The sequence below is a fragment of the Hemiscyllium ocellatum genome, chromosome 12 (assembly GCF_020745735.1).
Source record: "Hemiscyllium ocellatum isolate sHemOce1 chromosome 12, sHemOce1.pat.X.cur, whole genome shotgun sequence".
Classification (NCBI taxonomy): Eukaryota; Metazoa; Chordata; class Chondrichthyes; order Orectolobiformes; family Hemiscylliidae; genus Hemiscyllium; species Hemiscyllium ocellatum.
In genome coordinates, this window is record NC_083412.1 from 77,497,331 (window position 1) to 77,619,226 (window position 121,896).

Below are 121,896 nucleotides of genomic sequence, written 5' to 3' on the forward strand. Positions count from 1 at the left end.
TATATGGGTGCTAAGCAATCATTAAGATCTTTGAAAAAGGTTCCTCAAATGCAGGAATGGGTACTAAAGATGCTGGTTTTATTATTGCCTGAGGTTTTCCAATTATCTGAAATGTATGTCATATCTGGCAAAAGTCAACTATATCCTTATGCAGTCCAGGCCAGTAAAAATGATCTTATATTTTGTTTGAGTTCTTCTTACCCCTAAGTGATTTCCTACTGGTAATTCATGTGCTACCTGCAACACCTCTTTTCTATAACCTACTAATAATACAACTTGATGAACTTCTGCCCATTTCTCATTGGTCTGAATATGTGATGGTCTCCATTTTCTCTTAAGATAGTAACATGTACATGTTACAACACACTCATTCTTTTTCTGTGTATACTTTTCCAGACAATTGCTTCAGTTTTTCATCTTTCTGTTGTAATTCAGTGATTTTCTCTGAACTAAAAATACCCACTTTCTCTTCCACTTGTTTTTTCTTAATCATTCCATCAAGCATGGCCTCTGATATTTCTATTAAAACTTCGTTATCTGTATTCTTTGATTTCTCCTCCAGTTCAATTGGTTGCTTTGTGACCTTCTTATCACACAGTCAGGAAATGTCCCTGGATATACTTACTGTAATACCTCAGTTGCCTGATTTCCCACTGGCTTTGCAACCACAGTAGGCAACACTCCTACCTCTGAACCAGCTATATTGTTACCGAGGACAAATTGCATTGCTCGAGCTCAGAGTTTCTCCAGTACTCCTACCACCACTTCTTTACTTTTCACTCCAACCTCACTTTATAAATAGAGTGCTTCTTGTCTCACTATGAATTCCACATGCTAGCACTTTCCCTGGCAACAGTCATTCTGAGTTATGTTTCTCCTCATCTCTCAACATCATAGATTGACATGATCCCATATCTCTTAATACTGTAACTTCTTTACAAGATGCTCCTGACCTTTGTAAGTAAACCTTGCCTTCACAAAAAAATGGTTTAGAAAGATCTGGCACTTCCTGCTCGACCAATTCCAATATTCTAAAGCAGTTTTTTAACCTCTAATATGCCTTCCTTTACCACTTTGACAAAATTCACTGCCTTATCCTGTTTTCCTGCATCTGTCTTCCCAGTGCTTTTCCTAAACCACCAACACTGTGTCTTCACGTGACTTATTTTATTGCAGTGAAAGCACTGGAGCTTTTTAACTTCTCTTTCCCCTTCATGAGTTTCCCTTTTACCCTGTGGTAAGCTATCTTTATTATCTTCATTGAAATCTACTTTTCCCTTACCACCTGAGGATTTCTCCTCTTCCCAGTTTCATTTCCTCTGAAATTGATGTCTTAAGACAAATGTTGATTTATGAACCAATTCATAATCATCCGATATTTCAGCTGCTAATCATGCTGTTTTAAACTCTCTGTTCTACCACGAGTTCTCATTATCTCAGGAGGTGAATTTTTGAACTCTTACAAAATAATTGTCTCTCTAAGAACATCATATCTTTGATCTATTTTTAATATCCTTATCCACCTATCAAAATTACTTTGTTTGATCCTTTCAAACTCAATGTATATTTGACCAGGATCTCACCTTAGATTTCTGAAACATTGTCTGTGGGCTTCTGGCACAAGCTCATATGCATTTAAGGTGGCTTTCTTTACCTCCCCATATGCCCCAGATACCTCCTCTGATAGTGATGCAAATACCTCACTCGCTCTACTGACTAACTTTGTTTGGATCAACAAAACCTACATGGTTATTGACCACTTCATTTGTTTAGCTACTTTCCCAAATGAGATCAAAGTGGCTTCCACATCCTTCTCAGCAAATTAAGGTAATGCTTGGAAATATTTAAACAGATCCCTACCAGGCCTTCGGCTAAGATGGGTTTGCTTATCATCTTTATCCTTTTCACTAACTCTACCTTCTACTTTGACCTCCATCCTTTTAAGTTGACTTTCCTGTCTTCTGAAGTTCAAACTCTCTCTCTTTCTGCTTTTCTTCTCTCTCATTTTCCCTTTCTTCTGCTATGGCTTTCCTCTCCTTTTCTTTTTGTTTTGCTAAGGCTATTCTTTCTTTTTCTCCTTCCTCTGCTTTTAATCGTAATTCAAACTGCTTCAGTTCCTTCTCATGTTTAAGCTGCTTCATCTGCAATCTTCAAAACAATCCAGGACAAAATAACATCTTTTCAAGTCAAACCTTCACTGTTCCCTGAAGTCTGTCTTAGTGCATAATTAAAGAGAGGAAATCAAGGTTGGATCAGAAACATTGCACACTCCATCTACTCAGATAGCAGCTTACTCTGCAGAAATTGATCTCTGTCTCTTCTGTACACATGTACACATACAGAAAAATATAACACCTCTATCCAGGATAGCGGAGTTGCCCAAACATTAAATCCTGCATCTGTGCAGAAAGGATTTCACAACAATGGGAACACTCCATGTGCATTGCAGTTAATTAAGTAAACTTGACATATAGTTGTTGTTATAGGAACCATGTCAGCCAATTTGTACAGCAGGTTCCCTCAATAGAAATTGGATAATGACCAGACACTCTGTTTTAGTAATGTTGATTAGGGGATACATATTGGCCAGGATACTAGAGGTAACTCTTCTGCTCTTCAAAGAACTAGTGTGGAATTTTGTACGTTCACTTGAGCAAGCAGGTTGGACTTTGGTTTAACACCTCACTTGAGAAATGGAATCTCATACTGTGCTGAAGTATCAGTGCACTCATCCTGACTGCAACTTAAAGAACCATTGATATCTTTCTTAAGAAGGTTGAGTTCTACTGACTGCACCATAACTGAAAAACCATCACTTCTGGGAAGAATGTCATTATGTCCGAGGAGCGGCTATCCAGTTTCAAATATAATGCACAGAGACAAGCGAGACTCCTTACCAGATCTATTCTCATGTTTATGTTCCATCTTCCTTCACTGAAATGTTGCACATCTATATTCCCACAGCTTCCAACTCTTGTTGTAAAGGTCTCCCGTACTTGACTGAAAGGAAGGACTGCCATAGAAATAAAAAGCCAGAATTACCTTCATGTCCATTACCTTCATATATTCTGCCCTATCAAAGGTAAGCCATACCTTCAGATCTTCATGGAGATTTCTGCAATAGTGGCCGATTGCTTCCTTCGTAAAGCTCAGCGTATCTTCTCTGACTATGTGCCTTGACTGACCTTCACTCTCTGGAGGGAGAAATAGTGGGTTCAAAACAGTCTATGACCATGTTGCCTCCTGGTCTCTTTCATTGGTCCATAATAATCAAGAACAAAATTCCATTACAATTCTTTCACTTTCTTAATGCAGAGAAATAGTCACATGTGACTCTGAATGGCAAAACTGGGACCAAAAAACTGCCAAGCCTGAGGAAACCTGAAAAGAGGAATATTTAAGGACAATTTCCATGTTGCACAACTGAACTCCACTGTTTTAATGGTTCCCACGGTGGTCTTTCAGAGATAACTTAAAAAGCAGGCTGCATGTGTTGTAGTGAGACAATACACCTGAATCCAGCAAACTCACGATTGTTGTTGACTACATTTGATGAAGTGGCTGTGACAATTTTCTTGCTTTCAGTAAAAGTATTCATGGAATAATGTAAAAGTCCCAAGAAATTGCAGTATATCACAGTAATATCACACATTTAGAACCTTCTTTTCTAGAACGTCTTTGGGGTAGTATTAGATGCAAGGAAGGGGCACAAAAATTAGCCAAAGAAACAGCAGACCTTAGGATCAGGAACAGTTTAGATTTCGGCAAAAGAAGACAAAAGGATTGATGAAAAGGGGAAAATAGATTACGAGGATAAACTTGCAGGAAGCATGCAAACAGATCGTAAAACCTTCTATGGGTATGTGAAGAGAAAATGATTAGTGAAGACAAATGTACATCATTTGTACATTTAAGGGTCTGCTGTGTACTCTGTCTTATAGAGGAAAAAAAGTGGGCGGCACGGTGGCACAGTGGTTAGCACTGCTGCCTCACAGCGCCTGAGACCCGGGTTCAATTCCCGACTCAGGCAACTGACTGTGTGGAGTTTGCACGTTCTCCCCGTGTCTGCATGGGTTTCCTCCGGGTGCTCCGGTTTCCTCCCACAGTCCAAAGATGTGCGGGTCAGGTGAATTGGCCATGCTAAATTGCCCATAGTGTTAGGTAAGGGGTAAATGTAGGGGTATGAGTGGGTTTCGCTTCGGCGGGTCGGTGTGGACTTGTTGGGCCGAAGGGCCTGTTTCCACACTGTAAGTCTAATCTAATCTAATCAAACAGGGGAAGTTATGATGAAGAACAACGACATGACAGACCAATCAATACGTACTTTGGTTCTGTCTTCATAAAGGATGACACAAATAACATTCCAAAAGTTTTGGGGAATTCACAGTCAAGTGAAGGAAATCAGTATTGACAAAAAAAATAGTGTTGGCGAAATTGGTGGGAATGAAGCTGATAAATTCCTAAACACTAGGAATAATCTGGAGAGTGCTACTTTTGAGGATCTGTTTGCTAATTTTCTTCCAAGCTCCCTATAGACTATTGACTATAAGATTAGGTATTTCGGTCAGTTTCATATCAAAATGACTGTGGACATAAAGAAGGAGCTGCAAATGGAGGCCCCTATACCCCCCAGCCTCTATGTTGTTGGTACTCACGTGGACCATGACCTTTGACTGATCATCCTCACCTAGATGTATGCCCCATTGCTGCCCTGTGACATCCTTGGCCATGGCATCAGAGAAATAACACACCATTCTGGAGGCACACACACACCTGTCTTTTCCCCAAAGGAATGCCCTAATATTATTGATTTTCCACTGTTCTGCCTGTCTGTACAGCTGAGCCACTTGCAATACACTCCTCTGACAAAGTAACAGTACCCAAAATGGAAAATAATCTCATTTCACCACTTCCTGCACTGCCTATCTGGCAGTTACGCATTCTCCCGTCTGCCGCATGTTCCTTTCCTGAGATGTGAAGATCTCCCTAGAGTGTTATCCACATATTCCTTCACCTCATGTATGTCCCATATTGACTCCAGCCACCATGTTCCAGTTTTCTGCAGCCAGTGGGTGGGATTTTCCCCTTCCTGTTATTGGCTGTAGTCATGCCAGATAGACAAGAAATGTCCAAGCTAGTGCTTACTTTCCTAACCTCTAATTCTTTGAGAGATAAATTCATGTTATTGAATTTTATACAATGAGGTTCAATTAGAGAAAATTCTCTGAACCTTTATATTTCCTTCCTCCATTTGCAGCTGCTTCTTTATGTCTGCAGTCATTTTGATATAAAACTGACAGAAATACCTAATGTTATATCAGCATGCATTCAGCATTTAATCCCAGACATCAATTCAACACAAAAATGCCTGTAATACCAACAATTCTCACATTCCAATACCGTCACATGTTCAATAAGAAAATGTTGCTTGCATTCAGTCAGCATTAGCACTGATAATAAAATGGCCACCTGCAATGAGTATGCCTCATACTACAGGTCACCTGTCCACAGCAAACCAGGAAACACATTAGTGCAGTTTTGCATTTCCATCCAAGGATTCTGTTTTCAAATGGAAAAACACAAAACCTTTGCATGCATTTTTATTTACACTGTGAATTACCCAAGTTACCCATGATGCATAGAACCATTCTCATGCATGAACATTTCTTATGCATTGTTCAAGTTTGTCCCTCTTTTGTTGGTCACTTCACTGGGGATTGGTTAGCTCAGTTGGCTAGACAGCTGCTTTGCACATTTGGCAGAGATTTTCCTACACAACCACGCACCTTCCTTACTGTGTCTGTTGCTCTATATGGGGAGACAGAATGCCAATTTGCAGAGCATTTCAGGGAGCATCTCTGGGACGCATGCACCAAACAACCTCACTGCCCTATTGCCGACCACTTGAACTCCCCCTCCCACCACCCCCACCTCCCCCCCCCCTCCAAGGACATGCAAGTCCTAGACCGCCTCCACCACCAAATCAAAGCCACCTGAGAAATGGAGGAAGAATGCCTCATCTTTTGCCTTGGGACCCTCCAACCACACGGCATCAGCATCGACTTCACTAGTTTCCAAATATCCTTTCCTATCATCTCATCCCAGATCCAACCCTCCGACTCGGCACCGCCTTGTTGAACAGTCCTACCTGATTATCTCCCCTCCCACTTATTGACTCCATGTTCACCAACCACCATCACAATCACTGCCCACCACCCCCCCCCCCCCACACCTGCATCCACCTATCGCCTTCCCAGCAACCTTCCCCAGACTCAACCACACCTTCCTATTTATCTCTCAGCCCCTCTTCCTCAACCCCACATTCCTGATGAAGGGCTTATGCCCGAAATGTCGACTCTCCTGCTCCTTGGATGCTGCCTGACCTGCTGTGCTTTTCCAGTACCACACTTTACGACTCTGCCTCTCCAGCATCTGCAGTCCTCACTTTCTCTCAACTGCTTTGCAAAGCAGAGTAATATCAACAGCATGTATTCAATTCCTACACTGGCTGCGTGTACTATGAAGGACTTGAAAGTGGAGTCACAGGTAGACAAGGTGGTGAAGGTGTTTGGTAAGCTTGCCAATGTTGCTCAGTGCATTGAGTATAGGAGTTGGAGGTCATTTTGCAGCTGTACAGGACATTGGTTAGGCTAGGTTTGGAATACTGCATTCAATTCTACTCTCCCTGCTCCAGGAACAATGTCAAATTTGAAAGGGTTCAGAAAAGCTTTATGAGGCTATGGGCAGAGGCTGAATAGGCTGAGGCAATTTTCCCTGGAACACAGGAAGATGAAGGGTGACCTTATCGAAGTTTATATAATCTAATCAATATCTTTTGTCCCGGGTATGGGGAGTCCAAAACTAGATGCTATAGGTTTAAGGTGAGAAGGGAAAGATTTAAGAGGCACTGAAAGAGCAGTGTTTTTCAGACAGAGGCTGGTGCGTGTATGGATTGAACTGCCAGAGGAAATGGCAGAGGCTGGTACAATTACAACATTTAAAAGGCATCCAAATGGTTACATGAATAAGAAGGGTTTAAAGGGATATGGGTCAAATGCTCACAAATGGGACTGCATTAATTTAGGATATCTGGTCAGCATGAACGAGTTGGACCAAAGGGTTTGTTTCCCTGCTGTACATCTCTATGGCTCCCTTCCCAACCTCTCCCCTCACCTGGGGCATGAAGACTCCCAGATTAAACCACTACCAATCATCTCTCTCTAATGAGGAAAAAACCCTGGGGTCTGTTAGGACTATGGTGGCCTACGTTGCACAAGCGCAAGTTGTTGGCTTTCTCATCAGATTAGCTGGTTGGAACGATGTGTTCTTTGGTTCTGTTTTGATATCTTCTCGACTGACTCTGCTGATCTACGTTATTGTCTTAGACATCTCTTTCCTTTAGTCGCATTATTTGTGTCCATTTAAGCAATTTTTTTAGTTTTATTTTAACCTTGGCATTCTTTGTGATGCTGTCGTTGGAACATTTTTGTCCTGTACATTTTGTTTATCTGTTCACCAAATCATGTGACCAGCCAAGTATTGTAAATCTGTCCTGACATACTTTGGGCTCGAAGACTCAGTTTCACCCTGCTTCTAGTGAGTTAAGTGGTAGAAGCTTTACGACTATCATGTTCAGGTCTTCAGTCTCATCATTGCTTTAGGCACTGAGATTAATTTATCATTTTGGACTGAAAATTGTTCCCATTACAGAGATAATTTTACACTTGGGAATTTCTGTTTTGGATTGCCATCCAGTGTGACTTTACACAGACCTGTAAAGCTCATAACATTACAGGAAGCACCAGTCTCCATCTGTTACCTGATTCAAGCTCTCACTCTGTTATCTTCATTACAGAAGTCACAAATCTTTTTTCTGTCTTAGACTTTATGTTGCCAACCTGTTCTGGAGTTTATCTAATTAGTACCTACAATTAATTTGTCAGAATCATTGTCGAACATTTCCATACCAATTGTGTCTATTAGCTATCTAAGCTAATTTATCGTCTTCATAGCTGAACGATCACATGGAAAATGATTGAGCTTCTTGCAGTTAGCACACCGGTTTCCCAATGCTGTCTTTCTATCATTTTATATGATGACCTCTGCAATATAGACAAGCTTCCCTTCAGCCTTGAGTTCTCTACTGGTGTTTAGATGGATACTTGTTGCCTTACTCAACAGTGTTGCCCCTGAAAAGTCACAGCTGCTTTTCAACATGGTGGACAGATCTGAGCTAATTATGAAAACAATGTGGCGATCTTGGTGGTTTTGAGCAGAAGATCCCAAGTTTTGTGCAAAAACTCCTCTGTTTTCCCGTATGTGCTGTAGATTTTAATTTATAATGACGGAGCTTCTACATAAGTTTCTACCATTGTAAAGAGTGATATACTCTTACCTTAGCAGTAAAGCTGTCATAGTAGGATGTTGTATGCCTAGGTTAATGCTACCTATGATAAGATAAACTTTCTGACTGCATCCTGTGAAATATTACTTATAGATTTCAGCCCCTCATTATGGGTCATTCCCTATGTGACCAACATAGTGTGATGATGCTGCTCCTTTAACAGATCATGTTGTCCTTGGTCTTTTCCTCAAAGGGGTCATAGATGCAGAGTTGCCAAGAGGTCTGGGTTTAGGTAGGTTTTAGGGACAATTTGCTTATAGTTTAGAGATAGTGCCTCAGGCTTTCAAGTTTTAAAAAAAACCACGTGTACAATGAAAGGGGAGTGGCCAGTTCTCCCAGCTCAGCTTTTCTCTGGTTTGGTTTGGTCTGAGCAGGCAGTCAGTTGAGAAGCTGCTCGACCCAAAGAAGCAAGTCCCTGCTGATCCTCCCTCTGTCTGACATCTCTCCTGTAAGATTCTGTGTTTGACTTTACCTGTTTTATCAAGGGATGTTTATGAGGATTGTTTCAATTATTTGGAACAGCATCAATAAATTGGGATAATCTGTTGGATTTTCGGATAAGTTAAGTTATTCTACATTCGGCTTTCTTTTGTTTGTGTTTCATTTGGTAATCTTGCAAATAAATTCTGTTTTGTTTAAAACTAAGTGGTTGGGCCAGCTGCATCCCTCCTGGAATATCCACTTTACACCTGCTTAAAACAACGAGCAAAGTTAGAGTCTGGGCTACTTTCTTGAAATGTTTTGGGGGGGTCTGGTCTGGTCCATGACAATAGCATTGTGAAATGATGCCACTAAAGAATATTGTGCAAGTAGTTGAGGTAATTAAACCAAGCTACACCAATGTCTCCTTCTTCCTTTAAGGTGAGATGACCATTTTCATCAGTTTTGATAATGTTCGATGACACATTGTGACTGCTAAGATAAATCTGCACCCAACAGGTTCTGCTGCAAACAGGACAGAAACGACTATGCGAACGAGCTTTAGATAAATTGCTAGCTTGGATTTCCTCTCCTTGCATTTTCTCTCAGCCCCTTGTTTTCAAAAGAAACCACCCTTTTTTTTGATTGCATCAGTTGCAATTATTCAGGGCAAGATTCTCCAGGGCCCAATGTCAATGTCAAAACTCCAAAGCAAAACCTTCCAAGTTTCTCAGTTGTGCTTCCTTTGACTGCCATGAGACCCCACTCCAGATCAATCTCTCCATGTAATCCTTGCTTTGGATAGTGATTGTCTGGAATTCTGGCTCCATGACCAACTCAACGCTCTTGTGACTGTTCCAATATGACGTGGAGGCTTGGCACATCAGCTCAGGAGAACACTTCAACGTCTGGCCTTTAATCCTGCTATCTGATCTTCAGAAACTTCCAAAGGCAGTGCAAGTGAAAGTAGCTGACCTTCTTCTTTCAGAAGTTCTGGTTCACAGTCAAAGTCTTGTAAGCATGTAGTAAATTGGGCAGGACTTTTACTCTGTAAATGTTCAGTTTGGTTAGCAAACTGACTTTGTTTTGCTCCCAGCCTTCATTTCCAGATTAATGTATTTTTCACCCAAGCTTCTACCCAAGCACAGTGTGGTTTCATGAGATTCAATGTAAATTACAATGATGTAACTTATCATGTGACTCTGACATCAGCGAGGGAGAGACTACCACAATCTCAAATGTAGTTGCTAAGAGGGAGGTTCTAGACACTACACGATAGAGCTGTATTTGAGAATCTACATGTATAGACATAAATTAAGGAGAACTACAGTAAATGAGTCTATGGCTCTGTGACTCTATGAGGGATTGTAGAGCCAGAGGTAGTAAAGAGGAGCAAGCAGCCACAGAGATAGTGTATGTGTAAACATTCATAGCCTGAGATATTCCAGACTTGTATCTCAATGTGCAAGTAGCAGGTTTAACATGCAAGGTAAAGCTCTCAGTATTGTTGAATATATTAATCATTATTTTCATGTGACTAATTGGAAATTCATTATGGGATTGTGGGTCATTGCTTTTTATATTAATAAACAATAATTTGTGTGGGCATGTGATGTTAATGCTGCATATGCACAGTTTAGGTTAGATTCCCTACAGTATGGAAACAGGCCCTTCGGCCCAACTACTCAATACCGACCCTCTGAAGAATAACCCACCCAGACCCATTTCCCTCTAACTAATGCACCTAACGCTATGGGCAATTTGGCATAGCCAATTCACCTGACCTGCACATCTTTGGACTGTGGGAGGAAACCCATGCAGACACGGGGAGAATGTGCAAAGTCCACACAGACATTCACCCAAGGCTGGAATTGAACCTGGGACGCTATGCTGTGAGGCAGCAGTGCTAAACACCAAGCCACCATGCCACCCCTGTAGTTCTTGCGTGTATATTTTTGTTGCTAAAATGGAAAGGATAATTGCACCATCTGTGATCATTTGTTAATCATTGTGAATAACATAAGAGCAGGAGCAAACCATTCAGCCTTTAAGCTCTGTACCAACATACAATTTGATCAGGGCTGATTAGAACCTCAGTTCCATAGAACCTGATTTGCTTCATATCCCTGGATACACATTATCTAACAAACACCTTCCAGTCTCAGAGACATAGAACCATAAGCACAGAAACAGACCTTTCAGTCCAACCAGTTTATACCATCATAATCCCAAACTAAACTAGTCCCCACCTGCCTGTGCTTGGCCAATATCCCTCCAAACCTTTCCTACTTTTGAACTTACCCAAGTGTCTGTTAAACGTTGTGACTGTACTCACACCCACCACTTCTGGAAGTTCATTCTACACATGAACAACTCTCTGTGTAAAAAAAAATTGGCCCTCATGTCCTTTTTAAATCTTTCCCTACTCACCTTAAAAATATGTCCCTTAATCTTGAAATCCACAACCTAGGGAAAAGACACTGTTATTCACCGTACCTGTAACCCTCATGATTCTAAAAACCTCTATAAGGTTGCCAATCAACTCCTGTACTCCAGTGAAAGACATCTCAGCTTATCCAGCCTGTCCCTATAACTGAAATCTTCCATTCCCAGTAACAACCTGGTAAATCTTTTTTGAACCATCTCCAGTTTGATAATATTCTTTTGATAGCAGTCTTAGTCTTGAAAATTTTAATTTAGCCATTAACCATAGCATTTAGGTGGTGGTTAGTTGGGGTGGGGGTGCATCATCAAACTCCATATTAACAGGACTCTCAGTGTGATAAAATGCTTCCTAGTTTTACTTCCAATTCAGCATAAATGAGGAACTGAACTTAAAACCTTAGTACCAGGCTGAATAATGTCGTTATTCCAACTGGCGAGCTGTTAAGTATCTTAAAATTGATCTATGCAATAGGTGGCAGAAAAGGAAGAGTTTATCTTTAAATCTGACCACCCCCCAACAAAATGTGTTAATTCAGAGTGCCACAAACACCCAAGTACTTATGCTGCATTTCAGTTCGCCCAATGGAACTTTTATGCTGGACTTTCTACAAATCTCTTCAAAAACCGCAGAAAATTCAAAGATTCATTGGGTCGCACAATTTGAAATTTTTATTTGGACTTATACAGGAGCAGAAGGAAGCTTACCCAATGTCTCCTCTACATTGGGGAGACAGGCCGCCTATTTGCGGAATGTTTCAGAGAACACCTCTGGGATACCCGCACCAACCAACCCAACCACCCCGTGGCTGAACACTTTAACTCCCCCTCCCACTCCGCCAAGGATATGCACGTCCTTGGCCTCCTCCATCGCCAGACGATGGCAACATAAATCCTGGAGGAAGAGCGCCTCATTTTCCGCCTAGGAACCCTCCAACCACAAGGGATGAATGCAGATTTCTCCATTTTCTTCATTTCCTCTACCCCCATCTTATCTCAGTCCCAACCCTCGGACTCAGCACCGCCTTCTTGACCTGAAATCTTCTTCCTGACCTCTCCGCCGCCACCCCCTCTCCAGCCTATCACCCTCACCTTAACCTCCTTCCACCTATCGCATTCCCAACGCCCCTCCCCCAAGTCCCTCCTCCCTACCTTTTATCTTAGCCTGCTTGGCACACCTTCCTCATTCCTGAAGAAGGGCTTATGCCCGAAACGTCGATTCTCTTGCTCCTTGGATGCTGCCTGACCTGCTACGCTTTTCCAGGTAAAAAATGAGGTCTGCAGATGCTGGAGATCACAGCTGAAAATGTGTTGCTGGTTAAAGCACAGCAGGTTAGGCAGCATCCAAGGAATAGGAAATTCGACGTTTCGGGCATAAGCCCTTCATCAGGAATGAGGAGAGTGTGCCAAGCAGGCTAAGATAAAAGGTAGGGAGGAGGGACTTGGGGGAGGGGCGATGGAGATGTGATAGGTGGAAGGAGGTCAAGGTGAGGGTGATAGGCCTGTTGGGGAGAATCTGCTATCGGGGTACCTACATTGGGGCTAGGGAGGGGAGCACCATTATTAAAGCAGACACTGTCAGATACCAGCTAAAACACAGCCATGTAAAGTAAACCCAGCCACTGCAGGACTGTCTGCCTGGGGCCACATTCCTGGGGGATTAGAACATGTCCGTCAGTTTCAGATCATCCTATTACACTCTCATTGTTAATAAAGGAAACCGGTAACTATCGGATAGTGTAAATCGCACCGATACTACACTTGATTGATAAATTACTTGCTAATGCCTCCGCTGACGTCAAACTCATTCGGGTCCTATGTTAAATGATAATATCTGTATATTCAACTATGGAGAACTATTGTGAACGCCCAGACAGCCAGACGCATGGCAATGAGGAATCCCTTCCAACAATAAACTTTTAATTTACAAGATCGGAAACTGCCGAACCCAGGATGTCTACCCATTGTTCGGCACAGCAGGAGTGGGACAGGTATCTCGGGGCAGCCAATAGAGACACTAATCCCTTCACAGACAGGTGAACCGACCAATGAAAGAGCCGAACAAGGGGAACCTGACCGGGAACTCGAGGAAACGCGAAGTATAACTGCACCAGATCCGAAGGGAGAGACGGAATGCCTTCTCCAACGAATTTGCATGCTTTTGAATTCGTTGTATAGTGTACCAGTTTTGATTCTGTAATAAACGGTGTTTATGCTCCAAACTCTAGCCGGTTTGATCTCTCCTTCCAACGAACACGTAGAGACGAAACCATTCGGTTTCCGTCTCAACAGATGGTGAGCCTGAACGTGGGAAGGGAAAGAGACAACCGCAACTTGGCCACGTTGGCAGACCGGAGGGCAGACAAACTTTCGGCCGAACTTTTAAAAGGTGAGGAAGCGCCTGTTAAAGCAAAGACTTCCAGTAGGTAAATTTTTTCAGTTACTCAGTCTTTGTCTGCTCCCTGATCCTCACCAACACAAACAGTACTTTTAAATCAGTTTGGCAGCAACATTGCAGAGTCCATACTGGTAAGCTATTTTCTCACTTCTTCACTAATACCTGCCTGTTATCGCGGTACTGAAGTGACTAATTGATCCATGGCTAGCCTTAAGTTAATGCGCGCTTTTTGAGTTGAGTTAATGCGTGGATTTCGGATCCTGGACGCAGCTTTTTGAGTTTGAGTTTTACGCGTGGATTTCGGATCCTGGACGCGGTTTTTGAGTTAAGTTAATGCGTGGATTTCGGATCCTGGACGCAGCTTTTTGAGTTTGAGTTTTACGCGTGGATTTCGGATCCTGGACGCGGTTTTTGAGTTAAGTTAATGCGTGGATTTCGGATCCTGGACGCAGCTTTTTGAGTTTGAGTTTGAGTTTTACGCGTGGATTTCGGATCCTGGACGCGGTTTTTGAGTTAAGTTAATGCGTGGATTTCGGATCCTGGACGCAGCTTTTTGAGTTTGAGTTTTACGCGTGGATTTCGGATCCTGGACGCGGTTTTTGAGTTAAGTTAATGCGTGGATTTCGGATCCTGGACGCAGCTTTTTGAGTCTGAGTTTTACGCGTGGATTTCGGATCCTGGACGCGGTTTTTGAGTTAAGTTAATGCGTGGATTTCGGATCCTGGACGCAGCTTTTTGAGTTTGAGTTTTACGCGTGGATTTCGGATCCTGGACGCGGGTTTTTCAGTAAAGTTTATGCGTGGATTTCGGATCCTGGACGCAGCTTTCTGAGTTAAGGTAAAAGCGTGGCTTACGGAGCCTGGACGCTTAGTGAAATTAATTAAGACAGCGCTGACCGCACTTGACTGATTGGATCCTTTCTCTTTTTATTAAGCACTTTAACTCCGACAACTATCGATAGACACACTCGCTGCTAGCATTCTAAGGGGACAGAGGGCGGATCTCATCTCCTGGATAGGGTTTACCTGCACAGGCGTTTGCCTTAGACCGGTTGTTAAGAGCAGAAATCTGCCACGCGAAGGTCAGGCTTTTGAAAAACGCACTGGGTTTAAAGCAGTACCCACCAGGTGAGATCCGTCATGGGGGACTTGAACTTTGGACCACCAAAAATGACCCAATTTCGACCATTACGCCCCGGAGTGCCCTGGTGGCACCTCACGGTCGGCACAGACGTAACTTGGCATGCCCAATTATTACTGGACAGTGTAACAGTGCACAAGACAGCACTGGATCAAGTGTTTAACCAAGTGCCCGCCCAAAAGGACCTGATATTGACGAGACTAAAACAGACCTTCACAGATACGGCGCTAATGACCAAAATTTTAAACGGTCTCCTACTCTCGCCGCACTATTCAGTGCGGCAACCAATAGCCCTAGGGAAACCCCCTACTGATTGGGCACCACCGACCGCCGAAAAATCCCCGGGGTGGAAAACGAAACTGTTAATCACATTCATCCCACAGTGGCAAGCGGGCCACTGTACCTCCACCACAGCCCCAGTCATCTCGGACGCCCCTGCCCGGGAGTTGCACCACCTCACTGCCACCGTTTCCATTCCACCTGATGCACACGCCAGCGAGCACACCCCACTCCCGAACACCCCGGCACCTCAGCCCCTTACGGGAAAGGTGCTGGACGAAATTCGTACACAAATTAGAGAGAATAACACCGCCAAAGAGGCTCAGCGGAAACTCCGTTACCTCGACAATACCCTCAAGCTGTGGCGGAACAAAGACTGGTTCCCTGAGGATCACCAGCCCTTTTTCACACCAGCAAATTTTGAACGCTTCCAGGCCAATATACACTCCATGAAGGAGAGAAAAGATAAGACTAAGAAAACTCTTTTTACTCTCTCGAAGCCTCCTGCTACAGCAGATGACGAATCTGTCTACCTCCGGGAGCTCTTAGTAAGGTTTCTGGCCCATTTGCCTGCCCCGCCAGCTGAGACGCCTCCTAAGAACGAACACGACCCCCTCCCGGAGCATGAGCCTGAGTGGGTTCCCAACCAGGCCCCACTTTACCCCCTTCCCCCTACCCTTCACACGCCCACTACCCAACACCCTGCCCCAACTGAACTGCTCAAACCCAGTCCACCGCCCCCTTACACTCTCCCCCAATCAGGCCCATCTACTTCCCCTGTATCCCCCACAGCCCCGACCACAGCACACAATGCGCCACTTGCCCCGATTACACCATCTTACGGAGGGCCGACCCTACAAGCCCCTGTAGTCAAGCTCGTGGACGGCAACATCGCCTATGAGGACCCAGCTGCTGACCGTAGGACACAGCGACTGGAAAATGTCCTCAATAGCCATGGGAAAAAATTAAACTTCCTGACCCGATTGGTTGCCGCCGGCATGGAAGCCGATACGGGGCTCCTGCAACCAACCGATGACCTGTGCGATCTCGGCCAATCCGAGACCTTACCACACAAATGGGGAGTCCAACAGATCAAAGTACAGGGGGACGAACACACCCCTGTCTTAGAGCAGGAGATCCTCCCAACGCCAAAGCCACCTCTCCAGGGGAGACATGACCGCCTTACTGTCATGAGAAAGCACTCCATCAGGCCGACCCGGTAACCCATACGATTCCCAAGCCCCAAGGGAGGGACTTTCCCCTAGCACCAGACAATAACACTCTCATTATCCGCAGAACACACCTCCAGGGCAAGCTTGTGAAAGGTGGGGGTAAGCTCACCGCCCCACCTGACCATGCCGTCTCAGATGATGAGGATGAGGCCCTGGGGTATTTGGGACCTCACTCCTACACACCCATCCCGCGAGCCCACTACAGCCCCTTACACGACACCGCGGACACCACCCCGCTTCTCCAGGCGCCTGTCCTCGCCACTAGTGTGGGTGCCGACAAATATGTGCCCTGGTCACGAACAGATCTGGATGCCCTAGTCAGAAAACCCCCACCAATTGCTAACGGCGCGTCTGCCTGGATAGCTACTTTTGAAAGGGAAACCTGCCATGAAAAATTGGCCCTAGCTGACTTCAGAACAATCATGGTGCGCGTTCGGGCCGAAGAGGCACTGATAAGGGCAGAAAGGCTGGCTAGGTGCTCCCGATCTGATGAGACCGCCCCTTTCGACCTATACCGAAACATAGTCTGGCGCTCCCTCCGAGATAGCTTCCCCACCACTTTTTCCCTCGATGCATTGGGGACTCTCAGGCTAAAGGATGAAGAAGATATACACGAGTACCTAACACGTGCTTGGGACCTCTGGGAGACAGGGACAGGGGAAAGACCAGACAGCTCCCCCTTGGCCACGGCACATTTTCGGAAGGGAGTAACTGAGGGACTCCCCGCCCCAGTACAGAGCAAGCTAAAGGACCTTGTAGGGGTGGACTCAATGAAGGATGATTTATGGAGGAAACAGGTCCACCACTACCTGACAAGATACCGTACCTCTGAAAAGATGAAAGCCGAAGGGCAGGTCACTAAGACAACAGTACAGCTCATGGAGCAGTTTGGCAAAATCCTAGAGCAGGTGGGGGCTAAGGGCGCGGCGCGAGACCTCGTCTCGCCGGCTGCCCAAATGTACAGCTCACAGCAACCTAGTGCACCCAAGGGCCCCCCACGTTTCATCCCAGATAGGGCTGACAACGAGGACCATGACCTGCCCCCCCATGACAGGCGACCGCAATTAGCGGCCGACGCTCTGCGGCCGCCCAGGAGGGGCCAACAGCCTACCCGCTGCTGGAAATGTAAGGGAACAGACCACCATTCCAATGACTGCAGCCGCAACATTCGTTGTTGGTCCTGCAACAAATCCGGACATCTTGCCCGCGACTGCCACACGCACAATGACAACCACTTTACGTCCCGCTACTCAATACCCCGCAACGGGGAAGGAGACAGGCAACAATTTGACACCAGGCCCAGGGACGCAGCTAGAATGAGTGGTTGGGTTCAGACCAGGGGCAGAAGAATGCAGGGTTTAGCGCAGGGCGCAATGACACGGCACCACGAAGACTACGGTCGCTCCCAGTGGTCCGACGGGGATTATTGACGCTGCCCACGAGAATCTTACAGTCCCCTGTGTCCCGAGCCAACACCCCCGAGCCGGCCCCCTATGATCTGCGCCTCAGTATGCGGGGAACAATTCCTCTTCCTCATTGACACTGGGGCATCTGCATCCACCATTAACAGGCTACCGAGGGGACTCACCTTATCTGACAGGGTACAGGAAACTGTGGGATTCTCGGGGACAATTGCACATCAACCCTACACTAGGCCAGCCACTATCACTATCGGAGGCCAAAAAATCACCATACCCCTGCTCCTCACCCCTAAGTGCCCAGTCAACCTGCTGGCGCGGGATGCCCTTACGAAGCTAGGCGTCTGTATCCACTGCTCACCCAAAGGGCTGCGACTCCTCTGGCCCGGGGAGCGCTCCCTGAACCTAGGGGACGTGGGACAGTTTTTGCTCACCCCCACCTCAGAAGACTCACGGGCTACCTCCATCAATATATACTGGCTTCGCCTCCTGTATGTCTCACGCCACAAAGGTCTGTTGGGGGAGTTCACAGAGTGGCTCCAATCCGTTCCAGCCTCACATACGTATCATCCCCCCAGGGACCCCTACCACGTCACTTTGAATTATGTGGCCCATTACGACCTCGAATATGACCACCGTTTCAATGCCCATCTGAGTGAGAACAGGGACACAGTCCAAATCACATACCTCGTTGCAGGCAAGGAAGGCATTGCCGCAACGGTCCTTCTACGCTCCGACCAAGATGAATGGTACCAGCTAGGGGAACAAGCTGCCCCGCACATCACGCTTGCGGTAGCTCCCGCATCTAAAGCCCACAACCTAGGTCCCATGATCCTGGCCTCACTGCAATGCCAGTACCACAAGACGGGGGTAGGCGCTGACGTGGTGTCCCTAGACGGGCCTTTCCAGAGACGACCCATCGATGTTTTAGAAGAAGGGATCTACGAGAAGGTGCTCGTAGATCGATCCCTCCTTCTAGACAATGTCGACCACTGGAGAGCGGCACAACTGCTGCAAGATACGGACCCTGTCCTCTGGACGGTCCATCCCCAGGACACTGGACGCTTAGAAGGGGAGGTTCATCTACAACTGAAACCATCGATACAGCATTGTATCTGGATAGCACAGTATCCCCTCACCACTGAACAGAAAGACGGTATTCGCCCGACAATAAAGGGCCTGCTAGAAGTAGGGGTCCTCAGACAAATCCAAGGAGGAGACTGGAACACCCCAATTCTCCCTATATCTAAAGGCTTGGGCAAGGGTTGGCGTATGGTCCATGACTTCCGCAAAATAATTGAAGCCACCGAAACCCTCCACCTGAAAGTCCCGGACCCCTATGTTGCCCTGCAGGCACTCACACCCGCATATCGGTTCTTTTCGGGTATAGACTTAGCTAACGCCTTCTTCTGCCTTCCACTCCACCCAGATTGCCAGGAATGGTTTGCCTTCACCTTTGATGGGGAAAGGTATACGTACAACCGCCTCCCGCAGGGTTACAAAGACTCCCCTGGCCCCTTCAGTGCAGCCCTAACCCCCATACTCCAACAAATGACACTCCCTGACAACACCACTGTCATTCAATATGTTGATGACCTACTCATAGCTAGCGAGACAGATACGCAAAATTTGGACGCAGTCCGCTCTTTACTAGACACCCTCGTCATGGCTGGGTTCAAGATTAAACGTGAAAAATGCCAGATCGCCCGCAAATCGGTATCCTTTATGGGACGCCTGGTAGGGAAGGGAGGCACCACCCTTTTGGAAGCACACCGGGGGGCAATTCTCTCCTACGGCACCCCTGCCACTGTACAGGACATGATGTCTTTCCTGGGATTGTGTGGATACTCCCGCACGTATGTCCCCGACTTTGTCACCATCACCTCCCCTCTCAGAGACATGATTACGGAAGTTGGGGCTAAAAGACTCAAAAGTCAGCTGCACTGGACTGCAGACCGGGAGAAATCGTTCAGGGAAGTGAAGCAGGCTTTAGCAGCAGCTGCCACCCTGGCCCACCCCGATTACCAAACAGACTTCCATCTAGATGTCGCTGAAACAGACGGCATAGTCAACGCTGTCTTGTACCAGAAGGACAGGGGCTGCAGGCGAGTGTTAGGCTACTACAGCTGTAAGCTAGAGCCGATTGAGCAAGGACAGCCAGGCTGTGCTCGATTCGTGGCAGCTGTTACAAAAGCAGTCACTAATACCGCCCATCTAGTACTCTGCCACCCCCTCACTATCCACACAGACCACAGCATAGGTGCCTTCCTATCCTCCAACTCATTCAGCTTCTCAGCTGGCCGCCAGGTCAAAATTGAGGATGCTCTCTTAGCGCCACACATTAACTTTAAACCTAGTAGAGGAACCGCTAGAAACATGATGGTAGGAGTAAACGGGGGTTCCCTTGAACCTCACGACTGCATAGCCAGAGTAGCCGAGGAGCGCAGGTTACACGAGGGTCTACACACGGAACCTCTGCCTGACGCAGATTGGGATCTCTACACCGACGGCAGTAGCCGCCGGGAATCAGAGGGCATACGAGCCTCTTACGCTGTGGTCAGAGACTCAGATGGTCTCTACGACACTATAGAATCTGGGGAACTCCCACAGCCTGCATCCGCCCAATTAGCTGAAATTACAGCCCTAACCAGAGCGTTAGAACTCAGTCAGGGATGCCGTGCCAACATTTACACCGACTCCAACTATGCATGGACCGCAGTCCACGTAGAAGGCACGGCATGGATCAGACGCAATTTCACCACAACTACTGGCAAGCCAGTAAAACACGACCAATGCCTGCGCAGATTGCTCCGCACGGTCCATTGCCCGACAGAGGTAGCGGTAGTAAAGGTCCAGGGTCACTCCACCTTGCATACTAGGGAAGCGCTGGGGAACAACGCGGCCGATAGGGCGGCCAAGCTGGCAGTACAAATGGTGACCCTTAGGTCGGGGAGAACCACCCAGGGCCGGCCACCACTGGATCAGGGGACCACTGACTCCCAGGGGGATGCGGTTACACTCGATGCCATGAGGCACCTCTGTGAGCTGCAGAGTCGAGCGACCACTGCGGAGATCAAGGAATAGGAGAATAAGGGCGCAGTCAGGCAGGATATTCTATTGGACGGCTCCAACACACCACTCTGGCGTTCCCCGGGCGGAGAGGTAGTGGCCCCACGGGCACTCCTGCCTACTCTGTTTGCCGAGACACACGGGCCAACACATGTAGGTGTCGCTCAGGTAGTGAAGGCCATTCAACAGCACTGGTGGGCACCCCGGCTAAGGGAGCACATGGAGAATCTTAGAGCGAAATGTCGCGTGTGCAACGAACACAACGCCAGGAGAATTCTTCCCCACCCCATGCTAAAATTCCCTACCCCGACGGGGCCATGGCAAGAGATTTGCATGGACTTCACTGACATGGGGGTTAAGAGGAGGACCCCCGATAAGTACAGATATATGTTAGTAGTGGTCGATAGGTTCTCCCGGTGGGTTGAGGTGGCTCCTACTAAAACAGAGGATGCCACGGTGGTCGTTAACTGGCTCACAAGGGAGCTCATCCCTCGCGATGGCGTACCCCTCAAAATTTGTACGGACAATGGCACACACTTCAAAAATGAACACCTCTCTCGGGTTGAGTCCACGTTAGGGATACTCCATCGCTATGGTAGTGTCTACCACCCTGAGAGTCAAGGTTTAGTAGAGAGGGCGAATCGAACAATCAAAGAAAAAATTGCCAAGGTCATGGCGGGAACTGCAATGACTTGGGTGCAGGCCCTCCCCTTAGCCCTATTCTCCATGAGACAGGAGAAGAGTGGTGACACCTTTTTATCCCCCCATGAAATCCTAACAGGCCGGTCAATGCCTGGGCCCCGTTCGTCGCCAAACTGGGAATCACGCTGGGATGCTATGAATCAGGATATGACCCAGTACATGCAGGTCCTGGGCGAAATGGTCCGGCTCATATCCAAACAGATTGAGGTCGCAAGACAGGCCACCCCCCGCATCCCCACACCCTTTAAGAAGGGGGATGCAGTCTACCTCCGGCAGGGGGGCCACAACACTTGGGATGAGAAACGCTGGCACGGCCCCTACCCAGTTGTGGAGGTTGCTGCCGGCGCCATCCGAGTGAGACGGGAGGGGGACAATAACTGGCACCATTTCTCTCATTGCTCCAGGTCATACAAGCCTAGCCCTACGCTGACCCCGATTCTGGAAATCGAGCCCGACAAAGAGCACGACAATGACACTGAATAGCCCGCCGCTCTGGTGCCTGTGTTTCTGCATGGTGGTAAGACTGTCTGTGCAAGGTCCAAGGGATCCTTGTGGCGCATCTGTAGTCATCAACGTTGACCCTGTGCGAGACATGACCTTCCAATTTGACCTCTGTGATGTTATCAATTGTGGCGGACCTAACTACAAAGCAGGCTGGACGCCCTACAGCGTCTATATGTGCCCCTGCTCATGCGACCCCCGCATCCTGCATAAGTGCTACGGATACCCTAAAAACATCCGCACCCGCCGTATGTGTTCCTCATGGGATGATGTTTGGTGGGGTCAGATTCACACCAGCTCCCCAAAGCGCCCCGAATACCTAAATTTCACTCAGAAAATCACCCTAAGGAGAGGTCATGTCTCCACTTCGCTAGCTCGGAGGAACCCTTTGCTCCTCCGTATCGCACCCGGGCTCACGAACCCTATGATTATGACAGGCTGGTCACCCGACACCTGTTGGGCACAAAACCACCACCCTGACAACCCCCACGTCGACCACGCTAGGGTACTCTACCTAGCAATTGGGGTCACAGTCGCTGGCACAGATCCGGAGGGGATTATCAGGATAAATTTGTCCATGCCCACTGTCGCGTATACTCGCCCCGCACCACCTCTACCCCAAAACGACCACCCCCTGCGTCCTGCAACACGTACGGTTGCAGAGTTTGATTCACGCAATATCAATAAGCTGATCGACCCCCGACAGCAGATCGCTCTTGCCACCGGGTATGTAGAAACGAACACCTGGCTGAACCGAGTCATCCAGTACTCGCGACAAGCAGGCCACGACCACTGCTGGGTGTGCGCAGGGGGGAGGCCGGGTCTCATAATGAGTCGGACCCCATTTGAGGATGGTCACATTGCCTGCGCCCTAGACATAATGTTCAACACGATACCTACGCCCGACTGCAGATCATGGGAACAGTATTTCCCTATGTCGCCGGCAAATGTCACCCCTCCCAACTTTATTATGCACCCGCTATCCAACTTCACTTGCTTCGTCAACCCCCCCACCGATCACCATGGCTTACCCAGTTGGCTCAGTCAGCCGTGCAGCCTGCGCCAGGACCTGGCCGCTTACTGGACGACAAGCAGCCACATTAACAGTAAGCCGCGCAGATTTGTGGTGGTACTGTGGAGGACAGGTTCTCTACAATTGGTTGCCCCTCAACTGGGACGACACCTGTGTCCTTGTCACCCTTAACGTTCCCCTCTTCATATCCCCACGGGCCCCCGGGGAGTACACTTTTAACGACCCACCACCAAGCCTCACTTCCTCAGCCCAACGCAAACGCGCAGCTGACCCACTCTTGGCCCTCACCAACTCCGACGGAGTGTGGATTGATGCTATCGGGCAGGCAAGGAATATCCCTGATGAGTACAAACTGGTGGATGAGGTTGCCGCTGGGTTTGAGAGCTTCCCCCTTTTTTCCGCCATTTTCCCTATCACGGTGAACAAAAATGTTAACCGGATCAACCTCCTCCACTACAATATACAACGACTCACTAATCTGACCCGAGATGCTGTTGATGCCATCCACGAGCAACTCGCACAGTCTTCCCTCATGACTTTGCAAAACAGGATGGCTCTGGACATGCTATTAGCCGAAAAGGGAGGTGTTTGTGCCCTTTTTGGCGCCACTTGCTGCACAGCCATTGCTAATAACACCGGCCCGGATGGCAAACTTACCACCACCCTCGTTAAACTACGAGCCCTGGCCACGGAACTAAAACATCAGTCCGGCGTGTCGAACCCCGTTCTCAACTGGCTTAGCTCCACCTTTGGCAAATGGGGGTCTGTACTAGCCCAAGCAGCTCTAGGCTTGTGCATCGCATTCGCCATTATCATTATTTGTGCATGCTGTGGAGTTCCGTGCCTGAAAGCGCTTGTTTCGCGCACGATTGACCGTACTCTATCTGGCAGTGCCTCCCCTACACCAATCTACCAGGCCGTAGTGCTACACCATTCACCTGATACGTCCACTTCCCAAACTTCTTGGCCGGAACGCACAGCATCTTCCTGTGCGACCTGTACTACGGTTTACGATTTCCCCTCTACATCCTGAACTATTATGGCTGTCACGAATTTGACTACCCCATCTCCCGAGGCCCCTTCACTCTAACCTACTGCTACACTTTGCCTCACTGCATCTCCTGCACATTAAAACCTCCATTAACCTGGGATGGGATACTTCGATCGTTCGCGGTTATTTCTGTGTACACTTCTCAAGGCCCTGCCATTCCAGAAGTCCCAATGACTTCCCTCACCAGCCACTGTCTCTCACTACCAGCAGGACACCCCTACTGTGGTGCAGTGATGCCTGCTGCGCTTGCCTTGAGCAGCGTACACGCGTTTTCGGGGCTTATTCTCTATGCTCCTCTCACCCGGTCAGTCAGCAACGTTACGTCTCTCTCCCACTCCTACCCTATCCTAACCTCATACCCTGAGGATGTTTAGGTCGACAGTCTACGAACGCCTTCACTCATTGGCAGTCTCTACGCTAGCACTGTCTACTGGCAGCCTACATCAGATACTACTGTGTGCCCCGACGACTCGCCTACAATGGTCACATCACCCGGCATCGCTGAACGAATTCGCCTCGCATCGACACTGACCAACAGCAGGCCAGCACCCGGTAGGGTGACGACTGGTTAGCCAATGGCGGGTGGCCCCACACGGATGAGGGCGCACCTAAACCAGGCTCAGTCTCAGCTCATGGCCCTGCTCTACACCACTCTCAGTCCATGTCTGTGCCCTCTGATGTACCGATGAAGTTCGCTACTCTACACCACGACCAGGCCACAGTACACTGCGCTCTGATCACTGCCGAGCCTGAGACAGCTGCTAGCCACCTGAATTTACCTTTGGATGTTCCGTGGACTGCAGACCTAACTCCCGCACCGACACATCTCTACCTCTCCCTCCCGACCCCAACCCCTTGTCACCTCAACCCCATCACACCCCTTCTCCGTGGCTGACCTAATTGTCTTTCTTTGCAACCCTTGCAGGATTACTATCTCCAGGCTGACACTTCACTGTACAACTAAGGGAGGGCATGATGTACCCCTATACTATAAGGGGGTGTGGCCTCTTTCGAGGCCAAGGGAGGGAATGTTGGGGAGAATCTGCTATCGGGGTACCTACATTGGGGCTAGGGAGGGGAGCACCATTACTAAAGCAGACACTGTCAGATACCAGCTAAAACACAGCCATGTAAAGTAAACCCAGCCACTGCAGGACTGTCTGCCTGGGGCCACATTCCTGGGGGATTAGAACATGTCCGTCAGTTTCAGATCATCCTATTACACTCTCATTGTTAATAAAGGAAACCGGTAACTATCGGATAGTGTAAATCGCACCGATACTACACTTGATTGATAAAGTACTTTCTAATGCCTCTGCTGACGTCAAACTCATTCGGGTCCTATGTTAAATGATAATATCTGTATATTCAACTATGGAGAACTATTGTGAACGCCCAGACAGCCAGACGCATGGCAATGAGGAATCCCTTCCAACAATAAACTTTTAATTTACAAGATCGGAAACTGCCGAACCCAGGATGTCTACCCATTGTTCGGCACAGCAGGAGTGGGACAGGTATCTCGGGACAGCCAATAGAGACACTAATCCCTTCACAGACAGGTGAACCGACCAATGAAAGAGCCGAACAAGGGGAACCTGACCGGGAACTCGAGGAAGCGCGAAGTATAACTGCACCAGATCCGAAGGGAGAGACGGAACGCCTTCTCCAACGGATTTGCATGCTTTTGAATTCGTTGTATAGTGTACCAGTTTTGATTCTGTAATAAACGGTGTTTTTGCTCCAAACTCTAGCCGGTTTGATCTCTCCTTCCAACGAACACGTAGAGACGAAACCATTCGGTTTCCGTCTCAACAGGCCGGAGTGGGGTGGGGGCGGAGAGGTCAGGAAGAGGATTGCAGGTTAGGAGGGCGGTGCTGAGTTGAGGGAACCGACTGAGACAAGGTGGGGGGAGGGGAAATGAGGAAACTGGAGAAATCTGAGTTCATTCCTTGTGGTTGGAGGGTTCCCAGGCGGAAGATGAGGCGCTCCTCCTCCAGCCGTCGTGTTGTTATGTTCTGCCAGTGGAGGAGTCCAAGGACCTGCATGTCCTCGGTGGAGTGGGAGGGAGAGTTAAAGTGTTGAGCCACGGGGTGGTTGGGTTGGTTGGTCCGGGCGTCCCAGAGGTGTTCCCTGAAGCGTTCCGCAAGTAAGCGGCCCGTCTCCCCAATATAGAGGAGGCCACATCGGGTGCAGCGGATGCAATAGATGATGTGTGTGGAGGTACAGGTGAACTTGTGGCGGATATGGAAGGATCCCTTGGGGCCTTGGAGGGAAGTGAGGGAGGAGGCATGGGCGCAAGTTTTACATTTCCTGCGGTTGCAGGGGAAGGTGCCGGGAGTGGAGGTTGGGTTGGTGGGGGGTATGGACCTGACGAGGGAGTCACGAAGGGAGTGGTCTTTGCGGAACACTGATAGGGGAGGGGAGGGAAATATATCCCTGGTGGTGGGGTCAATTTGGAGGTGGCAGAAATGACGGCGGATGATACGTTGTATGCGGAGGTTGGTGGGGTGGTAGGTGAGAACCAGTGGGGTTCTGTCTTGGTGGCGGTTGGAGGAGCGGGGCTCAAGGGCGGAGGAGCGGGAAGTGAAGGAGATGTGGTGGAGGGCATCGTCAATCACGTCTGGGGGGAATCTGCGGTCCTTGAAGAAGGAGGCCATCTGGGCTGTGTGGTGTTGGAACTGGTCCTCCTGGGAGCAGATGCGGCGGAGACGAAGGAATTGGGAATACGGGATGGAGTTTTTACAGGGGGCAGGGTGGGAGGAGGTGTAGTCCAGGTAGCTGTGGGAGTCAGTTGGTTTATAATAGAAGTCTGTGTTGAGTCGGTCGCCCGAGATAGAAATGGAAAGGTCTAGGAAGGGGAGGGAGGAGTCTGAGACAGTCCAGGTGAATTTGAGGTCGGGATGGAAGGTGTTAGTAAAGTTGATGAACTGTTCAACCTCTTCGTGGGAGCACGAGGCAGCGCCGATACAGTCATTGATGTAGCGGAGGAAAAGATGGGGGGTGGTGCCAGTGTAGTTGCGGAAGATGGACTGTTCCACATATCCTACGGAGAGACAGGCATAGCTGGGGCCCATGCGGGTGCCCATGGCAACTCCTTTAGTTTGGTTTCCAGGTGAACTTGAGCACACATTTTTCGGCTCTGATTCTCCAGCATCTGCAGTCCTCACTTTCTCTCAGAAGGAAACTTTGTTTTTTTCAGATGATTTCGTGTCATTGTACATTTGTTCAGGTTGACCAAAGACTATGTGCCTGTATAACCCACAACGTTGTCAGGAGCATTATCCCTGAGGCATAAGACCCTGCTAGGTCACCAGAACAAAGCTCTCCCAAGAGGTTAGTGCCAATCTCTTGAGTTGTTACTTATTTTTCACCTTTCAAGAAACACGCATCACTGCATCAGCTGTCACAACAGAAAACGTTAACAATCTGCTCATTCTGCTTATGAAAGAACAATCTGTCAAAATGAGAGGAAGGATTAAAAATAGAACAGAGTAATGAAAAATTAAATACAGAATAGAAACCGCTCTTATCTCCATTTTAATATTATGGTCCATTTGAGAATGCACTTATAGCTTGCTATTTTCTGCCTTCCATATACATAAGTTCATCAAAAAGTCCATGTACATACATCAACAGCACATCCTCAGCAATAACCTGCTCACTGACACCTGTCAGGGCCACTTAGCTCCTGATCTCATGACAGCCTTGGTTCAAGCATGGACAAAAGAGCTGAGTTCCAGAGGTGAGGGCAGAGTGACAGCCCATGACATCAAGGCCAAATCAGTGGAAATCAGGGGAAAAAGTCTATGTGGTTGGAGTCACACCTGGCTCATAGGAAGATGGTCATGGTTCTTGGAGTTCAGTCATCTCAATTTAAGGAGGTCTCTGCAGGAGTTCCTCAAGGTAGTGTCCTAGGTCCAATCATCTTCTGCTGCTTCATCAATGAATTTCCCTACATCATAAGGTCAGACATGGAGATGTCCGTCAATAATGTCCTGCACCTTTCACAACTTCTCAGCACTCCATGTACAAATGCAACAAAACCTGGACAATATCCCGCCTTGGGCTGACAAGTTGTGGTAACATATGCACCACACAAATGCCAGGAAATGATCATTAAGAGACAATCTAATTATTGTCTCTTGACATTCAATGGTGTTACCATCACTGAATTGCCCACCATCAACATCCTAGGGATTACTATTGACCAGAAAATCAATTGGACTCAACACATAAACACAGCAGCTACAAGAGCAGGTCAAATGTTAGGAATTCTGCAGCAAGTAACTGACTCCTGATTCCTGAAGGCCTGTCAACAAGGCACAAGTCATGAATGTGATGGAATACTCCCCACTTGCCTGGATGAGTGCAGCTCAAACAATACTCAGAAACTTGAACCATCCACAAAAGTAGGCCCCATTGATTGTCACCACATTCACAAACATTCACTTTGCCCAGAACTGTCACTTAGCAGCAACAGTGAGTGCCACAAGATGCATTGCAGTAATTCAACAAATATTCTCAGACAGCACTTTCTAAACCCATGACCACTTCCATCTAGAAGGACAAGGACAGCAGATACATGGGAACATCACCACTTTTAAATTCCTGTCCAAGCCACTCACCATCCTGATTTGGAAATATATTGTTATTCCTTCAGGATCATTGGGACAAAATACTGGAATTCCTTCCCTATTGGCATTGTCAGTCCATCTACAGCACGTGAACTGCAGCAGTTCAAGAAGGCAGCTCATCACCACCTTCTCAAGGGGCAACTAGAGATGGGCAATAAATACTAGCCCATATCCCACAAGTGAATAAAAGAAAACACCAAAACTTAACAAACCACACCAAGTTACATTTATCTAGCACCTTTATGTAATAAAACATTACACAGTGTCAAAAGAATGGTATTCACTTGAAATGGCAGCCAAGCCACATGAGGATATAAGAAGATACTCACCTATAACTACTCTACTTGCTGACCAACACTGAATTCCAGTCCATTAATGCCTATATTTTAATAGTTTTATCCACATGTTCAAATCCCTCCATTTGCTTCTTCTCACTATCTTTGTAAACTCCTCCAGCTTCCACTGAGAATTCTGTTTTCTGCCAACTCTAGTCTTTAGTGTATTACCACGGCTCCCCCCGCCCCACTCCTACCAGTAGTGACCACGCCATCAGCCCTGAGTTCTGTTTTAATTATAATAAATGCAATATTGCTATTCAATTATGGTGAAGACCATGGTCGTTCTCTGTTGTTCTTTGATTTTGGTTTTCTGCACTGCTGCTAATTTCCAAATAATTGTTTGTAAAATAAACCAAATACATATTGAACTGAATATCTCCTCTGATAAAAAAAGCACAAGAATGTTTTACTTCATATTTTAAATGTGTGCTTACTATATCTTTTCTGAAATTGCACTGCTAGTGATCTGTTAACCTAAAAACTTACTCTTTAATTAACAGTTTAAAAACAACTTTTGTAGTTGAGTTCAAATTGCAAGATAAATGCTAAAGTTACCAGTTTCAGTGTGGCTGGACCACAGAACATGTCCTCAATTATTTACAATTGAACTTCATTTCACAGGCAGAGTGCAGTATAGCGACAATAGTTAACTACAGGTGAAAAGTAGTCTGCAGCAAATACTACAGGCCAGTTTGGGAACTGCAGAAGAATAAAAACTGAAATAAAGTGTGCCAATCCTGAAGTTGAAAATAAAAAAGAAAAGTTTACACATAGACAACAGGTCCATTGGTGTCAGTTGTGAGAAAAATAGGCCAATGAATTGGGAAAAGAATAGGTGAAAGGCCAAAAATTGTAAAGATAGAATACCAGCGAAATCAAATCGTCAAGTAGATCATGAGACAACCCAGACTTTATACTACGTCACTGAAATGGAATCTCCTAATTCAGAGTCAAGAATATTATCACTGAAAGACAGTGTGAATAAAGATGGAGCTGAATAACAGTAATTTGGAAGTAAAATGAAAATAGAAACTGTAAAAGAAACGAAAGAATATTAGAAAATTATTGAAATGCTTAACAGATCAATTATCATTTTGGCAAAGAATATATTTGTTTTTCAGAAGATATCCTGCATCAGAAATGTCCTCTACCCAAAATACTAAACTGTTCTTGCCTTTTTTCGATCCAGTCAGACCTGCTGCGCATTGCTAGCATTTTAGCACAGTAGCTCACTGTTTCACAGCCTGCCAGGCGCCTAGTTTTGATTCCACCCTTGGGTGACTGTCTGTGTGGAGTTTGAACATTCTGCCCTTGTCTGCCTGGGTTTCCTCCAGGTGCTCCGGTTTCCTCCCACAGTACAGAGATGTGCAGGCTAGGTGGATTCACCATGCTAAATTACCCATAGTATCTGGGGATGTGCAGGCCAGGTGGGTTAGTCATAGACATTAAATCAGGTAGCAGAAGATTGTCAGCAGCCATGGAACTGTACATCAGGAATTATTACAGAGTTACAATGAGTATTTCATGGTAATGCTGGTATTTCTGCTTTATTTGAACCTCCTCCCATCTTTATTAATCTGTTTCTAACAGCATAAACCTCTATTCCATTCTCCCTTGAGCTCATCTTTGAAGGCATCTGTACTATTTTCTTCAACAATGCCCTAGAATGGTGAATTTAGATTGTCACTGTAGACTTGATGGGCCAAATAGCTTGCTTCCACACGGTAAGGATTCTATGATTCTGTTTTCATTTCAGAATATTCATAACTTATTCAGGGCACACGTGATACCTAGCCTGCTGCAATTTTCAGACATAAAAATTAAACCTGCCACTATCTTGAAAGCCAGCTGTGTGAAACAACTAGTAAGTTAAATCTTTTTTATAGTATATTAATTGCTTGTTTAGTAATATTTAGTCAATGTTGATTTTAATTTGTTTGTGAAATATTATTGTGAATTTATTTTACAAAGATATAACCATTCAGCAGGCTTCTTTCAGAGCATATCATTCTGACAAAGAAGGTCTGTAAAATCGACAGTCCAACCTAACATCTCCAAAACAGACAGAAGAAAAAAATGTCCTGAGTGGCTTAGACCTAATTAAAAGAAAAACTCCAGAAACATAAGGTTATATGTAATATGTCAGAAAGGCAAAATCATTCTACAAGGCTGCTAAACAATAAGCAGTGAAATTGACGTTTCGGGCAAAAGCCCTTCATCAGGAATAAAGGCAGAGAGCCTGAAGCATGGAGAGATAAGCTAGAGGAGGGTGGGGGTGGGGAGAGAGTAGCATAGAGTACAATAGGTCAGTGGGGGAAGGGATGAAGGTGATAGGTCAGGGAAGAGGGTGGAGTGGATAGGTGGAAAAGAAGATAGGCAGGTAGGACAAGTCCGGACAACACCCGCACCAATCAACCACACCGCCCCATGGCCCAACATTTCAACTCCCCCTCCCATTCTGCCGAGGACATGGAGGTCCTGGACTTCCTTCACTGCCGCTCCCTTACCACCAGACGCCTGGAGGAAGAACGCCTCATCTTCCGCCTCAGAACACTTCAACCCCAGGGCATCAATGTGGACTTCAACAGTTTCCTCATTTCCCTTTCCCCCACCTCACCCTAGTTCCAAACTTCCAGCTCAGCACTGTCCCCTACCTGCCTATCTCCATTTCCACCTATCCACTCCACCCTCTCCTCTCTGACCTATCACCTTCATCCCCTCCCCCATTCACCTATTGTACTCCATGCTACTTTCTCCCCACCCCCACCTCTAGCTTATCTCTCCACTCTTCAGGCTCTCTGCCTTTATTCTTGATGAAACATCGATTTCGCTGCTCCTTGGATGCTGCCTAAACTGCTGTGCTCTTCCAGCACCACTAATCCAGAATCTGGTTTCCAGCGTCTGCAGTCATTGTTGTTATCTTGCTAAACAATAAGGTAAGGAAATCACGTTCACAGTATCCTTGCATTGTCATGGCAGAAGGAGGCCAGTTGCCCTATCGGGTCTGCACCAATTTTATTACCTTGTGCTATCCCCTGTCATTTCTCCACACTATTACTCTCCAAAAAAAAGTCCTCTTGAATGTCTTCAATGTTTCAGTTGCACCTGCCTTCACTTCTGGGCAGCGTATTCTATACCCAATGTAGAATCATAGAATCATACTGTGCAGAAGTGGCCCTTCAGCCCATCAAGCCTGTACTGCCAAAGCTATAGTAAACCTACACTAGTCCCACTTTCCAACACTAGGCCAAGAGTCTTGAATGTTATCACATTTCAATTATTCATCAAAGTACTTTTTAAAGGTTGTGAGTTTGCCTACCTCAACTACCTTCCCCAGTAGTGCAGTCCAGGTCCCCATCAGTCTCTGAGTGAAATTGTTTTCCTGAAGTCCCTTCTAAACCTACTGCCTTTCACCTTAAAATGATGCCCTTTTTTTAATTGACCCTTCATCCTATCCATGCCCCTCATAATTTTTCACATCTCTATTTGCATTATCTGCTCCAAAGAAAACAACCCAAGCTTATCCAGCCTCTTCTCACAGCTAAAGATCTCCATCCCAGGCAACATCCTGGTGAATCTCCTCCACACCCTCTCCAGTCCAATCGCATCTCACCCAAGTGTGGTAACCAGAACTAAGAGATTAGATTAGACTTAGATTAGACTTACAGTGTGGAAACAGGCCCTTCGGCCCAACAAGTCCACACCGACCCGCCGAAGCGCAACCCACCCATACCCTTACATTTACCCCTTACCTAACACTACGGGCAATTTAGCATGGCCAATTCACCTGACCCGCACATCTTTGTGACTGTGGGAGGAAACCGGAGCACCCAGAGGAAACCCACGCAGACACGGGGAGAACGTGCAAACTCCACACAGTCAGTCGCCTGAGTCGGGAATTGAACCCAGGTCTCTGGTGCTGTGAGGCAGCAGTGCTAACCACTGTGCCACCGTGCCGCCCAAAACTGTGCACAGTATTCCAGCTATGGCCACACCAAAGTTTTGTACAGCTCCAATATCATCTTCCTGCTCTTATAATCTATGGCTGAACTGATGAAGACAAAGACAAAGGCAACTCCTTGCTGAGTGAAAATGTTTTTCCTCACATCACATTTGTTCCACTTAAAGTCATAGACTCATAGAGCTGTTTAGCATAGAAAGAGACCCTTCGGTCCAACCTGTCCATACCGACCAAATATCCCAACCCAATCTAATCCCACCTGCCAGCACCCAGCCCATATCCCTCCAAACCCTTCCTATTCATATACCCATCCAAATGCCTCTTAAATGTTGTAATTGTACCAGCCTCCACCACTTCCTCTGGTAGCTCATTCCATATCCATCCTCTGTGTGAAAACGTAACCGCTTAGGTCTCTTTTATATCTTTCCCCTCTCACCCCAAACCTATGCCCTCTAGTTCTGGACTCCCCAACCCCAGGGAAAAGAATTTGTCTTTTTATCCTATCCATGCCCCTCATAATTTTGTAAACCTCTATAAGGTCACCCCTCAGCCCCCGATGCTCTAGGGAAAACAGCCCCAGCCTGTTCAGCCTCTCCCTGTAGCTCAAATCCTCCAAACCTGGCAACATCTTTGTCAATCTTTTCTGAACCCTTTCAAGTTTCACAACATCTTTTCGATAGGAAGGAGACCAGAATTGCACGCAAGATTCCAACAGTGACCAAACCAATGTCCTGTGCAGCCACAACATGACCTCCCAACTCCTGTACTCAATACTCTGACCAATAAAAGAACGCATACCAAGTACCTTCTTCACTATCCTATCTACCTGTGACTCCACTTTCAAGGACATATGAACCTGCATTCCAAGGTCTCTTTGTTCAGCAACACCCCCGAGGACCTTACCATTAAGTGTATAAGATGCCCTCTTGTTCTAATTTTTTTAACAAGCAGAGCAGTTTCTTCTTCTACTCTATCCAGCCCACTCACGGTTTTGAACACCATTATCAAATCTTCTCTCAATCTTTGTCTCTCCAAGAAACAGTGCCAACTTCTTCAAAGTTAAAAATCACACAACACCAGGTTATAGTCCAACAGGTTTAATTGGAAGCACACTAGCTTTCGGAGCATTGCTCCTTCATCAGGTGTTAGTGGAGGGCTCAATCCTAACACACAGAATGTATAGCAAACATTTACAGTGTGATGTAACTGAAATTATACATTGAAAAATTGGTTGTCTGTTAAGCCTTTCATCTGTTAGAATACCGTGATAGTTTCACTTCTTTCATGTGTAAATCACAAAACCTTTTTATTAAAAGTTGCATTCTCAGGTTAGCTGTTAACAATGGTGATAGCTAGACAATATGTTGAAGGTGTTAGCTCCCTGTGTTCTCTGTCTGTGCCATGATGTTTAGATTGATTCTAATCTATAAAGTCAGATAACGGAGTTTTACATGAATTCATGCAGTTTTTGAGCTCAGAATTCTACATGAATTCATGCAGTTTTTGAGCAAAGTACAATGTAACCCTGCAAGTACAAATTCACCCCACAAAATATATGTGTGCATGTGGGTGTTTGTCTGTCTGTGTGTGTGTGTGTCTGTCTGTGTTGGGGGTTGTGAGTGTGAGAAAGCGTATGTGTGTGTGTGTAGTGAGTGCAGAGTGTCTTCAGTCTGTGAGGGGGTGCATGTGTGAGTGCGGGAGTGTGTGTGTCTGTAAGGGTGTGTGTGGGTGTCTGTGTGTGCGTCTGTGTATGCGTGTATGTGTGTATAGGAGTGCCTGTGTGTGAGAGTGTGTGTGTAGGAGTATCTGTGTGTGTGTATAATGCAATGGTGGTCACCTGTAATGTGACATGAACCCAAGGTCCTGGTAGAGGCCCTCCCTATAGCTAACCCAAGAATGCAACTTTTTTAAAAAAGGTTTTGTGATTTACATATGAAAGAAGTGAAACTATCACAGTATTCTAACAGATGAAAGGCTTAACAGACAATCAATTCTTCAATGTATAATTTCAGTTACATCACACTGCAAATTTTTGCTATAAATTCTGTGTTAGATTGAGCCCTCCACTATCCCCTGATGAAGGAGCAATGCTCCGAAAGCTAGTGTGCTTCCAATTAAACCTGTTGGACTATAACCTGGTGTTGTGTGATTTTTAACTTTGTACACCCCAGTCCAACACCGGCATCTCCAAATCATACCAACGTCTTCAAGTTTTCCTCATCACTGAAGTGCCTCATTCATAGAATCATTACTGTAAATCATTTCTGCACTCTGTCCAGTACATTCATATCTTTACTATAATGTGGAGCCCATAAATATACAAAATAATCCAGCTGAGGTCTAATAGGTACTTTGTACAGTTCACCATTAACACCCTGCTCCTGTACCCTATGGTCCTGTTAAAAAAAACTTCTCTTTATACCCATCCTGCCAACTTCAATGACCTGTGCACACATACACCTGGGGGTCTCTGCTCTTGTATGCCCTTTAGAACTTTACCCTTTATTTTACATTATTTTTCCCTCATCCTTGTCTGCACTGAATCTTATCTGCCACACATTTCCCCACTCGACCAACTTGCCAATATCCTTTGCAAGTTCCACACTCTCCTCCTCACAGTTTACAATTCTTCCTAGTTTAGTGTCATCTGCAAAGTTTGAAAATGTCCTCTGCATACCAAGATTAATACATACCAGGAATCCAATACTAACCCCTGGGGAACTCCATTATAAAATTTCCTCCGGACCAAAAAAAATCCATTGACCATCATTCACTATGCCTAAAGCTCAACTAATTTTGTATGCAGTATGTTTGTCACATTAGCTGCTGGCAAATGTTGCAGCTTTGGCATTGACACAGCACAGTGCCATGTAGCTCATACCCCTCATATAGCTTAACTGATCACAACTGACAACACATGACAGGTTGTCTGGCTTTGTGTCTGGAATAAAAGTATGGTGTTGCTGCTATCACCATTGTTAACAGCTAACCTGAGAATGCACCTAGAGGAAGCCCTCTCAGACACGAGGAGAATGTACAAACTCCACACAATCATCCGAGGCTGGAATCGAACTCATCTTCATGACTTATTGATATCCTTGTCTGTGCTTGCATTGGTATTTCTTTTCATCATTTATACAATGATTTGGATGTAAGCATAAGAGGTATAATTAGTAGGTTTGTAGATGACACCAAAATTGGACAATGAATGTATCTCAGATTACAACGGGATCTTGATCAGATGGGCCAATGGGCCGAGAAGTGGCAGATGGAGTTTAATTTGGATAAATGTGAGGTGTTGCATTTTGGGAAAGCAAATCTTATCTGGTACACTTAATGGTAAGGTCCTGGGAGTGTTGCTAAACAAAGAGACCTTGGAATGCAGGTTCATAGCTCCTTGAAAGTGGAGTCGTAGGTAGGTAGGATGGTGAAGAAGGCGTTTGGTATGCTTTCTTTCATTGGTCAGAGTATTGAGTACAGGAATTGGGAGGTCATGTTGCGTCTGTACAGGACATTAGTTAAACCACTGTTGGGATATTGCATGTAATTCTGGTCTCCTTCCTATTGGAAAGATGTTGTGAAACTTGAAAGGGTTCAGAAATGATTGACAAGGATGTTGCCAGTGTTCGAGGATTTGAGCTGTAGGGAGAGGCTGAACAGACTGGGGCTATTTTCCCTGGAGCGTCGGAGGCTGAGGGAAGACTTCGTCGACGTTTATAAAATCATGTGGGGTATGGATAGGATAAATAGACAAAGTCTTTTCCCTGGGGTTGGGGAGTCCTGAATTAGAAGGCATAGAGAGGGGAAAGATATAAAGGAGACCTAACAGGCAACTTTTTCATGCAGAGGGTGGTCCGTGTGTGGAATGAGTTGCCAGAGGAAGTGGTGGAGGCTGGTTACAATTGCAACATTTAAAAGACATTTGGATGGGTATATGGATAGGAAGGGTTTGGAGGGATATGGGCCGGGTGCTGGCAAGTGGGACTAGATTGTTTTGGGATATCTGGTCGGCACGAACGGGTTGGACTGAAGGATCTGTTTCCGTGCTGTACATCTCTATGACTCTATGAGTCTAAGCAGTACAAATGGTTTGTGTTCCCTCTGGACCTACTAGGAAGGGAGCTCCAAACTGACAAATGAATTCCTCCTTGATTATTGCTGAAGACATTCAAGCCATTGGACATTCAGAATATTTTGTTTTACTTCAAAGTTAATAATCACACAACACTAGGTTATAATCCAACAAGTTTATTTGAAAATACAAGTGCTGCTCCTTTGTCAGGTAGATACTGGGGTATAATCATAGGACACAGAATTTATAGTAAAAGATCAAAGTGTCATACAACTGATGTGATGTATTGAACAAACCTAGATTGTTGTTAGGTCTTTAATCACTTAGAATGAGGATGCAGGTTTCCATTCATTAATATTTAAATCCCAGAATTTTTTTCAAGTCACATTTCTGTGATAAATTAAGGTTTTATCAGTATAAAAAACGTGACATTTCAGCTCAGACAACGCATCAAAGCTGTGAGTTAGAGTCTGTCTGTATCCCAGCCTTGATTCAGACTGATTCTATTTCCAAAGTAGAAATTTACAAAATGCTAGTAATGTTTGAGAAGATTTATAGCTCAGATTGATGATAAGTATGTAAGTTAGCTCACTGAGCTGGAAGGTTTATTTTCAGATGTTTCATCACCATACTCGGTAACATCACCAGTGAGCCTCCGGTGAAGCACTGGCCAAGCAGGTGGTGCTATGTTGGAGAGCTGGATCTCTCCACCTGTGTCCCAACCTTAAGTCAGACAGGTTCTGTTTCCAAAGTAGTAATTTATATAATATCACATTGACTGACTGCCTACAGATTGTGTGCTTTTTGAACAAAATAGCATGTACTGGCAAATGCAAATTCACCCATAGACGTGTATGTGTGTGAGAGAGGGAGGGAGAGAGAGAGGAAGCACGCACGCACGCACACACACACACACTCCCACTCTCACACGCAAATTCACACACACGTGCTTTCTCTCTCACACACACACACACACACACACACACACACACACACACACACACACACACACACACACACAAAACAGTCAGTCCATGTGACATTTTACAATCATCCACAGATTCAATCAATAAGCACATCGACTTGGACCCAATATACCGGCCTCTGCAGCGGACAGCTAGAACTGACAACTGGAAGTGGCAGAGACAAATCACTATAAATGCCGGAGGAAAGATCACAGAAGCGCCTCACAAGAGGCTCCCAAGCACTGAGGATGTCACCTAGACAGGGGACGAAACATCTGCAACACAAATTCCCAGCTCGGCGAACAGAACCACAACATTTTACAAATTCCTACTTTGGAAACAGAACCAACCCTCCAACACAGCAACACCCTCTTGACTTTGACTGTCCTACCTGTCCACCCTTCTTCCTACCTATCCGCTCCGTCCTCCCAACCGACCTATCACAATTACCTGCCACCAGCTAACTTTCCCCAGCCTCAGTCCACCCTCCTATATATTTCTCAGCCCCCTTCCCCCTCCACATTCCTGATGAAGGGCTTATGCTTCCTGTTCTTTGGAGGCTCCTTGACCTGCTGTGCTTTCTCAGCATCATATGTTTCGACTCTGACTCTCCAGCATCTGCAGTTCTCATCTTCTCCCTGTTAATCTAGAGATCCAGATAATGTTCAGAAGACCCAGGTTCAAATCCCACCACAGCTGATGATGGAATTTGAATTCAATAAATATCTTGAATTAAGGGTCTAATGATTGTCAATGGTTGGAAAAACTCACCTGATTCAATAATGTACTTTAGGGAAGGAAACTGCTATCCTTACTGGGTCGGGCCTACATGGGTCCAGACCCACTGCAATGTGATTGATTCATAAGTGCCCTTTGGGCAATTAGAGATTGGCATTAAATGCTGCTTAGCCAGGGATACCCTCACCTTGTGAATGAAAGTTTTAAAAATTTGATTCGACAGTGTGGATTGCAGGCAGTAGTGGAGTAGAAATAGAAATTGTTGGAGAAACTCAGCAGGTTTGGCAGCATCTGTGGAAAGGAAGCAAAGTTAATGTTTCAAATCCATTAATCCTTTTTCAGAACAGTGGAGGAGCAGGCCCTTTTGAAAACCTATCCTATTAGACACTCCAGAAAGAAAAAGAAAAATGCGGGTGGGGCGGGGGGGAGAATCCCAAATAACTCACATGGACTTATTTCCTCATATGCAGATCAAAGGTCAAGCATTGAGAACTACTACTTCCTATGTTAGTTCTCGATGTATACTCAGAAGCCGCAAGTGCCAAGAGTTGGTTCCCTAATCAGAAAACCAGTGATTTCTTGTAAAGAACATATTTTTTTAAGCTGGTAGGTTTTTTCCCCCAAGTCCCAACTTAATCACATGATTAGTTTATCAAAAGTCCTAACTCCAACTGAAAATGTGTTGCTGGTTAAAGCACAGCAGGTTAGGCAGCATCCAAGGAATAGGAAATTCGACGTTTCGGGCATAAGCCCTTCATCAGGAATCCTAACTCCAATTGGCTATTCGTTACCTATGCAGGAATTATCATAGGCTGGTATCACAGCCAAATACTATTCTGTGTTTGTCAAATTTCACATTGGCAGGTTTTCAAGCAAGACAAATTGTAAAATGGTCAGAGCTAATAACTTCCCCAAACCAAAGAAAATCAGCGGTAAGTGCTGTTCAGCTGTAAATTGGTAATTTCACACAAATTGGAGATTAAACTCAAACTTTCATGTATTTAGAGTTTAATTCTGTACTGGTCAGCCCATTTAACAGCTGACCAGTATTGTTGTTGTTTTGTATTGTTTGATGGTCGTCAAAGTGCGAAATGTCCTTTGCTTCTGTAATGTAATAAAAATTGATCAAAATCAGTCTGAGAAACCTCAGTTATGCTAGTAATTGCCCAAGGACAGGATAGTTATTTCTGTTCTACCCTCTATCGCAATCTCAGTCAAGTATTGTAAAAATCAAATACAAAGCAAAGCTTTCTCCAGTCTAATGCTGTAACTCAGCTTTAAAAGAGTGCCCCACCCCATTGCACTTTGACCTGGTTTGTACTTGAAATCCAAAATTAGCCCCCCCCCTCCCCAAAGGATATAGGTACTAGGACAACTGAGGCTTTCAAGATTTAGTTAGCTTGATTTTTGTTACATAACAGAATCATAGGGAGTTGAGCTATGACAGGAAAAGAGCTGAGGCTTAGGCCAGTCAGTCGAATGGCAGAGTAGGCTGAGGGGACTGAATGGTACGCATCCTGTTCATTATTACTGAAATAAATGTACCATCATGAGCGACAGAATCTTTCTAGGTGTATTGCCCAATAGATCATGGTAAAGGTAGATTTTTATTTCAAAGATATACTTTATTCATAAAAGATATCTTTGTATACATACGTAGTCACAAATGCAGCTTGGTTCTGTACAGCAGCATATCAAGGAAACAAACACACATTTGAGTTTGGCTCTATCCAAATAAAACAAGGACATCTTGCACATACAGGACTATACTTACATGCATTTGAGAAACAAGGAGGATCCAATAACTGAATGGACCTCCATTTACCTTCAGCAGGAACACCTCAAATGGTGGTCTTCAGATGGGCCAAATGGCCTCCTCCTGCTCCTATCATCAGTTTTTCCACAGGCCTTCCCACTGTGCCTTGGTAGCAGCTGCTCCAGTCTTTAGTGCATCCCTCAGCACATAGTCCTGGACCTTGGAATGTGCCAATCTGCAACTCCTTGTTCTGGAAGGCCAACAACTTTCAGGAAGACCAAAGTTTCAAGTTTGTCTCTGATCTCTCAAAGATACCACAATTCAACTCAGCATTCCTGAACTCAGGACAGAAAAATTGCCTTGGTCTGTAAATCTGGGCACACGGATTGATTGTGCGAAAGATAAAATGTCAGGCAAGGGTACTATCAGGTCAGCTGCTAATGGTCTAAACACCTCACCTCTCAGGGATGGTCACCTAGTCTCGGCATTGGGACCTGTAAGCATTCAACAGCTATATCCCAGCAAATATTAATGTCTTTAGTAAATAAGAGAAAATTATGGGAACACACTTGGTATTTCTAAGTAAATGTCTAAGTAAGATGAAGATAAAAGTGAATATATGAAATTCAGTTCAGGTTACTTATGTAAATAAGCAATAAAATCTCAGTGGGAATTAACAAGATCAGAACAAATCATTAGAAGTAAAATAAAGAGCAAGTGGGAAAAATTTAAAATTGCTATCCATCTTCCAGCACCCATAAATTTGATCTTATCTGAATCTCTGCCACTCTAGTTTTAATTCACATCAAGTTCCATTCACTCATTATCCCTCTGTTCTCTGACCTACATTAACTCCCATTCCAAGAGTGGTGTGAATTTAAAATTCTCTTCCTTGAACTAAAATCTCTTCATGGCATATATCCCTCATTGTATCTGGAACCTCCAATAGTCCTACAAACCTCTGACAACATAGTCTTCTTTCAATCCTGGTCTTTGTAAAATTAGTTCACAGGATGTGGGCATCACTGGCCAGGCCAGCATTCATTACCCATCCCAAATCGTCCGGAAGGTAGTTAAGAGTCAATGTCTTTGTTGTGGGTTTGGAGTCACATGTAGACCAAACCAGGCAAGGATGGCAGTTACTTTCCCTAAAAGATATTAGTGAATCAGATGGGTTTTTCCATCAATCAGTAATGGATTCAAAGTAATCCCAAGACTTTTATTTCCAGATTTTTTTTTAACAAATTCAAATTCCATCATCTGCAATGGTGGGATCCAAACCCAGGTCCCCAGAACATTATCTGTGTCTCCAGATTATTAGTCAAGTGATAATACCATTAGGCTATCTTGTGCATCCCTTACTTCCTCTCCCCTGATGAAGGAGCGTTGCTCCGAAAGCTAGTGTGCTTCCAATTAAACCTGTTGGACTATAACCTGGTGTTATGTGATTTTTAACTTCCTCTACCCTGTCATTAATAACTTTGTCTTTAATGATCTGGGCTCCAACTCTGGAACAATGAACTTAGAAGGAATGGGCAATTCGACCCTCAATCCTGCGCCACCATTCAATGAGGTCATTGCAATCTGACTGTAGTCTCAACTTCATTTTCCTGTCTGCTTCCTGTATGTTTTGACTCCAAACTTTGGAATTTCCTCACTAGATCTCTATGTCACCCTATTTCCTTCAGGAAGCTCATGAAAATGTACCCATTTATCTGAACATTTGGCCAAATGTCCTCATGTCCTCTGCTTTGGCTGTGTGCTGACCCTTGTCCGGTGAAGTGCTTTGGAACTTTTTACAATGTGCTATATGAACACAAGTTGTTGTTGTAGGCAATAGATCAATTGTATCGCAAATATTAATCATTCATTACAGGTGGCAGTCATGTGGTGAAAACTATTCTCTGAAACCAACAAAAACTGCAGAGAACAAAAATAGCTGACTGGTGAAAAACACTTCCCTTATTGATTTCCTTGGCACGTGTTATAATCACCAAGTATGTCTCAATTCAAATAACTTGAGGTAACGTTGCCTTTGAAGGGGAATCTGAAATAATAATAATAGAAAATATTTAAATTACACATGAATATGTGAGTGTCTCAATGTTTTAGCTGGGAATGCTTACCACATCACATTTTATTTTAAATATACATTTTGTTTTAAACAACATAGCTGGTAAAGAGAACATTTTCACCCTAGTGCAACTGTATTTGGTTCCTCATAGTCTTTCTCCAGGACAGATGGTAGGGGATGATTAAACTTCAAGATGTTAAAAACTAACCCACTCATAATTGGTGGAGCAAAGCTGGGGTAGAGGGGATGGTTGAAACCTTAAAAGAATGAGCAATGTGAGAAGCAAACTCATGTACACATTGCTCCTTTTCCACTTGTGGACAACAGAAGGTGTGAGTGTCCCACCATGGAAGACTGGACACTTTATCAACATTTGTAAATCAGGTTTCCATAGTGCAATTGTGAGCTTGATATAAATTTACCTGTTGCTGTCTCCAAAAAAGTTAGTTGCCTTCTGCAGCACTACTCATGGACCAGGAGAAGCAGGAGGATTCCTCTGGATTACTTGGGGAAGACGTTGGCTTCCCTTCTACCAGTAATGGCCTCTCTGTACTCTCTCCAGCAATCACAACAGACTGCACCTTCCTCACCCTCAACCCTAAGCCCTGAACTGCAGTCTACACATCTCTTGATTTCAGGGACTGTCCCTCAAAGTCACTCTGACAGCGATTTCCTGCAGCGGTTTTCTCTTTTGACAGCCTGTCAATATGGACCATCTGCTAGATCTGAACCAGAATTTAAAAAGTGGCAATGAGATCCAAGCATCAAATTAGTAAGATCTTTACACTCCTGGCCGGTTACTTTCAACTTTCCTCAGTACCTCCCTGCCTCCCATATATATATGATTTCATGATTTCATCAGTTGAATTCTCTTTTTCCTGTGTCTTCCTTACATTTTGCTTCAAGGTGTTGACTCCTGGCCAGGTTATGTTCCTTGGGCAATGGACATCAATTTTTAAATTGTGATGGAATGTAGACATCTATGAAAAGCCAACATTTATTGCCGAACCCTAACTGCCTTCTAGAAGGTTTTAGTGAACCAGCTTCTTAAAATCCTGTGGTATAAGTAAGCCCATATTCCATGATATTAACCCACCAGTGGTAGATCAACGGGTCTACATAGTATTACTCAGCTAGGATGCTGTGATACTTAGAGGTGAAGTTGCATGTAGCGGTGTTCCTATGGGTCTACTGCTTTTTATTTTTCTAGGTGGAAGAGGGTATGGATTTTCAGTTGAAGGACCCTTAGCAAGTTGTCACATGTAAATGGTACACGCTGCTACCACTATGTCCTGGCAGTGAGGGAAGAAGGTCTAAAGTGTGACTAGGTGTTATTCACCATCATTTTGTCCTGGATAGTGTCAACTTTCTTTAATATTGTCCAAGCTGCACTCATTCAGACAAGTGCAGGCGAGATGGATTAGCAATTATAAATGCAGGGGTACAGGAATAAGGCAGAGGGCTAGGTCTGGTTGGGATGGTCTTTAGAGTACTGTCTCAATGGGCCAAATGGCCTCTTTGTGCACTGTAGGGATTCAATGATAAATGGAGAATATTGCGTCACACTCCTAACTTGTGCCTCATAGATGGTGGGCAGGCACTGGGGTGAGAAGGTGAATTAATTGTTGCATAGTTCCCAGCCTGTGACCCACTCTTGTATTTATCTGTTTGGTCCAATTGACTTTCTGGTTAATCAAATGCCAATAGTTCCAATATGTTGGTGCTGGGGGATTCAGAAATAGTTGTACTTTTCAATGTCAAAGGGAGTTGGTTACATTCTGTCTTGTTGAAGTTGCTTATTATCTGGCACTTTAAAGGTGTGAATGTTATTTCCTACAGTGTAAATCAAGTCTGGATGTTGTCCAGGGTTACTTTTTAATAGTGTGGTTTGGGGTGGCATAATGTTCAATCAAAAGAAGCCTACTCTGAAGTCATAACATGTGATGGATGGCAGTTATAGGAAGGGGGGAAAGTCTCAGATACGGTCACATAGATTAGATTAGATTACTTACAGTGTGGAAACAGGCCCTTCGGCCCAACAAGTCCACACCGACCCGCCGAAGCGCAGCCCACCCATACCTCTACATTTACCTCTTACCTAAGACTACGGGCAATTTAGCACGGCGATTCACACTGTGGGAGGAAACCGGAGCACCCAGAGGAAACCCACGCAGGCACGGGGAGAATGTGCAAACTCCACACAGTCAGTCACCTGAGGCGGGAATTGAACCCAGGTCTCTGGCGCTGTGAGGCAGCAGTGCTAACCACTGTGCCACCGTGCCACCCACCGTACTGCCCACCCATAGATGGGTTAACTCCAGGAAAGGTAAGAGAGGTAGTGCAGGAGTCTTTTGTGGCTATACCCATTTCAAACAGGTATGTTGTTTTGGAAAATGTAGAGGGTGATGGATCCTCAGGGGAACGTAACATGAACAGCCAAGTTTCTGGTATTGAGACTGGTTCTAATGCAACAAGGGTACGTCGGGTACCAAGAGATCAATTGTGTTAGGGGACCCTCTAGTCCAAGGTACAGACAATGTTTCTGTGGCCAGCAGCGAAAAAGCAGAATGGTGTGTTGCTTCTCTGGTGCCAGTATCAAGAATGTCTCAGAGAGGGTGCAGAATGTTCTCACGGGGGAGAGGGGCCAGCAGGAGGTCATTGTCCACATTAGAACCAACAACATAGGAAGGGAAAAAGTTGAGATTCTGAAGGGAGATCACAGAGAGTTAGGCAGAAATTTAAAAAGGAGGTCCTCGAGAGTAGTAATATCTGGATTACTCCTGGTGCTATGAGCAACTGAGGACAGGAATAGGAGGATAGAGCAGATGAATGCATGGCTGAGGAGCTGGTGTATGGGAGAAGGATTCACATTTTTGGATCATTGGATTCTCCTTTGGGGTAGAAGTGGCCTGTACAAGAAGGACGGATTGCACCTAAATTGGGAGGGGACTAATATACTGGCAGGAAAATTTACTAGAGCTGCTCGGGAGGATTTAAACTAGTAAGGTGGGGGGATTGGGACCCAGGGAGATAGTGAGGAAAGAGATCGAACTGAGACGGGTACAGCTGAGAACAGAAGCAAGTCAAACAGTCAGGGCAGGCAGGGATAAGGTAGGACTAATAAATTAAACTGCATTTATTTCAATGCAAGGGGCCTAACAGGGAAGGCAGATGAACCCAGGGCATGGTTAGGAACATGGGACTGGGATATCATAGCTATTACAGAAACATGGCTCAGGGATGGGCAGGACTGGCAGCTTAATGTTCCAGGATACAAATGCTACAAGAAGGATAGAAAGGGAGGCAAGAGAGGAGGGGGAGTGGCATTTTTGATAAGGGATAGCATTACAGCTGTGCTGAGGGAGGATATTCCCGGAAATACATCAAAGGAAGTTATTTCGGTGGAACTGAGAAATAAGAAAGGGATGATAACCTTTTTGGGATTCTATTAAAGACCCCTTAATAGCCAGAGAGAAATTGAGAAACAAACTTGTAAGGAGATCTCAGCTATCTGTAAGAATAATAGGGTGGTTATGGTAGGGGATTTTAACTTTCCAAACATAGACTGGGACTGCCATGGTGTTAAGGGGTTAGATGGAGAGGAATTTGTTAAGTGTGTATAAGACAATTTTCTGATTCAGAATGTGGATGCACCTACTAGAGAAGGTGCAAAATCTTAACATACTCTTGGGAAATAAGGCAGGGCAGGTGACTGAGGTGTCAGTGGGGGAGCACTTTGGGGCCAGCAATCATAATTCTATCCATTTTAAAATAGTGATGGAAAAGAATAGACCAGATCTAAAAGTTGAAGTTCTAAATTGGAGAAAGGCCAACTTTGACGGTATTAGGAAAGAACTTTCGAAAGCTGATTGGGGGCAGATGTTCGCAGGTAAAGAGACGGCTGGAAAATGGGAAGCTTTCAGAAATGAGATAACGAGAATCCAGAGAAAGTATACTCCTGTTAGGGTGAAAGGAAAGGCTGGTAGGTATAGGGAATGCTGGATGACTAAAGAAATTGAGGGTTTGGTTAAGAAAAAGGAAGCGTATGTAAGGTACAGACAGGGTAGATCGAGTGAATCCTTAGAAGAATATAAAGGAAGTCGGAGTATATTTAAGAGGGAAATCAGAAGGGAAAAAAGGGGACATGAGATAGCGTTGGCAAATAGAATTAAGGAGAATCCAAAGAGTTTTTACAAATACATTAAGAACAAAAGGGTAACTAGGGAGAGAATAGGGCCCCTCAAAGATCAGTAAGGCGGCCTTTGTGTGGAGCCGCAGAAAATGGGGGAGATACTAAATGAGTATTTTGCATCAGTATTTACTGTGGAAAAGGAAATGAAAGATATAGACTGTAGGGAAATAGATGGTGACATCTTGCAAAATGTCCAGATTACAGAGGAAGAAGTGCTAGATGTCTTGAAACACAAACGTGGATGAATCCCCAGCACCTGATCAGGTGTACCTTAGAACTCCGTGGGAAGCTAGGAAAGTGATTGCTGGGCCTCTTGCTGAGATATTTGTATCATCGATAGTCACGGTGAGGTGCTGGAAGACTGGAGGTTGGCTAACATGGTGCCACTGTTAAAAAAGAGTGGTAAGGACAAGCCAGGGAACTATAGACCAGTGAGCCTGACCTCAGTGGTGGGCAAGTTGTTGGAGGGAATCCTGAGGGACAGGATGTACATGTATTTGGAAAGGCAAGGACTGATTAGGGAATAGTCAACATGGCTTTGTGCATGAGAAATCATGTCTCACAAACTTGATTGAGTTTTTTTTGAAGAAGTGACAAGGAGGATTGATGAGGGCAGAGTAATAGATGGACTTCAGTAAGGCGTTCGACAAGGTTCCCCATGGGAGACTGATTAGCAAGGTTAGATCTCTCGGAATACAGGGAAAACTCACCATTTGGATACGGAACTGGCTCAAAGGTAGAAGACAGAGGGTGGTGGTGAAGGGTTGTTTTTCAGACTGGAGGCCTGTGACCAGTGGAGTGCCACAAGGATCAGTGCTGGGCCCTCTACTTTTTGTCATTTACATAAATGATTTGGATGTGAGCGTAAGAGGTATAGTTAATAAGTTTGCAGATGACATCAAAATTGAAGGTGTACTGGACAGCGAAGAGGTTTACCTCAGATTACAACAGGATCTTGACCAGATGTGCCAATGGGCTGAGAAGTGGCAGATGGAGTTTAATTCAGATAAATGCGAGGTGCTGCATTTTGGGAAAGCAAATCTTAGCAGGACTTATATACTTAACGATAACGTCCTAGGGAGTGTTGCTGAACAAAGAGACCTTGGAGTGCACATTCATAGCTCCTTGAAAGTGGAGTCGCAGGTAGATAGGATAGTGAAGAAGGCGTTTGGTGTGCTTTCCTTCATTGGTCAGAGTATTGAGCAGACGAGTTGGGAGGTTATGTTGCGACTGTACAGGACATTGGTTAGGCCATTGTTGGAATATTGCATGCAGTTCTGGTCATCTTCCTATCGGAGTGATGTTGTGGAACTTGAAAGGGTTCAGAAAAGACTTCCAAGGATGTTGCCAGGGTTGGAGGATTTGAGCTATAGGGAGAGGCTAACTGGGCTCAGGGGTGAACTTATAGAGGTTTACAAAATTATGAGGGGCATGGATAGGGTAAATAGGCAAAATCTTTTCCCTGGGGTGGGGGAGTCCAGAATTGGAGGACATTGGTTTAGGGTGAAAGGGGAAAGATATAAAAGAGACCTAAGGGGCAACTTTTTCAAGCAGAGGGTGGTACATGTATGGAATGAGCTGCCAGAGGAAGTGGTGAAGGCTGGTACAATTGCAACATTTAAGAGGCATTTGGATGGGTATATAAATAAGAAGAGTTTGGAGGGATATGGGTCGGGTGCAGGCAGGTGGGACTAGACTGCATTGGGATATCTGGTCGGCATGGATAGGTTGGACCGAAGGGTCTGTTTCCATGCTGTACATCTCTATGATTCTATGACTCTCTGTGGTCTAAAAAGATTGAGATTAGAACATCTGCCTCTCACTGAGATGAATTACAACAAATGCCGCAGACAACTCTATAACTATTCTAGAGTATGTCCTGTCCTACTGGCTTCAATACCCACCAGAGGTGTTAGCATTGTGGTGTACAGTTGGGAGGTCATGGTCCTGGGAATCCTCAACAATGACTCTGAACTCCATGAAGTCTCAAAGGTTCAGATCAAACACAACCAAGAAAACCTCTTGCTGATCACCACCTGTTATCCTTCATCGGCTGAGGAATCAATATTTCTCCACCTCGAACAGCACTTGGGAAATACATTGAGGGAAAAAGTGGCACAGAATATACTCTTGCCGAGGGAGCTGCTCTTAGTTTTACATCAATTGTTTTTAATTATACTCAGGTGGACCCTGTTCAGTAGAATTTTGTGAAACTGAATGGTTTCCTAGGCCAGTCCAGAAGGGAGTTGAGAATCAGCCACATTGTGTGGAGCTGGAATCACTTGTAGGACAGACTAGGTAAGGATAGCAGCAGATTCTCTTTCCTGAAGAACCTGAGTAAAGCAGATAGGCTTTTACAACAATCCTCCTGTTTCATGGTCACTGTTACTATTTCAATTCTGGATCTATGAATCAAATTCAAATCTCACAAGCTGCCATGAAAATGCTATGGCTATAGAAGCACCCAGAAACTGGGTGTTTTGCAACAAGTATCTCCCTTTCTCCTCAAAGCCTATCTACCATCAAGAAGGCACAAGGCAGAAAGCCTTGAGCTTTTTGCCCAAAGTGTCAATTTTCCTGCTGCTCAGATGCTGCCTGACCTGCTGTGCTTTTCCAGCACCACTCTAATCTTGACTCTAATTCTCCAGCAGCTGCAGTACCCATGTCTACCATATATAAGATGCACTGCAGAGACTCACAAAGGGTCTGGTTAAGGGCTTTGTCCATATTACAAAACATGGCCATGCAATGGGTAGTTTTTCTCTAAGATAACGTTTTTGAGGGGTGCCTGACTGAATATAGTTGGACATATTGATATTATATAATAAATGTTCTTGTTATCTGGGAACAGTGCCTCTTCTAAAGGTATTCCACAATGATGTATCCTCGAGTACTAATCACAAGATAGACAAAGCAAAGACAAAGGCGTATTGATGGCAGCAAACTATCTCAAATAAACCTTCCCACTACCACCATGCTGCTAGAGGTGGCAAATACCACGAGCAGTGGTCATCTGGGAAAAATACCTCATCAAGGAGGACAAAGGCTATAGACTTTAAGAGGCTATCAATGGATTAGTCAAGTGACAAGCATGTGGCAAATGGAATTCAATTTATAAATGTGTGGAGTAATCTATCTGGGTAGGTCAAATAAGGCAAGAGAATACACAGTATTTTAGTGGAAATTCTGAAGTGTAGAGAAACAGGAGGAGCTTGATGTGAATGTCTATTGATCTCTGAACCAAGCAGGGTAGGTCACTGAACTCTGTTTCTTTTGTTCTTGAGATAAGGGTATTACTGGTGGGACCAAAAATTGTTGCCCATGTCTAATTGTTCGTGAGATGAGTTTAGAGTCAACCACAACACCTTTGCTCTGGAGTCAAATGTAAATCAGAACAATATTCCCTTCTTTAAAAGGGGTTAGCGAACCGGATCGGATTTTATAACAATCAGTAATAATGTATAGTCAGCATTAATGAGACTTTTAATTCCAGAGTTTTTAGAAACTTAGTTTAGTTTCCATGCAGGGATGTCAATCAACAGCCCTGGAACATTAGCCTGGGCTTATGGATTACTTTAGGAGAATGCTGGAGGTCAGAGTCAAGAGGTATGGCGCTGAAAAAGTACAGCCAGTCAGGCAGCATCAAGGAGCAGGAGAGTTGATGTTTTGAGCTTAAGCGCTTCGTCAGGAATGTGGGTTGGGGGGGTGGGAGGGGGCAAGGGTGCTGAGCGATAAATGGAAGAGAGGTGGGACTGGGGATGAAGGTAGCTAGGAATGCAATAGGTGGATGAAGGTGGAGGTGATGTGCTTTTTCAGTGCCACACTTATTGATTCTGGATTACTTTAGTCTGGTGGCATTACCAATACTCCAGGATCTTTCCCCAAGAAGAATAAGAAAGTTTAAATATAACTATCTTATATTAGATGAGACATGGAATACAAAAGTAGGGAGATCATTTGCTAGACTTTCAAAGGCACTGTATGTGGCAGAGCTAGTCCTGCACATAATCTGGTCATCACATCCCAGGATGGATGTGGTCAAACCAGAGTAGTTACGAAGAAAATTTGCAAGAATATTGCCAGAAATAGAAAATATTAACAATGACAAAAGCATTGACACACTAGAGTTGTTTCTTTGAAATGGAGAATACTGAATGGAGATTTGTACGAAAAGCGTATGAAATTATAGCTGCCTAGTCAGAATGGGCAGTAACGATATATTTCCCTTAGCAGAGTCCAATAACTATGGGATACAGTTATAAAGTGATTTGTAGATAGATTAAGGGGAGTTGAGAAGAATTTTATTTTTCAGTTCGAGAGTCTTGGGTCTTGAACTCATTGCCTAATCACATTTAAAATGTGCTTGAAAATGCACGTGAGCTCACTTAGATTAGATTAGATTCCCTACAGTATGGAAACATGCCCTTCGGCCCAACTAGTTCACACTGACCCTCCGAAGAGTAACCCACTCAGACCCATTCCCCCTAACTAATGCACCTAACACTACAAGCAATTTAGCATGACCAATTCACCTAACCTGCATATCTTTGGACTGTGGGAGGAAACCGGAGCATCCAGAGGAAACCCACGCAGACACGGGGAGAATGTGTAAATTCCACACAGTCACCTGAGGCTGTAATCGAACCCAGGTCCCTGCACTGTGAGGCAACAGTGCTAACCACTGAGCCACCGTGCCACCCCAAAACAACCTTGAAATATAATATCATCCAGAGCACATTCATTGATCAGTACCCTACCTTAAAACCAGCACTGGCTCAGATTACATGGTCACAATGTGTAACATCTATAAAATAAACCACAACAACGAGCCAAGGCTCCAACAGCATGATTAAATGTGGAATCCTGGAAGGTGAGAGGTAGCAGCAGATGAGAAACAAGAACACCAACATCTCCAAATTCCTCTCCTAGTCACATATCTCTGCAGCTTGGGATATGTACCAATATGGAGAAAGTAAGCACTGCAGATGCTGGCGATCAGAGTCGAAAAGTGTGGAGCTGCAAAGGCACAGCCAGTCAGGCAGCAGCTGAGGAGCAGGAGAATCTGGCTAATGTCTGAAACATTGATTCTCCTGCTCCTCGGATGCTGCCTGAACTGTTGTGATTTTCCAGCACCACACTTACCAAAAATGTACCAATTTGCCTTCATTGTTACTATTTAAACAATACTGAGTGTATCTTCATCAGACTGACTGAAGTGGTACAAAAAGGTGGTCCATTACTATCTCCTCAAGGGCAATTTGTTACGGACAATGCATCCTGCCTTGACGGCAATACTTACAACACTCCATACAGCAAGATGACAGAATCAACTGATATCTGGACATAGGCAAGGCCTTTTTTAATGTATAAAATGGTTTTCCCAATTTTTTTGTATTTTGTGTTAGAAGTGCATTAATAGAATCGACCTGTCCTTGCAGCAACCTCTTAAATTCTTTTTTTTAATGTCATAAGGATTCCCTGGCATCCTTTTTTGAGAGAGAGGGTATATAAATGTTTCAATACAATTGTAGCTTTCAGCCTCCATCCAAGAATTCCTGAACATCGTCAAAGACACCAAGATAGAAGAGGATGAAACAATGGTCTCCTTTGATGTAAAAGCCCTATTCACATCAGCCTGGCCAAAGAAACACTGGTCTTACTACGAGATGAACCAAGGACACAAACACCAGGTAGCACCAACTTCATCAGCAAGGACAACATCCTCAAGTTAGTAGACCTATGCCTCACTACCCACTTCATCTTCAATGACAAGCCCTACAAACAAATCAACAAAACACCAATGGGATCACCAATATCAGGCTTCTTTGTAGAAACAGTGATGCAAAGACTTGAATGAACAGCCCTCCCCACGATCCAACCTAAACTTTGGGTCCACTATGTGGATGATAACTTTGTATTCGCAAAATGAAACAAATTAGAGGAACCCTACAACATCATCAACAACATCGTTCCTGGCATAAATTCCACATAAGAGGAGGAGAACAACAACAGATTCCCCTTCCTTGATGTCACCATGGAACGAACAGTTAATAGTGAACTGCAGACCAGAATCTACAGGAAAGCAACACACACACAGACCAGATACTTAACTACAGAAGCAATCATCCCAACACCCACAAATGGAGCTGCATCAGGACATTATTTAAACGGGCCACAACACACTGCAGCACCCAGGAACTATGAGCGGCGGAAGAAAAAAACCCTATACAGTGTATTCAAGGACAATGGGTACCCGATAAACACAGTCTGCTGATTCTTAAACAACAAAATCAAACAAGTAGACACAACATACTCAGAAACTCTAGCCACACTGCCATACATCAAAGACATCTTGGAACTGACTACCTGACTACCCCGACCCCTTGGCATCATGGTAGCTCACAAACCTACCAACACACTTAAAAGCTACTGATGAACCGAAGGAACCCTGTACCAACAAGCAGCAAAATAAATATCATTTACAAAATACCATGCCAGGACAGTAACAAACATTATGTCGGACAGACAGGCAGACACTAGCCACCAGGATACACGATCACCAACTAGCCACCAAAAGACATGTGGGTTCAGTTCAGAGTGGTGCTGGAAAAGCACAGCAGGTCAGGCAGCATCTGAGGAGCAGGAAAATTGATGTTTTGGGCAAAAGCCCTTCATCAGGAATAGCCCTATTTCCAACACCACTCTGATCTAAATCCTGGTTTCCAGCATCTGCAGTCCTCACTTTTGCCTCCCAAAAGACATGACCCACTCTCACTAGTATCCTTACATACAGGTGAAGAAGGATACCACTTCGACTGGGACAACACATCCATCCTAGGATAGGCTGAACACAGACATGTACAGGAATTCCTAGAGGCCTGGCATTCAAACCGGAACTCCATCAATAAACACATCGATCTGGACTCCATTTAACAACCTCTGGAAAAAAAAAACCGGAAATGTTATCACTCACCTTAACAGAAAAGACACATAAATACAAAGCGGGACAGAACACCAGCACTTCACCAAAGGCTCATTGATGATGTTACCTAGCATGGTGACGAAATGTCTGAAAACAAATCTGCCAGCTCAGCAGCAAACTTACAACCTGACCTCAACTTGAGCTACAAATCTTCTCAAAAGTTGCTTCAGTATTGTTCTTGGAACCTCAGTTCTGAACTCAGATGTATGATGAATGAACCTTTCAAGAACCGTCACGGGAGAAATCTGTTTTCCAACCTTTGGTTCTAACTTACTATCACCACTATCTTTTAGTACCCATTTATTGCCACAACTAACCCTGAGAAAGTCTATAGCCTTAAAACTTGGCTTTAAACATTTAGACTAAAATGTAATGCTGAATTATAGAACACATTTACTGCACTAGAAAATAGACAGGCAGGAAGGCTTAGAAAAAAGGGAGGAATTCAAGGAATGCAGAAGATAGGGACATCTGGGCTCACCAAGTGATAACAGGATGCTGTAAGGCAATTAAGAACTTTTGCCTTAGCATCGGTGGATCTATGTGAACAGGACACCAAGTGATAACATTCACAGCCGTTACCTTGTGAAATTAATGACAGTGTTTGATTTTGACCCTGAAACAAAACTCGGTACTATCAAAAGCTTTGTAATTATAATGGATTCTTATTACCCATTGCAAGCAGGGCAGATATAGAGAGAGAAAAAAAGCTTTGTTGTTACAAAACCCTGACTTGAGAGTTCAAAAGAACACTAGAGAGAGAGAGACCGTTTTAGTGCTGAGGCTGTTGGAGCCAGTAGAAAATTAACTCTTAGTGCTTACCTGCTATGGACTGAATTTAATTGCATTTCGGGACTTTATGATGATATTGAGTAGCCATTACCAGTTATTAAATACAAACTCTGTAAAAGATAATATTGATGAAGCCTTAACTTATTTGCTGTTCTAGCAGACCACTCTATAAACCTTACAGACTGCCCCACTGTCAATTCTAACTAATCAGATCTTATGTCTTATTTGAATTTGAATCACAAACCTGAAAAGAAAGCATGTTAACTCAAAGACGAATGAATCAGTTTAAATGCTACCTTATGGTAACATCTCAGCCTCAGGTACAAAATGATTCAGTGCTTAAAAAGCAGGAACCTGCTCCTAGCTTAGAAATTATTCTAAGCCTAACATTGAAGACATTCTGGCACAATGTGTCAGGAAGCCATTTTATGGTCAAAAGTTTTCCCTTCTTGCTAAGAAGCCATTTTGTAAAATAATTGTATCAGACCTGAGCTGTGCAAGTTTACTTTATGAACTCTCCAATTAACTCAGACTGGTACCTCTTTATGATAGGAGTTTATCTCGCTAGCAGGCACCTAACTCGGCTGGGTATGTTTTCCCACCTGATGAATGGCTTAGGGCCTGTAGGAGTGATTAGTCAAGCGTACACAGACCTGGCAATTAGCTTTTCTTGCTTACAAATTATTATCTTTCACTGTTATCTGTCTAATTAAGAACATGCAATGTTTTTAAAAAACTTTTGTACAAAGGAAGCCACTTTGTATCAGTACAGCAGAGTAGCCTCTTGGGGCACTTGAAGAGCTGGTACCCTATTCTTCTAGGTTATTAGAACCTAGTTAGTTTTGCTTATAGGTATCAGTGTTATGTTGTAACAGTGATGCTATTGGTAAATAAAAGGGATGACTAAAATTAAACTTATCTGTCTGTAAGAGGTGTTTTTTATTCCAGACTTCCAAAGAGTACCATCTCCAGGACGAAACAAGAGAGAGATTTAAAGATCTGAGGCCATAAGGAATTCCCTGGGCCATCTCAAATCTGTACTTTAACAACCCCATGGTTTTCTCTATGTTACTATATATATATCACAGAGAATATGGTTCATATTGAATCATATATCTGAAAGTTTACTAACAACTAACTACATATATTCAAGTGACATTTCAGACTTATGTATGCACTTTGGTTTATATCTTATTTGGGTTACTATATTACATACTGAGTTGACTGTGCAACTAACAGACCATCTGCATAATGACTGACGACTGATTGATCAGAAAGCAAAACAGATACCTCCTATACCAATCACATGTTTTGGTGTTATCTAATTCTCTCAAAGATATGTCTTTCTGAAATCTGTAAAATAATACAACAGAAAGTGTTGGGGATCTCAAACTTTACCTCGTTCAAGCAGAAAAATAAATAACTGGTCTCAAGCCAGACCATAACATAAACTTGTTGGTCTTGTCTGGGATCATGACATGGGTGGGGACGTGAGTGGGTGAGGGGCTTAGTGGCAGATGAGTGAGGGATCAGGTGTGAATAGAGATGTAGCTACGTTAGTAGGTTGGATTGTCGGAGATTTAGGCCGGTCTAGTAGGGAAATGGTAAAGGTGTCACTTCTACGTTAGATATTGTTTCAATACACTTAACATTTCTCAGCTTTGTGCATTTCAATATTGTCACATAACATATATCACAAACAGGAACAAATTACTGCGGATGCTGGAATCTGTCCTGAAAACAACAAATGCTGGAGATCCGAGTAGGTCAAACCTGACGAAGGGTTTCGGCCTGAAACATTGACTTTCCCACTCCTCGGATGCTGCCTGACCTGTTGTGCTTCTCCAGCATCACATCTATTTACCCATATGTCACAAAAAGTTAGGTTCTTGTTGAGGCAGATGTTATAAAGTTTATTTACAACACTATTTACACAGCTGCAATATTGTACACTTACTCACAATGCCAGTTTTGTCTTACTGATGTTATTATACATTGCACACATACTAGATTAGGTTAGGATATCTGGTTGGCATGGACAAGTTGGATCGAAGGATCTGTTTCCGTGCTGTATATCTCTATGACTGACTAAAGACTGAGTAAAGACATTAAAGTGAGTCCACTACAGTGAGTCTGTCAGAAGATGAGGTGGGCACTTTTATAATACATCACACGTTGATGTTGTATAACTGACTTAAAGGTACAAGTCTGTATGGAATCTGTCATAATACAATAGGGCTCTTGTGCAGTTATAGAGTGCTCTCCTCTGAACAAAGAAGCCAGCTTTCAGCCCCATCAGCTCGAGAGGTACGTCATCTCTGAGCAGTGCTCAGAAAATATCAACAGCCTTGCAGAGATGTAAGTTGAAACCCACCAAAGTCTCCAGTTCTAACTCAAAGTGGGAAATGTTAGAGATGCTGATAAATTCCAGGTTCCATGTTGTCAATGCTTTTGGAATCAAATTTTTCAGAATGTGCATGGTCTCCAGAGATTGAAAACCCTGGGTCTCTCTCGCTGTCTATTCTATCAAAACCCTTTCAGAATTGTAAAGACTCTGATTAGATCCCACCATTTTTTAGATTGGAGTGGTGCTGGAAAAGCACAGCAGGTCAGGCAGCATTCGGGGAGCAGGGAAATTGAAGTTTCGGGCAAAAGTCCTTCATCGGGAATGGAGGCAGGGAGCCTCCAGAGTGGAGAGATAAATGGGGGGTGGGGCTGGGAAGAAGGTAGCAAAGAGTACAATGGATGAATGGGGGTGGGGATGGAGGTGATAGATCAGAAGGAGAGTGGGTGTAGGTAGCAATGAGTACATCAGGTGAATGGGGGAGGGGATGGAGGTAATAGGTCAAAGAGGAGGATGGGGGAAGGTAGCAAAGAGTACAATAGGTAAATGGCTCTGGTTTCCAGCATCTGCAGTCCTCACTTTTGCCTAGCTGATTTTAACCTTACTGTGAATCCTCTTGCAAGGATGCCTGCCTTGAAGACGTTCTCCTCCCCTCTCCACAGGTTTCTCAGTGAGTCTCTCTCTCTCACTGCAACCCCCAGGTCATCTCCTCTGCCCTGAAGCTCTTCCAATCTCCCTTCCCAACTATCCGCTCCACCCTCCCCTCTGACCTATCACCTCCATCCCCACCCCCTTTCACCTATTGTACTCTTTGCTACCTTCCCACACCCTCCCCTCTGACCTATTACTCCATCCCCACTCCATTCACCTATTGTACTCTTTGCTAACTTCCCCCACTCTCCTCTTGACCTATCACCTCCGCCACCTCCAAAAAGGCCCCACCACCAGGGATATATTTCCCTCCCCACCCCTTTCCGCCTTCCACAAAGACCGTTCCCTCCGTGACTACCTGGTCAGTTCCACGCCCCCCTACAACCCACCCTCCCATCCTGGCACTTTCCCTGCCACCGCAGGAATTGTAAAACCTGTGCCCACACATTCTCCCTCACCTCTATCCAAGGCCCTAAAGGAGCCTTCCACATCCATCAAAGTTTTACCTGCACATCCACTAATATCATTTATTGTATCCGTTGCTCCTGATGTGGTCTCCTCTACATTGGGGAGACTGCGCGCCTCCTAGCAGAGCACTTTAGGGAACATCTCCGAGACACCCGCACCAATCAACCACACCACCCCGTGGCCCAACATTTCAACTCCCCCTCCCACTCTGCCGAGGACATGGAGGTCCTGGGCCTCTTTCACCGCCGCTCCCTCATCACCAGACACCTGGAGAAAGAACGCCTCATCTTCCGCCTCAAAACACTTCAACCCCAGGGCATCAATGTGGACTTCAACAGTTTCTTCATTTCCCCTTCCCCCACCTCACCCTAGTTCCAAACATCCAGCTCAGCACTGTCCCCATGACTTGTCCGGACATGTCCGACCTGCCCAGCTCCTTTTCCACCTATCCACTCCTCCCTCTCTTCCCTGACCTATCAACTTCATCCCCTCCCCCACTCACCCACTGTACTCTATGCTACTTTCTCCCCACCCCCACCCTCCTCGAGTTTATCTCTCCACGCTTCAGTCTCTCTGCCTTTATTCCTGATTAAGGGCTTTTGCCCGAAACGTCGATTTCGCTGCACTTTGGATGCTGCCTGAACTGCTGTGCTCTTCCAGCACCACTGATCCAGAATCTGGTTTCCAGCATCTGCAGTCATTGTTTTTACCTCCATCCCCACTGCCCCCCGGGCGGCACGATGGCACAGTGGTTAGCACTGCTGCCTCACAGTGCCTGAGACCTGGGTTCAATTCCTGACTCAGGTGACTGACTGTGTGGAGTTTGCACGTTCTCCCCGTGTCCAGTTTCCTCCCACAGTCCAAAGATGTGCGGGTCAGGTGAATTGGCCATGCTAAATTGCTCGTAGTGTTAGGTTTGGGGTATGGGTGGGTGGCGGGTCGGTGTGGATTTGTTGGGCCGAAGGGCTTGTTTCCACACTGTAAGTCTAATCTAATCATTCACCTATTGTGCTCTTTGCTACCTTCCCCCACCCTCCTCTTGACCTATCACCTCCATTCCCACCCCCATTCATCTGTTGTACTCTTTGCCACCTTCTCTTCAGACCCACCTCACCCAACTTATCTCTCCCCCCTGCCTCTACCCTCTATTCCTGATGAAGGGCTTTTGTCTGAAACATCTATTTTCCTGCTATGCTGCCTGACCTGCTGTGCTTTTCCAGCACCACTCTAATCTAAAGTCTGGTTTCCAGCATCTGCAGTCCCCACTTTTGCCTGAGGTCCCACCATGGCCACCTCGAGGTGAGTGGGCACCGTGATTTTCATTCTCCCCCTGACAGCTAGAACCATTCTTGGTTTCACATAATTCCAGCATCCCCCGCAAAGGTTTCCACAATCTTCAGTAAATCTGGGTGGATTTGCAGTTCAGAGGCTGACGAGTGGCGCATTGCCCTTTGGCTGAACTTGCTGGGGGCGGGGGGTGAAGAAGCTGGTATCCTTTCTGGACTGGAAGTACAGGAGTGGGGGGGGATCTTTGGTCAAGAGGCTGCCTTAGTTATTTTGGGTTTGAGAGCGTTGTGTTTTTGGCTCGGCTCCCAGTTGCGCTTCGCGTCACCCACTCCCGGGACAAGCGGCGCGGGTGGGAGGAGGAAGGAGGACCGGGCTGGGTGGAGTGTCTGTGTGGACAAGGGGAGGAGGAGAGGACGGGGGGGGGAAGTGAAGCATTCAGACGCTAGAAGAGGAAGCTGATGAACAGCAGTCTGACTGAGGGAGAGCTGCTCAAACATGATCTCTGTGATATCCAGGACCTCCGTGTTTGTCTTGTTGTGGGCTCTGGGTAAGGAGTGTTTGTCTGATTGCAGCCTTCCTTCCTTCCTTCCTTCCCTGCTTTAGTGTCTGGGCTCGGCTCGGGGTGGGGTGGGGGCTCTGCCCGGTGGGTGAGGTGCCGGGGGGGGAGCAGTGAGAGAGAAGCTGGTGTGCTCCAGCCCAGAGCCGGCCCGAGGGGCACACGGTGGGGCTGGGGGAGCCGGCCTCCCACCCTCAGTGTAAACCTGGGGCCGGGGGTACAGGGACGGAGAGGGGGGGGGGGGTGCTTTTTCATTCACGCAGTTAAACCCCCCCCGTCCCCCGGGCTGTTCGGAAACCTCCTGCCGGCGGGGACGCTCAGCGCTGGGCCCGGCCTCTCTCTCTCTCACTTCCTTCTCCGGATTTTTGTTTCTCTTTCTCATCGGCAGCCAGAGGGAGGCGAGTTCAGAGACACAATAACCCCCCAACCCCCCTCCCTCACAACCCCCCCAACCCCCCTCCCTCACAACCCCCCAACCCCCCTCCCCGGACAAACCTTATGACCCGTTCCCCATTCCACCCCCCCCCCCCGATTCTCACTATCCTCGTCCCCATATCTACTTCTACCCCTCACTCTTATTCCCCCCCGTCCCCTCTCTATATTCCCCCCCCGTCCCCTCTCTATATTCCCCCCCCCGTCCCCTCTCTATATTCCCCCCCCGTCCCCTCTCTATATTCCCCCCCGTCCCCTCTCTATATTCCCCCCCGTCCCCTCTCTATATTCCCCCCCCCGTCCCCTCTCTATATTCCCCCCCCCGTCCCCTCTCTATATTCCCCCCCCGTCCCCTCTCTATATTCCCCCCCGTCCCCTCTCTATATTCCCCCCCCGTCCCCTCTCTATATTCCCCCCCCCGTCCCCTCTCTATATTCCCCCCCCGTCCCCTCTCTATATTCCCCCCCCGTCCCCTCTCTATATTCCCCCCCGTCCCCTCTCTATATTCCCCCCCCGTCCCCTCTCTATATTCCCCCCCGTCCCCTCTCTATATTCCCCCCCCGTCCCCTCTCTATATTCCCCCCCCGTCCCCTCTCTATATTCCCCCCCCCGTCCCCTCTCTATATTCCCCCCCCGTCCCCTCTCTATATTCCCCCCCCGTCCCCTCTCTATCTTCCCCCCCCGTCCCCTCTCTATCTTCCCCCCCCGTCCCCTCTCTATCTTCCCCCCCCGTCCCCTCTCTATCTTCCCCCCCCGTCCCCTCTCTATCTTCCCCCCCCCGTCCCCTCTCTATCTCCCCCCCCCGTCCCCTCTCTATCTTCCCCCCCCGTCCCCTCTCTATCTTCCCCCCCCCGTCCCCTCTCTATCTTCCCCCCCCGTCCCCTCTCTATCTTCCCCCCCCGTCCCCTCTCTATCTTCCCCCCCCCGTCCCCTCTCTATCTTCCCCCCCCGTCCCCTCTCTATCTTCCCCCCCCCGTCCCCTCTCTATCTTCCCCCCCCGTCCCCTCTCTATCTCCCCTCTCTATCTTCCCCCCCCGTCCCCTCTCTATCTTCCCCCCCCGTCCCCTCTCCCCCCCCCGTCCCCTCTCTATCTTCCCCCCCGTCCCCTCTCTATCTTCCCCCCCGTCCCCTCTCTATCTTCCCCCCCGTCCCCTCTCTATCTTCCCCCCCCGTCCCCTCTCTATCTTCCCCCCCGTCCCCTCTCTATCTCCCCCCCCGTCCCCTCTCTATCTTCCCCCCCCGTCCCCTCTCTATCTTCCCCCCCGTCCCCTCTCTCTCTTCCCCCCCCGTCCCCTCTCTATCTTCCCCCCCCGTCCCCTCTCTATCTTCCCCCCGTCCCCTCTCTATCTTCCCCCCGTCCCCTCTCTATCTTCCCCCGTCCCCTCTCTATATTTCCCCCGTCCCCTCTCTATATTCTCTCATTCCCTCACTCTATCTCCCTGTCCCATCACTCTGCCCCTCTCTCCCCTGACTACTCCCTCTCCCCTACATGCTCATTCCCCTGTCTCCCTCCCCCCATTATTCCCCCCTTTTCTCCCCCACTATCCTCCCCACAGCACCCTCACTGTGTGTCTCCTCTATCCCCCTTCTCCCTACTATCTCCCCTTCCTCCTTCACTATCCCTCAGCCCCCCCATTATCTCCCTGTCTTCTTCACTACTCCCCTCACCATCATCACAATACATCTCCCCCAGTATTCTCACGCACTATCCCTCTTTCCTCTGCTATTCCTTCTGCTTTCCTTCCACACCATTATCTCGTCGGCCCCTCCAATCAATAATGAATGGCCTTTAAATGATTGATTTGATTGATAAGAGAATCTTTACAAGAGATTGTGAATGTGCCATTTGTACACTTTGGTTTGTGTAAATACAGTACCCGTGGTGCTGGATTATGTCTGAAACCATAGGATTATAGAATGTTATAGTACAACCACTGTTGCTTGCACTGTTTAAAGGTATATCACATGTTCATAAAAGCTTCTCCTTGAATTATCTGTGCAAAAGCTGGTTTGTCCCACAGGTCCACATTTTTCACCACAGATAGGGCAAAGGGTCAGCTCCTAAATCCACCCCCAATTCGAAAAGTGAAGTTGAAACCTAGTGTGATCCACACTGACTTTTAAGCCAATTGACTTCCTCGCTTTAAAGTTCCATTTGATATAGCAACCCATAAGTTTGCATACATGCTGTAGCCTGGAGCTGTAGACAGTGATGATCGAGGCTCAAATTTGTTTCAACCACATGGCTAACCAGAATAATCTCCTGCTCTTATCGCCCACCATTGGCAAATGTTGGAAAGGTTTACAATTTAATACTTAAATGCCTTCAAGTCCTGGAGTGGCACTTGAACCTGGAACTTCAGGCTCAGAAACATAGACACGACCCACTAGCTAGATCTCCTTCAGTTCATAGGGCCATGAACACCAAATAGATAAGGAAAGCCATTTAGCCTATCTGAGAACTTACACCCGGAAATAACCTACAATTCCACCAACGGCACTTGATTGTTACTTCAATTTGTCCATTGTTTTTGTTCTCCCACTCGCCCACCGTTGAATCCATCCTGAAACCTATTTCCCATTAGTATCTGTTTGTGTGAAAGCTTTCAACCACCAATTCTAAACAGATCTTACTTAGTAGTTCTTTATTGAACTCAGTCACCTCCCATATTCTTTGGAATCCTCTCATTCCATTTCCATTCCGTGGTTCTTAATTATAAAATAAATATGTTCCCTGAATATTTGCACAATAGTTTTAAGTACCACAATTACTTCTGTAAGACAAAAGCAAATGTTTAATATCCAAGTCTCAATCACAATGAAGTGACAATTCGATTTAATGGTAAAAAAGAAAAATCAAATTAGTCGGACATCCCACTTCCTAAATGCAGTTGAACAATTCTTCTGGAAGATGTATGTTGTGAAATGTGGGAGAGGTGGGGTTGCATTTAGCCATGATCCTCTTACATTTGATTATCTTGCCAATAATCATTGTACGTGATCAAGATATTGCTAAGCTTCTGGGACCTTGGAAGATTATTCCAAGAAGAATCGGTCAGGTTGAAATTGATCTTGAATGTGTAGTTAGACAAATCAGATTAAAATTAATAGACTCTTTTGTACGTGTCTGAATTCTTCAAATGGGTGTAAACTGTACAACCGCACCCAAAACCAGCTTCAATCACTGCATGCCTTCCCATTCCGCTGTACAAGAGGTGAAAGTATGTAAAGGAAAGAAAACCGTGGATGGATAGCTTTTTGGCTATCAACATATTTCTTTTGCCAGTCTTGTGTAATGTGTAGGAAGGAACAGTTCAGAATTTGGTTGATTGAAGATTTTATTTCAGATTTGTTCTGGAACTATGAGTGACGATTTTAAATCTTCATTTATTGTCTGTCCCTGATCACCTTGACAGGATGATGGTGGAATGTTTCCTTTTTTCTGTGTAAATGACTAGGTGACAGCTTAATTTGCTTTAAGGAATATTTGTTTGGCAGTAATACCACTATGCTCTTTCCAAGATGTGGCATTTGATATAAAAAAGAACATGTATAATTTGTCGTGCGTCAGATACTACTTAATCTGTGAATACACGATGTTATTGATGAAGCTGGCATCCTGGAATATGTTAAGGTTGACTGAAGTGAGACAGTCATTGCCTGATACATTATTTAATAGAAAGGAAATTCTGTTGAAAAACCAAGCCTGTGGAACAAGATCTTGAGTTCCCGATTTTAGTTAATGGCATTCAGTTAAAGAGGAGCTCGTTGGTTGCGTACATGGTTTGGGTCATTTATACTTGTGATTTCTTCCATTCCTCTTAATCTTAATATTTTTGCGGAACATGTTATAGTGACATGTTGTTACTAATAAATCTGAAATGGAGGATTTACAAAGACTGACAAAGAGTGGGAGATACCTTACAAGCGGAAACACATTTAATCTTCAGTATTCTTGTCATGTAGCTGTGTGTCAGTTTACAAACCTCACAGAGATTCATGTCCTGATTTTGCATATAACTGAAACTTCCTCTTTAGTTGTAGGTACTATAGATATGGATAGTATTGTACATCTGTCAAAGATGTCAAGCGTGTTATGTCTCTAGGGATTGGGTGGTGCAATGTTTTAAAAGATTGATCTTTTACCACCTGGGACCTCTTGTTTAAATCTAACCCAACAGTAATAACTTATTATATTTTCAATGACCGGGATCAGTCCTGGATGAAGTGAATTTAGCCAGCATTAATTCAGCTTCTGCTTGTTGTGGATCTGCAATTGGTTGGCTTCTTTCTGTCTTCAAGTGATGATGGGAAAGTAACCTCAGAACTTTGGTGAGGTTAGATGAGATCATCTGCTGCATTGCTTTGATGGCTGAACAAGATTAGTTCTGGAAAGGCAAAGTTTGTCACAAGTGCCAGACATAAAGTTATCCCTCACTATTGGTGTGGGATGGTCTTTACTGATGTCTTGTTTTCATGGCTACTGTTTGATCCATGGATTAAAGTGGATAGTTACGTGACTTCTACCATGCGGCACACACCCTATAGGCAGATACCTTAAGTTTCACTTCAGTAAAATCTTTGTTTTGAAAATGCTGCTGTGCTGTACATTCGCAAGATAGCGTCAGAAATGGTGTGTGTCCAGAACTGATATAAAAAACACAGTTGTAGAGTTTTGAGCTGCCAGTGATGCAGAAAAAACAATTAAGAACATGCACTTCTTAAGGGAAACTAGCTGCAATTTTTCTTCAATTAACACCTGCTCAATTGACTGGGGATCTGAAGCAAAATTTAGAATTCTTCCATGAACAATGGGAGAATTATGGTTGCAATAAAATTTGCCTAATTTATAATGGTTTCAGTTTCCCGACTGTAAAGTTTCCCTTTCTGAAACATTTGGAATTTTAAACAGAAAAAAGAGAGAACTCACAAACACACAAAACCAGGTTGTGAAACTGAACAGAAAAAAAAAGTGGTAATTTATGGGGCTGGTGCTCATCAGTCCAAGCTTCAGACCAGCTCCAGCTGAGATGAATGACATTTGCTTGCTGTGTTTGATCTGGAACTCCAGATCCTCATTCTTGTTATTGCAATAGATCTTCTGTAAGGATAAAATAGTTGTCATCATAAAGCATTAACCTTACTTTTGAGGACTTCATTTTTGGATCGCCATTCTCTTTGCACATGTCTGTGAAGGTTATGGTGTTGCGTGGTGTATTTCTTTACTGGTTCACTCACAAGATATTGGTATTGCTGACTGGACCAGCATTTATTGACCAATCCTTGTTGCTTTTGATTAGATGGTGGTGAGCTGACTGCTTGAATCATTGCAGTTCATGATTTGTTGGTAGATCCCCCACAATACCATCAGGGAGGGAATTCCAGAATTTGACCCAATGACACAGAAGGAATGGTGATATGTTTTCACATTAAGTGGTGAGCAGCTTGATGGGGAACTTGCAAGTGGTAGTTTTTCTATGTATCTGCTGCCTTTTGTCCTCCGAAATAAAGTGGTCATTGGTTGGTGTCATTCTAACATTTTATATTGCTTTTCTTCCGCAGTCCTCATTCCAATGGTTAAACTTGAACTAGCCTATTATATGGTGTAAAGTGATTTATCAGAATCTTCAGTTGGTAACTCTCCTGTAGTTACCTGTATCTGTTTCCTTTTAGCCATGTACTTGCATACAAAATGATTCAGCTTCTTGCAGTGAGGGCACTATTTTCCAACCAGTGGGGATGTCTATTCACTTGGCATAATGTCTTCGGCAGTATTTGCATCTTACCATTGACTCTGATTGTTCTACCCTGTATACCTGGAGTATGTGTCAGCAGAATGCAAGACCTGATCTGTTCTGCCATGAATATATTGAATCACAACCTCAGTACTTCCACACAAGTAAATTGCTCTCTCTGTCTTCTCTCAATAGGTACTCTTTCACATTTGGATCCTTTATTCCTAATACAATTCCATCTCTATTACTTTAACCTTTTAATTCACAGGTTTCAACAAGCTCAGTTAATGATGTTATGCACTGATCAATGAACTCTTTTGTTTTGTTCCCTAGTATTGAATATGTATCATTGATATGTACTTCATACTTGCCATCAAAACTTTTAAAGTTTCTGATGTTCAGAGAAATTTAAGATGGAATATATTTTGAACCAACCAATCTTTTTCCCATAAGCGATTAAATTAAGGATAGTGAATTGTACGTGTTCGGTTTTGCCCAACAAATCTTGACTTGCCAAAAGAGATTTGCAACATGTCACGGCACTGATTGTGGAACTATCCTAGATGAGTACAAAGATGTGTTGACGGGGTTGGGATGCTTCCTAGGAGAATATCATCTCAAAATGGATAAGAATTCAGTAGTTGTTGAGAAAAGTTCCAGCTGCCAACCTAAAAGAAAAGATAGAAGAGCAGAAAAAGAAGAGTTGTCAGTTTCTTGATTAACAGCATTAGATCAATCCAACAACCTGGAAAGCTGAGAACTTACATTGGCCAAAAAAAAAGTAAAACCCTGAATAGATTTCACTATCCCATGCCTATCCATTGAAACAATTTTGCTGCAACTTGCAAAGCCAAAGTTTTTCACCATCCTAAATCAAAAGAGTACCAATGAAGACAGCATGAGATAATTAGTGACCTTCGTCAAGTGGAAGCTATAGTGGATGATCTGCTAGTTTGTGGAGACATAATGAAAGAAGTTATTGCTGACTATGACCAAGTCTAATGCAATAGCTCCACAGGTAAACCTGAAGTCAAATAAGAGAAACAAAGTTACAATTTAGGATGCTCAAAGTCGAGTGCATTGGCCAGGAGCTGACAGAAAAAGTTCTTCACCCAGATCTGTAAAATGTGAGAGTTGCATGTAGCAGCAGCAATGCAGTCACCAACAGATGTAAATACAGTGCAATAATTTGTTGAATGTGTCAATTATTAAGCAGAATTCTTGGCCAATTTGTGGTTGGAGTGTGAACCATTGCGCCAACTCCGTCAAGGACGTACTGTGGTACTGGGGCACAGAACAAGAAGCAGTATTCATTAAAATCAAGCGACCAGTGTTGAAATATTGTGATATAAGTGATGAAGCCGCGTTGCAGTATGAAGCCAGTGAGACAGGACTTGGAACAACCCTAATGCAGAAAGGTCAACTGGTTACATTTGTATCTAGAGCACTTACACAACAGAAAGATGCTGTGCTAAGACTGAGGAAGTGTGCCAAAGCATTTCTTCAGGATCTATTTGGAAGAAACAAGTGACAAGCTGTATCAAAACGTTTCCCTCAAGCTGCTATCATGTGCTTCAGAGCAACCGCAAAAAATATTACTCTGATTACAGAGATTCCATCTGGATGTGACATACAAGCAAAAGATGCAAAAACATGTTGCAATCTTGCTGTCAAGAGCAGCATTCCCATTGAAGAAAGTGAAAGATGCTGCAACAGAGTATGATATCGTCCAGATTCAACACGAAGCAGCAGCTCATCATGTTCTAGAAGTTATCAATCCAGCAGAGACAGTGAATATAACAGACAAGCGCACAGTGGCTCAGCAGTTAGCACTGTTGCCTCACAGCGTCAGGTACACGGGTTCAATTCCCACCTTGGGTGATTGTGTGGAATTTGCACCTTCTCACCATGTCTGCGTGCGTTTCCTCCCACAATGCAAAGATGTGCGGGTTAGGTGAATTGGTCATGCTAAAGTGCCCATAGTGTTCAGGGATCTGTAGATGGACTACTCTTGTGACTGTTGTGAATGGACCAGTTGACTTCAATGATCACAATAGAGATTGTCAAGTATCTAAAAGCACACTTTGGCTGTTTTGGCCTTCCAGATATTGTTATGAATGTAGGTGCATTAGTCTGGGGTAAAAATGTAGAGTAGTAGGGGAATGGGTTTGGGTAGGTTACTGTTCGGAGGGTCAGTGTGAGTCGAAGGGCATGTCTCCACACTGTGGAGGTTCTTAAAACAAAAAGCTCCTTGCTCAAATTTTTAGGAAATCTGGTCAGCATGGATGAGTTGGACAGAAGGGTCTGCTTCCATGCTGTATATCTCTGAGTCTACGATTCTAAATCAAGCAAGTTCTCCAACATGATGCATATCGCTCAGAAGTGTTACAAGAACTTGTAATATTAAGATGGTTTGAGACTATCAAGGTCATATATTTTGCTTTTAGAATATGTTGGGTACATAGAAATGAATTGACAGTCCAAGGTCACCTTTTGTGCAAGAGAAGTAGTGTTACTGTCCCAAACATATTGAGAGGAGAGGTGCCAACGTGTGTCTATGCACACCAGCAAGGATTTAAATTAAATCTGAGGATACACTCTACACTCTGAATATTAGCAACAAAATCAAGGACCACATTAACCAATGCAGATATTTTAAATCAACTGGTTGATACATTATGACTTACCTCTGGAGCAGATGGGGCTTGAACCCATGCCTTCTGGCTCGGAGTTAGGGACACCAGCAGCAGGGTCCCAAGTTGGCCAGTGCAGTGCCAAACTAAGCAAGGTAGAGAGCCCCTGGTGATATAAGAGATTTCAGACAGACCATGGATGAAACTGGGAGAAGACCTCTTCAATTCACAGGAAATGATTATCTTGTCACTATGGACTACTCTTGTGACCACTGGGAATGGACCAGTTGACTTTGGTGATCAAAATAGAGATTGTCAAGTATCTAAAAGCACACTTTGGCCATTTTGGCATTCCCGATATTGTCATGAGTGACAATGGGCCTTAGTTCATGAATGAGAAATTCGGTCACTCTATGAAAGATTGGGAAATTCAACACTAGCCATCATCTCTTCACTATCCTCAATCAAAACATCAAAGGAATTTCTAAAGGAATCTGGCAAATCCAACACATACATATACACAAGGCAATTCTCAAGCAGAAAAATGCACATACTGAAGGCATGGAAAGTAGCTCAATACAAAAACTAATGTTGCATTGCACACAAACTACTCCTCCAATAGCAAAGAAAAAGCTACTAAAGCCAGATGTAATCTGTGTGAGTGATAAACGTCAAAGTGAAATAGCAGAAAGCTAAATCCCATTTCAGCTGCGAAAATCATTGCCGGAGTTGAGTATTAGAGAGCCAGCCCAGGTGCAAACATTCAATGATCCCAAGAAAAGCCAGTGGCAAAGTGACAACTTGAGACCTGCATGGACCAGTCATCAACTCAATTGTACTTGGTGGAAGCAAATGACCAGAATTACGGTCATAATGACAAGCACATAGACTTAGCTGAAGCTGTTCCTCAACTGCAGGTGATAGATGAGGATGAATGCACAATTTATACAGAATACATATTAGACATCAGAGCCAGAGCTCCACACAGCCCAATAACAGAAAAAGAACAACTACCATAGCAACAATGACTGATGCAGGAATGAAATTCAATAGTGAAACAACATTACCCAGATTAACAACCAACAACAGCAACACCCATTAAAAGACCAGCACAATTTAGAGACAATGAGTGGAATGCCTGTGCAGAGACTGATGGTAATAATAAACTGCTAAGGCAAGAGACCAGTAATATATGTAGTTGATAACTTCTGTAGCTAAAAATGTACATGATAATTCATGCCTTTTTCTTCATTTTTGTATCAAAATAGGATGTTTGAATATAAATGGAATCATGTACAAGTGTCTGTCCTAGTCTGCCATAGTCACGTGACCTCTGCCATGGGGCAAACACCTTGAGGCAGACAACTTAAGCTTCACTTCAATAAAGTCCCCTTGTTGAAGAGACGGCTGTGCTGTACACTTGAAGCAATTGGTTTTGGAGCTTTGATAGTACCATAGTGGTGGGAAATTTCTGCCCACAACTTAACGTCAGGTACCTCCCCAAATAATATATCCATGGGGAAGCAGCTAGCTTCCAAACTGAGCAAGTGCCAAAGAGAGCAGTCTTAGTTTGATTAGAACAGGAATGCTTGGCATGTTTCCCTGAAACGCCCTAAAACACACAAAGGTTAACACTAATTGGCAGTATGTTGACAAAATTAATCAACAGGATGCAAACAAATTCACATTTGTGCTCTAAGAGGTCTATTTTGAGTTGATCCTACATTGCATTGCTAATAGTAACTTGGATGGTTCATTGGATAAAGCACCTGATTTAATACAACAATGTACTATTGTGTTGCCGTGGTAAAACAATGAATATCCTCTTTATTTCTTTCACATGGGCCTAGCCTATGGTCAAATAATGATTACGTTTTGGGAAAGTTTTCCTGTAAATTGTCAGGAATTTTCAAATGTGTCTCCTCGAACAAAAATGGGAGCAAGTGGCTGTTTTCAATATATTGGAATGCGATATCTTAAAATGTGCTAAAGCCAACCAATAATTAGCAAATGGCTTGGAGCTTTACTTGTAGTGAATTAGAGTGTAGATTTCTATGAGAACAAATGCTGGAGGTGTGGAGCTAGAAGTGGGGATGCATCACCAATGAAAATATTATCTAGTCAGATGGTGCAGTATAGGAGCTTTAATTTATTTTTTGAATATAAATAGTGTTTTGTTACACAAAACAAAATCTACTTGTAGAATGGGGAAAGTAGGTTTGCACTTTTAATGTGTGGATATTATATGAAAATATGTAGGATTTTGGAAAAAAGTTACTGTTAAATGTTGGTTTTTGAAAAGTGTATTCATTCAGAAAAGTACACGAGACACGAGGTAATTCTAATTCCAATTTGAAACTCTTTCTCTAAGTCTTTAAACTATAATTCACTGATCCAGCTGCCCTCCTAATTTGTAGCATATCTGTTGGGGCAGGTACGTGTTAGCTTGAGGTACTTGGCAAAACTGAGTTAACAAGTTATCCAAAGGATGATGAAAACAGACACCAAGACCAACACCAAAATAGACACTTTTATGAATGCAGCAGAGGGAATATATTTGGACTTCTGAAAAAACCTTCAGTAAGTTACCACACAGTAGATACATCTACGCTGAAATCGTTTGGAGTTGGACGACAAGTAGTAAAATAGTTTGAATCCAGCTATAAAACAGAAATTATAGACTAAAGGTAACTGCACAGATTACAAACAGTGGGAAGTGATGTTCCACTAGGATCGGTGCTGGGACCACTATTGAGCACTTGCACAAACAATTTAAACATCAGAAAAGCAAATTCAGAATTTGCTGATGTTGTCAAACTTGTCCAAAATCTTGTTTTCTGCCCAAAGGGAGGTAAACCTTGTGGAAAACAGACAGAAAGGTTATTGGCTCCTAGGTGTTCCCACTCACCAAAATATATGAAAACATACAGTCCTTGCCTGTACACCATTAAGAGCAAAATAGTAGGCAAGCAATATCACCTGTCTATCATACTTGGCATGCAGAGGAATATTTGGCCAACCGTCAATGAGTTCCCGTTACAGATTACTTCAGATTAATGAGTCAACAAGTAAAAATAGAATGAATTTAAACCTACTTTGTACTCTCCCACAATTTCATAAAGAAAACTATTTCGTCATTTTGTAAATTACCTCAATACTCAGTTGATATTCAGTTCATTTTACATAACCACTTTTTGTTTGTTAAAAGCATTAGTTTGCTTTTGGTTCTAACAGCATTCTAAACTATACAGAGTAAGTAATGGGATTCCATTTAATTTCACTGCATCCATGGGCTTGCGGTGGATCTTAGCCAAAAAGGTGAGAATGGAACATCTCAAACGCCTATCTGTAACTTTCCTTGATAGTGCTTCTATCGACAAGAATGACAAGTAAACTCTTCAGTCAGTACGCTATTAATCCTCATTCCATTGAGTCTAAAGTAGGATGATTTGCCTAGGGCTGGTGTCAAAGAAGAAATGACAGGGCTGTAATGCATGTCCTGATCAAGTAGAAGTGTGGGTACTGCAGATGCTGGAGATTAAAGTCAAGATTAGTGGTTTTGCCTGAAACGTCAATGTTCCTGCTCCTCAGATGCTGCCTGACCTGCTGCGCATTCCCTGATCGGTCTGTCTCTAAATAAGAACTCAATGTTCTTGTGCTGGATTTCCAGGAACAGTTTTTTAAAACACAGGCAATAACTCAGGTTCACATCTATTATAAAGTAACATACACAGAAATTAAGGTGAGAATATTTAGAGAGGAATTTAGTCATGCAGCGCTGTTGTACAGATTTGGCAGCTCTATGGAGGCAAGCAGTGCTCAGTAAAGAGTGTCATTCAGAGAGTGCTCTATGGGAATGGCTGTAAGACTGATTAATGGTACCATATGAATGAATTCCTCTCCTGTTAAGCTCTTGTATAGAAAGAGTGCTCATTATAAAATATCCCATCTATACAGATACAGGAGAACTTCGATCACAAAATGAGCAAGGGTGGGAGGCAGGTATCACTTGTATTACTGAATCCTGAATGAGTACAAAATTATGGGGGCGGCATGGTGGCTCAGTGGTTAGCACTGCTGCCTCCATAGAGGATCCCAAGTTCGATTCCACCCTCAGGCGACTGTGTGGAGTTTGCACGTTCTCCCTGTATCTGCGTGAGTTTCCTCCGGGTGCTCCGGTTTCCTCCCACCGTCCAAGGATGTGCAGGTCAGGTGAATTGGCCATGCTAAATTGCCCATAGTGGTAGGTGCATTAATCAGAGGGAAATAGGTCTGGGTTTGCTTCGGAGGGTCGGTGTGGACTTGGTGGGCCAAAGGACCTGATTCCACACTGTAGGGAATCTAATCTATTCTATGAGGAAATTGGCAGTCATTTCTTCTGAAGTAGACAATTGCTGTTTCTTAATTGTAGCTACTTAAACATTGTGATAAATTGTAATGTACTTCAAAATGCTCAATTTTTTTTCAATTCTTATTGAAACCAAGGCAGGGAGTTCCTGCTGTTGGGGTAGAAATACAATATCTGTTCTGCAAATTTGGCTTTTTCTGGAAACCTTTAGTATTGGGTATTTTTCTGTGAGTTTCTGTGATAAGAAATTTGGGAACTACAGTTATGCTTATTTTGTTTAGAATTCACCACACAGGGATTCCCTTTAGTTTAGATTTCATCCGTGTGAATGTTTGGTGTAGGCAAGGGGGTATGTTTTCGATGAGGGTGGAAGTGGGTTGCTGTGGCTGGAATCAGAGACTGAGGTGGAAATGGGAATGAAGAATGAATAAAATGGGCAAGTCCCAGGTGGAAACTTGGAGGGAAATCTTTTGCAGCTAAAGGCAGGTGTTTTATGGTGTATGCATCCCCTAAAAGTGACGTTCAGCCAAGACCCCATTAACCCTCCACCCAAAATCTGGATTTCACAAGAGTGGCTTTGAAGGTAAGTGAGGAATTCCTCAGTAGCTGTCTGTAAAACTTCTCTATAATAGTTACTTATTGAACCTTTAGTTGACTGTCAGCAACTCAACAGGGTCACAAGGGCTTGTACACAGATGGGAAAGCTTCCCCAGCGAAACTGAAAGATGAGGAGGCTTTGACCAGTTATACTGAAGAGCTCCAGTCATGATCAGGCAGGAGATTCAAATCACTTCCCAGAGACTGTACTATCACTGTTTGACACCTGTCCAGCACTTTATTCACCTACAGGAGTATTATCTTCTTAGCAGGTGGTACCAGGCTTTAGTGGCAGATTATGTAGCTTCACGAATCAGAGGGCAGGAGGAACAGCAAAATGAGCACTAGGAGCAGGACCAGAAGTAGCATTTCCACTTGTGCCTCGATAGGGAGAGGGGATGGACAATAGTCCTACTCGATTGGAAGCAAGACCCCAATTCAGGCTTTACAGGCAGATGACCAGTCCACTCGACATGTCTGATGATGGCTCAAGATCTCTTGGCAGATCACTGCTGACGCCTGCAGCCTCTGGAAACAGACTTCCAGTGGAGCTTGTGTACCTGCATCATTCGTTGTCGGTAAGGTGTCTGTAACTGAAAGGCAGCCCCCTACTCAGGCACTGCCACCCCCAACATGGGATGACCTGCTCTTCTGAAAGCATGAAAGCAGGGCATTATGAATATTCTTGACTGCTTGTGTGATTTGACGAGGGTGGCTATGAGACATGGAGGTGCGAAGGCAGTAGGATGAGAGGAAACGTGAATGCTGAGTGAGGTATAAAGATGTGAAGGTTCTGACGAAGAGTGGAGCTGCATGGGGTATTGTTCTGAGGAGCGTTGTGGAGTAGAACATTGGGGAATGTCTGAGTTTGCGGCTTGAAACCAGAAATTGCAACACCACTCACAAACCATGTGGCTGTGTCACCCTGGATCCTTTTCATTACACAGTCTCCATATCAAAGGGATTGTACATCTGCAACTCATTTCCTTTGAACTCAATTCCATCCCCTTCTGCTCAGTTAGAGAAGCTGCCCTCTCCCTCCCAACCCTTGCAGAGACCACCTCACTGCAGCCCATTAGGTTCCACATCATGACCTCGATGCACAAATGAGGAAGCTGGGAATGGGAGGGGGGAGGGAGTAGCTTTCCCAAGTCTCCCTGCCTGTGGGTGCTGAAGCCTCAAAAAGTCAAATTCGGGTGAGCCGTTGTGACCCCCAGTATGATCCCTTTAATTAAAAATGCTACTGTCAACAGATGCAGCATATCATCCTACCCATTCCAAGAAATGTCCAGATGCTAGTATTGTGATTAATTGACATAGCCACTTGGCAAGTGATAAATTTGGGAAAAGCTTTCCATGAACTGTAAGGGGGGGGGGGGAAGTTTTGCTGTCAGCAGCACAAAGCAATGGTCCTTACTGCTGACCTAAAAAAAACTGTCTGCAAAGATGTTGTAGTCTCTGTGAAATGGAGTTCCCCCTTCCACATGGTAATTGAAATCTGCTGAGCCAAAGGGATCTTCAGGCATCCAGCAGCAGTGAAGTCAGTACTCAGGGTATGCAGCCAATTACATTGTGTATTCTTTCAGAAAATAAATGAGGAAGTTCAAGGCCTGAGTATGCCTTACTTTTACCGACTTATTGTTGGTATAGAATTTAAAAGTACTGCTGATAAAAATACGCAGTCTGTTGAAACTTTCTGTCTTGTACTCATCAGGGCATTTTGCAAGAACACCAATTTGCAGAGGTAGTGGCTGTTCGGCACATTCCTAGTGTTACTACCCTTAGGCTAGAAGGCACAAGTTGAAGTCTGAACTGTACCAAAGATGTCTCATAACATATCTGAACGGGTTGATTCAAAAATCTACAAATTCAGGAATGGGTGATCCAACATTTATATTGCATGAGCAGAGAGTGCTGATTGCTAGTAAGCAGAGTCAGATGGTTTGCCATGGGGAAGGCACCATTAATGCTGATTTATGGTAAATAGCCAAACTTTATTTAAATTGTAAACTAGGCAGTTTGACTGAGTTGTCAGTCCTGCACCCTGAGGAATAAATAGCAAATGGCTGTCAATTTTTTGTTGAGTTGAAACAGGCACAGTGCATGTGCATAGTCTGCGAAAATCAGGAATTGCTGATATAATTTGTAGCTTCCACAGCATGCAAGTGCAGCACATTCAAACTGCACTGGCAATCCTAATTGGTTCTAAGTGTCATTTCTTGTGCATTCAGGATTATTCAATAAATATTGCCCAATTACAGATGCACATCTACTTTTCAAAACTGTTCTGAGATTTGGAAGTAAAAACATTGACAGCAAGTTCTGGATTTTTACATTACTTTGTACATGTGTGAACTCTTGAATTTGTTATTAGTTTCAGTGGAGAAAAGTGACACGTTCACTGTCAAAACCACTACAGACACCAGGCCAAGCAGCACTTTGTTAACATTTTCTCAGCAGTGCCTTGCAAAGTTGTGACCTCTACTCTCCAGAAAGACCACATTACTACTGACTCATGGTAACACCAGCGCATGCAATTTTCCCTCCAGCCCAGATGCCAAACTGACGTGGATTTATATCGCCACTCCTTCCTTATCACTGGATCAAAGTCCTGGAAGCCTTTTCATAACAGTCATGTGGACTGATAGAAATGGATAGCAATGATTCATAAAGGTGGCTCACCTCACTACCATCTGCTTGAGGGAAGTTAAGGATGGGAAATAAATGTGGCACAGCCAGCAAAACCCTGCTTTCCCTGAATCAATGGAATAAAAGTTATGATGAAATTCAGGTTTGTAGAATTGGGGATAGAAACCTTTTCCATCCGACAGAGTTTTGCCTGTGCTGTAGCTCTTCTTTAACAAGAAAATGCGTCTTGTGGGCTTTTTAGTTTAAGTTGATGAATCACTACAAAATACTGATCGTGTGCAAATTAATATTGATATCTTTAGAAAGATTTTAGCCTGATTTTGGGTGACCAATGTTGCAACATTTGACAGCTTTGATGGAAATTTTCACAACCATTTCTGTGTTTTGATTCAAAGTCAGAAGGCATGTCTGTGATATGAAAAGATAATGTGTGTTAGTATGTCCCACTGAAAAGTAGTAAAAGAATAAAAATAACATGGAAATAGCCGAATACAGGGGTGCAAAAAAAAGAGGAAAACAAAACCAAGGCTTCCAAAGTTTGGGTGGGCGGGATGGTGGAGGTGGGGGAAGGAGGGTGTGAGAAATTGGATTGAAGCTTCTAAACTCATGCTTGGAGTTGAGTTTCAATCCAGAGCCGAGGACTTGGAATTATGGCTAATTTCCAGGTTCAGATCCTGCAGCACGTATGTTGCTTATACAGCACCACTGTGTCAAATGTAAATGCCTAAGTTGCACCAGAGATGAGCTCAACACTCGCTTATTAAACATCATGGGTTAGCAGGGGAATGGGAGCAGTGTGTAGAGCAGCAGATCAAACTAGCAATGGGACTTGCAGAAAGAGGGGAGGCAGCACCTCAAAGGGCACTGTGCACAGATGTGAATCTGTGAAATGGCCAGTTCAAGAGAATGCACCTCCATCTGGAGTAAGATTCTATCAGGACTCAAAATGCCAACATGTCCCTGATGTTCTGGAACACAGATTGAACACCTTGAAGAGCTACTTTTGAAGCATGTCCTCTCCACCTCTAACTCCTACAAGCTGTTGAAAGTCTGGCTTAAGCATTGCAGGGTGAGGGATATTAAGCATTGAGAAGCATCACCAGGCACAGTTTGATATTACAAATCTTGCATGCACCCTAACTGAGTGAAACCATTGATCTATTCTCCAATCTGCTGATTCTCTAATCTGCTGTTTTACACTAAGAGATTTCATGGTATTATCATGACCTTTCTGAATGTTCCTAAAGTTTGTGGTGAATTTGATGGAACAATACAAGAGCCAAATGCTTGGACTGGGGTGGGGTTGGGGGTGGGGGGGAGGGGGTGGCAGTGCACTGTATAAGTGCAGAGTCCGAAGAGACGTGGGGTGAGGATGAGGCCAAGCTCCTGTTTGCAAATCAGTTTTAAACTTAGGTTAAACTTTACTAAATGCCTCCTGTTGGAGGAGAAAGTGAGGACTGCAGATGCTGGAGATCAGAGCTGAAAATGTGTTGCTGGAAAAGCACAGCAGGTCAGGTGGCATCCAAAGAGCAGGAGAATCGACGTTTTGGGCATGCGCGTCGATTCTCCTGCTCTTTGGATGCTGCCTGACCTGCTGCGCTTTTCCAGCAACACATTTTCAGCTCTAAATGCCTCCTGTTGTCAGTATACCTGATTTCAGACTCTTGTTTTGCCTTTCTTTGTTTTGTTTGTTCATTCACAGCAACTCTCTTGTCCTCCAACCTCTACCCCCGATGAAGAATTATATTCAAAATGATAACCTCTGTTGAATTTACTTTCAGATACTAATGGAATTGTATTTCTAGTATTTTCTGTTTTCAAAATGTCCAACCTTAGTCTCTATTTCAACACTCATTTGGCTAGCATTTTAAACTAGCTGCTTATTGAAAATGCTGATGTGATCTCTTTCTATTTCTACCTGTATCTTTGACATCTCTTCCTCCCTCTACTCACATTTGTCCTCAGGTTTATACATTGTGATAGTCTGTGTAACCGCAGTGGCTACACAGCAGGCGGTAATTTACTATGGAGGTTGAGGGATACCATGGAGAGTACAAGTGACAGTTAAAATGCAATTCCTTTCATTATTTTCTGTCTGCCTTTTCTTCCACGTACAGATTTCTTGCTCTTTATATTTCTATTGTGGTATTGTTGCTGGTGCTTTCCTTTTTTAAAAAATGTTATCTTTTGCTAAATTGTTCCTTATTCCTGGCATATTTTCTCTTGGTTATATTTTGTTTTATTTAGACATTTCTATACTTTGCTTAGTATAAATTTAAGGTTACATTTTGGAAGGTTATTCATGTTCAATTGGTTGTGTTCTTGCCTCTAAGACAGAAAGTTGCAATTTCAAACCTGTTCCAGGAATTTGAGTACAGAAAGTGAAAGCTGACATTTGTATGCACTGTTATGGGAGTGCTACACTATCGGATGTGCTGCCATTGGGATGAGACATGAGGCTCCATCTACCTTCTCTGTTGGATATGAAGGTCTCATGGCACTACATCAGAGAAGAGCAAGGTAGCCCTCACGGTTCTACCAGCTCTCCTGGTCAATATTTATTCCTCATGCGCCATCTAAATAAGAGAATATTGTGTGTGGTCATTTTCTTGTCATTTGTGGGTCCATGCTGAGGACAATTTGACTTTCATGTTTCCTACAGTGCAACAACAACTGCACTTCAAAAGTAATTGATCAGCTGGGACATCCTGAGGTTGCTACACGAATGCAAATTTCCTTTATCTGGTTGATTAATTAGTGCAACAAAGGATAAAAGAGGATGAGAAGTTCAAGAACAAAAGGGAGAATTAAAAGAACTTTTGCCTCAGGAGATACTAGAACACAAAATCTTATTGAGGACATGGAGTCAGGTTACTACTGTACCTTTTTAAAATGGAATTAGATGAGATTTTTAAAGGGAAGATTCGAAGAAAAATTTGACATGGGGGTAGAGTAGAATTGCTACATTGTATTGGCAGTGCAGAAAGAGGCCATTCAACCCAGTAAGTCTATGTCAATCTTTGTTCTCTGTATGAGCTTTTTTCTACCCTTCCTCATCCACAACCATCAACAGGTTCTTCATAGGCATTTCTCCTTCATGTGTTTATTTTGCTTTCCCTTTAATATGTTGATGCAATTCTTATCATAATAAAGATAATAGCTGTAGCAGAGCCACATGGATGATGTGCACTGTACCTGTTTCATTTCTGCCATGAATTCTGCTCCAATATATTCATGCTCTGTCAGGCCTTCCACCCTCTCCAAACGCTGTGTGACAGAGCAAGTGTTTGTCATGCAGGTCAGGCAGCATCCAAGGAGCAGGAGAATCGAAGTTTCGGGCATGAGCCTTTCTTCAGGAAAGGGCTCATGCCCGAAATATCGATTCTCCTGCTCCTTGGATGCTGCCTGACATGCTGCGCTTTTCCAGCAACACATTTTCAGCTCTGATCTCCAGCATCTGCAGTCCTCACTTTCTCCCCCAAGTGTCTGTCATGTTTAGAAAGTTGATAGCTTTTATGCCAAAACTAGACACCAGACACCACATCATAATGTGTTTTTGCGATTCAAAAATGTTTTTATTTATATAAAGAATGTTGCCTGCATGTTTTTAATTATCATTTTTTGTGACCTTGCTCGATCAGATCAAATCACGCTCAGGTCTCTGAGGAAGTATTGTGAACTAAGCAACAAATTCAAAGCTGTTACCTGTATTTAAAATATCATGAATATGGTTTCGCACAAATGCATTAACCTCTGTCTTACCAATGTTGGACAGCATAATTTCAAATTAAAAACATACTTCCAGCTTTTGAGAAACCTCAGGCCATGGATTAGGAATACAGTCATAAGAGAAAGTAAAGCTTCCTGAAAATGAATCCTGTATAGGATCTGATAGCCAAGACCTGTGTCAGTCGTGCTGTAACCTCACTATAAAAATCCCATATATGCAATTATATTTATATAGTTACTTTTTCATAAATCCCCTTCCCCATTTACTGTTGGCTTTTTCTGACTGGAATATGGTCCTAAAAGACCTCCGCCTCTAATATCTCAGCCAAGTGTTTATTATTCCCCTGTGAGTTTGACTGATGAATGCCAGCTAACCTTCAGAGGCAAGCATGTTAACTGCTGTCTTTCTTCAGACTCAGCTTTACCATAAGACCCACAATTATTGACTACTTTTGATGAATCTTGGGTCCATTTAATGCTTAATCAAAAGCTGATAAATGTGTATAATGAAGAACCTAAATTTTGTACTAGCGTTTGGTATGCTTTCCTTTATTGGTCAGAGTATTGAGTACAGGGGTTGGGAGGTCATGCGGCTGTACAGGACAGTGGTTAGGCCACTGTTGGAATATTGCATGCAATTCTGGTCTCCTTCCTATCGGAAAGATGTTGTGAAACTTGAAAGGGTTCAGAAAAGATATTTGCAAGGATGTTGCCTGGGTTGGAGGATTTGAGCTATAGGAAGAGGCTGAACAGGCTGGGGCTGTTTTCCCTGGAGCGTCAGAGGCTGAGGGGTGACCTTACAAAGGTTTACAAAATTATGAGAGGCGTGCTTAGGATAAATAGATAAAGTCTTTTCCCTGGAGTCGGGAGTCCAGAACTAGAGGGCATAGGTTTAGAGTGAGAGGGGAAAGATATAAAAGAGACCTAAGGGGCAACTTTTTTACGCAGAGGGTGTTATGTGTATGGAAAGAGCTGCCAGAGGATGTGGTGGAGGCTGGTACAATTGCAACATTTAAGAAGCATTTGGATGGGCATATGAATAGGAAGGGTTTGGAGGGATATGGGCCGGTGCTGGCAGGTGGGACTTGATTGGGTTGGGATATCTGGTTGGTATGGACAGGTTGGACCGAAGGGTCTGTTTCCATGCTGTACATCTCTATGACTCTAAATAACATAACATTGTGAACAATGAATTGGAAACATTCAGAGTCTGCCAAGAGCCTGTTGTCGAGTCTAGTTTGGAGGGGAATGGATATCTTTCAGAAATTGTGTGAATGGACTCACTGGAATGTTCGTGTTACAATGGGTCAAATCTCGCAATTCAATTTTGAAATTTATTGAGCAATCACTTCCAACATTGGATTCTCAGCTTCAGAGCCAATTGGTAAATAACTTGCCACTTTTATTTGTTTGAAATAGGGTGAAGGGAACAAATAATCTGCTCTTTACGAATGAATACCTGAGCTGATTTCCATGTGCATTCATCTTAATTGTTTGCTATTCTCGCGGTTAGGACCAAGTTCGTCAAAACACTTTGAAACTGAACATGGAGGTTAACCATCTACAATGAGCAGTCATCGGTGCAAGATGATGACATTTTAGAGGCTGCTACTTCAAGCTTTCAAGGGTTACTCAACTGCCTTTCCCTACAACTAGGCAACACAAAATGTGCTTTCACTCACAACCTTGGGATGGCCCTAAAGTCAATTTACAGCCAATTAAATACTTTTGCAGTATTATCACTTCTTTAATGTCGAGGTACTTGGCAGGCAATTAGAGTTCAGCAAGGCCTACACACTGCAGGATACGTGGCAGCGTGTTCGAGGGAAGTTGTCGGAGGAGTAAACATTGGCAAGGACATCAGAAGAGCACTTTTGCAGTTTGTAAAGTGCTGTGGAATCGTTTGTGGCAGCATCTCTTTCTGCTCTCTCAACTAAAAGCTCATCTGACAATCCAAATGCCCTCTGGTACTGCAGTGAAGTATCAGCCCTGGATAATATACTCAAGTACCTGGAGTGGGGCTTGAACCTAGAACTTTCTGACTCCGAGAGGAGAGGGCTACCCCAGATTAAAGACTGACACCTACAAGTGGTCTTGGTTGTGATATCCTGTGGTGGGAAAAGACCCTGGAGATTTTCTGTGAACCAATTGAAGAATTGTGTCACTTTGAACCACAGAGAAAAACAGCTGGGAGTTTCTTCATTAAAGTGACATATTCCTAATAATATGATTAGGAATATTTTCAGTTTCCTTGTACTAGGAGGAAACTGGAAAAAACAAGTCATGGCAAGACGAATCGTCGCCTCCAGGGAGACTGATTACTCAAGAACTGCTGGACCACAGTTTATGTTGTAATTTTACAATGGAACAGGCCGAAAAGGGATACTGCAGAGCAAAGCCTGTTAGAATGGGAATTGTGCTTGGTAAAGTTGGCATTCATCTGAATCTCCCATCAGCCAACTAAGCTAACCATATTTAAATGGTTTCCTGTTAAGAGACTCATTAGTGTCAGGACATTTTGGTACTGAAAGAATTCAGTTGTGAAATCCTAATGCTTAACCACAAGAATATATGCCCCCACACTTAGTTCACCTGAATTTCAGTACTGGGTTGGGACAGAGTCAGCAAACCTATTGGTTTTGCAAACCTGACAGAAGGGAAAGTGCCACAGATGGTCAACATTTTGTTACAGGGGAGTGGATATTAACTGGAGTCCAGCCAGCCACTCTGGCAAGAGTTTGGAGCAACCATAGGGGCTACCATTCCCCATGGATCTTTATAGCCAACATGTTATTGTAGTGCCAACTCATGCCAACCCATTGACTTCCATCCCACTACCCTTTGCCTCTTCACCCTCTGTGTCAACTCACTCAATATCCATCTTGGACAGACCACTGGAGCTATTCTTGGTTGAAATAAATTGAAGTTCTAAATGTCTATTGATCAATTCACTATTCAAAAGTAGAGTTCTACTTGATTTAATGCCTGTTTACCACATTTAAGTTCCTACAGCAACTTATTTTTTTTCAAAACAGGCATTTGTATACATAGCTCCCGTACAAAGACAACTAGTGGAGTTGTCAGATAAAATGTGAACACCAAACCCTCCCCTCATTGTGATAATGAGAGGTTGTGAAATCAATAGTGCGGAACATTTTTTCTCATGATAGCCCTTATTTATGCCAGTATATAGAGTGAAATAGCAAAACTTATTTTGTTTTATACCTTAAACAAATGTTTTGATATAATTAGAGGACAGGAATTTATCCACTTTTCATGCACACTTATGTCTACTTGTAACAATTCCTGAAGTTACCTGACCTGTCTAAATGATATCTTTGAACATATCCAAAAAGTTACCCTACCTCTTGAAATAACCCTGGCAGCTTTCAATTTTCTAGTAATGTAAAGCCTACAAGTTATCTTGTAGACATCCCTCTGTTAAAAGCAGGATTTCTTTGAAGGCACCAGCGCTTTGATCTATGTAACTGCTTCCATTCACCACAAATGTGCAAAGTTCAACCTGACCGATTCCCCTCCTGATGATGTTGGGTGCCACATTCAGGAGTGGGACTTCCAGAGTTGGGAGTCTGATGCAGTTTTGGTTATGAATAGTATGACTATTTGAACTGTAGCGTGGAGTGGATGTCTCCACCTAGTTCATTCTCAGAATAGTTCTCTAGCAAAGGAGCAGTTTTGGTCATGTCAATGTTTAGTACTATTTCAACAAAGACAGCCGTCTATTGAGTATTTTAATTTGCAAAATATACAAATTTCACATAACCTAAAAGTAACCACTAATAATAAAAACCGATGATCTTTCCACTGAAAGTCTTTGTTTATTGTTCACAAGCTAAAATGGATTTGAGTTTCACTGAATATGTACCTCCAAGTGTCACCTTTTGAGGAAATGAGGGATAAATTTAAGCCCAGGGTGCAAGTGAGACTTCCTATTGGCTGTGTTAAAACGTAAAATTATCACTGGACCTTAAGTAATGCCACAGAGGCTGTTATCTCATCATCAAGTCACCCTTTATTTACACGTGGAGAATCCTTGATACTGATCCAGCTCCCTCAGAGCTAGCTGTCAGAGTGAACAGGATGTCTGGCACTGCTGTTATTATCTGGCTGCCACAGCTCCCTGATTGGAGTTGTTAAACTGGTCCAATCAGGGAACTCATATTCTATGTGGTCCACCTGGCTGATCTCATTACAGTCACGACCGATCTAAACACAGGGAATTATGCCTACTCAGAAATTTATGTTTGCAAGTTTGCATATCTAGCTTTTTTTTAAAGTTAAAAACTAATTTCTTCATGATTAAAGTTATTTTAATATCATTTCTGTTTCTATAGTAATCGGACAGATCCCAGAACCACAAAACGTGCAAATTGATTTTGTCGATTCAAAGCGTATCCTCAAATGGGACTCTGTATTTTATCAAGGCAATTTAGTAACATACTCTGTTCAAAGGTAAGACACTGCATTTTAATTCAGGACAAAAAATGAGGAAACTATATTGTCTGTATCCTTATTATTTACTTCCCAATTATCCTGGAGTAATTTTCATTGAATATGCCCCAATATAATATGGTACCAGATTGCAGAGCACACTTACATTTATGTGTTTATGACATAAATCAATATCACAGTTCCCAAAAAGTTAAGTTATGGTTTTGTTCCATACTTAAGATATTGATATGCCCTGAGTGCGAGTGATTAACTTATGGATACTTACTCATCCAGTTTCCATAACTCCCCATTGGCTTATGTCAGTTATAGTTAGTAATGAAGATTCTACTTGAAGTGTTTAGCAATAAAAGGCCCTTCAGAACAATTTCACAGACAAGAACTTTAAATAATTTTTCTAAACTGACCCCTGCACTGTTTTTAATGAATGCTGCATATTCAGTCCTGGCTGAATAGGCTGGGGCTGTTTTCCCAGGAGCGTTGGAGGCTGAAGGGTGACCTTATAGAGGTTTATAAAATCATGATGGGCATGGATAAGATAAATAGACAAGTAATTTCTCTGGGGTGAGGGAGTCCAGAACTAGGGGGTTTAGAATGAGAGGGAAAAAATATAAAAGAGACCTAAGGGGCAACTTTTTCACGCACAGAGTGGTGCATGTTATAAGCTGTCAGAGAATATGGTGGAGGCTGGTACAGTTGCAGCATTTAAAAAACATCTGGATGGGTATACGAATAGGAGGGGTTTGGAGAGATATTGGCCAAGTGCTGGCAAATGGGACTAGATTAGGTTGGGATATCTGGTCGGCATAGACAAGACTGTCTATAGACCAGACGGTCTGTTTCCGTGCTGTACATCTCTATGACTCTACATTGTTGAAAGATAATTGACCATGTGCAGTTAAAAATGTTTAATTACTTTCTATCCAAATTTCCTTTTGAAAATGCACTGATAAATGCATTTACTCTCCTTGCAGTATTTAACAATGATGATCAACATTCAGATAACACCATGCAGAGGGATGTTGAAGAAGAGAAATATCAGGCCTGTTGTATAGTGTATATAAATATACAGTCACTCAGTGTGAAGGAATGAGTTCCAGGACTATTTCAAGGAAGTGATTTGACTAATAAAGTGCAAGGGTTTAACTCTGACAGGTCCAACAATTGACAGAACATTGAAGATGTGTAGGAATATAAAGTTTGTTTGACCGATTCCAAGAAAACGCATCAATTCATTCTGTAATGTTAAAGTAGTATTTGCTACAGTTTAGAAAGTAAGTCATTGTGAAATGGGATCTGCAGACCTATGAAGAGAGATCCCATAAAGAGAAATCAGGTGAAGCACATGTTAGGAATAGGTAAGTAATTTGGAGCTAAGAAACTGTTCAAAAGCAGTATAATTGCAAAAGGTACGGTTCAGGTCAGTTAGCCCCCATTTGAATAAATTTTGTACACAGGGTAAAAGATATCAGTATAGCCCCGGACCTTCCTGTAGCTTTCTTATATATGCTTCAGGAATAATTATCTTGGAGGAACATTGATTTTTGTAAAACTGAGTCCAAATTTAGTTACTGTGAGAATATGAGAATATGACTTATTGCGCTGCTGTAGTTCTTGTGCTAATCCTCCTCCCCACCTCTAGCCTGTCTCCCCCACCCTCCCAACAGTTTCATGTAGTGTATTCTGACCAATGATAATGATATATCCATTGTAAATGTCTAATTTGGGATGCCGTGTGACTCAAATGTGCTAAATGTTCCCATGAATTTACCAACCATGTCCTTCTTGGTCAAATAGACAAATGGATAAATGTCTAAGTGATTAGAATCAGAAAGAGTATAAGAACCCCCAGTAGTATTAAATTTTCTATGTATTTGCTTTATGGAATCAGCTGACAGATATTACGCGTTTAGTTTGAACAGGTTTCTCTTTCTGTCCAATTCCAATATAAGACATGGATCAAAAATCAAATTCTTGGATGTAGGATATTTGATTAACATGGTACTCTATAAAATACAAGTTCATAAGGTTTGTTCCTGAGTTTATTGACACTGCAGTCATAATGGAAGAGGGACAAAATAAAAGCCTGCAGTGCTGTAAATTAGATGAGTTCTGGGAATATTGGCTTTGTTCCCAGAAGGAAATCTACAATCAATAAAATCTGAGTCAGGAAAAATGTACATCTGCCTGATACATTTACTCTGTTTGCACATGAAGTTAGGACTGGCAAATGACTCCTTTCCAACCTGTGATCTGGACACTAACAGGAAACCAGTGCTCACATGTATGATGGATTCAGATGTGATTCATTGGGGTATCCAAATCGGGCAGGACCTAGAAAACCTCAAAATTGTCTCTGCTTTGTTTTTGTTTTTCATGTATACCCAGAATGTAGGTAACATCTAGGGTACGACTATTTAAATATTCCTCCTGGTTTGCTCGAAGAGTTTGGTTTCGGGTTTCCTCCTTGAATTACTTGTGATGCTGCTCGCACAATATCTCTTTAAAAACTCTAATTATGTATGATGGCTTTTTAATAAACAAGGGGACATGACTTCTAAACGTTTGGGAGTTGGGAGAACATGAGAACAAAATATAGAATCCTTACAGTACAGAAAGAGGCCATTTGGCACATCAGTTCTGTACCGACCCTCTAACCAGCATGCCATCCTCCCCACCCTGCATTGCCCATGGCTAACCCACCTAGCCTGCACATCCCTGGACACGACAGAGTAATTTAGCATGGCCAATCTACCTAACCTATACATCTTTGGACTGTAGGAGGAAACCGGAGCATTGGGAAGAAATGCAAACAGACACAGCGAAAATATACAAACTCCACACAGTCAGCCAAGGCTAGAATTAAACTTGGGTCCCTGGTGCTGTGAGGCAGCAGTGCTAATGTGGAAGCGAACAAGACATGAGGCTTTCAGTGCAAATATGCCGCTGAGCTTTGAAGTTACAGAAGGATTGTGCTGTTGTTCTTAGAGAGAGTGAGGTGTGAGGAAATGTGGAGTGGGTGTTTCACAGAGTATAAAGAAATGGTTTCATGCAGAGTGGGCTTTCAAATTGAACAGGGAGTGGAATTTTCACAAAATACTTCAGACAAAAGAGAGAAGTTACATTAGTGATGGGAGTTGGCAGGAGTCTTGTGTGGGATTTTCCATTCTAATTTCCCAGATTTGTACATCTTACAAGTCTGTGGCTCATGTAGGTAATTTGTAGAACTTCATTTGACCCAGTGAGATTAGATTACCCAGCAAATGCACAAATTCTGACTGTAAACCTCCCACCTGGTGTGTCTCCCTTATTTGCAGCCTTCAGGGTTTTCATCACACTTGGCTCAGGCTATGGGGATGCTTGTGCCTTTTCAAAGAAAGCTTAGCTGGAGAAACCTTTGTTCAGTCTTATTGGCTGGAATGCAGGGAGAATGAATCATTTTTTAAAAGAAGTAGAAATAAAATTTGAAATAAACATATAATACAGGAGCAGCAGCAAGTTATTCAGCCCTTTTGAGCCTGCTCTATCATTTAATATGATCACGTCTGATCATCCAACTCAGCACATTGTTTTTATTTTCTCTCTGAATTGATCTCTATAGTCCTAAGAAAGATATCTACCCCTTTGTTGAAAGTTTTAAATGTTTTGCCTTCAATATCATTCAGTGGCAGAGAACTCCACAGTCTCACCACTCTCTCGGCAAAGAAATTTCTTCTTATCTCGGCCCTAAAAAGCCTATTTCTTATCCTTAGACTATGACTCCGGTCTGCACAGTCATCAAGAACAATCCTTCCTGCATCTACCCTGCCTAATCCTGTTGGAATTTTATAGGTTTCTATGAGACACCTGTCATTCTTCCAAACTGTGGTGAATTTAGCCCTAATAGATCCAATCTTTCCTTGTATGTCTGTACCACCATCCCAGGAATCAGTCTGGTAAATCTTCTGTGCATTCTCTGTATAGGCAGAACATTGTTCCTCAGATAAGGAGACCTAAATCGTACATAATACTTCAGGTGTGGCCTTACCAGTGCCCTGTACAGTTGCAGCAAGATATTCCTGCTTCTGTTCTCAAATCCTGTCACTATTAAAGCCAACAAAGCATTTGCCTCCTTCACTGCCTGCTGCAGCCACATGCTTACTTTCAGCAACTGGTGTATGAAGACACCCAGGTGTCATTGCACCATCCCTTCCCCAATGTATCCCACTCAGAAAATAACGTGCTACCTGTTTTTGCTATCAAAGTAGATAACCTCACATTTACCTGCTTTATGCTGCATCTGCCATGTGCTTGCCCATGCACTTAACATGTGCGAATTGCACTGAAGCTTCTTTGCATCCTCCTCACAGTATACCTTCCATCAAGTTTTGTGTCATCTGCAAATTTGGAGATATGCCACGTTGTGTCTGCATTGATATCATGAATATGTATTAGCCGGGATCCAAGCAGTGATCCCTGTGGTACCCCAGAAAACCTCATCTTTATTACTAGTACTCTTTGTTTTCTGTCTGCCAATCAGTTCCCAATCTATTTTAGTGCACAAACTTGAAACCTGTGCAATTTAATTTTGCATGTTAATCTCTTTTGTGTGACCTTGTCAAAAGCCTTTTGAAAATCCAAATTAACCATATCAAGGGGCTTCCCTTTATCCACTTTCATTGTTACTCGGTACCCTGTTACCATGCAGGCTAATACAAAGGGTATTTCAGCTCACAGCACTCTGTGAAAATGACAGTCAGGTTGTTCCTCTTCTACGCAGACCTGTATAATTATTCACTTTGCTAATATTTATCCATTTCCTTTTGAAAAACTACTTTGGATTCTACTTTCATCAATACTTCCTAATTACCCTCTGTAGGTATAAAAAAAAAAGCCTAATCTTTTTCTTCTGGTGAAATCATTAAAACGTTATGTCTGCCAATTGCTAATTCACTGATCATTGGAAAAAGATTTTCCCTCCACTTTCTTTAGATAGTTTCCAATAAACCTGTTCATTGGTGTTAAGCTTCTGGAGCAGGTGGGACACAAACCCAGGCCTCCTGACTCTCAGGTAGGGACATTACCACAAGAACCCATCTTCTCTACTGAAAAACAGGAAATGATAATATTGAACATCTGTAGCAGAACTCTTAATGTTTCCTGTTGTGTTGAAAGGAGCACTACCTTCACTAGGCTATATAACTATAGCATTCAATAAGTGTGGCACTGGAAAAGCACAGCTGGTCAGGCAGCATCTCAGGAGCAGGAGAGGCACTCTTTCAGGCATAAGCTCTTCATCAGGAGTTCCTGAAGGACTTATTCACAAAACATCAACTCTCCTGCTCCTCAGATGCTGCCTGATGGGCTATGCTTTTCAAGCACCACACACTTTGACTCTGATTTCCAGCATCTGCAGTCCTCACTTTCTCCTATATAGCTATAGCAACTGATCCTGATATCTTTTCTGCACCTTCCGCATGACCTTGATTCCCTGGCTGTTGGAGGGCACCCAAAAGTAATCCCTAAATAATTTTACCTTCTCTTTGGAACAGATTCATATGCTCTTCACTTGTGTCAATGTCTTTGCTGTTGTAACCTACTTTTTCTAGAACTTTCGAAAGCAATGACAATCGAAGTTGGCTGGACGTGCATGACTGTATGCTGACCACTGAAACAAGATGTAAATTGTTGAACGATGTCAATGCGACTTGCAACCTCAGAGTGAGAGCAGAACATGGAAATGAAACCTCAAACTGGGTTGAAGCAGGTAAGAAATACACTTCCATCAGTAACGTTTTCTATGGTGTTTCTCGACTAGTTCTGCTTTTCACACACTGAAACCTCAAATTGAACACTAGGAATTTCTCTGCTCTATGACAACAGTATTGAATTGAATTTGTGTTACTGTGTCATAGAGACAGTAAGGGCTCCATAAGAGTTGTTGTGACATAGTCCTAACGTCTAAGCCAGGAGGCCTTAGTTCAGATCCCACCTGTTCCAGAGGAGTGTGACAATATCTCTGAACAGGTTAATTCAAAAGTATCTGTAAAGACCCAGGTTCAGTTCTTGACTTCTAGTACTATGAATTCAGAGAGCCCTAATGAGGAAGCCCCATATTCAGCCAGAAGGATGCCTGTTTGTAAATGGGATGTTTTGCCTTCTGTATTAAAATATTTGAAATTACATACAATGAATAGACATTGAACCAACTAGCAGAAGATTGTCAGCAATCATGGAATTGTGCGTCAGCAATCATGGAATTGTGCATCAGCAACTATTCCAGGGTTACACAGAATAAACAGCTCAACAACTATTTAGTGGTAATGCTGGTATTTGTGCTTCATTTGAACTTCCTCTAATCTTTCTTAATCTGTTTCTAACAGCATAAACCTCTATTCCATTCTCTGTCATATACTGGTTGAGCTTTTCTTTGTAGGCATCTGTACTATTTTCTTCAACAATACCCTATAGTGAATTTAGATTGTCACCTGTCTCTGGCTAAATTTCCCATTTACTCTCTTGATGACTTCTTGAATAGGGCAGCCCCGTGGCTCAGTGGTTAGCACTACTGCCTCAGCGCCAAGGACCAGGGTTGGATTCCAGCCTCGGGTGACTGTGCAAACTCCACACATTCTCCCTGTGCCTGCGTGGGTTTGTACTGGTTTTCTCCCACAGTCCAAAGATCTGCAGGTTAAGTGGATAGGCCACGCTTAATTGCCCCTTAGTGTCCAGAGATGTGCAGGCTGATTGGATTAGCCATGGGAAATGCAGGGGTACAGGGATTGGGTAGGGGGATAGGTCTGGGTGTGATGTTGTTCTGAGGATCAGTGTGGACTCAGTGGGCTGAATGACCTGCTTCTACACAATAGGCACTCTATGACTATCTTATATTGATGGCCTATAGAACATAGAACGATACAGCGCAGAACAGACCTTTTTGCCCTTGATGTTGCGCCGACCTGTGAACGTTAGATTTATTCATCTCCACGAATTGAAAGATTCTCTCTGTGTAACTTCAATTAAAACTTCTCACAATTTTAAGGCATCTATTGAATTAAGGAGAATTAAGGAGAATCCAAAGGGTTTTTACGAATATATTAAGGACAAAAGGGTAACTAGGGAGAAAATAGGGCCCCTCAAAGATCAGCAAGGCGGCCTTTGTGTGGAGCCACAGAAAATGGGGGAGACACTAAATGAATATTTTGCATCAGTATTTACTGTGGAAAAGGATATAGAAGATATAGACTGTAGGGAAATAGATGGTGACATCTTGCAAAATGTCCATATTACAATGGAGGAAGTGCTGGATGTCCTGAAACGGAGGGTTAAAGGTGGATAAATCCCCAGGATCTGTTCAGGTGTACCCAATAACTCTGTGGGAAGCTAGAGAAGTAATTGCTGGGCCTCTTGCTGAGATATTTGTATCATCGATAGTTACAGGTGATGTACCGGAAGACTGGAGGTTGGCAAACGTGGTGCCACTGTTTAAGAAGGGTGTTAAAGACAAGCCAGGGAACTATAGACCAGTGAGCCTGACCTCAGTGGTGGGCACGCAATTGGAGGGAATCCTGAGGGACAGGATGTACACATATTTGGAAAGGCAAGGACTGATTCGGGACAGGAGAAAGTGAGGACTGCAGATGCTGGAGATCAGAGCTGAACATGTGTTGCTGGAAAAGCGCAACAGGTCAGGCAGCATCCAAGGAGCAGGAGAATCGGCATTTCGGGCATGAGCCCTTCTTCCTGAAGAAGGGCTCATGCCCGAAACGTTGATTCTCCTGCTCCTTGGACACTGATTCGGGATAGTTAACATGGCTTTGTGCGTGGGAAATCGTGTCTCACAAACTTGATTGAGTTTTTTGAGGAAGTAACAAAGAGGATTGATGAGGGCAGAGCAATAGATGTGATCTATATGGACTTCAGTAAGGCGGTCGACAAGGTTCCCCATGGGAGACTGATTAGCAAGGTTAGATCTCATGGATTACAGGTAGAACTAGCCATTTGGATACAGAACTGGATCAAAGGTAGAAGAGAGGGTGGTGGTGGAGGGTTGTTTTTCAGACTGGAGGCCTGTGACCAGTGGAGTGCCACAAGGATTGGTGCTGGGTCCCCTACTTATTGACATTTACATAAATGATTTGGATGCAGGCATAACAGGTAAAGTTAGTAAGTTTGCAGATGACACCAAAATTGGAGGTGTAGTGAATAGCGAAGAGGATTACCTCAGATTACAAAAGGATCTTGACCAGTTGGGCCAATGGGCTGAGAAATGATAGATGGAGTTTACTTCAGATAAATGCGAGGTGCTGCATTTTGGGAAAGCAAATCTTACCAGGACTTATACACTTACGTTAATGGTAAGGTCCTAGGGAGTGTTGCTGAACAGAGACTTTGGAGTGCAGGTTCACTGCTCCTTGAAAGTGGAGTCGCAGGTAGATAGGATATTGAAGAAGGCATTTGGTATGCTTTCCTTTATTGGTCAGAGTATTGAGTACATGAGTTGGGAGGTCATGTTGCGGCTGAACAGGACATTGATTAGGCCACTTTGGAATATTGCGTGCAATTCTAGTCTCCTTCCTGTCGGAAAGGTGTTGTGAAACTTGAAAGGGTTCAGAAAAGATTGACAAGGATGTTGCCAGGGTAGGAGGATTTGAGCCATAGGGAGAGGCTGAACAGGGTGGGGCTGTTTTCCCTGGCGTGTCGGACACTGAGGGGTGACCTTATAGAGGTTTACAAAATTATGAGGGTCAGGGATAGGATAAATAGACAAAGTCTTTTCTCTGGGGTCAGGGAGTCCAGAACTAGAGAGCATAGGTTTAGGGTGAGAGGGGAAAGATATAAAAAAGACCTAAGGGGCAACCTTTTCAGGCAGAGGGTGGTATGTGTATGGAATGAGCTGCCAGAGGAAATGGTGGAGGCTGGTACAATTGCAACACTTAAGAGGTATTTGGATGGGTGTATGAATGGGAAGGGTTTGGAGGGATATGGACCAGGTGTTGGCAGGTGGGACTAGATTGGGTTGGAATATCTGGTCAGCATGGATAAGTTGGACTGAAGGGTCTGTTTCCATGCTGTACATCTCTATGACTCTACGACTGTCTGGGCAGAATCTCTTCGGGGTCTGCAGGTTGGGCCTGTACTCATTGGAGTTTGGAGGAATGAGAGGCAATCTGATTGAAACATAGAAGATACTGAAGAAACATGAGAGAGTAGATTGTGTTTCCTCTTGTGGGACAGAGGAAGTAAACTCAGAATTGGTTGTCACCCATTGAAGATAGAGATGAGGACAATTTTCGTTTTTCAGAGAATAGTGAATATGTGGAAGTCTTTACCATGGAGAGCTGTTCAGATGGGGTCATTAAATGTATTCAAGGCTGAGACAGACAGATTTTTAAACAGTCAGGGAATTAAGGGATATGGGAATAAGGCAGCAAAGTGGAGTTGAGGATTATCAGATCAGCCATGATCTCATTGAAAGGTAGAGTAGGCCTGATGGGCTGGATCTGAAAATGTGTTGCTGGAAAAGCGCAGCAGGTCTGGCAGCATCCAAGGAGCAGGAGATTCGACGTTTCGGGCATAAGCCCTTCTTCAGGAGGGCCCTGTGCAGCTGCAGAAGAACCCCTTTACTTCTATACTCAATCCCTCCTGTTATGAAGGCCAGCATGCTATTAGCCTTCTTCACTACCTGCTGTACCTGCATACTTACCTTCATTGACTGGTGTACAAGAACACCCAGATCTCTTTGTACTGTCCCTTTACCTAAATTGATTCCATTTAGGTAGTAATCTGCCTTCCTGTTCTTGCCACCAAAGTGGATAGCCATACATTTATCCACATTAAACTGCATCTGCCATGCACCTGACCACTCACCTAACCTGTCCAGGTCACCCTGTAATCTCCTAACATCCTCCTCACATTTCACCGTGCCACCCAGCTTAGTATCATCAGCAAATTTGCTAATGTTATTACTAATACCATCTTCTATATCATTAACGTATTTTGGAAAAGCTGTGGTCCCAGTACTGATCCCTGCGGTACCCCACTGGTAACTGCCTGCCATTCTGAAATGGAGCCGTTTATCACTACTCTTTGTTTCCTATCAGCCAACCAACTTTCAATCCAAGTTAGTACTTTGCCCCCAATACCATGCACCCTAATTATGCTCACTAACTTCCTATGTGGGACTTTGTCAAAAGCTTTCTGAAAGTCCCGGTACATTACATCTACTGGATCTCCCTCGTTCATCTTCAGAGTTACATCCTCAAAAAATTCCAGAAGATTAGTCAAGCATGATTTCCCCTTCATAAATCCATGCTGATTCTGACCGATCCTGTTTCTACTATCCAGATTTCGTAATTTCATCCTTTATAATAGACTCCAGCATCTTTCCCACCACTGAAGTCAGACTAACTGGTCTATAATTTCCTGCTTTCTCTCTCCCACCTTTCTTAAAAAGTGCTATAACATTAGCCACCCTCCAACCCGCAGGAACTGATCCTGAATGTATCGAACCCTGGAAAATAATGACCAACGCACCCACGATTTCTCGAGCCACCTCCTTCAGTACCCTGGGATGTAGACCATCAGGCCCCGGAGACTTATCAACCTTCAGACCTAACAGTCTCTCCAGCACCAATTCCTGGCAAATATAAATTCTCTTTAGTTCAGCCACTGTTACCTCAGGGAGATTACTTGTGTCTTCCACAGTGAACACAGATCTGAAGTACCAACTCAATTCTTTTGCCATTTCTTTGTTCCCCATAATATATTCCCCTGTTTCTGTCTGCAAGGACCCAATTTTAGTCTTAACCATTTTTTTGCCTTTCACATACTTAAAAATAACTTTTATTATTCTCCTTTATATTATTGGCCAGTTTACCTTCATACCTCATTTTTTCCTCTGTGTATATCCTTCTTAGTAATCCTTTGTTTTTCTTTAAAAGCTTCCCAATCCTCCGTTTTCCCACTTATCTTTGCTATGTTATACTTTTTCTCTTTTAACTTTATATGTTTCTTAACTTCCCTCGTCAGCCACGGCCACTTATGCCTCCTCCTAGGATCTTTCTTCCTTTTTGGAATGAACTGATCCTGCAATTTCTGCATTATACATAGAAATATCCGCCATTGTTCCTCCACTGTCATCCCTGCTAAGGTATTGCACCATTGAACTCTGGCCAGCTCCTGCTTTCTGAAATGGCCTAGTAAATCACTCAGTTGAAGGGCAACAAATTCTGGTCTGGCCAGTGATGCACATATCCCATGAAAGAATGAAAACAACCTGAGTTATGTGTCCATGCTTAGTTTCAATTTAATAATGGGCGGCACGGTGGCACAGTGGTTAGCACTGCTGTCTCACAGCACCTGAGACCCGGGTTCAATTCCCGACTCAGGCGACTGACTGTGTGGAGTTTGCACGCTCTCCCCGTGTCTGCGTGGGTTTCCTCCGGGTGCTCTGGTTTCCTCCTACAGTCCAAAGATGTGCGGATTAGGTGAATTGGCCATGCTAAATTGCCTGTAGTGTTAGGTAAGGGGTAAATGTAGGGGTATGGGTGGGTTGCGCTTCGGCGGGTCGGTGTGGACTTGTTGGGCCGAAGGGCCTGTTTCCACACTGTAGGGAATCTAATCTAATCTAATGTCTCCTTTAACATCCCCTCCAGCACTTTGCTGTTTTGAAGCCACCAGCTATCCATTTTACTAGTTGTCTCTTAACCCTGCCTGTTCTGACCCTATTACGTAGCATCTTTATCAAATGTCTTTTCGAAATCTAAATAAATTTCATTTACCACACTACCCTTGCCTGCTCACTTTCAACTTTTCAAAGGATCCAATAAGGTTGGACAAGCAAAGGCTTCCTTTTGAAATCCATAAGGATTATGTATTTGGGTCCAGCTGTCACTCTTATTTTCTTTTTTTATTCAGGACTTTGTTACTTTCCCTACCAATGATTTTAAGTTGCCTGGCCTACAGTTCCCTGGAGATGCATTATTCCCCATCCTACATACTTTAGCTTCAAATTTCTGCAACCCACCTTTTTTTCAAATGATCAGTTACTATATACAGCAACTGATCATGCCACTTAGTAGGTGGAAGCAGTAATAGATGGTGCTAGGTAAGCATGAGGAGACTGTCTGTCTGATCATGTTTAGCTTCCTCTGAAAGTATTTATTCCTTTAGATAAAGAGCTGAGAATTGTTTTAAAAGTGAAGGAAGAAGTCAGTTCTCCTTGTTAAGGTCATTAATGATTAGCCTATATGGTGTTCAGAAGTTCCAGTCAGACTGGAAAATGAAAGACAGTCCATCAGCAGCAACAACCACTAGCATTAACATGGCAGATTCCCTCACTTTTGTCACAAGGTTTTCAAAGTTTACATGCTTTCACAGGCATAGGTGTGTGTGCGCAGATAATGTGGCCAATTTCACTCAGGCTACTTGCAACAAGTTTTTTCTTGTGAAGGTCAGGATTTACCTGACCTTTTTGAGCTGGTGATGGTGGAAGGTGGAGGGTGTTCATGAAAGGTGTAGGTGCAGACTAATACCTTGTAAAATCAAGCTAAAATCTGACTCATGAGGACTTTTCCTTTGCTTATGGGTCGACAGAGGGTGTGTAAGATGGAATCTTGGTTTTAGAGAAAATGCAGAAAGATTCAGCAGATTGGCTCCAGTTTGTGAGACTTGACTTTGATGCCTAGATTAGAGAACCTGGTGCTGTTCTATTCAGGGATGACTTGGCTGAGAGAGGATTTACTTGAAGTATTCAAAATCATGAAAATCTGTGCAGAGAAGGAGAAAGATTATTCCCATTGACAGAAAGATTGAGCACCAAACAGCACCAATTCAAGATGATTGACAAAACAACCAAAGGCAAGACAAGGAAAACCTGTTTATGATCTGGGTGGTTAAGATCTGGAGTGCACTAACTGAATGGTCAATGAAAGCAAATTCATTCCTGAATTTAAAATGAGAATTTGATAAATACTTGAGGAAAACTAAGTTGCAGGGCAATGGTGAAATGACAGGCGGGGGGGAAACGGGACTAACTAAATTACTCTTGCATGGAGCTGGCATGAGCTTAATGGTTCGAATGACCTCCTTTTGTACCGAAGCCATTAGTATCTAAGTTAGTTGCTCACAGACCCATAATTAACATTACCATCCCACAGAGGTAATCCCATGTTTACTTCAAGCAAGGGAATTATGATCTTGACCTTAACGCTGAGAAATTGCATTTCATAACAGTGCTGCAACACTAAACTCTTATGAAATGATGGCTTTCTCAATCTGAGCTCACAATGGGCTGGCTGCATCTAGAATTGGAAAAAACCCTAGGAGGCATGTATCTGCTAGTTGCAAGGACATTATTTAAACAGTGATTATACTGCTTTGCACAATGCTACTTTATGTAATCGAACCTAGAGTTCTTTTAAAAAATCCTTATAATATTCTTATTTGTTCTTACTACGTCTTTTTTAATTTTGTAGTGGCTGAACCAAAAAATGTGACAGTTGATTCTTTGAATAAAAAGCATGTTGTCAAATGGGATCCAGATGTTTACCAACTTGGCTCAGTGACCTATTCTGTCCAGTACCAAGGGTAAGAGAATGGACTTTAATTTAAAGGATTTGGTTTGGTTATTGTTGTTACAAATAAACTTACACTGATATCAAATGTGCAGTAGTGGTCAGAGCAAAGAAGCAGCAATCATGGTTAATCTTGGGCTTCAACTCACATATTCCTTCTTGTCCCCTCCCTATATCCCTTTAGTACCTGAGAGACCAAACATCTGTATTTTATAGCCTTGGATCACAATACTACAACCAGAACTCAATCTGACCATAGTACCATCCATAGCAGTTGGAAGGGTACATTTCTTCTCCCTGATTCATTGTAGAATTGTAGGATGATGCAACAGAGGAGATTTACAAAGACATCGTCAGGAACTAAGAAATTTAGCTGAGAGTGATGATTGGATAGGCTGGGGTGATTTACCTTGGAGCAAGAGGAGGCTAAGGGATAATTTAATTGTGTGTATAAAACTAAGAGGGGCCCAGATGAAGCGATAGGAAAGAATAATTTCTCTGAGAATATGAAGTTAATAACTCATATATTTAAATTAATTGACAGAATTATTAGAAGTTAGTTGAAACAAATATTTTCACCTAGTGGGTGAGGTGATCTTGCATTTATTCTCTCAAAGGTTGGTAGAGGCAGAAAGACTCAATTAATTGCAAAATGCTTGGATTTGAAGAGCCATGAGTTGGAAAGTGAGATTAAACAGGATAGCTCTTTTCTCAGCTGACAGAAATTGGCCATCCTTCAGCACTGCACACTTGTTGTGTAGGCTGACATTTATGAGGCACTGGATTCCTTGGTCCCCTCTTCCCACCCGCCTCCCCCCATTCTCTCACAGCTAAAGATCAGAGGGGAGTATTAGTTCATGGGCAAATCTTCCTCTTACATGCAGATTGTGGAGAAACAACATGCTGCAGGTGTTGAAAATCTGAACTGAGACTATGAACTGCTGAATTTCCTCAGCAGGTCAAGCAACTTCTGTGGAGAGAAACAGAGTTAAAATGTCAGGATAATTACCTTACATGACCAGTTCATCACATTATCTAGCTTTGTTCAATGTTGCCTGCTTCTTGGACTGTTGCCAGGGCAAATTCCAAGCAGCAAGTATTCTCAGCATTTCCTTCGTGATTCACAAGAACATTTTCTGTGTGTGTAATTTTTCATATGGTCATCAACTATACTACGTGCTCCTTGTGCCAGTTGAGGAACTGTCCCACAGCCAGAGTTACATTCAGTTTCTTTAGTGCTATGTAGAGTGATCTTCTCCAGTCAGATTCAATGCTTTACAATTCTCATTGCTATTTTTTAGTCTTATTGATTTCCTGTGGTATTATACATTATTATACATTATATTAAACAAATCTATTATATATCACCTCTATTTTTAAGTATTTCTCCATATTTTGCTTGCAATCTTCATTTTGCTTTTGTATTTAATTATCTTTCTTTGAAGACATGTTTTATTGCTTTGGATATTTTTTAAAGTTAAATTATTAATATATTGACAATTGTGTGTTTAAGTTTGGTTTTAAGTTTTGATGGAAAATTCCATTACCCACTTCCCCACGTTATTAGAATATTCTAGGAACTGTGTTGGTTATAAATTTAGAAATGCTTATCAAAGTATTGAAATGATGTATTCGAATGCCCATGTAATTGAGGAAGTGGTTTGTGCTCCCTGTTGTTTGAGAGATCCATCATGTAAAATCTGTTGGAGTTCTGATATTAAACAGGCAAGGAATATGTACTTATTTTGCATGTGACCAACTGAATAAAGTTGTTCCTTTTATAATACTTAATTTAGGACCAGTATTGATTGACGTTGTGATACTTAGCGAAATAACTTTGAACTTCTTTGATTTTTATGTTGTGTTTGGATACTCCCTGAGGTTAAGGAAAGAGAGAATGTAGCGACCGACCTGAATTGATTATGATTGGTGCTATTGCACAATTTATCTCAAATTCATTTCTGTATTGTTTATAAATACTGACTTAGTTTCTTTTCATTATTTAAGGAATAGTATTGCTCAAATGGTTAAGCATTCATGTTATAATTACCTCTCACAGTAATCCCAGATTACAATACCAATTAACATGCAGGAGAACTTGTCTGAAATGAATTAAAAGGCCTGGAATTTACAGTTCTAAGAATTGTGATGCATTCTACATTCACTGCTACTGAATACCAGGAAGTCCTGTAAATTTTCTGTAGTATAAGCACTGTGGTACACAAATCCAGAAGTTGTGACGCACCAATGAATACTGCTCCTGAGAGTTCACTGCTTCTAATGTCGAAATGGGACCAGCTGAAATTTGGGCAGATTGCCCAATAATTAAGAATTACCACCTATTAGAAAATTTATTCTTGGTGTTTCCAGGCATTAAGGAGGCTTCTGTCATTTTGCAAATAGTTATTGAAAAGATTCACACCAGAAAATATCTTCTAAGTTTTAAATTGAATTGAATTACTGAGAACATTAATATACTTGTTAAATCTAATGATTTATTGTGCTATTTCATTTGTTTTAATGTAAGTTTCCTTTTAAACAACTCAGTTAAATCATATTAAAAAGGTAAATTCAGTTTCTTTTTAGTTTGATTTATCCAATTGTTTAACTGATAGCAAAATACAGGTCACCATGTCCTTGTGCCAGACAGCACTCTTGACTTAGCTGCTTTCTACGGAAGATAAGGTTCCTTCTTAACCTTGATTAACTTGTTATGGTATCACCTTTTAGTCAATCCTCACAATTCAAACTTTTACTTTCTCCAGAAATTATGAAAGATTGTACAATGAAAGTTGGTCAGAAGTACCGAAATGTACACGTATTACTGAAACGGATTGTGATTTGTCGGACAGTTTGGCTTTCTTCGCAAAGTATTTTCTAAGAGTGAGAGCAGAACTTGGAAGTGCAACATCACCTTGGGTTGAAATACCAGCCTTTTATCCATATAAAAACAGTAAGAAATTTATTTATATTCAGGATGTTTGTTTGAACACTTTTGCCTTCCATCCTTTTAAACTTTTGAACATAGTCAAATGATTAGCTGCCTTGTTCTGATAGGTATTTGATTGCAACCACAAAATTGCAGACACTACATCTTAAAATAGAAAAGCATACTTATGGTAGATTTCTTGCTGTCAGGGTATCCAAAAGTATTTGCAGCTTATTGAAGTCTTTTTTAAAATGTAATTACTGCTGTAATTTGGAAAATGTGGCATCAATTTGCACACAGCAAGGTGTCACAGGCAGAGTGTGACAATAAGCTGATAATCCAGCTCAGAACATGCATATTGACCAAACTCCAAGGTGATCTCTCTGCTCTCTATATGGGACACCAAGGGACAACTACCTGAAAGGACAGTAAGGACCTCAGTTGTAGATCTGTTCTGCAAGATGGCACTTAAAAGGGTGCAGTACTCCTTTAATAGATTGTCAGCTTGGGCTTTGTGCCCAGTCTGTCTGGAATGGGCTGTGAATCCAGCACTCACTGAACCACAATAAGTTGAAGTGACTGATGGAACCGTTTGTTACTTAGTTAGAAATTTACTTATTTAGTGATTTGTAGCAATTTTGGTTGCCCCCCCGCATCCCTCATTCACTGTCCTCTCCATCCCACACCCCAATAACAAGAGTAGAGATACTAATTTCATTCTCTGGAGTTAGAGGAACATTTTTATTCCTAGTCTAATTGCAGGTAGTCTGATTTGGTTTTTGTCTATTATGCCTGACACTTTTAGAGAGCTGATTGTTTAAGACGGATAGGCTGGGACCTTTTTCCTTGGAGTATAGGAGATTGAGGAGTGAGGTTAAAGATGAGATAAACTGAGGAGAGGCATAGATAAGGTAGACAGCGGACATTTTCCCCGTGGTAGGGAGTCTAAAACTAGAGGGCATATGTCTAAGGTGAGAGGAGAGAGATACAAAAAGGTAATAAGATCCAGAGGAGCAATTTTTCACCCAGTGAATATCTGGAATAGGCTGCTGGAGGTCGTGGTAGAAGTGAGTACAATTTTGTCATTTAAGAGATATTTAGACAGGTACATAGTTTGAATAGGTACGGAGAGCTATAGGCCAAATGCTGGCAACTGAGACCAGTTTAAATTGTGAAAAGTGGGTGGCGTGGACCAGTTGTGCCAAGGCCTGTTTTCAAACTGGAGACCTCTATTACTCTATGACCTCAAAAATGATGTTTGGCTGCTTTGTTAGATACGTGACAGCTGATTATACCCTTAGAACCTCAAACTATGTTCTTCAGTGGATCTACAGGATAGGACTGGAAAAATATAAAGGAGAAAGTAAAAAACAGTGAAACTTTAAGGCAGAATCCTTCAACTGCCAATCAATCAGGTTTTTAACACAGTATAAATTATGAATCTTGTAGAAATGTAAACCACTGGATCTCTGATAATGTGCACTGTCTTTAAATTATAGCTGTGTTTGGGCCTCCATCAGTTGAAGTGTTGCCCAAGGCAGGTTCACTACATGTCGATATTAAAGGGCCATTCACTGAAAATGAACACCCTCTGAGCAATGATTATGAGGATTTTGCTTACCAAATATTCTATTGGAAAGAAAATGAAGATGGAAATATAAAAGTAAGTTTTTTTTTGCATTTCTTTGATTATTAGAATTCAGCGTTCAGCTTGACAATTTTCATACCAGCTTTAATGCTCCACAGTAGCTTCATTTCATCCTTTCAATATATTCTTGTGCTTTCTCCTTCATGTGTTTTATCCAGAACTAAGTTCTTAATTTAAACAAAGACAGTTATGTACATGTAAGGGTCTAGAATGCTGAGACTACTTAGGGAAATTAAAAGCAATGGTGCATGTTTAGAGAAATAATTCACAATTCTCAGTTAGCATGCATTTCCATGAGGAATAAAAATTTAATGAGAAAAGTGGTCCAACCATAGTTCGCCAAAGAAGTTGGCTTAAGATGTGTCCGATGTTGTCAGGAAGAGCAGTAAGCCTGAGAACTGGGAGGTTTTAGAAATCAGCAAAGGATGATCAAGAAAAAGAGAAAAAGCAGAACTTGAGAGTAAACTAGAAAGAAAGTTAAATATGATCTTCTGCAAGAATCTAAAGTGGAAAAGAATAGCAAAAGTAAAAATTAAGCTCTTTAAAAGAAAAGAGAAATTATGTTGGGGAATAAGGAAACCATAGCAATGTCAAACAAATATTAGTATCTGACTTCACATTTGAAGATACAAAGATACTGAAAGAGGAACCAAGGGCCTGAGGAACTTAGAATAATTGTACTGGAGAACTTAGAGAAACTGTACTGGAGGAATTAATGTGACTAAAGGTAAACAAAACATTCCATGGGTCTAGGATTTCTAAAGGTAAGTACAGGGCTAATGGATGCATTGGGTTCATCTTCCAGGCTTCTCTAATCTCTAGAATTGTTTCTACAGATTTGAAGGTGTCAAATGTAATCCCACAGAACAGAAAGAAGAAACAGGAAAATTTGGGCTTGTTATCCTGACATAAACAGTAAGGAGCAAGTTGGAATTATTAAGTAACCAGGCACTAAAAATAATCACAATGCGATTAAGTAGAGTCAACATGGTTTTTTGAAAGAGAAACTGTGATTGACAGATCTGCCAAGAGATTTTTCAATGTGTAACTAGTGAGGTAAATAGGGAGGACTCAATGAATATAAATTGTTTGCATTTTAAAAGGACACTCAATAAAGTATAAATGGGTGCATTCTCCCCAATGCTTCCACAAATCAGTCCGTTTGCCATCCAATCAACATTCCGTTCATGCAGCATAAATATTGGTTTTCGCCTTGAATTGGTATTCTTGTGAAACATCCTGATGAATGCAAGGCAATACATTGTGACTAAATATTTCTTTCAGTTATATCTTCCAATATCTCTGAAAGGACTGTTGTGAGAAAGAGTTATATTGGGCTGAAAATGTTTACAGAGGATCCTCGATTTTCCGACATTCGATGATCCGAATTTCAGATTATCCGGACAAGATCGCAAGGTCCAGATGCTTAGCTAAACTGTGTTAGCCGGTATTCAATTTTCCAAACATTGGATCATTTGAACGAAATACTCCCTACTCGTGTCATTCAGATGTTTGAGGTCCCTCTGTACTCTCTTTCTCTCTCTCCATAGATGCTGCCAGACTTGCTGAGTTTCTCCATCATTTTCTATTTTTCTTTCAGATTTTCAGCATCTGCAGTATTTAATTTTAACTCTCCAGATTTTTTGTCAACATCACCTTTAGCAATTTTGATGATGTTATTGGACATCAGCATTTCTTATTTTCAGTTCTCAGTATGTTTTCATTTACAGATCTCAGATTCTATTGTGACTGGTCTCTCATCAAATATTTGAATGGAATTATTTCAATGCAGACTTTTTTCTGGGGTTTTGCTTGGTGCAGCTAACAACTTAGCAACTATTTTCCACTCCACAAACTAATAGCTAACAAAAACTGCCAACCAATTGGCATGTGCTTGTTATCTTTCAGATGGTTAACAAATCTGCTCCAGCATCAGCTGTTTTGCACAATCTCCAACCATGGACCAGATACTGTTTGAAAGCACGGGCCTATTCTAAGGCGAATTCTAAACAAGGACAGTTCAGTCCTGTGATTTGTGAAGATGTCAATGCTGATAGTAAGATTTTTTTACATTTATTCTTCATTATATTTGAGTAATGTTAATGTTTATAATGATTAGGTTTGTTGCTTGCTGTATTCAGGAAACAAGGGAATGTATTGCATGCTCATCAATAGATGCCAATGACATAGTTGCAGAATTTCACAGCTCAGGAGGAGTCCATTTGGCCCAATGTGCCTGTATCAGCACTTTGAAAAAGCTACCCAATTTAATCCTACATTCCAGTTTTTACCCCATACTAAAGCAAATAAGATCAATTCAAAACCGACTTTACCTTTCTTTTTTAAAGTGCTTGAATGTATTTTGGACTCTGAACGTATCTCATCCATTGCTCCATTGAACTGATCATTTAGAATAAAAGAACAAAGAATGGCACAGCACAGTACAGGCCCTTCAGTCCTTGATGTTGTGCCAGCCTCTTATCCTACTGTAATATAAGACCAACCTACATACCCTTCATTGTACTAACTTCCATGTGCCTATCCAAGAGTTGCTTAAATGTCCCTAATGTATCTGCCTCTACTACCACTGCCTGCACCACCACTGAATAAAGAACCTACCTCTGACAAGTCCACTAAACCTTTCCCCAGTTAGCTTAAAATTATGCCCCCCCCCCATTATGGACATTTCCACCACAGAAAAAAGTCTCTGGCTATCCTTTCTCTCTATACCTCTCAACATCTTGTACACTTCTATCAAGTCACCTCTCATCCTGCTTTGCTCCAATGAGAAAAGCCCTAGCTCCCTCAACTTTTCTTCATAAGACATGCCCTCCAGTCCAGGCAGCATCCTGGTAAATCTTCTCTGCATACTCTCTTAAGCTTCTACATCTTTCCTGTAATGAGGTGACCAGAACTGAATACAGAATTCCAAGTGTGGTCTAACCAGGGCTCTATAGAGCTGTACATAAACTCAATGACTTTGTTAATGAAATACAACACAGCATAGCTGCAAATGTGTTGCTGGTCAAAGCACAGCAGGCCAGGCAGCATCTCAGGAATAGAGAATTCGACGTTTCGAGCATAAGCCCTTCATCCTGATGAAGGGCTTATGCTCGAAATGTCGAATTCTGTATTCCTGAGATGCTGCCTGGCCTGCTGTGCTTTGACCAGCAACACATTTGCAGCTGTGATCTCCAGCATCTGCAGACCTCATTTTTTACAACACAGCATATGCCTTTTTAACAACCCAATTAACCTGTATGGCAACTTTGAGGGATCTGTGGACATGGACCCCAAGATCTCTCTGTTCCACCACGCTGCCAAGAATTCTGCCTTTAACCCTATATTCTGCATTCAAATTCGACCTTCCAAAGTGAATGACTTCACACTTTTCCAGGTTAACCTCTGCCTGCCACTTATCAGCCCAGTTCTGCATCCTGTCAATGTCCCGTTGCAACTTACAACAGCCCTGCACACCATCCACAACTCCAGCAACCTTTGTGTCATCGGCAGTCCTACTAACTCACCCTTCCATTTCCTCATTCAAGTCATTTATAAAAATCACCAAGACCAGAGGTCCCAGAACCAATCCCTGCGGAACACCACTGGTCACTGAACTCCAGCCTGAATACTTTCCACCCACCAACTCTCTCTGTCTTCTATGGGCCAACCAATTCTGTATCCAGACAGCTCAGATTTCCCTGTATCCCTTACCACCTCACTTTCTGAATGAGCCTACCATGGGGAACCTTATCAAACACCTTGCTCAAAACCATGTACACCACATCCACTGCTCTACCTTCATCAACGTGTTTTGTCACATCCTCAAAGAATTCAATAAGTTTTGTGAAGCATGATCAGCCCTCATAAAGCTATGCTGACTATCTGTAATCATGATGTGGAGGTGTAGTTTTGGACTGGAGTGGGCAAAGTTAAAAATTCCACAGCACCAGGTTATAGTCCAACAAGTTTATTTGGAAGCACTAGCTATCAAAGCACTGCTCCTTCATCAGGTAACTAGTGGGCAAGGATCATCAGACACCGAATTTATAGCAAAAGATTACAGTGTTATGTAATTAAAATTATATATTGAACAAACCTAGATTGCTGCTAAGTGTTTCATCTCACAGAATGGGTTGCAGGTTTCAGTTCATTATTATGTAAATCCCAGAACTTCTTTTAAGCCACATTCTCAAGATCAGGGAGGAGTGCTCTGAAAACCACTACTTCAATATAAATCTGTTGGATTGTATCTGGATGTTGTGTGATTTTTAAATTTATCCCTAATCAAACTGTGGCTTTCCAAGTAATCATAAATCCTGTCTCTCGGAATCCTCTCCAATACTTTGCCCACTGCTGACGTAAAACTGACTGGTCTGTAAGTCCCAGGAATCTCCCTATTCGTTTTCTTGAACAAGGGAATAACGTTTGTCACCCTCCCATCGTCTGGCACGACTCCAGTGAACAGTGAGAACACAAAGATCATCACCAAAGGTGCAGCAATCTCTTCGTTCACTTCCTGTTGTATCCTTGGGTATATCCTGTCTAGCCCAAGGGGACTTATCTATCCCTTTGTTTTACAAAGTTTTCAGCACATCCTCCTTCCTAACATTAACCTGTTCAAGCATATCAGTCTGTTTCATGATGTCCTCAGAAACATCAAGGTCCCTCTCAGTAGTGAATACTGAAGCAAAGTATTCATCAAGGACCTCCCCTACCTCCTCCTACTCTGGGTACAAGTTCCTTCCACCACACCTGATCGGCCCTACCCTCACCCTGGCCATCCTCTTGTTTCTCACGTAAGTGTAAAATGCCTTCGAGTTTGCCTTAATCCTACCCACTAGAGCTTTCTCATTCCTCCTTCTAGCTCTCCCAATTCCATTCTTTAGTTCCTTTCAGGCTATCTTGTAACCAGATGTTCCACATCCCTTATCACTTTAACCTATCATCCCTTCCTTGCCTCCCTGGGATAAACCTGTCCATTACTAGCAACAAGTGCTGCCTAAACAACTTCTACATTTCTGTTGTGTATTTCCCTGAGAACATCTGTTCCTAATTTAGACGTACCAATTCCTGCCTAATAGCATTGTAATTCACCCTCCCCCAATTAAGCACTTTCCCATATCATCTGCTGCTATCCCTCTCCATGACTATAGTAAAGATCATGGAATTTTTTATCACTATCACCGAAGTGCTCTCCCACTGAGAGATCTGGCACCTGGCATGTTCATTGACAAGCACCATATCCAATATGGCCTCCTGTCTAGTTGGCCCATCTACATATTGTGTCAAGAACCCTTCCTGGACACACCTGACAAAAACTGGTCCATCCAAACTATTAGAACTAAGTAGGTTCCAGTCAATATTAGGGAAGTTAACATTACCCATGACAACAACCCTGTTACTTCTGCACCTTTACAAAATCTGCATCCCAAACCACTCCTTCCTGTTTCTGTTGCTATTGGGGGGCCTATAGAAACCTTCCATTAAAGTGGCTGCTCTTTACAGTTTTTGACTTCCACCTATACTGACTCTGTCGACAAACCCTCCTCAATGATCTCCTTTTCTACAGCTGTGATTAGCAATGCCACTCCTCACCTCTTTTACCTCTTCCCCCATTCCTTTTGAAACATCTAAATCCTGGAACATCCAACAACCATTGCTGTGATATCCAAGTCTCCATAATGGCCACAACATCATAGTTCCAAGTACTGAACCATGCTCTGAGTTCATCACCCTCATTCTTGATACATCTTGCATTAAAATAAACCCATTACACTGACTGCACCTTTGCCCTATCAAGTGCCTATCCTTCCTCACAGACACTCTGCATGCTGTATCTGACTGTTCACTACCTACTCCATCATCTGACCCATAGCTCAGGTTCCCACCCTCCTGCCAATTTAGTTTAAATCCTCCCAAAGAGCTCTAGTAAACCTCCCACCCAGGATATTGATGCCCCTCCAATTCAGGCGCAACCTACTTTTCTTGTACAGGTCCTACTTACCCCAGAAGGTATCCCAATGATCCACAAATCTGAAGCCCTCTCTCCTACACCAGCCCTGCATTTATCTCCACTCGCTCTTTATTCCTAGTTTTCACCCTACCCACCACAGTGAGATTGTTTTAATGAAAGTCACCAACGGTATTCTTTGGGATTGTGACTGTAATGATTTAATACACTTCGACCTATTTGACTTCTTTGCAGTATTGGATAGTGTTATCCATCCTCTCCTTCTTTCTCCCCTTATGCAGTTCCATCCCTGTCTCTCCTGATGTAGTCACTGTATCTCTAGCAATGGCTAAATCCCTAGCTCCTGCATTTTTGCACAGACCCAACACTCAATTATTTGATCTGCATTGAACCCCTGAGCTGTACACTGAACTAGTGATGTATCCAATTACAAAGAAGATACAACAACTTGAGGATAATAGCTATGGTCTGTTTTGGAAATGGGACCAATACTGAGAGAATCCTGACCTCGTTTCACTGTCTGAGGTCACAACCCAAACTACAGGGAGTCCAAGATACGGTTGGCAGCTCAGCTGTAGTTGGCATGTTGCAGTATTAGCAGTGTTGATTTCTTCTTTTACTCATCTACATACAACAAAGCATGTTTTTCTTTTGTCTGCAGCTAAGAGAAGAGCTTTGGCAATGGCACAGATCCTTTTTGTGACATTGCTTGCTGTTTTGGTGGTAACATTGGGCTGTTTCTTCTTTGTGATCTATGCTCGCAAAGCCATTAAATATTTAATGTATCCTTCCTACAGTCTCCCAGTACACATAAGAGAGGTATGACTACTTTTTTATCTGTTTTTATTTTATTTTAGTACATTGAGAATGCTTTATTGACTACTGTTTTCCACATAGTGTTCAGATGTAATGATCCCAGCTGATTTTATTACTGAACAAGTCAGATCCTAGACTAAAAAAACCGGCATGATGGATCATAATTTGTTTATTTTTATTTAAGGAACTGGTCTTCCATGGAAATATGGGGTGCACATTTTTGGTTTTCACAACAGGTAGCAAGTTTATTATGCAAAAAAGGGAAGATAAAGCAGAATTATTAAAGCTATTAAAATTTAACAGAATTTGAAAGATTTTGATACATAGTAAAAATGCAATTCCATCATGTTACAGTGCTCAACCACGAAAGAAGTTCATTCTGTACCGTATCTATAAGTTCAACTTAACATAGGCTACCAAACTCTCAAGACTATTTCCTAATTATTCATACAACTAAGCTGAGACTTCCTATACCTTGAATAAGTCATCTAGGGTTTTAACCAAATACTTCTGATCTAGAACTTTCAAACTAAAGTCTGTACACTGAGGCAAGCTACTTCTTAACAGTTTTAAACTACTTCCTTTCTTCAAGAGAAACTGTCTCAAATATCTAACTTAAAGCAGGATCTCTACGAACTGAAAAACAACAGCTTTTTCAATAGCTATGGGTTTTTTCCCTTGTAAGCAAATAAAAAATTCTGATCCTTTTCACAGAAAGCAAGCCAATTCTCCTCTATGATTACTCTGGTTGCTCAGAAAATTCAGCCAATGCAAACAAATCCTTAATATTACCCCCAGGGTCTCTTAAGAAAACATGGCTCCAGAAATACTGACAAATTAATCATTAAACCACCTCATACACATAGACCAAATCCCACATGCCATGAGTTCAAAATCCAAGCTCTAAAACAAATAATGGTAACATATGTATAAATCACAAACTTTACATCAGACAGAGAAGTCCCCAAAATTTCTGTGACAGGAAATGCATGATCTTAGCCATGATCTTAGTCAGCCTTTAGGGCCAGCCACGCATTACTGACAAGAAAACAAAAAAATTGGAGCATCACCTCAACCCAGCCTTGCACACCTGTTAACTCCCAATTAACTTAGATAAGGAATGACATTGTGTCTCAGGGTGATCTAAAGAAAAGGAGAAAAATTAGCGGGGAATTAGGTTTCACTTTCTGTCATTTAGAACAATCTGTAAATTCTCCTCTTCAGTTGATAAACAGTAATATTTTTGACTGATTTCTTTTGTGTGGCATTATATGTTGACAGGAGAAAGTGAGGTCTGCAGATGCTGGAGACCAGAGCTGAAAATGTGTTGCTGGAAAAGCACAGCAGGTCAGGCAGCATCCAAAGAGCAGGAGATTTGACGTTTCGGGTATAAGCCCTTCTTCAGGAATGCCCGAAACGTCGAATCTCCTGTTCCTTGGATGCTGCCTGACCTGCTGTGCTTTTCCAGCAACACATTTTCAGCCCATTATATGTTGAAAGCAAGGCCCTTAATTGAAAAAGCTCCTGTGATGATTACAATTAGCAGACAATGTTATTTATTCATAAACCAGAATATCTTTAAACAACTCCACATTTATCTTATACTTCAACACTTTTGGCTGCTTGTTTAGCAATATTAATTTGTAGCCAGTGATCCAGACATTGAAATCACATACTTAGAGATTGACGCTGTTATAGTGTTAGGCGAAAGTGAGGACTGCAGATGCTGGAGATCAGAGTCGAGAGTGTGGTGTTGGAAATGCATAGAAGGTCAGGAAACATCCAAGGAGCAGGAAAATCAACATTTTGGGCAAAGGCCCTTCATCAGGAATGAGGTGGGAACCTCGGGGGTGGAGAGATAAATGGAAGGGGTTGTGGGGCTAGGGGGAAGGTAACTGAGTGCAATAGGTTGGGGGTAAGGGTGATAGGTCGGAGAAGAGGGTGGAGTAGATGGGAAGGAAGATGGACAGGTCATAAGGGCATTGCTGAGCTGGAAGGGTGGAACTGGGATAAGGTGGGGGGAGGGGAAATGAGAAACTGGTAAAATCCACATTGGTGCCATTCTTCTGTTATGTTCTGTGGTGGAATTGGTCGTCCTGGGAGCAGATGCGGCAGAGGTGGAGGAAATTGGAATAAGGGATAGTATTTTTGCAGGAGGCATGGTGGGAGGAGTTGGGATCAAGGTAGCTGTGGGAGTCGATGGGTTTGTAGAAAATGTCAGTGTTGTTGGAGATGGGAAGGTTCAGGAAGGGGAGAAAGGTGTCAGAGAAAATCCAGGTGAATTTAGGGTCAGGATAGAATGTGTTGGTGAAGTTGATGAACTGTTCAACCTCCTCATGGGAGGTTATTATAATGTTGTCAGTTTTTGAATTGGGTTTACAAATAATCGTTTTATGTAAAGATTACAGAATTGGGGACTGATCAGAAAAGTACAACATTGAGGAAGTTGATGGTAAATTTCAATACATGATAACATCACTGTCAAATGTGTGATCAAGCTCCCATGTACCCACCTTACAATTATGAATGTGCCATACCATGGTAATGGATTTGAATTACTTGCTTTCAACAGCATCAGCTCTTCAGCTTGCATTGATGATACTGTTGCAACCTTGAATTTTCCATGTGTCAAATATTGAGTACCTTCAGATTGCATTCCTGACCAGCCTCCAATATTCTCCCCTTTGTAAATTTGAGATTATCAAACATTCTGCTGTCCTTGCCCTAACTTGCACCAAATCCCATTCACCCATGCCTCCTGTGCTGATGTTTTCTGGCTCTTGATTAAACAGTATCTTGATTTTAAATTCTTGCCCTTGTTTCAAGGCTGTCCATGCTGGCCCCTCCCTAATTCTGTAATCCCCTCCAACACAAAAATTCTCTGAATTATCTCAACTTCTTTAGTTTCATCCTCTTCAGTGTCCCATCATTTAATTGTTTCACCTATTGATAATTGGGCTTTCAGCTGCCTAGGCCTTAAGATCAGGAATTTTCTTGCAGAAATTCTCCACTTTATTTTCCTTCGTTAAGATGCATCTCGAAATGGCCTTTTTGACCACGCCATTTTTTTTTTTCTTTATTCACTCATGGGATGAGGGTGGTTCTGGCTAGGCCAGCATTGATTGCCCACTGCTAATGACCCAGAGGGCAGTCCAGCATCAACCATTTTACTCAGGGTCAAGAATCACAAGTAGGCCAGACCAGGGTAAGGATGACAGATTTCCTTCCCTAAATGACATTGGCAAACCAGATGGAATTTTTCTATAATGGCTTCATGGTCATCACTAAAACCTTAATTCCTGATTTTTTAAAAATTGAATTCAAATCACCATCTGCCAGGGTGCGATTTGAACTTGTGTCCCCAGAACATTAGCCGAGCTTCTGAATTAATACTCTAGTAATAATACCACTAGGCCGTTGCCTCCCCAGGTGATTTTGGTTGTCTAACATCGCCTTGGTTGGCTTGTTGTCTTCTCCTATCAGCCCTCTATACAGACAAGTTTTTAATTCTACTACTTAACTGTAATAGATCTCCTGGTGACAGGTTCTGGATGGAGTAAATAGCTATCTTTATGGTCAGTAATCTTTGAATTAGTCATAGAGATGTACAGCATGGTTACAGACCCTTTGGTCCAACCCGTCTATGCTGACCAGATATCCCAACCCAATCTAGTCCCACCTGCCAGCACCCGGCTCATATCCCTCCAAACCCTTCCTTTTCATATATACATCCAAATGCCTCTTAAATGTTGCAATTGTACCAGCCTCCACCACATCCTCTGGCAGCTCATTCCATACACTAACGCCCTCTTTGTGAAAATGTTGCCCCTTAGGTCTTTTTATATCTTTCCCGTCTCACCCTAAACCTATGCCCTCTAGTTCTGGACTCCCTGACTCCAGGGAAAAGACTTTGTCTATTTTTCCTATCCATGCCCCTCATAATTTTGTAAACCTCTTTAAGGTCACCCCTCAGCCTCCAACACTCCAGAGAAAACAGCCCCAGCCTGTTCAACCTCTCCCTGTAGCTCAGATCCTCCAATCCTGGCAACATCCTTGTCAATCTTTTCTGAATCCTTTCAAGTTTCACAACAACTTTCCAATAGGAAGGAGACCAGAATTGCATGCAATATTCCAACAGTAGCCTAATCAATGTCCTGTATAGCCACAACATGACCTCCCAACTCCTGTCGAATAAAGGAAAGCATACCAAACACCTTCTTCACTATCCTAGCTACCTGCGATTCCACTTTCCAGGAGCTATAAACCTGCACTCCAAGGTCTCTTGTGGCACTCCACTGGTCACAAGCCTCCAGTCTGAAAAACAATCCTCCACCACCAGCTTTGAGCCAGTTCTGTATCCAAATGGCTAGTTCTCCCTGTATTCCATGAGATCTAACCTTGCTAATCAGTCTCCCATAGGGGACCTTGTCGAACGCCTTACTGAAATCCATATAGATCACATCTACTGCTCTGCCCTCATCAATCTTCTTTGTTGCTTCTTCAAAAAACTCAACCAGTTTGTGAGACATGATTTCCCACGCACAAAGCCATGTTGACTATCCCGAATCAGTCCTTGCCTTTCCAAATACATGTATATCCTGTCCCTCAGGATTCCCTCCAACAACTTGCCCACCACCGAGGTCAGGCTCCCCGGTTTATAGTTCCCTGAATTGTCCTTACCACCCTTCTTTAACAGTGGCACCACGATTGTCAACCTCCAGTCCTCCAGCACCTCACCTGTGACTATCAATGATAAAAATATCTCAGCAAGAGGCCCAGCAATCACTTCTCTAGCTTCCCACAGAGCTCTAGGGTACACCTGATCAGGTCCTGGGGATTTATCCACTTTTAACCGTTTTAAGACATCCAGCACTACTTTTTTTAGATTAGATTACTTACAGTGTGGAAACAGGCCCTTCGGCCCAACAAGTCCACACCGACCCGCCGAAGCGCAACCCACCCATACCCCTACATTTACCCCTTACCTAACACTATGGGCAATTTAGCATGGCCAATTCACCTGACCCGCACATCTTTGGACTGTGGGAGGAAACCGGAGCACCCGGAGGAAACCCACGCAGACACGGGGAGAACGTGCAAACTCCACTTCTTCGGTAATATGGACATTTTGCAAGATGTCACCATCTATTTCCCTACAGTCTATATCTTCCATATCCTTTTCCACAGTAAATACTAATGCAAAATATTCATTTAGTATCTCCCCCATTTTCTGTGGCTCAACACAAAGGCTGCCTTGCTGATCTTTGAAGGGCCCTATTCTCTCCTTAGTTACCCTTTTGTCATTTGGATTCTCCATAATTCCATTTGCCAAAGCTATCCCATGTCCCCTTTTTGCCCTCCTGATTTCTCTGTTAAGTATACTCCTACTTCCTTTATACTCTTCTAAGGATTCACTCGATCTATCCTGTCTATACCTGACATATGCTTCCTTCTTTTTCTTAACCAAACCCTCGATTTCTTTAGTCGTCCAGCATTCCCTATACCTACCAGCCTTCCCTTTCACCCTGACAGGAATATACTTTTTCTGGATTCTTGTTATCTCTTTTCTGAAGGCTTCCCATTTTCCAGCCGTCCCTTTACCTGCAAACATCTGCCTCCAATCAGCTTTCAAACGTTCTTGCGTAATACTGTCAAAATTGGCCTTTCTCCAATTTAGAACTTCAACTTTTAAATCTGGTCTATCCTTTTCCATCACTATTTTAAAACGAATAGAATTATGATCGCTGGCCCCAAAGTGCTCCCCCACTGACACCTCAGTCACCTGCCCTGCCTTATTTCCCAAAAGTAGGTCAAGTTTTGCACCTTCTCTAGAAGGTACATTCATATACTGAATCAGAAAATTGTCTTGTACACATTAAGAAATTCCTCTCCATCTGAACCTTTAATACTATGGCAGTCCCAGTCGATGTTTAGAAAGTTAAAATCCCCTTCAATAACTACCCTATTATTCTTGCAGATAGCTGAGATCTCCTGACAAGTTTGTTTCTCAGTTTCCCTCTTGACTATTGGGTGGTCTATAATACAATCCCAATAAGGTGATCATCCCTTTGTTGTTTCTCAGTTCCATCCAAATAACTTCCCTAGATGTATTTCCAGGAATATCCTCCCTCAGCACAGCTGTAATGCTATCCCTTATCAAAAATGCCACTCCCCCTTCTCTCTTGCCTCCCTTTCTATCCTTCCTGTAGCATTTGTATCCTGGAACATTAAGCTGCCAGTCCTGCCCATCCCTGAGCCATGTTTCTGTAATTGCTATGATATCCCAGTCCCATGTTCCTCACCGTGCCCTGAGTTTATTTGCCTTCCCTGTTAGGCCCCTTGCATTGAAATAAATGCTGTTTAATTTATTAGTCCTACCTTGTCCCTGCCTGCCCTGACTGTTTGACTCACTTCTGTTCTCAGCTGTACCTGTCTCAGATCGAACTCTTTCCTCACTATCTCCCTGGGTTCCTCCGCACCTACCCCCTTCCCCCCCAACCCCCCACCCCACCCCCACCTTACTAGTTTAAATCTTCCCAAGCAGTTCTAGCAAATTTCCCTGCCAGTATATTAGTCCCAATTTAGTGCAATCCATCCTTCTTGTACAGGTCACTTCTACCCCAAAAGAGATTCCAATGATACAAAAATGTGAATCCTTCTCCCATACACCAGCTCCTCAGCCATGCATTCATCTGCTCTATTGATGATATAGAAGATGGTATTAGTAATAACATTAGCAAATTTGCTAATGATACTAAGCTGGGTGGCACGGTGAAATGTTAGGAGATTACAGGGTGACCTGGACAGGTTAGGTGAGTGGTCAGATGCATGACAGATGCAGTTTAATGTGGATAAACGTATGGTTATCCACTTTGGTGGCAAGAACAGGAAGGCAGATTACTACCTAAATGGAATCAAGGGAGGTAAAGGGGCAGTACAAAGGGATCTGGGTGTTCGTGAACACCAGTCAATGAAGGTAAGTATGCAGGTACAGCAGGTAGTGAAGAAGGCTAATAGCATGCTGGCCTTCATAACAAGAGGAATTGAGTATAGAAGCAAAGAGGTTCTTCTGCAGCTGTACAGGGCCCTGGTGAGATCACACCTGGAGTACTGTGTGCAGTTCTGGTCTCCAAATTTGAGGAAAGACATTCTGGCTATTGACGGAGTGTAGCGTAGGTTCACGAGGTCATTTCCTGGAATGGCGGGACTATCATATGCTGAAAGACTGGAGCGACTGGGCTTTGTATACCCTTGAGTTTAGAAGACTGAGAGGGGATCTGATTGAGACATCAAAGATTATTAAAGGATTGGATATTCTGGAGGCAGGAAACATGTTTCCACTGATGGATGAGTGCCGAACCAGAGGACACAGCTTAAAAATATGGGGTAGACCATTTAGGACAGAGATGAGGAGAAACTTCTTCACCCAGAGAGTGGTGGCTGTGTGGAATGCTCTGCCCCAGAGGGCATTGGAGGCCCAGTCTCTGAATTCATTTAAGAAAGAGTTGGATGGAGCTGTCAAGGTTAGTGGAATCAAGGGTTATGGAGATAAGGCAGGAACAGGATACTGATTAAGGATGACCAGCCATGATCATATTCAATGGTGGTGCAGGCTCGAAGGGCAGAATGGCCTACTCCTGCACCTATTGTCTATTGTCTACCTATTCCTGCCCTCACTAGCTCGTAGCACTGGGAGTAATCCAGATATTACTACTCTTGAGGACCTCCTTTTTAAATTTCTGCCTAACTCTCTGTACCCACTACTGCAACCTTTCTCTTGGACAGACTTAAAACAACAATTAACTTATCTGATTCTGTGCTGTGAACTTCACCCAACAGTTCCTCCAAGATTAGTTGTGAATTTCACTGTTTGTTCATTTTCCCAGATGCACTCTGATGTCCAGCGATACACGAATTCAAATAGCAAAGGCGGTAATTGTGCAGGTTCCCTCTCCCTCTCCCTCTCCCCTCTCGCCCTCTCCCCTCTCCCCTCTCCCTCTCTCGCCCTCTCCCCTCTCTCGCCCTCTCCCTCTCCCTCTCCCTCCTGCACTGTCCTCACCATGTGCTTCCTTTGTCTGCTCAATTGTAATGTTCTTCTGAAGCTTTCAGTATCAGACTGCAGTTTGCTCTTGAATCATGGCAGTAGACTTAGGGGATGAGGAATGTGTGGATGAGGGGGGATAAAATTACAAATTATAGGTGCTTGAGCTGATTGGCACGTCAGCACAAAATAACAAAATCTTTAGGGAGGGAACTTGTGGGATCTGTCATTGAATTTGACAAGACTCCAAATCGTGCTAATTTAGCACTTGTGGTTAAAATGATCAATAGACCTATCCAAACTAATAATAATAGTAGTATGTTCTTAATTTTTCAGTACTTGACTGAGCCATCCCAACAACCGATGCTTGGAACACTGACTAAGGAAGACCTGCGTGAAGAGCACTGGGACAAACTCTCCATTGTCTCACAGTCTGAAATTCCTTCGATATTACCAAATTCGACTAAAACTGATGGTTCAAAGTCAAACAAGAATGAAACCATATCCGGTGGGAAAATACTTAATGAAGAAGATGATGTGCAAAGCAGTCAATCAAGTGTAGATTCTGGACATTATTCCAATAGTACGGAAAATTCTGCCCATAAAACTCCACAGAGTTTGAGAAGAAACACCTAAACCATTGCAATTCAAAGACGATACGGATTTAGCAGACTAACATTAGGTTCCCTCGGCCTCCTGAAATTGACTTTGTGATATGCTAAGGACTGACACACTCACAAAGGGAAATGGAACTGAGAATCTCTGTGATCAACATTATTTTCAGTACTGAACAACAGACATTTGGGAGCTAATGAGAAAGCATAAATAGCTTCCAGGTATTAACATTTTAATTCATAGGACTGCTGAGGGAACTAAATAGCCAAGCCATAATCTAATTTGAAAACTCAAATTGGAAAATTGAAATATTTGTGCAAAATCTTTCTTAACTTATGGCCATGCTTAACAGAAGGTTGCCCTCCAAGTTATTCTTTTTAATAGAACTGGTAAAAAGAGGTGGTTAAAGTGATAATGCCTTCCCTATTAAGCCAGCAGCAGATGAAATCCTGGCCCACCCTGATGTGGGGTGAAGGCAATGTGAGAGTGTTGCATTCTAGGGCTCGCTTTGGGCCATGAAGGGGCCGGCAAGTGTCAATGGCACTTCCCAACATTGTATGCCCTCAACAAACTTCTCTTCCACCCGGCAAAGAAGGGCTTACGCCCGAAACGTCGAATTTCCTATTCCTTGGATGCTGCCTAACCTGCTGTGCTTTAACCAGCAACACATTTTCAACCCTACATGGCCCTAGCCTTACACACACACACACACACACACACACACACACACACACACACCACTCCGACCTGTCAAATAAGACCTGCCTTCAAGGTTGCTGGCCTTATTCTCCAGATACAGTACCAGCTCTAACCGCTATGGGTGGTGGTGGTGCTGGCCCCCTGCTTGGGGTCTTCATGTGGCGGCAGGCCTGACTGGAGGAGCCACTTAATTGGCCACGAACAGAAAAGTGGGGAAACCCATTTGCCTTCCATTTTCATAATGGCAGATCATTTACCACTTCCACAAACCCTGACTCCACCTTTCCACATCTCTCCAAGGCACTGTCTGAACAGGACACCTCCTGAAACAATTTCCACCAAGTTGTTTTATTGTCAGTGACAGCATTGTGCGTGTACCTGCACCAAGTGGACTGCAGCAGTTCACAAAGGCAGCTCACCGTTACCTTCTCAAGGGCAACTATGGATGGGTGATAAATGATGGCCCAGCCAATAACACCCACATCCCATGGTTAAATAAAGCAAAAAGTACAACATGGATTGAAAGGTTGAGAGATTCAAGATGTTGTCAAGTCCAAGGTTTGTTTATCTCAGTGAACAGACCCTGTGAAATATGCTTTTTTTTTTGGTTCTCCCTTTCAATGATAGTCTTTGCATGTTCTGGATCGATGGCTTAAACGAGACCTCCCAGCCTTCTACCAATGTTGGTATATGGGTAACAGATGTAGTAAGCCAGATAAAACATGAATGACTTCATCTGATCTCCTGTTTATGTGGAGCTAGGAACCAGATCTCCACTTAGTAATAACCCTGCTGTTGTGGGTTGGCAATATGCATTTGCCCTACACAAAGAACAAGTGTCCTTAACCACAGATATTGCACAGCATTGCCATTAAGGAAAGGTATAGCGGTCATGCTACTGAACTAGCAGTCTGAAGGGGTGTGTTCAAATGGCATCTAGGAATTAAATTTTGTTGATGAGGAGACTTAGAATAAGGAAACCAGTCTCAGTAATGGTAAATAGTGCGTGTTGTAAAACCAATCAGATTTTTGTCCTTTAGGGAGGAAAATTTGCTCTATAATCTAATCTGTATGTGAAACAAAACCTGTAACAATGTGGTTAACCCATAACTGCCCTCCTATTTTGACTGTATAGTCCTCCCAGATATTAGCAACAGGATATATTGGTAACACGCACATCCCTGATTTAATGAAATAACTTTATAAAATTGACATAAATTCTTGGTTAAAAAATGAGGTCTGCAGATGCTGGAGATCACAGCTGAAAATGTGTTGCTGGTCAAAGCACAGCAGGCCAGGCAGCATCTCAGGAATAGAGAATTCGACGTTTCGAGCATAAGCCCTTCATCAGGAATGAGAGAGAGTAGCCAAGCAGGCTAAGATAAAAGGTAGGGAGGAGGGACTTGGGGGAGGGGCGATGGAGGTGGGATAGGTGGAAGGAGGTCAAGGTGAGGGTGATAGGCCGGAGTGGGGTGGGGGCGGAGAGGTCAGGAAGAAGATTGCAGGTTAGGAGGGCGGTGCTGAGTTGAGGGAACCGACTGAGACAAGGTGGGGGGAGGGGAAATGAGGAAACTGGAGGAATTTGAATTCATACCTTGTGGTTGGAGGGTTCCCAGGTGGAAGATGAGGCGCTCCTCCTCCAGCCGTCGTGTTGTTATGTTCTGCCGGTGGAGGAGTCCAAGGACCTGCATGTCCTCGGTGGAGTGGGAGGGAGAGTTAGTGTTGAGCCACGGGGTGGTTGGGTTGGTTGGTCCGGGCATCCCTGAGGTGTTCTCTGAAGCATTCCACAAGTAAGCGGCCTGTCTCACCAATATAGAGGAGGCCACATCGGGTGCAGCGGATGCAATAGATGATGTGTGTGGAGGTACAGGTGAACTTGTGGCGGATATGGAAGGATCCCTTGGGGCCTTGGAGGGAAGTGAGTGTGAAGGTGTGGGCGCAAGTTTTACATTTCCTGCGGTTGCAGGGGAAGGTGCCGGGGTTGGAGGTTGGGTTGGTGGGGGGTGTGGATCTGATTTCAGGAAGAAGATTGCAGGTTAGGAGGGCGGTGCTGAGTTTCAGGAACCCCCCACCAACCCAACCTCCACCCCCAGCACCTTCCCCTGCAACCGCAGGAAATGTAAAACTTGCGCCCACACCTCCACACTCACTTCCCTCCAAGGCCCCAAGGGATCCTTCCATATCCGCCACAAGTTCACCTGTACCTCCACACACATTAATTTATTGCATCCGCTGCATCCGATGTGGCCTCCTCTATATTGATGAGACAGGCCGCTTACTTGAGGAACGCTTCAGAGAACACCTCAGGGACGCCTGGACCAACCAACCCAACCACCCCGTGGCTCAACACTTTAACTCTCCCTCCCACTCCACCGAGGACATGCAGGTCCTTGGACTCCTCCACCGGCAGAACATAACAACACGACGGCTGGAGGAGGAGCGCCTCATCTTCCGCCTGGGAACCCTCCAACCACAAGGTATGAATTCAGATTTCTCCAGTTTCCTCATTTCCCCTCCCCCCCACCTTGTCTCAGTCGGTTCCCTCAACTCAGCACCGCCCTCCTAACCTGCAATCTTCTTCCTGACCTCTCCGCCCCCACCCCACTCCGGCCTATCACCCTCACCTTGACCTCCTTCCACCTATCCCACCTCCATCGCCCCTCCCCCAAGTCCCTCCTCCCTACCTTTTATCTTTGCCTGCTTGGCTACTCTCTCATTCCTGATGAAGGGCTTATGCTCGAAACGTCGAATTCTCTATTCCTGAGATGCTGCCTGGCCTGCTGTGCTTTGACCAGCAACACATTTTCAGCATAAATTCTTGGTTGCCTACATTGTAGTATAAAACAATAGAATATTTTGACTATTGTGTTTATAGTTAGGTCAATTAAAGAATTAACATTTCTTTGGAGAGATATTTCACTGCTGTTAAACTTTATATCGTCCATAATATGCTATTTACAAAGCGTGCAAGTTTACTGGCTTCACTTTCCACAGCCATTCTCTTTTCACTTCGATATTAAATTTGGCACATGTGCTACTCAAGTTAGTCAGAACAATTCAAGAAAGAAAACTTTCGTTCTGTGCTATTTTAACACGCTTCATGTCCCTTGGCTGAAATGAGAC

At 43.5% G+C, this 121,896-nt stretch overlaps 1 protein-coding gene across 1 annotated transcript; it reads left to right on the plus strand.

Moving 5' to 3' along the window:
* The first annotated feature begins 59,766 nt into the window (after positions 1-59,766).
* On the plus strand, positions 59,767-120,048 carry LOC132820845 (interleukin-10 receptor subunit beta-like). The gene is made up of 9 exons (XM_060833193.1): positions 59,767-59,893; positions 84,381-84,498; positions 90,084-90,241; positions 97,953-98,064; positions 100,817-101,004; positions 102,480-102,643; positions 104,537-104,684; positions 109,264-109,421; positions 117,796-120,048. Exons 1-9 carry the CDS (start codon positions 59,842-59,844, stop codon positions 118,093-118,095), a joined length of 1,398 nt encoding a protein of 465 aa, XP_060689176.1. The 5' UTR covers positions 59,767-59,841; the 3' UTR covers positions 118,096-120,048.
* The last annotated feature ends 1,848 nt before the right edge of the window (positions 120,049-121,896 follow it).

Bases quoted from the DNA above. Each gene is read 5' to 3' on its own strand.
- LOC132820845 (XM_060833193.1), top strand. From the start codon at position 59,842: ATGATCTCTGTGATATCCAGGACCTCCGTGTTTGTCTTGTTGTGGGCT. The intron at 59,894-84,380 runs GTAAGGAGTGTT...CTGTTTCTATAG, and splicing joins TGTCTTGTTGTGGGCTCTGG to TAATCGGACAGATCCCAGAA. The intron at 102,644-104,536 runs GTAAGTTTTTTT...GTTATCTTTCAG, and splicing joins ATGAAGATGGAAATATAAAA to ATGGTTAACAAATCTGCTCC.